The sequence below is a fragment of the Sorex araneus genome, chromosome 4 (genome assembly GCF_027595985.1).
Source record: "Sorex araneus isolate mSorAra2 chromosome 4, mSorAra2.pri, whole genome shotgun sequence".
NCBI classification, from domain to species: Eukaryota; Metazoa; Chordata; class Mammalia; order Eulipotyphla; family Soricidae; genus Sorex; species Sorex araneus.
The window spans coordinates 47,988,854-48,119,416 of NC_073305.1; the positions used below are offsets into that span (position 1 = coordinate 47,988,854).

At 56.1% G+C, this 130,563-nt stretch overlaps 3 protein-coding genes across 8 annotated transcripts; 1 reads left to right on the top strand and 2 right to left on the bottom strand.

Annotated features, from left to right (window-relative positions):
* Positions 1-581: 581 nt before the first annotated feature.
* DUSP7 (dual specificity phosphatase 7) lies at positions 582-7,374 on the bottom strand. The gene is made up of 3 exons (XM_004615107.3): positions 6,730-7,374; positions 4,798-5,232; positions 582-2,371 (listed from the first exon to the last, which is right to left on the bottom strand). Exons 1-3 carry the CDS (start codon positions 7,235-7,237, stop codon positions 2,064-2,066), a joined length of 1,251 nt encoding a protein of 416 aa, XP_004615164.2. The 5' UTR covers positions 7,238-7,374; the 3' UTR covers positions 582-2,063.
* Positions 7,375-21,832: 14,458 nt separating this feature from the next.
* On the bottom strand, positions 21,833-85,657 carry POC1A (POC1 centriolar protein A). Of its 6 annotated transcripts, none has more exons than XM_055135608.1 (11): positions 85,370-85,657; positions 83,318-83,398; positions 82,010-82,181; positions 81,409-81,588; positions 79,905-80,012; positions 78,270-78,385; positions 73,274-73,407; positions 65,664-65,732; positions 64,319-64,414; positions 39,368-39,511; positions 21,833-23,747 (listed from the first exon to the last, which is right to left on the bottom strand). In XM_055135608.1, the coding sequence occupies exons 3-11, from the start codon at positions 82,168-82,170 to the stop codon at positions 23,649-23,651; spliced, it is 1,107 nt and encodes a 368-aa protein (XP_054991583.1). In that variant the 5' UTR covers positions 82,171-82,181; positions 83,318-83,398; positions 85,370-85,657; the 3' UTR covers positions 21,833-23,648. The 6 variants fall into 6 exon arrangements, with proteins under 6 accessions (XP_054991583.1, XP_054991585.1, XP_004615250.3 ...); XM_055135610.1 differs by having other exon boundaries at positions 82,010-82,177; positions 83,318-83,402; XM_004615193.3 differs by having other exon boundaries at positions 83,318-83,402.
* A 23,900-nt stretch (positions 85,658-109,557) lies between these two features.
* On the top strand, positions 109,558-125,125 carry ALAS1 (5'-aminolevulinate synthase 1). Its single transcript, XM_055135280.1, has 11 exons — positions 109,558-109,712; positions 110,517-110,735; positions 113,857-114,087; positions 115,844-115,993; positions 116,897-117,119; positions 117,949-118,133; positions 119,052-119,231; positions 119,959-120,123; positions 122,470-122,738; positions 123,031-123,193; positions 124,832-125,125. Exons 2-11 carry the CDS (start codon positions 110,537-110,539, stop codon positions 124,990-124,992), a joined length of 1,926 nt encoding a protein of 641 aa, XP_054991255.1. The 5' UTR covers positions 109,558-109,712; positions 110,517-110,536; the 3' UTR covers positions 124,993-125,125.
* The last annotated feature ends 5,438 nt before the right edge of the window (positions 125,126-130,563 follow it).

A 130,563-nucleotide genomic window follows, 5' to 3' on the forward strand; every position in this document is an offset into this window, starting at 1 on the left:
AGGCGCTGAGTCTCGGGGCCGCTGAGTGCCGCAGCGCAAAGCAGTGCTCGTGCCACCTGAGCTCGAGGGGGCGAGGGAACACCACTCCCTCCGCCCGTGGGCTCCAGTTTCCAGCAGACAGCCTGGCTGGTTCTGGGGTGCAGGGGCTCCTCGGTGTGTCCCTGGCCGAGAAACTTCAAGCCTCCATCTCCCGTCCATGGGTCTCACAGGCCTACAGGGAAAACTCGGGCCCCTGCCTGGCAGTGCCCAAAGCACTGTGGAGAAGCTGCACCCCATGGTATCTCTGACCTGCCAGGGTCAGTGACTGGCAAGCCCCTGACAGAGGCCCCCCCTCCCAAGGATCTTAGTCAGCACCACTCATTTTAAAGAAAAAATAATATTTATTTGCAATATAAACAAAGTCCCGTCGCTGTTCGGGATATATATATATATGTATACATATATGTATGTGTGTATATATATATATGTAGGGTCACAAATTTTCCTTCATAAGATCATAAAGCAAAACTGGCCACCCTCTTGGCATACCCTTATTTATACAAATCTGAATCTTTCTGGATTTTTCTTGTTAAAAGTAAAAAAAAAAAAAAAAAAAAAAAAAGAGAAGGAAAAAAAGGAAAGAGAACCATGTACAGCATGGAAGCTTTTTGTCAATTTCTCGACTGTGGCAAGATTTTAATCCAACGCCTTAGAGAATCCCTGAAAGCCACCCCCGTGAGGTAAGATGCAGGTGGGGGCAGAGTTTCCGTGGCCTTGCTCGTATGGCGAGTGCTGCACCCCTGGGGACCCGACTGCTCGCCCCTCCCGGGCCCCCCTGACGTCCTGGCACCTGGGAGAACCAAGGTGGGAGGAGGAACGGAAGTGGAGGGGAGTAACGGATCCGTGGCTTGGTTCTGGGGCTCCCAGGGGCGAGGCGTGGCAGGGGCCTCACGCTCCTCTACTTGGCACCCCGCGCACCCTGGCCCTGGGGTTGAAAATGGGGGCGAGCTTCCTGGGAGCAGAAGGCCTGGGCCAACGAGAGCAGGGCCGGCGTCCACAGATGGGGGAGACGGGAGCCACAGCCAGAGGGACAGAGGGACTCGCGGGAGACAGGGCCAGGACCCCCGCCCCCGCCCCTCCAGCGTTCCCCCCACGATCTGTGACAGACAAAGAGCAAACAGGACAGAAGTAGTGGATAGTACTAAAAAGGGCCCAGGGCCCAACCTCCGAGCCGCTGATCCCGAAGGGCTAATGCTACTGCTTGGCAGTGTCCTGGGGCTCCGCCGCCACCAGCCCGGACCGTGGCAGGGCCAACCTGCTCCTGCCCCAGCAAGACTGCAGACCTGCCAGTCACAACACGCAGCAGCCACGGCAGTGCCAGGCAGGGCGCGGCGGGCGCCAGGGGGGTCCGAAGCCTACAGAGCAGCAGGCCACCCCGTCCGGGGCCCACTGCAGAAACGGAGGCTCCACACATGTGCAAAATGCATTTGGTCAAGATCAACATGGGGTTTGTCTTTTCCATTAAAAAAAAAAAAATCAACAACAACAATAATTGCTTTTTGAAATAGAAAAAAACTGAGAACACTTCTTTCTCGCACACGCTCTCTCTCGCTTTCTCGCAGGATCAAAAAAGGGATGAAATACTGGTTTTTGTACAATCTGCTGTTGCATGTTGCCTAAAAATAACACTTTTTGTTAAAAAAGAAAATCAAGAAGAGTTTGGACACTGTCTGTGCTCCAGGGAGCATGGGTTTACCTGCCAACAGTAAAAAGTAAACTCAGGTCTGTGGGTGTGTCTTTAGAAAGAGCCAAACTGGTTGGGTCGACAGCAGAAAGGAGTGTTCTGAGACGAGGACCCCCCACACCACATGTCCGAGAGCTAGGGGCTCCCCGGGAAGTCCTGCCGATGGAGGCTTTGCCGCAGGCCGGCCTCCCAGATGGCGGAGGAAGCCCTGTCACCGTGGACTGCACCCCTGGGCCCAGGCAGCATCCACGAGCCCCTGAGACTGGATGCAGCGGGTGTGGACCTGTCCCCCCGAGAAGGCTGGGGAGGGGCTGGCACCCAGTGCCTTGGGTCCCGGGCCTCACGTGGACTCAAGCGTGTTGAGGGGATACAGGTTGTGGTTGGTGGGCGTGGAGAAGTAGAGCTGCTCGCTGGGTGTGTGGTTATCACACGGGCTGCTCAGCCCCAGCGTCCGCTCGAAGTCCAGCAGCTGCCCCATGAAGTTGAAGTTGGGTGAGATGTTGGACTTTTTCCTCTTGACAAAGTCATAGGCGTCATTGAGTGACAGGTTCATCTTCTGCATCAGGTAGGCCACGGTGACGGTCACCGAGCGGCTGATGCCGGCCAGGCAGTGCACCAGCACGCCGCACTTCTTGGAGCGGGCCTCGTCTGAAACACATGGGACTGGGTCAGGGAGGCACCCCAGGGGCCGGGGAAGCCCCGCACAGCATGCACGATTGTGAGAGGGCTCTGCCACACACTCCCTGAAACAGGCGCCCGTATCCCTGCTCTGAGGACCTGACTGACGACCACGGCAAGTCCTCCGGCTGCTGCAACGGGGGCTGGGACACCCGGCACCAGACCTAGGAGCTGACCTAATAGTGGCAAGACAAATATGGTGACAAAGTGACAATGCCAAGGCCACAGGAGGGTCCTCCCATCACAGGACCCACCACTGCCAACCCAGGCGTGGGGGCAGGACTGAGCTGGTTCTCCTGTTACAGCTCCCGCAGACCCCCCCAGAGAGCTGCATGGCAAAAGGCCCTGGAGAGGCCCTTCTGCAAGCGACTGGGTGGTTAGTCCTGCCCTTGGCACTGTCCTATGCCCACGCCCCCTAGGCTGCCTTGGGCCTAGGAGGGCGAGGACTGAGACTCCACAAACAAGCTGGTTTTTGTGGCCCTACCCAGCCCACTAACAGACCTTCCCCAGCCAGGCCAACCCTGTCCCCCACTGCTGCCTCTCTCAGCTGCCCCCACAGCCTCTCTTAGGCCTCTGCCTGAGGCACAGCGCAGGACACACCACTCAGTCCGACCATCTCCCCTCCCGGGGCCCAGGGCAGCTGCCACTCCTTGTGCCAAAGCTAAAGAGGTCAGCAAAGGGCAGCCTGGGGCCAGCCCCTCTGGCCTTCCTGGGAGCTGCCCTTGGCACACAGTGCTCCCACCATAGACCCCCAGGGTCAACTGTTCCTCCTGGGGACTTGCAGTCACCTGGCAGACACGTGTGGGCACCCAGGGCTGACACCTTGGGGACTGACCCGGGCCAGGCCAGTGGCAGGGAAGGGCTGCCACTTCCTGTTCCTGTAGCCCTTCCGGGCAGCGTGATCTGACCTTGAGATGGGGCGGGAGAGAGGGGCAGTGGGGACAAGTCCACAGCAGCGACACACCATCATCTGGAAAGCCCGGTCCCCAGACCCACTCCTGACAGAGCCAAAGGAAAACCACGGGGACTAGTTTTATTTTTAGCCTCTTCAGGATGTGGCTGGGGGGTGGGGGTGGGGGTGGTGCTGGCGCTTGATCCGGGAACACCGGGTCCTGTGAGGAAGCTCGGGCGGCAGCTCCTCCACTTGTCAAATGGGGGAAAGGTTCTTCCCCATCCCTCTGCCCCGCCCTGCCCCTCTCCCCAGAGACAGGGGCAGCCTTCCAGGAGAAGGGCCCCGACAAGCACGGCTTGCCTATGGGGCCTCCCCCCGCCCCCCCGCACCCCCCGCTTCGGCACATGCTGAGGCAGCACCCAGACCTCCAGGCTGTGTCCCCGTGCTGAGCTGGAAAGCTCTGGAGCCTCAGCCTGGCCCTCCCCCGGCCTCCGCTTCCTTCCTTCCTCCCAGCCAGGCACCTAGTTTTGGTTCCCAGTAAGCGGATGAGGCGTGAACCTCCCACTTCCTGTTATTAAAGCTGGCCAGGCCCAGCTGAGACTGAAACGCCCCCCCCGCCCCCACCCCTACCCGCTGGACATGGCCGCCTGTGGGAGAAGGCTGCCCAGGCCACCGTGACGGTCACCGGAGGCCGGCCCAGAAACCCGGGGTCACCAGGGGTTACATTCGTCCTGATCTTGTGTTCTGTACCCTGGACGGCTGTGACCTGCAGCCCCACAGCCTCCCATGGTGACCGGGGAGGAAGCAGGCTGGGGCGGTCAGAGATAAGGCCGCGGGGGAGTGGGGGGAGCCCAGAGGGCTCTACACCAGACAGACTCTGGGGGAGGCCCTCTCCAGCACCCCCTCACATTCCCTGTCTACTCGGAGACCTCAGGCAAGCCAGGAGCATCTGCGGCCACAGCGGGGCACTCTGGGCTGCCCCATTCTCGCAGCTGCCGCGGAGGGGAAAGTAGGCTTTGTGCCAGGGCAACCCTCCCGCACTCCCCTGGGACACGGCACAACCCAAAGCGGTACCATGACAGCCCACCCTGGACACACATGTGCGGAGGCATGAAGCAGCATGTGGGAGGTCCCAGGGATGTGTCTGTGTGTTAAGCCCCAAACACCAGCCCTGAGAAGACAAGAGCTGGATAGCAGAGCAGAGTCCTTGCAGTGCTGCTGGCCGGTGGGGGTGTGGGGGGCAGCTCGGGCCCTCAGGGCTACGATGACTCACCCATGGGGTACACCCACGGCACACGCTGGGACAGGAGGGGAGACACACACACACACACACACACACACACACACACACACACACACACACACACACACACACACACACACACACACACGCACATGCCTCAACAGGCCCAGCAGTGCCTGGCTGGGCCCGGGTGGCACCCAGAGTCCCATACACACCTCGATGCCTGCCCACCCGGCCTGCCCAGGGCTGGGCAACACCTACCGATGAAGCTGATGGCCTCGGGGAAGAACTGGGAGAGGTTCTGGCTCCAGTGGTCGGAGATGGGGATCTGCTTGTAGGTGAACTCGCCACCATGCTCGAAGGCGTTGGGCAGGTTGGGCGTGACGTTGAGGATGTACTTGATGCCGTACTTGCCGAGCACGTCCAGGTTGGTAGAGTCCTTGGCACAGCCGAGGTAGAGGTAGGGCAGGATCTGGACGGGAAACGCCGGCTGGCTGGAGGGCACAGGGCTGCCGTCGGACTCAGTGGCGCTGCTGGGCAGCTCGCGATCTGACTCCCCGTCCGAGCAGTCGGAGCTGATTCGGAGGCCCCCCAGGCCCAGCACAGAGGTGGGTGGTGAGCCACTCGGCGAGGACGAGCTGTCCACGTTGGTCTCGCAGTGCTCCGAGTACTCAGTCTGGAACTTGTTAAAACCACCTGCAGCCGGAATTGGGTGAGAGATTGTGGGTGCCCCTGGCCACTTCCCTAGTCCAAAGGGGCCGCAGGTAAACCAGCCACGGCCAGGGCTCCCCGTCAAGCACAACACCAGCAACAGCCCAGCTGGACCGTGCCTGACATCTTCGGGAGCTATTCGTCCCAAAGAGCCTGTGGCCCACTTCACAGATGAGGAAACTGAGGCCCCAAGAAGTAAAGAACCCGGCCTGAGCTCCAAAAGCCCATCTGGAATTCTTCAGAGCTTCAGACACACCACCCGCCTCGGGGCCCTAGAGGATGGGCACCCCCCCTCTGACACACGCCTCTTCTGCAGCACCCACAAGCACCTGGCACCCGAGGGTGCTCTGTAACTACTAAGTGGTATAGGAGAGCAGACAGCCGCATTTCAGAAGGGTTCTGCAAACTCTTCCTACAGTCGAGGCTGCAGGGGCCAGAGCTGCCGAGACTCCCTGACTGCGCATTCTGGAGGTTTTTTTTGGTGGTGCCGAAAATCACACATACAACTGCTCCAGCGCTGAGCACCATCTCCAACCCGTGGGTGCCTACCCCCAACCCAACCACAGTCAGGGAGTGGCATGCAGGTACCACCCTGTCTGTCCTCCAGTGGAAGAGGGTAAAGAAATGGGGTCCTAAAGCCACCTCTGTGGAACCCCCACATAGAACACAAGACCATTCCCAACTCAGACCCACACAGGGGAAGGGCCACCAGGGGTTTCACAGGGACCAGGCGTGGGGAGCACCTTGCAGCTGAACCTGGGTCTGCGCCCGAGGGTGCCGCAGCCCTCTCTCTGCTCCCCTCCCGCCCGCCACTGCCAGGGAGAGGGAGACGGAGAGGGAGAGGGAGAAGGAGAGGGAGAGGCCATTTTGGAATGTTAATTGGAAACACCGGCTGGGCTGCAGACACTCGCCCCCCAGCGCTGGCTTCTCCCTTCTGCAGGCTCTGGGGCTGCGGGGTGGGTACTTGGGGTGCCCAGAACGAGGACCGGGGCAGAGATACTGCTTACCACCAAGTCCCAAGCGCCTCCCAAAGCCTGTGATTCCCAAGTGGTGAGACCCAAGCCAGAAATCGAGCCTTCTCCAACCCCAGCGCTCTCTGCCCTGGGAGGAAGCTGGGAAGAGCGCGCCTGGCCTGTCTCGGCCTTTCTGGATGGAAAAGCTGGAGCAGGGTACCCTGAAATCCTTCGGGGTACACTCCCTCTTCTGCGTTGGGGGAGGTGGTCCGCTGAAATCGGGGCGCTGCCATGGCCCCAACAACGGGGGAGAAAATAGGAAAGCCCAGTCGGGGAAAAGTTTCTGTGCCCACTGGAACGTGTGGCGAAGAGAGTCCCGAGGGCACCCGGGGATGGATGCGGCCCCCGTGCGACGTGGCGCCCGGAGCGCGCGGCTGGGTGCAGGGGCTGAGCGCGGCGGCCTCTGGAGGGGGCGCCGGGGCCGGCGGGAGAGTTCCAGCCCGGACGGGGGTCTCGGGGCGAGCCTCACCTTGGAGGTAGTAGGCCTGGCAGCCGTCGTCGCGGAGCTTCTGCAGGAGCAGGCCGAGCACCGAGGCGGGCGCGCCGGGCTCCGGCTGCCACTCGGCGGTGGCCTCGTCGTAGAGCAGCACGGTGGCCGCCTTGCAGCGCGTGGCGAAGCGCTCCTTGTCGGCGTGGTTGGGGATGATGGAGCGGATGGGCAGGTTGCCCTTGCGCAGGCGGCGCAACATGAGGCCCGGGATGGCCAGGTTGATGGCCGTCTCGATGTGCGACGACTCGAAGAGCTCGTGCGGCCGGCAGTCGAGCAGCAGCAGGGACGCGCCGCCGCGCGCCTCCAGCTCCTCCTGCAGCCACTCGGCACTCTTGCAGGGCATGGCCCCCGCCGCCGTCGCCGCACCCGCCCCGGGGCCCGCGCCGCCCCCGGGCCCCGCACCGGGCTCCGACCCCGCCGCCGCCGCCGCCGCCCCCGAGGCCGACATGTGCGCCCGCACTGGGGGGCCGCGGAGCTGGTTTTTCATGGGGAGCGCGGGCGGCCCGGGGCCGGGGCCGGGCAGCCCTGTCCTGGGACGGCGCCCCCGGCCGCGACTCCGGGCGCCCGCCTCCCGCCGAGCTGCGCGCCCGCCGCGCCCGCCGCCCCGGCCTCCCCGCCTCCCGGCCTCCCGGCCTCCGTCCCCGCCCGGCCCTCCGCGCGCGCCGCGGCCTGACAGCCCCAATTAAACCGCGGCTCGGGCGGCCGCGCGCCCAGGCAGCCTCCGAGGGGCGGGGCCGCGGGCCGGCGCCCGGGCTTAAAGGCGCCGCGCCGCCGCCGCTCCTCCCCACGGGGGACGCTCGCGCGCTCGCCGCTCGGGGGGCCCGCGGACCCGAGCCCGGCTCCCGGCCGGCCCCAGCGCGGCTGCCGGCCTGCCTTGACCGGATCTGGCTCTGCCCTGCCTAGAGGACCAGGCAGAAACGCGCCCACGCTTCCAGCTTTTCTCTGCTCTACCTGGCGGGGCTGCCCTGGGAGCTGCTTCTACTGCCCCCCTCCCCATATTCCCCCAAAGCAAGAGTCCCCCGGGGGATGGAGTGGAAAGAGGGCTGATCACGCTGAGCCCACCTCCTTCTCTCCTGGTTGTCGACCCATTCATTCATTTCCCCAGCGAGTTCATTCACCAAATGCAAACTGGACGCCTACTACGTGCCAGGATTGTGCTTAGGCAGGACACTGTTTCCGGCGAAGGCAAGAGTCCCTGTGAGGGCCATCGGCTCGGGGACCTGCGGCAGAAGGGCACTCAAACCTAAGCGACTGGTGGAGCAAGATGGCCTAGCCCCGCGGCACGCTCCAGGCCAGGCGTGGAGCAACCCTGGAAAGGACCAGCCCTGGGAAGAAAGCGCGAGCCCTTTAAGAAAGCTACATAAGCAGGGTGGTGACAGGCGCCGAATGAAGCGCCACGTGACTTTCCCACTGGGGGCGGGTGGGACGCGAGCGCTCCCTTGTAATCCGCAGACCGTCTCCCCCAACCCACCAATCAGCTTTCGCGGTAGGTGGGAGTGTGCCGTGCTGGCGGGCCAATCGCAATAAAAGGCAACAGTGGGGGGCGGGGGAGGAGTCGCCTCCGGCCCCGCCCCGCGCGGGAAGTGGGCGGGGCCCGGAAGCGCGGTGTGTCGGCTCGCGGGCGGCGGCAGGGCGGGGCGGAGGAGGTGAATGGATCCGCAGGTAGCCCGGGAACAAAGCGGCTCAGCGGGAGCGGCGCGCGTGCGCAGCTCCGACTGCCCTTTCCCTCCCCCGCCAGGCTCGTCGGGCCGGCGGAGGGTGCTCGCGACCGGGCCCCGCCTGGCTGAGTGTCCCCACCTCTTCGAGGCGTACCCTTCCCATCCGGCCAGAGGCTGGTAGGCTCTGAGCCACCTGCCCTCCACCTCTAGCTTGGAGGAAGCCAGAGGTCAAGTGGGACCTCTGGAACCCAGAGGATTAAGCATCTCGCTGAGCTGACGCTTCCCGTGTCCTGGAACAGCCCCCCCCCCCCCCCCCCCCGCTTTGCCTCACTGTACCATATGAGGGGTAGTTAGTGGAAGGGTTTGGTCATCCTGGGATGCATGGAAATAGGGCCACACCCCCAGAACGGATCTCTTGGATGGAAGCCCGCAGAGGTGAAAGGAGAAGCACATCTCTGGGCTCTACACAGGGCTGGGCAGAACCTCTTCTTCCCTGGTCCTAGGCCTGTGAGTCCCAGAGCCAGATTCTGCCCTGCCACCTGCAGAGATGTCACTGTGACCCAGCCTCCAATCCTCCCCCAGGGAAAGTGCTAGTCTGGATGGAGCCCAGCCAGGCCTTAGTTCTCCAGCTGTCCTGTTAGGAGGGCACCTCTCTGAGACCAGGCCAGGTGCTGATGGTGAGGGTCCTCAGGGGCCGTCAGGAAAGGACCTGAGCAGACCCAGTGGGGAGGGGACCTGAGGTGTTGTTGAGGCTCATGGGTCCACCAGACCCTGCCTGGGGGGAGCTGTGACAACTGAATTTCCCCATGAGGAACTGGCCCATGTCCACTAGTGGAAACACATCTGAAGAGGGGGCTAGGGACTTCCACTGTTCCCCCACCTGCATGAAATAGAACTTTCCAGACCCATGGGGAGGAGGCCCGGAAATCCCTCCCCTTAACTAGTGAGAGCTTATCTCTTTCTGCCTTATATCTCTCCTCCTTATCTCTCTCCTCCTCTGGACTCCAGAGGGGTGGGGGTGGGGGAGGTAAACCTCTGGAGAGGGACCTATGAGGATGTGAAATGGGAAAAATTCCCCTGCAGGTGTAGGGGAATTGGGGAGGGGGCTGGGGGGGGGAAATCCTTCAACAGGAATGTGAGGCCAGTTTGGGTGAGTGTGAGCACTGGGGAGGGGAGGTGGAGGCGGAGGGAGGAGAGTTAGCCTGGCCCTAGTGGCCCATCACCCAGATTGGAGGAGAGGCCAGAATCTGTGGTGTCTGTGGGAGGTATCTCTGGAGCAGTGACACAGTCCTTGCAGTGGATCCCAGCAGGGCTGCCCTGAGATGGGCACAGAACCCTCAGACTTCAAGGTCCAGAGCAGAGCTGCAACTTTCCCGTGGTCGCACAGCAAGAGGCCAGCGTGCCATCCAGCAACTGCAAACCTCCCTGTGGCAGCACAGAGGCAGGGAGGGGATGTCTGGGGCCCGGGCTAGGCCTTGGGATCCAATACATTCCTTCTCTTCAGGAATGTCACCTTTCCAGCCCTTCAGGGTCTAGGCGCCCCCCTGCTCAGATGCGTGAGGTGAGGCCCCCCAAACAGGTCTGGGGATGAGCTAGTCTCAGGAAGGGCTCTCTGAGGCCTCTGCCTCTCCCAAACATGATGTGCCCTCAGCCTGGGGCTTGTCTGCCCTTTCCTGCTGGCTGCCTCTGAGAAGATCCCAGCACAAGTGATTCTGTACAGAACTGATGTACACACTCATGTGTGAGCACAGACATACATCCCTCATGTAGGAGACATACAACATGGACACAAACACACAAAGCCCTTCCTCTCTCCTTGTGTGCTCATGGGCATGTGTGTGTGCAGAGGTATACAGGTACATACCTGTACACAAGTGCAGAACTAAACAATCTATGTGTGCATACACTTTCACAGACACACCCACCACCCTGTATGCTGCACATTTGCCGCTATTATTGAAGTGCCCACAGACAGGTGGCCCAGAGGGGTTGTTCCACTGGTGGTGGTGGTGGTAGTGGGGAGTCTACACTTGGTCCTCCCAGTCCTCCAGTCTCTCTGGGCTCATCCTGCCCTGTTGGTGTTGCTGGAACCACAGTGGGGTCAAGCCTGGGTGGAATGGGAGTGTACCCCTCCTGCCCCCCTCCCTGCAGCGTGGTGGGGAGGAGAGCAGGGGACAGGGGTGCCGGACCCTGGGTGATGGCAGTACTGAATGGGAATAGACCTGACCCTAGGGAGCCACATGCCTGTTCACCTGCCCCTTCCCCTGCCCAGGTGGGTGGGGCAGAGAGAGTGGAAGGACAAGGAACCGGTGGGCAGGCTAGAGAGAGGGTCACGGTAGAAGCCAGGGCTGGGAGGTCTGGGAGACTGTCCGAGGCTGCTTAGGAAAGGCAAAGGGAGAGCCAGGCCCATCCTCCAATCCCTGCACAAACATTTCTGAGCACTGTCCCAGGCAGGAGTGCACCGAGCAGTGAAGTAGGACTTGAGAGGGAAACTGAATCCCTCCTGCTCCTAGCTCCCCACCCCCCGGCAGTGACCAGTCTCCCCACATGGACCCCCGTGTGCCCACTCGATGGAGACTTCGCCTCGCTCAGCCACGTCTTCAGCCCGCTGGGGTCAGCCTGGAGGATGGAAACCAGAGGAGAGGGTCCACTACACTGCCAGCCACTGCCCCTGGCGGACGTCACTAGCCAATCCGCCCTCTACTTGCTGAGCCCTTCACTGGCATCAAGCCTTTCCTAGCGGGCATGATCAGTTGATTGATTATGGGGGCCAGGTGGGGGGGAAATCCTATTTGCTGATGCTCTAATTTATAGCCAGGTCACCACTGATCGCTCTGCTCCCACCCCAGTTTCCTTCGCCCCAATCTCCTTCTGCTCCCTCTATGATCAGACGCAGCACCCCTGCCCTCCCACTTGCTCATCCTGTGCCCCCACCTCTGAAATCCTCTCCAGGCCTCGAAAGCGTGCCGCCTGCCCCCAACCGTGCACTCCTCCTCCGGCTCCCCCCACGACAGGAGTTTGGCCCACAGGGGCTGGGCTGGGCTGGGCTGGGATTGGGATGGCTCACCCAGCATATCACTGGGTAAACTTATGACCCCCATAAGTTTACCAAGGACCCCGGCCCCGCCAGGCCTTCTTCACGGTCCCATCTTCCCGCCATTCCAAGCTCTCCCAGGCACAGGCTCCTCTTAAAAGGATGTGCTGGTCAGCCTGGGCAAATGAGCATATCAAGTTCTGCTGGGGGTTGACTGGAGAGCGATATCAAGTCTGGTTTCTGGCCCCACCTCATGGCCACACCCCGGGCTGTTCTCACCCTGTCGCAGCCTTCACCTCCTCAGACCTGCATTCGCCCCAGATTCCCCAGCGGGGTGAGCAGAGCAGGACTTGTCTGCCCATTCTACAGATGGGAAAGCTGAGGCCCAGGTAGGGAAATGTCTTGCCCAAGGGCCTGGCTCCAGCCCCAGCCTGTTACTCACTCGCCCACCGAGCCCTGGGTGAGTCATGGTAGCTGGGTGATGGGAAGGAAACACATAAACCTGGGAGGTGGGAAGGGCGGCCTGGCAGGAGGCGGAGGTGCTGGCCCGGGGCTCCCCACTTGAGCTCGCTCCCAGAGGCCCCAGGTGCTTATGGGCAGCCACACACCGACAGGCTCCCATCAGGCTCCCTCCAGGTGTCCAGACTTTACATCAGCCCTGGCAGGACTGTCAACTTATTAGCAGCTGGGGAAACTGAGGCCCATGGTGGTAAGTCAAGATGAAGTCAGAGGCTGGGCCTCGGTCCTAGCGCCTTTCCCCTGCCCAGGCTCCCAGCTGCCCCCAACGGCTCCGGGCTTGCTGTGCCCGCTCTTCCTGCCTGTCTGCGGGGCACGGAGACAAAGGCAGGCAGGGGCAGCTTCTCACCCGCTCTAAGGCAGGACCTGGTTTCGGGTCTCTCCCCTGGACCACCTGATGGTGCAGTCCTCACACAGGCTTCACGGGGCCCGAGGGACCATGGGACGGGGCTGGAACAAGAGTACAGCGGCTAAGGCACTTGTCCTGCACGCAGCCCACCTGGGTTTGATCCCTGGCAACCCAGATGGTCCTCGACCTTGCCGGGAGTGATCCCTGAGTGCGGAGCCAGGAGTTAGGCACGAGTACTTCCAGGTGTGGCTAAAAAAGTAAAAATAAAAACGAGCCCAAAAGAAGAACAAAAAAAGAGATACCAGAAGGGCGGTGAGGGAGCCTGTGTCAGCCCTGGCCCTCCCCTACTCTGCCGCTGATCACGGCCCCTGCATGAAGGCACAGAATCGCTCTGCTCTGTGGCCCGCTTGGTCCTGGTGATGGGGCCCTGGTGCCCCAACTCAGGGTGGATTCTCGGGGTGCCCTCTGCTCTCTTCTAGTCCCCCGCCTGGTCCCCTCCATTTCCTGCACCCCCCTCGGGGTCTCCTCCATCCTCCAGGTGGACCCCCCCCTCCCAGCTCTTCCCTCCAGCCCCCCGGTGGCCTGGCAGTGGGCGTGACCTGGAAGCAGAAGCCCGGTCTTCTAGACTGTGTGGTCAGCCACAAGCACAAAGTCCTGTGACTTAAAATGCCTTTGGCTCTCCCCTGACAAAACAGATGATGCCGGAAACGTCCCCCTGCTGTTCCCCATGTACGCCATAGCCTGTTCGGCGTGACCTACCCAGAGTCACTTGGCGAGAGCCCTGGGGTGAGAAGGCTTCTTGACGTGGAGGCTGAATCCCTCTTCTACCACGAGGCTCGTGCCTCTCCCTGCCCGGGCAGGGGGCCTGACTCAACTGGGAGTCCCACCTGCTGACACTGAGGTCATCTCCAGAGGACCCGGCGCTGCGCACTGGCTGGCCCTGGGAAAGCAGGCAGCCAGACCTGGCTTCAGGGGCCCGGGGGCAGCAGCGGAGGAGGGACAGGACTCTGCAAGCCCAGGTGGGCCGGTTTCCTGCCACCATCCTGGGTGAAGTCTGGATTCCTTTCTTCCAGATCCTCCCCAACAACTGTTGCTCTGAGCAGATTCCCTCCCTTTACAGACGCTCCAGTTCTGATGGGCAGTGAGCAGTGAGTGACTCAGAAGCCCCCCCAGGGGGCTGCAGCGAGGGCACAGTGGGTGGGGGTTCTCATCTTCCTGGGTTTGATTCCTGGCACTGCAAAGAGTCCCCTTAGCCTTGCTGGGACTGATACCTGAGTGCAAAGCCGGGAGAAAGCCCTGAGCGCCACCAGGCATAGTCCCCAAACCAAAAACCAAAGGAAGACAAAACAAAACAACACCCCCTAAATATATATATATATATATATATATGTGTGTGTGTGTGTGTGTGTGTATATAAAGTGTATGTGTGTATATATATATACATATATATATACACACACACACACATATATATATATGTATATATATATATATATACACACATACATACACAGAGAAAAGAAGCCTCAGAATACCCCCACCCCACTCCCCGCCTCTGGCTTTGAGAGCAGGAGTCCTTAGCTGCCCACGCACCACATACATAGCCACCAAGATCCTGCAGAAACCCCCTGTGAGGAAGGCCCCGGGGCCAGGAGGGGCCTCACTGCAAAGGCAGAGCAGTGAGAGGTGGGGGGAGAGGGGGAGGCGCAGGGTGGGTGCCCTGGCCCTTCTTTGCCAGACCAGCCTCTGGGCTGTGGTCAGGAGAGCTAGCAGGGGCAGGCCTGGACAGTAAAGCCAGCAGGAGCTTTGAGGCTGGGAATTCCCAGGGCACCGGGCTGGCGGATGTGCTGTGGGGCCGGGCTGGGTCGGCTTGGGGTGGGCCGGGGTGGGGCGGCGGGTCTCTCGAGGCTGCCAGGCCTAATTGCTTCATTAGCACCTGCCTGCTGCTGGGCCGGCCAGCCCCTCCCCACCCGCACACAGCCCTGTTTTTCAGGAATCCCTCCTAGAGGCACTGTGACAACCATGACGGTCATGGGGGTGACCATGACCAGGCTGGGAAAATGACCGTGAGCCGGCCGGCCTGCTCTGGCCATGCTGGGGGGAGGCCTCAGCACCCAGCGCCACCTCAGTCTCGTGCCCAGTGCCAACCCCTACGTGCTCATCTGTGTGACCCGCTGGAGCCGGCCCCCTAGTGTGCCCGGGTCGGCGGGCACTGGTAGCGCGACGAGGAAACAGTGTGGGTGCCCCTTCCTGCCAACTCTTGCCACGGGAGCCCCAAGACAGGAGCATGGGGGCCAGTGCACTGACTCTCAGACTCTCCCCGGCCCCTCTCCAGCCTGGCTCTGCCACAGGCCCCGCCCATTCCCCTGCCCTGGCTGTGGCTCCGCCCCCACTGGCCCGATCCCTCAGGGCAGAGTGCCCCAGAGCCATCAGGTCAGTCAGGAGAGCTCAGCGGCTGGATTCCCCAGTCCCAGAGCCTCCCAGACATTCCCCCGGGAGCTGGCACTCACGGAGTAAGGGAACACTGAAGCCTGCTGCCAGACTTGGGGTGGTGGCAAGAGATACCCCAGTCACTCCTCACCTTCACCCACCCTGACTCCAAAGGCAGCCGGAGGGGCAAATGGCAGTGCACCCCCAGAGGCACAGGTGTGGGGGTGCCGGGACAGGGCTTCATGAGGTGGGGTGAGGCCAGGGGACCTGTTTCTCACCCTGGCCCCATCACCGCCCCAACTCCAGGCTTCTTTCCTCCTCTACAAAACTGGGGTGCAGTAGCCATGTTAGACCGCTGTGAGGCCCCTCTAGTCCCTGGCAGTGGGGGCCAGACCCTGGGGGGGGGGTCACCAGAGCCCGGGGGAAGGGCAGCAAGGCCTTGGAAGTGAGGGATGGGAAGGACCAGAGGCAGCTGTGCTGGGGATGGGGTGCAGGCAGGAAGGGCTCTGTCCTACCAGGGAGGGAAACGGAGGCAGGGGAGATGGAGCCGCACCTGCCCCATCCTGAGGCTGATGTCGTGGTGGGAGCGGCGGGGACACTCCCCACACCGGGGCCTGCCCATGCAGGTCCCATCCCGCCCGCCCGTCAGCCTCCCGCTCTGTGCCCGTGCCTGCCCCTGAGGGTGGGGCGGAGGGAGGGGGGTGTCGGGCACCAGGGCCCAGGCAGGGCTCGTGCCATAGCCACATCCGCCCTGCTGCCCACTGCCCAGCCTTCCTTACCCCCATTCAAGTGTCCATCACCAGTTACGATGGGCCCGACGCCCGCTCGGGGGAACTTTCCCTTGGGCTCTGAACCTGTGCCACTGCCCTCTCAGGCCCTTCCTTGGGTGCTCCCGTAGCAGGATCCTGAGAACCCAGGACCTGCCAGGTACAGCGGATCCGAACGTCACGGCTTCTGTCTCTGAACTCTTGTGTCCACAGCTGTGAAGCTGAGGCGCGTGCGAGGGCATCCAGCCACAAGTGCTGCAGGGATGTAGCTCCCGTTTGTTTGGTGCTTCCCAAACTGGGCTCACCTCAGCACTGCTGTTGTTGTTTTTGTTTTAAGTGTGTGTGTGTGTGTGTGTGTGTGTGTGTTTTAGTTTTTATTTTGGGCAATTCTGGGGGTAACTCAGTGACTCCTGACTCTACTTAGGAGTACTCCTGGCAGTACTCAGGGGACCATGAGGTGCCAAGGATCAAACCCAGACCCACTGCATGCGTCCAGTGATCTCTCTGGCCCTAGCACCCACTTCTTGCATAACCTTTATTACTAGCCCCTGGGACTGCATGTCCTCAGCATGTCCTTCAAGGGACCCAGTGTTTAAAAAATGGCCCGTGTCAGGGCCAGAGCAATGGTCTAGCAGGTCGGGTATTCACCTTGCACTCAGCTAGTCTGGGGATTCATCCCTGGCATCCCATACGGTCCCCTGAGCACTGCCAGAAGTAATTGCTGAGCACAGAGCCAGGACTAAGCCTGAGCACTGCTGGATGTGGCCTCAAAACAAACAAACAGAAACAGCCTTGCCCAGGGGAATAGTTCAGTGCTCATGCGGCCTGCCTGGTGAGTGTGAGGTGTGAGCCCGATCCCTGGTGCCCCCAGGCGCCTGCAGCTCCCCTGTCTGTGCCACGAGTGACTCCTCAACCCTGCTCCGCAGCAGGGACTGGTGACTCTTGGTCACACCACAGCGAACCTGGCAGGTGTCACGACTGTGTGAAGACCCTGTGGGCTGGGGACAAGCTCCACTGATGGGTGCCAGGGGTCAGACTAAAGGCCCTGAGCACTCCTGCAGGGAGTGAGCCTGAGCAGGGAGCCGGGAGTAAGCGCTTTAGTCTCCCCACCCTGGGTGTGGCCCCAAACAAAAATAATCGTGGAACCTCCTGGGAGCAGGTGCATGAGCCCCACCCCACAAGCCCCCTGGTGGAGTGTGGGAGACCCAGCGAGAGCCAGAGCGGGGCACGTGTGTTGGCCATGGCAGCAGTGAGAATGAAGCGGGGAGAAGCAGGGACGGATGTTGAGAAAAGCAGCGTAAGGCCTTATGGGCCAGGACCGCCCCCACCTCCTCCCGAGTTCCACTTTCAGACGGGAGGCTGCAGCTCCGAGACCCACCCTCTCTGTCTGCCGCACTCCAGGGACCCCGGGGGGCTTCTCACCCGGGTGCCTGGCCCGGAGGCTGGAGTGGTGAGCGGGCACCCTCCGTGCCTGGCCCCTGCCTCGTGTGTGCGCACTCTGGCCAGATGTGGCTTCTGGGCCTGGGGGCAGGGACAGGGCCCCCACCTCAGCCCAAGCCAGAGCTGGGTTACGAGCCCCCAGGGTCTCCTAATGTGTTCCACATGCTGGCGGCTGCCTCTGAGAGGAAATGGGAAGGGGCTGCGGAGGGGAGAGGGGCCTGAGCCGGGATTGGAAACATGTGTTTGGAGGAGGAAGATGGGGGAGGGGGAGGAGGCACCAGAAGGGAGATTTTGTCCCTAGAAGTCACAGTCCTACTCTCCTGGGTGGGCCCCAGGCCAGCCAGCAGCGGAGACATCCCTGGCGTTGCTCCTCGTCTCGGCACAAAACTCCAACCGCGGGCAGGAGCGAGCTCAGCAGGCCGAGCATCCCCAGCACGCTGCACGATCCCTTGAGCACGCCCTGGTGTACCCCCGACCCGACCCCCCAACTCCTGGCTCCACATGGCCGGGGGTCTGAGCCAGTACGCACAGGAGGCCATCAGCACCATCCGACCCCAGCTGAGAGCCAGGGACAGCCAGGACCCTCCCCTGCCACCCGAGCCCCCACTGCTCCTCTTGGCTAGCAGGGGGCATGGCATGTGGGCTGGGCAGTGGGGGCTGAGCATGGGCACCCATCACCTGATGGCTGGAGCAGGCTGTGCAGGAGCCATGGTGGTATGTGGGGGTGTCCAGAGACACTCAACAGTGGGGCGCAGAGTGCAACACCCTCCTAGGAGCACTGGCTGAGCCCCAGGCTTCCAGCCTGCAGGAGTCTGCTCTGGGGTTCCAGGTCCTTAGCCACCTCCCTAGGGCCTGATTCGGAGCTCCTGGCACTGGCCTGTCTCAGGCCTGGTGGGAGCCGTCAGCAGCCCGCAGGCCACTCTGCGCTACCCACCAAGAGGAGCCCTGGTGATGAAAACAGCAGGTGCCAAAGCCCCAGGCCAGAAGGTGCCCCCTGAGCCCCGGAGCAGCCAGGAGGCCAGTGTGGTGGGGGAGGAGGGGCAGAAGGGGACTCGGGGGGAGCAAGATCCAGTTTTTTTGGGTGCAAGTTGCCTGCACCTGGGGGAATGCACAGGGACAGCACTAGACATCTTTTTGTTTCTGCTTTTGCGGGGGGGGGGGGTACTTCTGGTAGTACGCAGGGCTAACTCCTGGTCTGTGCTCAGCGGTCACTTCTGGTAGTGCCTGGGGGACCATATGCGATGCTGGGGATCGAACCCATGTAGGCTGCATGCAAAGAAAGCACCTTCGGGGCTGGGGTGATAGCACAGTGGGTAGGGCGTTTGCCTTGCACGCAGCCAACCCGGATTCGATTTAATTCCCAGCATCCCATATGGTCCCCCGAACACCGCCAGGAGTAATTTCTGAGTGCATAAGCCAGGAATAACCCCTGTGTGCACCGCTCAGTGTGACCCCAAAAAAGGGAAAAAAAAAAAGCACCTACATCTCTGTACTATCTCTCTGGCTCTGATACATAAGTTTTCTGTTTGCTATTATTTGGGGGAGGGCCACACCCGTGGTGGTTCTTAGGGGCTGCTCCTGGCAGTGTTTGGGGGATTGAACCAGCCTCCCACCCTGTCCCACCCCATCCCCCTGCCTTGTGCGCTGTTTTTAACTCTTTCCTCTTAGGGGAGTTTGGCTGCTCTCCTGAGAATACAGGGGTTGGGCCGGGCAGAAGCAGGAGAGCTGAGACCGGGTGGAGGGCTGACTCTGCAGGGTTGTGGGGTGAGGGGGAGGTTGGGAAGGCCCTTGCCTGACTGACACCAGCCTCAGCAGGTCCCCACCCGTCCAGCAGACTCCAGGACACCTCTCACAGGGCACGGGCAGCCTTATTCCCAAGCACTGTCCAGCTCTGAGTCGGGCCAGGACCAGGGCAGCAGAAGTCACTTCACAGACCCAGCTGAGATGCCCCGTGGCAGCAGCCCACTCGGCCCCTGGGACAGACATGCCTGATCTCCCGAGAGTTTGGGGGAACCAAGAATGCGGCTTCTCCAGCTCTGAATTTCAGAGGCTTCTTTGGAGCCAGACCAGGGCCAGCTGTCATGCAAGGAAGTTCTGGGTGCTGAACTGATGGGGCGGTGGGGGGGTGGGGTCCTGGCACCCTGGGGAGCATGACCCACAGGCACATCCCAACCTTGGGCGTGAGGCCCCGTCTTTGGTGTGACTCTGGCTGGAGTCAGTGTTGGAGGGGCCCAGTGCAGGGGTGGGGCAGGGCGGAGCGGGCTCTAGGAACTTGTGGACAGTTGCAGGCAAGGATGTGAGTTGAGCCACCTGGGGAGGGTAGGCGTAGAGGTCAGCTGGGCCCATGCCCAGGCCTGGCTGGGAAGCCTGTCACCACCACTAAACTGAATCCAAGTGCTGAGCACTGGGGGGAGGATGAGGTCCTGGAGGCTGCTGTCGGCGTGGGGAGCTGGGGAATGGCACCAACTGGAGTTCCAGAGGCTGCGGGCCAGGCCTCTGCCCACCAGGTGCCCACTAAGGGACCAAAGCCCCACTTTCAGAAACACAAACTCATGGGCCGGAGCCATAGCACAGCGGGTATGGCGTTTGCCTTGCACACGGCTGACCCGGGTTCGATCCCTGGCATCCCATATGGTCCCCCGAGCACCGCCAGGAGTAATTCCTGCGTGAAAAGCCAGGAGTTACTTCTCAGCATTGCTGGGTGTGACTCCCCCCCAAAAAAAAAAATTAAAAAAAAAAGAAACATGAACTCTAACCGGAAAGAGGAGAGGGAAGTTTAGGGCAGAACTTCCTCTCCTGCAGTTTCCCCATCCTGGCTCAGCTTTCCCATGGGGGGAGGGGAGCAGGGGTGGGACTGGGGGCTCCTGCAACAAGGAGGTCACCAGGCGGGGGTTGGGAGGGCTGCTGTCAGTGGGGGCTCCTGGGAATCTGCACGGACGGACACCGGAGGCAGGCTGGGCTGGTGGCGGCCCCCTGCTTCTCTGGCCTGGCTCCAGGCTGACTAGAAGGGCCCCAGGTCCCAGTTTGGGGCTCACAGGGGGCAGGGGGCAGGCAAGCAGCCCTCAGAGACCCTTCCCCGGAGTGGCTGACCTGGAGACCTGTGTTCTGAGCTGTGAGGGCGGCTGGAGCCCACTGGGCAGCAGGCTGAGGCTTGTGCCAGGGGGAGGCATGAAGCCGGGGCACAGGTGGCAGCTGGGGGTGCCAGGTGAGGCGTGGGCCCTCCCCGCTTGGTCTCCCTTAGCTGGTCACACAGCCACGGGGGCTCAGCCTAAGTGGACGGTGGAGGAAGGGGAGGTTAATGAGCGGCAGCGGGGCAGCCAGCTGAGTCACTGCCCTAGCTGGCTCAGCGGGCGGGGTTTCCGGGATTCCGGGTAATCACCCCCCCACCCCGCACCCCCTTTTGGTGCCGCGTCAGTTGTGGCCTAGGAGGGCTGCTTTCAGGTGGGTAGGGCTGCCTGGGCTCCTTCCTCCCCTCTGAGGGTGCCTGTGGCAGGGCCACCAGGGGCTGTAATCCCCCATCTCTATTACATGCGGGTCAAGTCCCAGGGGAGGAGCCTGGTCTGCCAGAAGGCCCCCCCCAACCCCGGAGCTGGCCGCAGGGGCTGAGTGGGAAACAGTCCCACTAATGGCCACCCTTGCCGGGCCCACTGCTGCCCTGAGCGCCCCAGGTGCCGACACAGGACCCAGCTCCGTCTCCAGCGGCTGGGGCGCTGCTCAAGGGCACGAAGCTGCTAGAGGGACAGCAGCGACTTGGACTGAGGCAGTGGGGTAGGGAGAACCCCATCACCCGGCAGCAAGTGGGCGGGGGCGGGGAGGCAGCTGGGAGGGCAGCCGGCTCATGCTGCTGGTCTCGGAGGGGACAGACCTGCAAGGACACATACTATAGCATGTCAGGTGCTCCTGAGGACCAGGGGGTCGTGGCAGAAGGGCGGGCGGGGGGCGGGGTGTTGCATTGGAGCGAACTATTCAGCTATCCAGGCATCCCTGCAGGAAAGGCGGGGTCGTCCCCTGCCTTCTAAGAACCAGGCATGGACTCCAAGAGAGGCTGTCACTTAAACCAGACACCTGTTGTCCCCGCTGGTCCACGCTCTGAGCAGCTCTGAACAGCGGTCCATGTAAGGCACAATCTTACACTCACAGTTGTTTTTTTTTTTTTTCTGTTTTGGTTTTGGGCCACACCCAGTGGTGCTCAGGGCTTACTCCTGGCTCTTGAGCTCAGGGATCACTCCTGGTGATGCTCAGGGGACCATATGGGATAATGGGGCTTGAAGCCGCAAGCACCCTCCCTGCTGTGCTATATTGTTCTGGCCCTATACTCAAGCTTTAAACCCCACTGTTGAGGTTCAGCAGAGACCCTGGGACCATGTTCAGCGGATGGGGACGGCATCCAGGGATCAAACTCAAGCGCTCATATTTGCATGAATGTGTAAGGGCGGGAAAGGCAGTTACAGGGTGGAGGTGCCTGCTTTGATGCAGCTGACCTGGGTCAGTCCCCAGGACACCCTTCCCCAGATGGGTAGGGATTGGAGAGGGGCTTGCGGAGGGCGAGGCCCAATGAGAGCCAGAAACATATCACCCAACTGAGCTGCACTCTGGTTTCCTGAGAGCTGTTACCCACATCTGAGATCAGGAGGGCTGACGGCAGAGCCAGAGTTCCTGCACACTGAAGCCTGCTCTCAAGACTGAGGCAGGAGTGGGCCACGGCAACAGGGTGCCACTGGGGATGACTGGCAGTGCCATCTGGGGACACAGCACAAGACCAGGACACCCCCACCTCACTCGTCCCGTGTGTGGCCCCGATGCCCAATCCGACCTGCCCAGCCCAGAGTGACCAGGTCGGGCCCCATTTCAGGCTTAGGGAACACCCAAAGTATTTGCGTTTGTTTTATTAAGGACAAGCAAAGCGCTTGGGAACCCTCCAGACCTCCAATTCCAGGCTGCTGTCCAGGGAGAGGGGCGTCAGGCTAGAAAGTGCCTGGGGTGGGGTGACGCCCCCCAGAGGGTCAACGCCTACTCACCAGTAATAGGAAACCCAGGAAAACACCTCCCAGGACCCCCAACCTCCCACACCTCTTCGAGTCCTCAGACCTGCAGGGAAAGGTGGGTTTCAGAGAAAGCGGAAATGTGATCCTGGAACGGGAAGTCAGAGCCTGGGAACAGGACCAGGAGACGCTCCGTGTCCCAGTGCCCCGGGACCTGTGTTTGAGGAAGTGTTATCCCAGGGCCCCTGGCTCGTGTCAGCACAGCCTCAGCCCCCATCCAGATGCCCTGTTAGGCCAACAACACAGGTGCTGAGGGTAAGGCTGGCCTCCCTGCAGCCTGCCCACATCCTCCCACAAAGCATTCCGGGGCTGGCATGGGGGGAAATCCTGTGCTGGGGTCCCGGAACCCAGAAAGCAGGCCAGGGCCTGGGGTGGGCTATGACGGCCTGCAGCCCAAGTTAGAGTGGGGTGACAGGTGGATGGTGGGGAGGAGGGACAGCCAGGTGGCCACTGGAGGGGAGGTTCTCACCATCAGTGACAGGTGAGCCAAAGGACCAGAGGGACTCAGGGCCGAAGACTGCCCGAGGCCTGACCCTGCACACCCCCCACCCCCTACTGTCAGTGGGAAGCAGGGAGAAGCTGACACCAGGTGCCCCCCTCTGAGCCCAAGGCTCCCAACCCAGCCCCACAGCTGTACGGTCACCCCGACTCTGAGAACTAGCAGACTCCAGCCCCATCCCCTCGGGACAGGGCAGGTGTGCTGGAGGATCAGTACCTTCCTGGCATGCTGTATGCCCTCCGAAGTCAGATGCTGAGGCAGGAGCGACACCCACACAGCCGGTGGACGCTCACCTGGCCTTCCCACATGCACGCAGAGGTGGGGCTACAGGAGACTCAGGACCCAAGAGCCCGTGGGCGAGGACATGGACCAGCCTTGCTCCCCAAACACTCCGAGCAGCTGTGGTTATGGGCATCCACACTTCAGTGATGGTTCTGGCCGGGGTGTCCCAAGCTGCCCTGTCCTCTGGCCTTTAAGGACCCCTTGAGATGGCTGGGTCTAACTCAGACCCTGTCGCTTCTCTGACAAGCTGGATAAAGACTGTTCTCTGATCACCCGGGTTCAATCCCTCCCACCCCATATGATCCCCAGGTGCTGCCAGAAGCCCTGAGCACCACGAGATATGGCCCCAAAATAAACAAAAGTCTGTTCTAGTCTTCAGATGCTCTTGAGGAGCTGCCACCAGCCCTCCTGCCACCCAACAGGGAGCATGTTGGGTGGACACTTGGCCACTGCAAGGTCCCTGTTGCTCAGAGGCTCGGTCCCAGCCCCCTGGGCCCAGCCGCACCCACATGGGCTTCTGTTGGTGCAAGGCAACACCAGGCTCACCGCCCATCCCAGGCAGCTTTCTTAACAGTGCAGTGGGGAAAGGGGCTTTCAGCGTGTGGCGTCAGCTAAACAAGCCCCCGCTCGGTGAGTGAAACTGGGGCTGCCTCCGGGGCTGGGGCTGGCCGCTTCTCCCCAGACTAGATGCGGTCCGTCGTGCAAGTGCGGGCCTCGCCGACCGGGGACCTCCCATTCTGACGGCTGGTGGAGCCCCTGGGCTCAGGATGGAGAGGGCCCACCCAGCTGAATCCCTGTCATTTATTTACCCAAGGCCCATGGTACAAACCCCCCCGCCTGCCACCCCAAATCGAGTGAGCTCTTGATTGCTGTCCCCTTGATCACGGTGTCGTTCTCTGCATGATTAGCTGCTGGTTCTCCAGGCACTGCTTCAGCTTGTCTTCCGTCAGCGTCAGCCGCTGCTCCAGGATGGACACTGTCTGTAGGGGGACAGCGTGGTCAGGCTGACCGGGGGCTCCCCGACTCTGGAGCCCAGCTTCTGGGAGGATGCAGCGGTGAGGGGAAGGAAGGTGCACCCTCCCCGCCCTCGCCTTGGGCTTCCCCCAGGACACCCAAAGGATCAGACACCCCACCCCTGAGGTTCGCATTCAGGCCCTAAGTGGGGACCAGCAGTCACCTCTACTACACAGAGGAGAAAGTGCTCTCCGCCCGCGCATGGTGACAACCCCAGGCCCTTGTCCTCTCCACCTTTCCAAGTGCAGGTGACATTACTGGGGTGGAGGGGAAGTGACATGCCCCCTTTCTGTCCGGAAGAGAGCCAGGAGCCACTGATGCGGTGCTTACTGGGAGGGGGTGCTTGGCACACACACGGCCCCCCCATAGGCTGCAAGCCCTTTCCTACCTCTTCCTGCCTCAGGTGAGACACGGCACAGGGCCAAAGGTCTTGGGGCGCCTGTGTGCTCCTGAGAGAGGGGCTGCCCACTTTCTTCCTTTTTTTTTTTGGCCTTTAGGTCACACCTGATGATGCTCAGGGATTATTCCTGGCTCTGCACTCAGAAATGAGTCCTGGTGGTATTTGGGGGACCATATGAGATGCGGGGATGGAACCCAGGTCAGCCATGTGCAAGGCAAACCTGCTGTGCTATTCCTCCAGCCCCGGCACTAGGAATCTTTGTTCCTAGGCCATGCGCCAACATGCCCAGGAAGGGCAGGCTCAGAGGCCACTTTCTACCACTCTCACCATCTCTCTGCAGTCCTTCCCTGAGAGGTGTTGCCACCTTACCCGCGGCTCCCAGCCGGCTCCGGGCCTTGGTCCAGTGGAAAGGAGACTTTCCTTTCAGACATCTAATAAAACACCGAATCTCATGGGGAGGGAGTTTCCTCTCTGAGGCTGCCATAAATTCCTGCTGCCTCCTGCTTGGTGTCACTGGCTCCTGGCAGCCCCTCCCGGCAGGGGGCCCCTTCGAAACAAGCCAGGCAGAGCTGTGAGGGTGCACAGTCCCAGGACACAATGCCCCCCCTCCAAGTCACTGGCCTGGAGTGGGAGCTGCACCCCAAGAGTAAGGGTTGGGTTGAGCGAGAGCCGGGGAGGGGGTCTGCAACTCATAAAAGCCGGAGCGGAAACAGCCCCCGGCTGGCTAGGAGCAGCATTCCTGGAAGTTTCCACTGGCGGCTGCAAAGCTCGCACCGAGCCAAGCTCCAAACCATTCTTCATCCAGACCTTTCCCGACGGCCCCAGACTCGGGCTGAGACGGGGGCAGGGGCCGAGCTGCCGCCTTCCGCCCCTGCCTGGCTGGCTTTCTAACGTTTCAAAGGGGATGGATCTCCAAATGCACAAGCTGTGGGTGCGGGGGCCAGGGTCAACACTGGGTGCCAGGGTCAACACCTCTCACGGGGCAGCCTGGCAGGAACCTGGCCAACACGGGCGAGAAAGAGAGTGCAGCGGGGAGGGTGCTGGCCGTGCACGCAGCAGGCCCAGGTTTGATCCTGGCAGCCCATGACCCCCTCACGAAACAGGAAAGAAAGCCCACAAGAGTGTCGCTGCTCCACTCCCTCTGGTCGCAAGGGAAACCCGCTTCACCTCCAGCACCCTCCATGGTGGCCAGCAGCCCAGGGCAGGGCCGTGGGCCCCTCCTCTCCCCACTGCTCTCCGCTCCTCCCCTTCCAAGCTGCTTCTGAAAGACTCATGTCATCTCCAAGCCCGGCCTCAAGCCCACTGCTGAGATGCCGGGTGGCAGCCACGGGCAGGGCATGTGGGGAGGGGCCCAGAAATGGGGCGGTGCTGGGACTCCCACACAGAGTGGTCCAGCCCCACGGCCCCTCTCCGGGAAGGGCGGCACCTGCCTGGCAGGGGAGAGGCGCTCGCACCCAGGGCCCAGACAGCAGGTGGGCAACCACTCTGGCGTCACCAGCTTCCCAGCTGCTGGGGCCCAAGGAGAGGACAGGGATGGTGGGTGGGTACATCCTCTGGCCATTTTGTGTGGCTCTGTCTCCTGTGCGACCGCCACCTGCCAGTTCAGTGCCCTCAACCCTGTCCTGCTTCTCACCTCTCCTCAGTGTCCAGCCATGGAAATCCCGCCGTCTCCTGGCCAGGCGATGAGGCAACACCCAGCCTGGAAGGCGAGGAGTCCTTGCCAGGTGTGCCCCGCAGCCAGGCCAAGTCCATCCGCCTCCTTTTATTCAAGGGCACACAGAGGGGGCCTTCCAAGTAGCCCCCACGCTCTCACGGACTCCAAAAGTCCCCAGGGAGGACTGGCCCTGATGGGAGGGGCCTGCCTGGCTGGGGGTTCTGTGAGCCCCTGATGCCAAGGGTGGGGTCGCCTAGGCCTCTGGCCACGGGGCAGGGCAGCCCTGCCTGGGCAAGGTGGGCAGGAAATGCAGCCCCCACTCTGGGGCCCAGACTCCTCTCGTGTTCACTCCTCTCCCGGCCTCCCTCCTAAGTCCTTGCTGTGTGAGGTGGTGGAGCCCGGCCCAGCTCCACGGGCCACTGTCCTCGGCGGCCCATGTCCATGGAACGCCCCCATGTGCTCTGCACTCGAAGCGTGCGTTGCGGGAGGGCCTTCCCACATCCACTTTTCAGATGAGAACACCCAGACACGGACACAGAGCCACGCGCCCTCCGTCACACAGCTTTAACACGGCGCTGGGGTGGCGTGCCACCCGCACCCCATCACACCCCTGTGCACCCACAAGAGGCCTGATCCTCCCCGCCACGTGGAGAAACTGGGGCTCTTGGCTCTCACATAGTGACCTGGTCACGGAGGGTTAAACGAGTGGAGGCAACAAGAGGGACAGTGGGAGGTACAGTGGGAAGGATGGCAGGAGGGACGGCCCCTGGGCCCCAGCAGTCCCCTTGCCCTGAAGAGGACAGTCCTCAGCTCAGACATGATCACAGAGTCACCATTCTGAGCGTTACAAAGGCTAAAAATGTCCCTGCCCAGAGGGGCAGACCAGACTAGACCCTTTTGTTTGAGGGGGTAGGTTATGACCACACCTGGCAGTACTCAAGGCTACTTTCCGGCTGTGCTCGGGGGCCTGTCCCTGAGTTGAGGGACCCTGTGCGGTGCCAGGGATTGAACCAGAGTTGACTGTGTGCAAGGAGTGCCCACCCGACCCACTATACCATCTCTCTGGCCCATGAGGGCCTTTCAGTGGCTGATGCAACAAGACCTACCCCGACTTGGGGCTCACAGCATGTGGTGGGGGGGTTCCTGGCTCATGCCTCCCGGCTGCTTCTTAAGGAAGCCCCCTCTCGGAACTGGAGTGGCAGGAAACAATTCAGACAACCCCACTCAGGGAACCGTGAGCCCTCACCCCATAGTCCGAGACCCCACTGCTACCCGCACTCCCTGCTGGTGGAGGTCAGAGGGTACGGGGCTGGTTTCTGACCACCTTTCCCACTCCCCAGGGAGGCACCTGCTGCACGGCCGGGAGTCTCAGTGGGCTCCATGGTTTCCTGGGACTCGGGCGGCTGCTCGGCCCAGGCACAGCCGTGACGCCTCCTGCCATGGCCGCGGACTTGCCTATCTCTGGCTGCCTCCTGCCTCTGAGGGCAGACGTGGAAGAGACTCTTCTGTGTTTTCTTTTTGGCTTTTGGCCCCCACCCAGCAGTGCCAGGAAGCCACCGTCTTCCTCTCTTCCTCTCTGTTCCTGGCTCTGTGCTGGGGGACAAGTCGGGCCTCCTGCAGGCGCAGCCTGCTGGGCTCGCTCCCGGGCCGGAGAGCATCCTATAGCCTGGAATACCGACAGAAACTGCCCGTGTCCCTCCCGCTACTCCCAGACCTTTCTCATCTCGGCCTGGCTGGTCCGTGCCAGGCTGCAGATACTCGGCTGGCCCCACAGGAGGGTGCCAGCTTGAGCACGGATATGTGGGTGTGAGGGAGAAGGGGACCCCAGGAAGCGAGGGGTGAGACAAAGCATGGAGACGTGCTCAGGGACAGAGTGCAGGAGGCCCCGGGGAGGTGGGAAGGGAGAGGACAAGGGAGACGCTCGGGTCCTGGGCCCCTTGGATGGGCACCTGGAGATGGTGTTGTGTGTGCGTGTGTGTGTGCGCGCGCAGTGGATAGGCACCAAAGAATGAGAGGAAGATGGTGGTTTCCTCCAGCAAGGGAGGCGGGGGGTGGGGGGGGGCAAAGCGGGCGAAACCAGAGACGCTGCGGCAGGGGTGGGGGGGTGAGGGTTGGTATCACCCCTGGAGGAGCCATTTGTGAGGGGAGGCCCAGACTGTGAGGCCCCTTTGTAGGGGTCAGGGAAGAGGCCTGGGCCAGCAGCAGGGTGAGGGCAGGAGGGTGTATTCCACTGACCCCTCAGAGATTGGGGACGAGACTCCGGGCAGGAGGCAGAGGCCCCGCTAGAGCTCAAGACGAGCCAATGAAGCCACGGAGCCCGTTGGATGCAGCCTGGTGCTGCAGTAGGTCTGGGGGTGGTGGGGTGGGGAGGTGCTTCCCACAGGGTTCCACGGGGCTCAGGGCCTGTGTTCTGGCCCAGGGAGCCAGCCACCAGGCTGATGTGGCCCACCCCAGACCAGCCCAGCATGTTCAAATCCTGGGGGGCCCACCAGGGGAGCAGCAGAGGGCGATGGAGCCCCCAGGGCCACAGGAATGGGGAGCAGCTTCTCCCCTTCACAGTTCAAGATGTGAAAGACGCTTTATGTAACACCCAAGGGCTTCTGCGTGAGCTACAAAAATAACGGATGTTAAAGCGATAGGCTTTTATTTTTAGTGCCCGAGAACTGTACCGAGGCCCAAAGAAGTGGCACCAAAATGCCAGTCCCCCATGGCACATCTGGAAGCAGGGCCCACGGCTCGTAGTGGGAGAACATGGCTCAGAGACACCTGGACAGAAGCCGACGCTGTGTCCGTCTCTGCTCTTGCGGGTTTGCAGGGTGGGTCTGCCCAAGGCTGCCATGGGCCAGGAGGGACGCGGCTTTCTCTATGAAATGGGGACACGGGACCCTCCCTGGGCTGTGCAGGGCTTCTGGAAGTGGGGGACAGAACAGGTGCAAGGCAGATGTTGCAGCTGACCGCCCCAGCAGCAGCGCCCAGCCCCTGCCCTGGCCCCCACCCCGTCTCTTCCAATGACTGGGCCTCTCCCTGTTCTTTCTAGGGGGGCCTTCAGTCACTTCCTTCCCGGGACCTCTTCCCTCTCTCCCCCATTCTTTCCTTCCCGTCAACGTCAACCTCCTTTTCTTCCAGCCTGGGGAACCTTGAGGCGGGATTGTCCTGTGCTTCCTCTTAGCAACTCTCTAAGGGCTCACTTGTGTCCCCTTTTCACTCAGGCAAGAGAGAAAGGGTGCGAGTGTCGCTCTCTCAAAGGGACTGTGCACCAGGTGGAGTCTGGGCCCCCTCACAACTCCCCTGCATGGTGGCCAGACCGGGGAAGGAGACTCCGGCTGGGGAAAAGACAAAAACACGTGGAAGGAAGTGCGTTCTGAGCACAGAGGTCACGGGGAGCGCTCCTGGAGCTGGCAGAGGTCAGAAGGTTTGAGGCTGAGCAGGAGATTGTGGGGGATGGCCGCAGGAGGTGAAGGACAGGCACAGGGGACGCTCTGGGTCTGGAGCAGGCCCGGGGGGAAGAGGCACGTTGGGGACCAAGCACGGGAGGGCAGGCACTTCAGGACACAGACTGCGGGTGTGTCCTGCAAGCACGGGCCTCTGGGCCGCTGACCTCCTTCGCGGAGGCCTCTGTCCCACACCTCGTGCCAGCGCAGCAGCAGCAGAACTGCAGCCGTCACTCCTCATGGGCCACCCGGGGACGCTGGTTCCCCAGAGCATGGCACAGCGGCCATGTCACACGTCTGTCACGTGCCTGCCACATGTAGCACGCCAGAGACTGCTCAGAGGGCACGGGCCCACCGGGGCTGGCTGGGGATGAGGCTGCCGCTCTGCGGCACAGTGAAGCGTGTCCCGGAGGGAGGGAGTGTAGCCGAGGTGACCAGCCCTTCACTTGGGCCGCGCAGCCAGGACTTTTCCACGCGTGCCGGCCTGACTCTGGGACTCCCACCAAGCCCCCTAACCCCCCCGGTCAGCGGGCTGCCCCTGCTCACCAGGCTGGGGGCCCCTCAGGCGAGTCTCTGACGGTGGACATGGAAGACAGGAGGAAAGGAGTGGGGCAGGTCGGCGGGGCCAGATGGACAAGACAGAATGCTGACATCAGCGTGGGGGAAGGGAACTAGAACCAGCCCGGGAAGGTGGCCAGCAGCAAAGGTGGGGGGAGTCAGAGGAAAGGCGGGGAAGGCCAAGCTGGGGGTCTCTCTTGCCTCTCAGGGAGGAGCGGCACAGGCCTTGTCTTCCTCCCCAGACTCCCCCCACTGCTCCTCGGTGAGTCCCCGTCCCGGCTAATCATTTGTGGGGAACAAGGGCAGCCCTGGGCAGCCCCGCTGGTGTGGCCCTCACTGCCCATCACTGCCACATTCCCGCCCAGCCCTGCCCGCCTCTCCTGCCTGTCACAGTAGCTCAGGTGCCATGGGAGGCCAGCGGCACACGCGTTCCCCATGACGGCCTCTGCCCCGGGACCCCAGCTGAACCTGACCACAAGCTGGCAGAGTAGCTGTGGGCACGTCACCTGCCACCGGGGCTCCCGAGCCACTGCCTGAACGGAGGACCCCTGGGGAGGCTCTATCAGTACAGCCACCGCTGGTGCTGAAGTGGCACCTCCGCTGCCCGGGGCCAGGCACAGAGGGGGCGCGATGAGGCCCCAAAGAGGGTGGCCTGTGGTGAGCCCGTGACGGCAAGTCAGTTCCTTCTAATCAGTTCCAGGCTTAGGGTTGATGTGGGCTCCCCCGGGCAGCCTCGGCAGGCCTGGGGTGGCCGAGCCCCTCCCCTGCCCCAGGAAGCAGGTAAGCAGAGGGGAGGGAATAGGGCTCCCACCTCCCCTGCCAGCCACACCCTCAGGCACTCGTGCCAGGCAGCAGACACGGCTCCCGGTTCTGACTCTGCCACACGTAATGTCTCGCTCTCCTTGCACCTCATTGAAACGACGGAGAAATGTGGAATCAATCTTGCCTGCAGCACGGGTCCCCGAGATCTAAACCAGATGCAGCAGAAGGGGAATCTCTTTGCTGTGGGGTCTTGTGAGCCATCAAAACAAAGCAGGCTCTGGGCCCAGTGCCTGCCAGCTCGGCCTGGTCTCCTGCCAACTCCTGCACAGACTCGGCGTGTGTCTGTGTGCATGTGTCTGTGTATGCCCGTGTGTGCAGGTGCGTGCACATGTGTCCATGCGTGTGCGTGCACGTCCGTCTGTGCATGTGTGTGCAGAGGAACATGCAGAGCTCTATCTTCCAGGGGTGCCCCAGCCCAAGGGACTCTGGGAACAGGAGGCCCGGCCCGCCCCACCACTCCAGCCTCTGCCAGGTCTCTAGTGGACTGCACGCGGGGCCTCTGAATGAGAGGCGCCGACACCGGCCCCCCAGGGACGGGGCTTCACGCTCACTCCTCTCACCCACTCCTGTCTTCCCACCCAGGGACCATGGGGGTGCAGAATCTGCATATGCCCACCCCCTTACCCCATCCAAGCCCGGGGCCTTGCCATCAGGGCAGACCTACTCTTGGGGATGTGCCACCCCCTGGCAAGTACACCTCACCCCTGCCCCAGCTTGGGCCTGGGACCTGGAAGGTTTGCAGGGACAGTGGGAGAGGGAGAAGAGGGTGAGCAGGCAGAAGGAGCCAGGCCAGCTGCCTCGGAAGAGCAGCAGCCTCTGGGGCCTGGCAGGGAGCACCCAGCTCCTCCCCTTCCCACCTCAGGCCTGGACTTCAGAGATCCCCTCCCAGGCTGCTCTTTAACCAGCTCCCGTGCCCAGGATCACCCGCAGCCAATGCACAGACACATTCGTCTCTTAAAGAAACTCTCCTCTGGCCCCAGCCCCGGCCGGCGACTGTCTGCAGAGCCCCCACCCCCACCCCACAGTCTGCTGCTAACAGCATGAAATGAGCTTTTGTCCCTGGAGCCCACAGGCCTGCGTTTCTGTTTCACATTATCTCAGGGATATAGGATTTCTCTGACGTGCCCGCCTGACTGAGGATTAGCACTCTTTGGGAAGTAAGGAAACACTATTTTCTATTGGTGGATTAGCCACGGGATTAAGGAGTCTTGGCTAATTCACCTTCCCAGTGGCTTTACAGCAGCTCCTAGACACACAGCCTTGCCCCTCTGCTGCCGACCCCCAAGGGAGAGGCAGTGCAGAGGGATCTGCACAGGGGGACCCACCAGGCCCGCTCCTGGGACTGTGGGCAGGGCCCCTAAGGCGGGACGCCCCAAGCAGCGCGTCCCTGCTGTGCTGGCAGGCTCCGAGACCCCAGTGTGTGGCAGGGAGGGACGAGTCCCTGCTTGGCCACAGGCTCTCCTGGACTGGACTCCAGGGAGGTCTGAGCAGGGCTGAGGTGTGCGTGGACCTTGGCCTGGACGCCAGCTGCATTGCAGCCTCTCGCTGGCCTTTTCCAAGTATCCATCCTGTCCATGTTGTTCATTTACCGGGGCCGGGTGAAGGGTGACTGACCCACGTCAGAGGCGGGCTTGGGAGCCAGTGAGAGGCCTAGAAACGCTTAGTTCAGCCGGGCAAGTCAGGCGGTGCCCTGGCCAGCAGGACCCCCTGGAGGCTCACAGCCCCTGCCTCCTGGGTTGTGGTTGAAAATTCTGGCCTCTCATGTCTGGCCATCAGCTGGGCCCAGACCGGAAACAGGGGTCAGAGAGCGGCACCCCCACATGAGCTTCCCTGCGCAGTCCCACGCCCCTGCTTGTGTGCTTCCCCAGGCTGTGGTTGCTGTGGCACAGCACCCTCCAGGCCTGAGCTGGCCTCCCTGCAGCTGGCCGGCCGCCATCAGCACGTCTCTGGGGAGTGTGCCAGGGGGTCCTGGCACCCGAGGCTGCTCAGCACAGCCTGAAGAGCCAGACTGTCCTGTAACCTCTGCTGTGCCATCCTTGGAGGGCCTTGGGGTCCCCAGTGGGGCAGAAGCAAAGCACCTAGAATTCCTGGGATGAGCCCAGAATCAGTCTCACAAGATCTCTCCACACGGGCCTCTGCTGCCCAGCCCTGCCCGCCCGCCTGGGCCTCATGAGAGAAATCTTATCTAACCATGAGCATTCCCGAGCCCCAGCGGTAACCACAGCCATGCGGGCCCATCTGGTGAGCGGGGGCCTCCAATCTGCAGCTTCTTTGGGGAGAGGCAGCTTTGGGCCACAGCTACAGATGGGACAGAAGATGGAGGCTGCCATCCGCCCTGCCCCCTTCTCTGAGCTCTGCCAGCAGACACAGTGCCAAAAAGAGCAACGGGGCTGGAGAAGGGCCAGGGCCCGCCCCTTTGCAGTCGGCTTCAGTCAGACCCCAAGTGCGTCTGGCACAGACCGGAGAGCGTTCCGAGCCCCTGGTCCCCAGGAAGCAGCCTCTTAACCGAGGAAAAACAAGGCTCTGGTCTCTAAACCCAAGGGGCGCAGACTCAGGATGTTCTGAACTTGACTGTGACCAAAGGGCAGTCCTTAGACGTCCACAAAGAGGTGGACAGCTTGGGCCAGAGAGATAGTACAGCAGGGAAGGTGCTTGCCTTGCACATGGCCAGCCTGGGTTCAACTCCTGGCATCCCATAAGTCCCCCGTGTACAGTCAGGAGTAACCCTGAGCACTGCCAGGTGTGGCCCCAAAAACAAAAACGTAAATAAAAAGAGGTGGCAGCTGCATGGACTCCAGGGACAAGCAGACCCCTATGGACACGCAGCTAGACCCCGGTGGCACGGCCTCTGTGAGAGACGTCAGGGGGCCATACGCACCCGAGAAAGAGGCTGCAGCAGCCAGAGGGGACCCCTTGCACCCCACACCTTCCCAGTAAGTTCAGTCTGAGAGTCCATGGTAGGCTGGTTGCCAGGGAGAGGGGTAAGTCCTTTAAGATCTGGAGTCTGTCCATAAACACCAGCTGGTCGTCCAGGAGAAAGGGATGCTGAGGGTCCCAGAGTGTACTCGGGCACCCCAGCCCCTCAGGGCCACTGGCACTGCCCCCTCCCCGACAGCCTGGGTCCAGATACAGGGTCCTCCCTCAGCGCCCTGGAGGCCTGAAGCAGACCTCCAGGGCGCTGAGGGAGGCCAGCAACAGGCCATTTTCTCTAGCTGTCCATGTCAAATGGACCCAAAGCCTCCAGCTCGCCAAGTTGGGTCAGCAGCACCCCAACAACCTGGATTCTCAATTAACTCCGAATGCCAGAGACCTGAGCCAGCAGGGCCTGCTCCCCAAAAGTGGGTTCCAGTCCTGGGGCCCGAAGCCGCAGTGAGCCCTGGTGACCTAGGTGTGACAGCAGCATTGCTGTGGTCAGTCTCAAACATGGGTGCCAGGGGCTACTGGGGGCAGGGTGTGTGTGTGGGGGTGTGAAGCACAGGGCAAGAATTTCAGGACTTGGTTATTTTAAAAAGCAGTAAAAAGAGAAACTGAAATTAAAAAACAAAACAAAATAACAACAAAAAACCCCTCTGCTGTGGGTTTCCGAGGGAAACCACCAAGCCACTTACTGGACCTGGGCCCCTCCCAGCAGCCTCCCGGCCCCAGGATCGCTGTCCCAGACCCACCCACACCTCCCTCACTCGGGACTCCATGTGAGCAGGTGATCTGGGTGGGACCCGAGCTGAGAATAGCGTCCTGCTCACTGGCCAGTCCCCGCACCTGCCAAAAGAAACTGCGGGGCGACACCCACAGAACATGCTAGGGCACAGTGCCCAGGCCCGGACTCTGCACGAACCCCCGTGAGAACCTGACCCGAGGCAGGCAGCAGAGGAGTGAGGGCCCGACCGGAAGTCCTGACCCTTCCACACTGCTGGCCTCTGTGGCCTCTGCTGTCCCCCCACAGGACAGACAGTCGGGCAGGGATAGGGGCCCCTTCCAGAGAAGAGGAAGCCGCGCCCGCCCACTTTGCACGAAAGGAAAGAGGCGAAGTCAGGCTAAGAACAGTGTCCTGGGTCTTCCTCCCAATCCCACAAGCCTCTGTGGCTAGGACCAGGTGTTTGGGAAAGGACTGGGGTAGGTCCTGCAGGGGAGTGACCAGGTCAGCCACAGGACTGTGAGTGTCCATGCTCAGCATCTCAGCTCGAGCAGCTTCTGGAAGTTCCCACGAGGGTTCTGAGAAACAAAAAAGCCTCCTAAAGAGAAACCTAAAGTCCAGTATTAGGAAATAGAACACACACACACACACACACACACACACACACACACACACACACACCCAACAACCCAACTCTCTCTCACTCACACACACACACCCAACAACCCAACTCTCTTTCTCTCTCTCTCACACACACACACACACAGACCCAACAACCCAACTCTCTCTCTCTCTCACACACACACACACACACACACACACACACACACTCAACAATCCAACTCCAAGAGCAGCTGCTGCAGAAAGTGCTCGTCTCTGAAGGCTCCAATCCTGGCCCCGATGTCCACCTAGCAGCCCAAGGCCTCCACCTCCCTGACTCCACCAGCCTGCAGGGCACTGCACCCCTACCCCCGCCCTCCCATGGAACCCAAGAAAAAAGATGTCTTCTCTCCCTCTCACTCCCACTCAAGACAGACCATTAGAGTCCCTGGCAGCCGGAAGCATTCCTGACACCCAAGTCTGGAGTCAGAGAGGCCACGAAATGTCCACGTCTGCCCCAGAGTGTCCCCTGCTGCTCCCTGGAGAGCCGGCTGCAGCGTGGCGCTTTCCCAAACAGGGGTCCCAGCCCAGCCCAGCCACTTAACCAACAGCTTCCCAACAGCCCTCGGCACATGAGCAGGTTTGACTGGCCCCCTCTAAAAATAGGACGGGGTGCAACAGTGCCTGCCAAGGCCATGCAGGTGCTGAATAGGGGTGCTGACTCTCAACACCAGAAGTGGGGTACGCCAGGCTGAGCAGAACAGCTGTAGGCCTGTGAGGGAGGACTCTGTTCCCCAGAGCTGCTCAGAATATGAAGTCCAAGTGGGAGAACCAGTGAAGCCCCTGCACCGCCTGGACCACGCAAAGGCTGCGGCCAGAGGGCATGTCCACTGCTGGTGACCTCACAGGCCCTGCTGCTGGGCTCGTGGACACACAGCCCTGACAAGGCCTTATGGCCTTCCTGTTCAGGAAAGTCCAGCTCAGCCTGTAGATGAATTCTTGATACAGTCATCCCCAAGTACCCCTGAAACTTGGCAGGCAAGAAAACCGTGGCATTTCTGACCTACAGCGGATGGGGCTCGGGATGCTGCCTGGCATCCTGAAGAGACTCCAGCTGCATGGACCAGGCTCCACAAGAGCTCTGCTGCCATCCCAGAGCCTGCCTGCAGCTGGCATGACCTAGCTCCTGTGCGTCAACAGGGAGAAGCATGTGAGAGGTGGGAAGGAAGTTCCTAGAGAGCACAGGCCAGCCAGCCCCCAGCAGAAGGAGGGGCACAGGCCCCCCAATCTGAAGACTTTCTAAAACCCTGCACACGATGTGCCCAGGAGCCAGCCCTGGCCAGGTTCTTCCAAAGTCTATTTCCCCATCCAACTGCACATGTCAAAAACAAAAACAAAAAAAGCACAACTTGATGAGAAGGGCAATTCTGAAAGACTCAGAACAGGAAATCAGGTGGGTGGGCGGGCAGGCGGGGGGGAGAGAGAGACAGACAGACGGACAGAGAGACAGAGAATGCACGGGGAGAAGGTGCTAGCTTTAACTGAGCTGGACCCAGTTCCATCCCCAGCACCACATACGATCTCCCAAGCATCACCAACAGTGATCCACAAGTACCCTGAGTGTAAACTGAGTGAGCCTGCCGCCCCCTCTCTGCCCACCCCGCCCCCATCACTCAGAAAAACCCACAAGCAGATTCTTAAAAAGCCCAGAACAGTAAAAACTCAACTCTGGTAGTAAAGGCCTGGGTTTGTCAGCCCTGCCACCACCCCGCTAAAGACACTTGGTTTCCAGGGTCTCTGAGCACCCCAGCCCTCTCTTACCCCCATGTGGCTGAACATGCCTGAGCGGTCGGGCCTGGGAACCTTGTTGCTGGGTCCCCGTCCACACACCTCTCAGACCCTTACATGGGTGGGACCTGCAGGACCCTTCAGGGTCTGCACTCGAGGGTTCCGGAGCTTTCCCACCTGGGAGCCCCCGACCCAGCCTGCGCCCCTCAGCCTCCTGCTCCTCCTTGGACATGTGGTTCTGGTCGATTCAGCCGTGGGGCTCCTCACGGGGGCACAATTCACCCCCCAAATGTGTGTGCACGGAGGGACGCCTCTGCCCCGGAGAGGCGGCTGAGTATGGTCTTCCTGGCAGGCAAGAGTCCAGCGCTGGGTATGGTGGGGAGCCAGGGGTGCCCAGCCGGACCGTCCCTGAGCCATGAGGGGGAACAGCAAGAGCGGCACCTGGCAGAGCCTGGCAAGGGGGCACACAGAGGCCTGAGGCTGGGGGCTGTTCTCAGCTCCGGTTCCACATTCGAAACCCAACTGGCCAAGAGGTGGAGTGACTTGCCCAGGGTCACTGAGCTGTGGAAAGGGGAGCTGGGATTTGGGTTCACCTCATGTCCAGGCCTGTCTTTGGCAGATGGTCCCTGGCCAACAGGCCCTGGATGGGGGCATCTGCTCCTGTCACCAGGGGCTCTGTGCATCCCCCAGCCAGCATATCTGGCCTGCCCAGGTGGCCCCCCGGAAGGGCTCTGTAGGCCGGAAGGCAGTTCCCCTTGAGTGCGACATCCCTGTGGGGAAGGAAGGGTGTATATGGTGGGTGCAGGAGAGCAGGGCACGTGCCCAGCGGACAGCACGGGGGCACATGGGGATGGTGGGGAGCCATAGTGGGGGGTGGCATCAATAGACAATGTAGGCTCAGAGCCACTGAGCACCTACTGGGGAGAAGGCTGGGGGAGGGGGCAGGAGTGCCTGGTCCCAGGCCCCCAAGGAAGGGGTGCTCCCAGAAAAGGGAGCAACAGCCCTCCAGTCCCTGGCCAGCACTCCAAACCCTGGAGAGGAGGGGGGCAGGCCTGAGGGTGCACAGGTGCTTCCGACAGCCCAAACTGGAGGCAGCCACGGCGCCCACATTTCCTCGGATAGGCAAGTCTCAGATGGTGACCCGTGCTCTGAGGGATGGGGACTGGGGTGAGGTGTGGGGGTGTCACTTGGCGTTGCCTGGCGGCTGATAAGGACACCCCAGAAAGCCAGCCCCGCCCCCCACCGTCCCAGGCGCAAGCCTTCTCCCTTGAGCTGTGACATGGGTTTCACACGGAGTTACTATCACGCTCCTCCCTGCGAACACAGAACAAAACCTTCCCCGTGCCCCTGGAAACACAGTGCCGGGAAATGTTTTCAGTATTATACTCCTCTGGATCCAGTGCAGCTATTTTTAACCATCCTCTCAGACTCAATTTCCAATTTTATCCCATAAAGTTCTAATTGATTCCACCTCCCTGTGCTCTCACTTGCCGGGCTGTGAAGCGCATGCGGCGGGCTCGGCAGTTCCTGCCAGGCTGGAGGTGGGGGACTGCTTTTGGGTCTTTGCTCGTTGCCTGTCGCTCACTCAGCACATGCCTTCTGGGGGTCTAGAGGCTGGCAGAGATGCCCACCCACTGTGCCAGTGTGTCCCCTCCCGACACCTGACCTTCCCCTCGGGGCTTCCTCTGGGGGCTGGAGGTGCCCAGGTCCAGCCGAGAGCTTGTGGAGCGGAGATTCCCAGGTGAAGAGGCAGGAGCGGGGACCTCCCCTGCAGCTCCATCCCCATCACACTCCTCGCTGCCGGGCACCCCTCCCGCCACTCCCCTCTGCCCAGCAGCTGGCTCAGAGAGGGAGTTGGCGCCCAGCACCCTGGAGAGGACCCTGAGGCCAATTAAAGCTTGGGTCAGCCCTGCCCCCCACCTCGCCTCCAGACTGGGCTCCGCTCATTGCCTTGGTGTGCTCTGGGCCCTTCTGCCTGAACTGCTCCCCCCGCCAGGTGAGACACCCCTGGGCACGCCTCCATGCCAGCTGCCACCTCACTGGGCACTTCTGCTTTTTACTCAAGCTGCTGCCTTGCCAGGATGTCCGGGTGGCCTGAGGGCCCGCTCCTGCCTCCAACAGCTGTTCACTGAGCAGCCACCCGGACGGGGCAGAGCCTGGCACAGACTCTCCTGTAATCCTCACCAGCCCGTGTCCTGGCCCTTCACTGAACACAGCAGGGCGTGGTGGGCCCAGGGACTGCTCCACGGCCACTCGGAGGCTAAGGAGCGGGGCCAGCTCAAACCCAAAGCCGAGTTCTCCAACAGCCCCTGCAGCCAAGGGTGCGCCGAGCACACGGTGTTTCTCTCCAAGTTCTGCTGCAACTCGGCCCAGTCTGGGGGCAGAGGGGCACGTACCCAGGGGGCATCCAGTGTCTGGCTTGTGTAGCTCTGACAGACAGGATCCAGGACGGGCACTGCAATTTTACTGATTTGGGCTAGAAAACAGGTCTGTTATAGTTATGTTCTTGTTTGTTTGTTTTTTGGGTTACACCAGTGGTGGTCAGGGGACTTATGGGGTGCTGGGGTTGAGCCTGGGTGGCCAAATGCAAAGCACATGCCCTCCCCACCAAATTATCTCTCCGGCCCCTATAATTATGTTCTTCGACGACCCGGCACACGCTGGTCACTTCCAGTGGGCAAGCACCAGGCCCCGCCTACCTGGGTGAGGACGTCCAGCTGGCCCACGATGTGCTCCAGTGTGCTGGTCAGCGTCTGCGGCACACTCACGGGCTCCTGGGGCTGGCTCCGCACCGATTCCCGACACGCGCTGCCGCCGGCGGTCACAGGGAGATCCACTTCTGGCTAGAGACAATGGAAGGCAGCCCCTCAGTCTCGAGGCCGTGCCTGGAGAGATGGTGGAGGAGGAAGGTCCGCAGGATTGAAGGGAAACCACAACGAACAAACTTGGGTAAAATGAGTCCCAAATGTGGGCGAGAAACGGGTTGTGGTGTTGCTCTCCACACATGCACACCCTCCCCAGCCCCTCCTTCCCGAGCAGTCACAGTGGCTGGTCATGTGTGTGTGTGGGGGGGGGGTGGGGGAGCCCAGTGAGTGTCCTTGGTGGGCTGGCACAGACCCTTGTGGAGGTGGGGCCGGCTGCCAGTTCCGTGTGGCCTGAACCCTCCAGTGGTGTTTGGGGGGCGTTCAGAGACCTGAACCCAGCCAAGGTGTGAGGTGACTCTCCTCCACCTGAGCTCGGTGTCCGTCCCCAGGGCACACGCTGGCAGGCCCAGACCCAAGGGCTGTTCAGAGCTGCCCTGGAGCAGAGTTCTGGGCCTGGCCTGGCCAGTGGGCTGCTGGGAGTCAGGACCCCCCTGAGACCACCGAGCTGCTTCAGACAGGGGTGCCTGGGGTCTCTGCCTGAGACCCACTGATGCCCGGGAGCAGAACAATCCCTATCCCCGCTGCAGGAAAGGTATTTCCTGAGGGGGCTCATTCTAGCACAGCGAGTCCCCCTCAAAGTCAGCTGCTGCTCTCCACACAGATGAAGGCTCTGGGCGTGTGTCACAGAGTGGGATGCTTAGAGCATCCAGGGCCACGGCAGCAGATGCCCAGTGTTGGTCCGGGAATGTCTTTCTTTCCGCCAGACCTGGTGGTGCTCCGGGGTTGCTCCTGGTGGTTCTGCAGGGACCAGGCAATTCCTGAGAGGCCCCAGCAACTGAACCTGGGTGGCCAAATGCAAAGCAAATGCCCTCCCCACTGTATTGTCTCTCCGGCCCTCTCACATGCAGAGCGTGGGCTCTGGCCCTTTGAGCCATTTCTTTGGCCCTGGGGTTCTTGGGGCTCCTCCTACCATCAGCCAGCGGGGGACCAACAGGGCCACACCCACGGTGGACAGGGCCATGACCATGGCTGTACCCAGGCAAGCTCAGAGCCAGGAACGCAAGGTATGCTCCTTAAGCCTGGGGCTGTCCGTCTCTGGCCGGCACTTCTTTCCTTGGGCATGCTGTGTCTGATGAGGTATCCAGGTATATGTAATAGTCACACCCGAGGCCCAGGTTTTTTCTCCTCCCTTCTCTCCCAATTTTGGGACCACACACCCAGCAGTGGGGAGCTACTCCTGGCTCTGTGCTTCAGGAGTCATGAGGATCCAAGCCCCCTGCATACGTCCTCTTCCCTGCAGAGCCCCCGATCAAACCTACATGACATCACTCCCCTCCCTGCCCGCTCTGGCATGCGGCGTGCACAGAGCTGGGTGTAGCACAGAACCTCCACCAACACACACCACCTACCAGCGCCATGCCCACCATGGGGCTATTCCTGTGGGACCAAACCCTGCCCAGGCCAAGTGTCCTCCAAGGAATGCATGCAGACATGCAGGCACACACAGAGGCATGTACATATGCAGACATGCACGCACACACATGCACATACGCAGACATGCATGCACACACACAGGCCAAAACGGCGGCATTTCCTGAAGTGATGCAGTCAAGATGATGAGGAGGACTCAGGATGAGAAGGAGGGCAGGAGTGGGAACAGACAGGCAGTGAGGACCGACAGCGGCAGAGAGGAGAGTCCGACCAGCATCAAACGGGGCAAAGGACTTGCCTGGGGGCTCTCAGGTGGGCATCTCCTAAGTAAAATCCCAGAGTCGCCCATGAGGTTCACCGTACCCGGAGCCTCACCACATCAGCTGTCACTTGCACAGCCACCAGCCCTCTCAACATCAAATGGGGAGAGAAAGCCGAAGCTCAGAGCAGGGAAATCGACTGAACTCTGGGAAGCTCTCACTCGGGGTCTGTCCATGTCCCCTGGCACCCCACTGCTGTGTGGGATCCTGGGCTCACAACTGGTTAATCCACCTGCCCTGCTTCTCTGTCTACCAGTTTGTCACTGCCACTCAGCACATCATACACAGTAGGGTAAGGTTTGTATAAACTTTGGTGGCCAATGCTCAGTCACTTAAGCACTTGTGCCAACCCCAGGCCATTTCATTTTATATATACATAAACAAAAATATATATACATAAATAAATTTTCCCCATTTTCCAGTAGCTAGGCAGTCACACAGAGACTCTCTGTGACTGCCCTGGTGCTGTGTAATCCCATCAACGGCCAACATCCAGAGACTATAAAACCAAGCTCCCGGAAGCCTAGTTCTAATAGCCTAGTTTTCCCTCTTGGAGAACCTGACAAGCTACCGAGAGTCTATTGCCCACTCAGGAGAGCCTGACAAGCTCCCCGTGGAGTATTCATACCCCAGATACAGTAACAGATATACACATACCTCTTGGAGAGTTCGGCAAGCTACCGAGAGTATCCTGCCTGCACGGCAGAGGCTGGCAAGCTACCCGTGGCGTATTCGATGTGCCAAAAACAATAACAATAGGTCTCATTCCCCTGACCCTGAAAGAGCCTCCATCATTGGGAAAGACGAGTAAGGAGAGGCTGCTAAAATCTCAGGGCTGAGTGTAATAGAGACATTACTGGTGCCCGCTTGAGGAAATTGATGAATTGACAAATAACAGGGTGACAGTGATACATTATATATATATATATGTATATATATATATGTATATATATATATATATATATATATATATATATATATATAACCCAACAAGACTGGAGAATCGTACAGGGAGTTACAGCACTTATCTTGCATGCAGAGACCTGGGTTTGACCCCTGGCACTGTATGCGCTTGCCCAAGACCTGCTAAGAGTGATCCCTGAGCAGAGCCAGGGAAAGCCCAGGAGTAATGCTGGACGTGGCCCAATCCTTAAATATTCATTCCCCCTTAAATATTCTTTTTTTAAAGGGGCAGGGGGGGTAGCTTAAAGTGGCAACCGCATGCCCAGCATGTGCCCTGAGTCTGATTCCTAGTACTGCGTGGCCCCCTGAATACCTCCGGGTGTAGTCTTGGCCCCCAAGAATCTGAGCACACCAGCACTGCCGGGGCTGGCCCCTATGAAACCAGACTGACAAGAGCCAACCACCTAGAAGTGGCTTCCCACCTGACTGACCCTGGCCTCACATTCTCATCAAACCTAGGTTACAACAATCTACAGCAAACGAATGAACCTCACTTTAACAGGAAGGAGGCTTACAATCTAAGAGTGCTCTAACCTCCCGGGCTGAGGAGGCAGTTGCACTGCCGCAGACCCTCCAATCCCTACTAGCTCTACACACACGGACCCCGGTGCGCTGTCAGGAGTGACCTCCAAGCACCCAGCCAGGAGGAGCTCTCAAACCAAATAAACACAGGGCTGACGAGAGAGCACAGCAGGTAGGGAGCCTGCTTTGCACAGTCGACCCAGGTTTGATCCCCAGCATCCCAGTGGTCCAGAGCACCACTAGGAATGATGCCCAAGGCAGAGCCAGGAGTAACCCTTGAGCACTGTCAGAAGTGGCCCCAAACAAAAACAAACAAAACGATAGTATTATACATCAGAGAATCCCAATTAAAAACAAAAAAAAGAAAAATTTTTCTGCACAGAAATAGTTGATAGGTTGATAAGTTTCAGAGAAGAAATTACAAGAGTCAATGGAAATGCTTGCTAGAAATTAAAACTATTAAGAGATAGTATAGTGAGCAAAGCACTGACCTTGCATGTAGCCAACCTGGGTTCAATCCCTGGCACCTCACATGGTTCCCTGAGCACCACTAGGAATATTATCTGAGTGGAAAACCCAGACTTGGACCTGAACTCTGCCAGTGGTGTACCAAAAACAAACAAACAAACAAAAAAGACAAATAAATTCCTCAAAATGAATATAACTGGAGTGAACAGAAGAGAGTATCCATAAACTGTAAGACAATATCAAACTAATCTTACACATTGGACTGAAATCTCAAGAGAAGAGCTTTCTGTTGCTTGGTTTTTGGGTCATACCCGGAAGTACTCAGGACTCTCTCCTGCCATGGTTTCAGGGAATATGGGGCGCTGGGATCAAACTCGGGTCAGGGTTTGCAAGACAAATGCCCTACCCACTGTTACTATTGCTCTAGCCCAAGAATTGACATTCTTACAGTGCAGAAGTGCGAGTAGTGAATTCTCTCAGCTTCTCTGTGGAAAGGGGAGAAAAAAAAAGTATTCTTTCATTTCTTAAAGCGCTTACTTTTTTTTCTTAGGGGAAAGGGATGGGCCACACCCAGCGATGCTTGGGGCTTATTCCTGGCTCTGCACTCAGGAATTTCTCTCTCTCTTTTTTGCTTTTTGGGTCACATTCAGAGATGCACAGGGGTTACTCCTGGCGGTGCTCGGGGGACCTTATGGGATGCTGGGAATCGAGCCCCGGTTGGCTGCGTGCAAGGCAAACACCCTACCTGCTGTGCTATATCGCTCCAGCCCCAGGAATTACTCTTGACAGTGATCAAAGGACCATATGCAAGGCAAGGGCCCTAACCTCCTTACTATAGCTCCAGCTCCAGGCTGGCTTGCCGACCCTCCGTCCCTCCATCCCTCTCTCCCTCCCTCTTTGTCTTTCTTTTCTTTCTCTCTTTCCTAAAATAGTCTTATTTAGAGAAATTTACGTAGAGAAATGAGGCATGGGGAGTGAGAGAGAGACAGAGATTGAAGTGTTCAAGAACTGTGCTATTGCTCCAGTGGGTAGGACATTTGCCTTGCACGTGGCTGACCTGAGTTTGATCCCCAGCTTCCTATATGGTCCCCCCAGCACCGCCAGGAGTAATTCCTGAGTGCAGAGCCAGGAGTAACCCTTGTGCATCGCTGGGTGTGACCCAAAAATCGGAAAAAAAAAAAAGAACTGGGGCTTCTCCAACAGGAGAGCTGGAGGTACATCCTCAGTCAAGATGAGTGCCAGGCTCTAGGATGGAGATACACTGTAAAAAGTGCACCCACAGGATTCCTGAGCCCAGAGCCAGGAGAAAATCCTAAGTACCACTGGGTATGACCCAAAAACAAACAAACAAACAAACAAAAAAAACAAAAAAAGAAAAGGAAAGGGAAAAAAAAGAGTTCACCCTCATTATTGCCGATTACAGAATTCTGAGTGAACACGTATGTTTCTTTCAGGACTTTAAAGATATGATTCCACTATCGTTTGTGTAACTTCCTACAACAATCCTGTCAATCTTATCTTCATTCCATTGTATGCAACGTGTCTCTCTACCTTCAAATTTTTCTCTTGGTGTTTAGCTCTCAGAAGGCTGAATATAATTTGTGTAGGGTTTTGTTTTTCCTTCAGTCGGCTTTCCTTTTTTTCAGCGCTTCTTGGATCTGTGACACGATGCCTTTCATTGTTTTTCAAATATTCATGGCTATTATTTTTAATTGCATCAAAAATCATGACAAAGGGCTGGAGCGATGGTACAGTTGGTAATGTGTTTGCCTTCATGCAGCTGGCCCTGGGTCAATCCCTGGCACCCATTATGGCCCTGAGCATTGCTAGAAGTGATTCCTGAGTATAGCGCCAAGAGTAACCCCGAAGTACAGCCAGGTATGATCAAACCAACAACAGCAAAAGTGAACCATGTGACCAGCTTCTTAGGGTGGCTGGAACAGATGATCACACTTAGTTTTATTTATTTATTTATTTATTTATTTATTTGCTTTTTGGGTCACACCCAGCAATGCACAGGGGGTACTCCTGGCTCTGCACTCAGGAATTACTCCTAGAGGTGCTCAGGGAACCATATGGGATGCTGGGAATCGAACCCAGGTTGGCCGCGTGCAAGGCAAATGCCCTACCCACTGTGCTATCGATCCAGCCCCACACTTAGTTTTAAACAGCAAAAATTTATTCTAGGTATTCTGGAGGTCAGAAAGCAACATTAAAGTGTCATTAGAGCCACATTCCCTCTGTTTGCTTTGCTTTGGATTTGGAGCCTACCCGGTGATGCTCAGGGCTTATTCCTGGCTCTGTGCTCAGGGATCACTCCCCGACAGGGCTTCGGGAACCAGATACAGTACTAAGGGTTGGACAAGGTCAGCCACATTCAAGGCAACTGTCTAAAGCCCTGCACTGTCTCTTGACCCCCCATGCTCCTTAGCGAGCATGAGAGAACCCCTCCCTGCCTCTTCCGGCCTCCGGGATTCCTGGCTCTGGGCTGTGTAACTCCAGACTCGTGCTCCATCTTCACAGGGTTTCTCCTCTTCCTGTGTATCGCCCTCTGTCTCTTGTAAAGACACCTGTCACTGGATTGAGAATCAACCCAACTCAACATGATTAATTACAGCGACAAAGACCCTTATCCCAAGCGAAGTCAGTCACAGGTTCTGGAGGTAGAATATGTACATACCTTTGGGGGTGGGGGTTATCTGTTACTCTCTGCTATAAAATACTTAGATATAAATAACAATATGTGTAAAATCTGCCTGCTGAAAACGGTACATGACTAAGAAACACAGAAGACCAGGGACAGAGAGGTAGTGAGGGCGTTGGGCATAGGCCTTGCATCTTGCCTCTCCCGTTTGAATTCCTGGCGCCACATAATGCTCCTCCAACACCAGCAGGGGCCACTCCGGAACATAGAGCTGGAAATGGCCCTGAGCACTGCTGGGTGTGGCCCAAAAATGAAACAAAGAAGGAAGAGAGGAGGGGAGAGAAGAATGAAGGGGGGAGAGGGGAAAGAAAACACGAAGACCAGCCTCCATGATGAAATACACTGTGTGCAGACTGAAAGCTTACCGTTCGTATTTCAGTTCTACCTGAAATTATCTGTAGGAACAGAGAATCTGGCTGGAAAACTTATTCTTTGGGGCTGGGGGTGGGAGGATGGCTTTTCACCCAATGGTGCTCCACATGCCTCTATTCTCAGGGGTCACTCCTGGCATGATTAGGGGCCTATGCTTAGAAATCAAACCAGAGTCAGTTTCAGGCAAGGCAAGTGCCTTAACCCCTGTACTATCTCTCAAACCCATGATTGTAAAATTTAGGTGGAAAAACAGAGGAACTAGGGAGGAAAGAAAAAGATAAAGGAACTAGAAAAGTGAAAAAAATTTTGAACAAAATTAGTGAATCAAAATGAGTGGATCACAGAATGTGGCACAGAATGCGGGGGTCTGCCTGCAGATACAAGGCTGCAAATCTTCTCCCGCTACCCAATTGCTGCTGAGCAGGACCCCTGAACACTGTGACCCAGCATGCCACAACAAGGTGTGTGACCACTGCACCTCGAAGCCACAGCAAAAACACAGAGAAGTTAGGATGGGGCTGTTACAAAATCAGAGGATTCACATTCCCCAACTGAAGACTTGATTTGAAGCTAGAGCAAAAGAGACAGTCCAGAAACAGACCCACAGATTTCTGGTCAATTAATTTTATTTATTTATTTTGCTTTTTGGGTTACACCCAGCTATGCTCAGGGGTTACTCCTGGCTCTGCACTCAGGAGTTACTCCTGGTGGTGCTCAGGAGACCATATAGGATGCTGGGATCAAACCTGGGTCAATCAATTTTAAACAAAGGTACATAAACAAGTCAGTACAGAAAATAAATACAGTATTTTCAACAATTGCTGGAATGAGTGTACATTAATTTGCAAATGAATGAGCTGTAGTACATACTTCTGACATCATTTTCAAAAAGTAGCTCAAACTGGATCATAAACCCAAACACAAAACCTGAAACTATAACATGGGTATAATTTTCCTTCTAAATTATAGAAACACCTCAACCAGGCTGTGCGCATGCTTTGTTTGCAGGGGGTCCAGGTTCTTCCATCTAAATTTACAACCAAGGGTTAGAGAGACAGGGCTAAGGCACTTGCCTTGCACTGCACGGCTCCCCCGCAAGCACAGACCTGCAGCAGTCCCCAGACAATGCCAGGCATAAGATTTTAAAGGACACTTCACCAGAGAACATATGAAGATGGCAAGCAAACATAAAATGATGCTCCATAAATGGCAAAACTTTTTCACAAACCAAGAGGAAATCTCTGCGGAATGGGCACTGGTCCTCAAACCTGCAGCTGAAAACCTGTGCGTTAAACACTGATCCTGGGCTGGCAAGATGACACAACGGAGGGAGCACCTGCACTGCAGGGCAAATCCCGGCACTGCACGGTCCCCCGGGCACTGCTAGACACAAGCTCAAGCACAGAGCCGGGATTAGCCCCCAACCTCCAGCACTGCTGGATGCGGCTCCCAACAAAACACAGAACATCACGACATACTGCCCACCACAGGACACTGCTTGGCAGTGCCGCCACTGTCATCTGCCCCAATGATGAAAACCACCTCACCTGGGGACATTGTCAGTGGGCAAAACCCAAGGCTAATGGCCCCAGGTGCAACTCGAGACGTTGCTCACTGGTCTGTGGACTAGTTTCCAGGTGCAAAAGGTTTGAGTCATCATCAAAAAGATCACAGACCATGACCAAGTTGGGTTCATCCCGAGGATGCAAAGATGGTCCAACATACACAAGTCAATGAACATATTTACATCATATCACTGTCACTGTCTGTTGCTGTCATCCCGTTGCTCATCGATTTGCCCGAGCGGGCACCAGTAACGTCTCCATTGTGAGACTTGTTGTTACTGTTTTTTGGCATATGCCACGGGTAGCTTGCCAGGCTCTGCCGTGTGGGTGGGATACTCTTGGTAGCTTGCTGGGCTCTCTGAGAGAGGCGGAGGAATCAAACCCGGGTCGACCACATGCAAGGCAAACACCCTACCCGCTGTGCTATTGCTCCAGCCCCATCATATCAATGAAATAAAAAAAAGACATTCTATCAACAGATGCAGAAAAAGCATTTGACAAGATCCATCACCCATTTATGATAAAAAAAAAAAACTCAACAAAATGGGAATTGAAGGAACATTCCTCAGTATAGTCAAAGCCATCTACCATAAGCCCACAGCAAGCATTATTCTCAATGGAGAAAATTAAAAGCCTTCCCTCTAAGATCAGGCACAAAACAAGGATGACCACTCTCAACACTTCTATTCAAGAAGTACCTGCTATAGCAGTTAGTCAAGAAAAAGATATCAAGGGCATTCAGAGAGGAAAGGAAGAAGTCAAGTTATTACTATTTGCAGATGACATGATACTATACTTAGAAAACCCTAAAGATTCTACAAAAAAGTTCCTAGAAACAATAATTTGTATAGTAAAAGGCAGGTTACAATACCCAGAAGCCCATGGCTTTCCTATATACAAATGAAAGAGAAAAAAGAGACACTTAAAAAACAATCCTGTTCACGATTGTGCCTCAGAATATCAAGAACCTTGGAATCAGCTTAACTAAAGAGGTCAAGGACCTATACAAAGAAAATTACAAAACACTACTTCAAGAAATAAAAAGAGGGCTGGAGCGATATAGCACAGCGGGTAGGGTGTTTGCCTTACACGCAGTCGACCCGTGTTCGATTCCCAGCATCCCATATGATCCCCTAAGCACCTCCAGGAATAATTCCTGAGGGCATGAGCAAGGAGTAACCCCTGTGCATTGCCAGGTGTGACCAAAAAAGGAAAAAATTAATAAATAAATAAATAAAAGGACACCGGGAAATGGAGACAGATTCCCCTGCTCATGGAGTGGGAGAATTAACATTGTCAAAATGGTAATACTCCCTAAGGCACTATACAGATTCAGTGCAGTTCCTGTAAGGATACAGATGACATTTTCAAAGAAATAGACCAAACACTCCTGATAGTCAAATGGAACTCTAAACCCCCACAAATAGATAAAGTAATCCTTGGGAAAGAGAAGATGGACAGTATCACCTTTCCCAACTTCACACTGTCCTACAAAGCCGTAGTATTAAAATAACATGGTATTGGAATAAAGACGGACACACAGATCAATAGAATAGAGTTGAATATCTTGAGACAGGCCCTCAAATATATGATCATTTAATCTTTGATAAAGGAGCAAGAGATATGAAGTGGAGCAAGCAAAGTCTCTTCAACAAGTGGTGCCTGGAAAACTGGGCAGCGACGTGTGAAAAATGAACTCAGATCTCTGTCTAACGCCATTCACAAAAGTCAGATCAAAATGGATCAAAGACCTCAATGTCAGACCTGAATCCATAAGGTACATGGAGGACAAAATAGGCAAAATCCTCTGTAACACTGAAGCTTAAAGGCATCTTCAAAATGAAACAGCACTGACCAAGAAAATGGAAGCAAAGATAAACAAATGGGAGTGCATTAAAGAAACTTCTGCACCTCAAAAGAAATGGTATCCAAGATACAAAGACAGCCTCTGGATTGGGATAAACTATTTACTTAATACCCATCTGATAAGGGGCTAATATCAAATATACATTAGGCACTGGTAGAACTTTACAAGAAAAAAAATTCAGCACCATCAAAAAATTGGGAGAGGAAATAAACAGAAACTTCCTTAAGAAATTCAAATGATGAAAAGGCTCATGAAAAAATGCTCTATATCACTAATCATCAAGGAGATGCAAATCAAATAATGAAATACTATTTCACACCACAGAAACTGGCACACATCCAAAAAAATAACCAGTGCTGGCATGGATGTGAGGAGAAAGGGACTCTCATTCACTGTTGGTAGGAATGCCGACTGGTCCAGTCTTTTTTTGGAAAACAATATGGGTATTCCTAAAAAAACTAGAAATTTAGCTCCCATTTGACCCAGCAATATCACTTCTGGGAATATACCCCGGACCCCCCAAAATGCACAGCAGAAACCATCTACACTCCTAGTTTGTTACAGTACTACTCATAACAGTCACAATCTGGAAATAACCTGAGTGCCCAAGAAGATGCCCACATAAACAGTCTATGGGACAGTGGAATAACACAATGGAATACTATGCAGCTGCTAGAAAAAATATGAAATCATAAAATCTACTTATAAATGGATAGACATGGAGAGTATCATGAGGAGTGAAATGAGTCAGAAGGAGAGGAACAGATATAGAATGACTGCACTCATTTGTGGGATATTAAAAAAAGAACATAGTATAAGACTAATATCCAAGACCAGGAAAAACAGGGGCCAGGAGGACTGATCAATGGTTGGAAGCTTGCCACGTGTATGTGAGGGGCAAGAGAAGTTAGGACAGAAAGGACCTGTATGACAGTGATAGTTAGAAAGGATCTCTCTGGACAAGAACTGAGTGTTGAAAGTAGATAAAGGGATATATAAATGATAAACTTTCGGTATCTGTATTGCAAACCATAATGCCCAAAAAGAGGGGAGGGGAGAGAGAGAGAGGGAGGGAAAGAGAGAGAGAGAGTGAGTGAGAGAGAGAGAGGGAGGGAGGGAGGGAGGGAGGGAGGGAGGGAGAGAGAGAGAGGGAGAGAGAGAGGTGAGAGGTGCCTACCACAGAGGCAGGCAGGAGGTGGGCCGGCGGGAGGGAGGGAAACTGGGGACACTCGTGGTGGGAAATGTGCACTGGTGAAGGGACAGGTGCTGGAACATTACACAACAGAAACCCAACCATGAACAACCTTGTAACTGTGTATCTCACTGCAATTCAACGATAATAATAATAATAAAAACTTTTTCAAAAGAGGTTTGAGTTGAGTCGTGTTCTAACGCAGTTCAAGTCCCAAGGCCTCCCTCTCCCAGGCCGGGGCTCCGGGCAGCGGCTGCCCAGCAGGGTTGCCCGGGCTGTGGCGACCAGCCTAGGGACTGTCAGGCCTTAGCCACTTGGGTTCCCTCCAAGGTGGATGGTCTCAGGCGAGCAAACCTGCGCACGCCTGGCCAACAGCCAGTAGTGTCTGGAATGTTCCTCAGAGATGGCATTAGCCTCCCGAACAGATGCCACCCTCTTGGGGAGGGGCGAGGCGGGGTGAGGTGGTGGCGGTCAATCATTAGCACCTGCTCGTGGTGGAATTTTCTTCTTTTCTTTTAATTTCTAACAAGGAACCTTGCCCCTGCCTGGCCTGCTCTGGAAACAGACTCTGTCACAGATAAAGTATCCGGGAACCAGCTCATGGTGTGAGTCTGGGCCAGAGAGCGGGAGAGGACCAAGAGGGGGACATCCCAGGTGGTCACTGGAAACATCAAAGCAGGTCCCTGGTTCAAAGTAGGGCCTAATGCAGAGCTGTAAGGGACAATGAAGCAGCCCACAGCATCGTCCGCTCGGTGAGGACGCTGAGCCGTGGACACGGATGGGCTCGTCTTTACCTTGGGGCCCGTGGCTTTGGCAATCTGCCCGTAGGGAGCTGACAGGTGCCATGCCTGCCCAGGTCCCTGTTTGCCAAGCATGGGGCAAGGCAGAGTTGATGGGGTTGGCCAGTGGGAAAAGGACCGGCTGTTCTCTCTGAGGGAGGCTCGGAAAGGAACTTGGTCCTGTCTTCCCCACACGTATTCTCAGAGCAGCGACACTACAGCCTTCCCTGCCCTGTGATTTAGGGTTCCGGCCTGGAGTCTAACCAGAGGAAGCTTCTGGTTCTAAACTTAGCCCCTGAACCCGAGGGGAATTCGGCTTTCTGAAAAATCACCTAATTGTTCGACAATCTTGCCAAGGTTTTTCTGAGCCAGTCTGAAGATGAAGATGGGGTTTGGCGACCGCTGTGGGGCAGGCGGGGACCTTTCCTGCATCCCCCACGCTGGGCTCAGTTAGGGAGCAGGGCGCTGGGTCACCCAGGAGCACAGAGGGAACCAAGGGGCTGAGGGATGTGGGGCCTGGGGCCAGCACAGCAGCCTCTGAGCTCCGCTGCTCCTCGACCAAGCGCCACCACCTAAGTGCAGGCCCACTTGCTTACCTCACCCTCTCCTCAGAAAAGTCCCTTTCAGGCAGGGCCCTGGGGCCTCTCGGTCTCGTCAATCACAGGCTCCCCAGTGTGTGGGAGAGGCTAAACGCACAAGCCTAGGAGCCCCTCTCCTCCCCCGGGACCAAGGCCAGCCCAGACCCGCCCACCCCCGCCCGCCTGCCAGGCCATGGCACTGCCTGACCCGGGCAGTCTCCTAAGCCCCGCCAGGCCCGCTCCCCAGCCTTCTCGCAGAGCCCCGCGCACAAGAGGGCTGATTCATAAAGACCCATTCTTCAAAGGAGTGAGAGAAAGGATCGCCCTGGCATGCAGGAAACAGAAAGGCCTCCCAGTGTCCAAACATGGAGGGCGGGAAGGTCCGCAAGGGAATGACTTGTACCCGAGGGGCGCTGCGGGGAGGAGACAGCACGAGACCAGTGAGGGGAAGGCTACGGGCGGCACTCTGCCGGGGTGCCAGGAAGCAAGCACACTGCATGGCCAGCCACGCAGCCACACCACTCCCCGGCAGAGGAGCGTCCTGGCCTCTCTGCCAGGATGGTTCTGAGACCAGGAACCCTCAGGGCCTTCTGGCGCTGAAGCCCTCCAAGTCACCAACCCTGGGACTGAGACCTGGAGGAGGGCAAGACAGAGACGTGGTGGCAAAGAAGGGGAGAAGGGGCAGGGACAGGGCAGGGGGTCTCTCTACCCAGCCCACAGTCGCTGGACAAGGACACGGGCACAGCCTTAAGGCTCTGCTGACCTCTGCCCTCGGCGGAGAACAACGTGTCTCTGGGCAGCTGCAGAGACCACAGGACCACCAGCGAATGAAGCCGGCCGAGGCCCCCACTCGGGAGAGCCCTGGCTTGGAAGTGCTTCCCGAGAGCTGGCCCTTGCTCAGTTCAGCTCCACAGCCCTCTCAAGGCCCATAATTGGGCACTGAGTACTCAAGGGTCACTCACCCAACAGATTCCCACTCGAAAGGCACCCAGGCACCCTGGGAGCAAGTCAGAACCTCTGGTAAGTGTTGTCTGTACAGCTGTTTCTCTTTTTTCAAAAATTATTAAAATGCTTTGAACTAATTTCAGACTTAAAGAAAAAATGAAACATAGTACAATTTCCACATAATCCCTCTTCCCCCACTTTCCCATCCAGTGTTAACATCTTACATAACCACTAGCTCCACGATCAGGAAATTCATGTTGGGACAATTCCGTTTTAGGGTTTTGGTGTTTTTTGGGTGTTTTTTTTTTTGGAGGGGGGCCCACACCCAGCCTTGCTCAGTGCTTATTCCTGGCTCTGTGCTCAAGGATCACTCCTGGTGGGCTTGGGGAACCATATGAGGTACTGGGGTTGAACCCAGACCCTGTGCAACACAAGTGCCCAGAGTGTGCTATCACTCTGGGCACCCTGTTGGCATTGCATCTGTCTTTCTGTTTTGTTTTTGCTTGGAGATCATACTCGACGGTGCGCAGAGGTTACTCCTGGCCGTGCACTCAGGAATCACTCCTGGTGGGCTCAGGGGACCATATGAGGTGTCAGGGATCAAACCTGGGTCGGCTGTGTGCAAGGCAAATACTCTATCCACTATACTATCACTCTAGCCCCTCATCTGTTTTACTATGATGGCCTTGGCTCCTGATAGGCCTGAATCCTGCCTGGAATCTCATGCTACATTTACTTTCTTCTCCTTCACCTCCTATAATCTCTGTCAGTTCTTTAGACTCCTGGTCTTTTTCTTTTTTTCTTTTTGGGTCACACCTGGCGATGCGCAGGGGTTACTCCTGGCTCTGCACTTAGGAATTACTCCTGGCGGTGCTCGGGGGACCGTATGGGATGCTGGGAATTGAACCTGGGTTGGCTGCGTGCAAAGCAAACGCCCTACCCGCTATGCTGTCGCTCCAGCCCTACTCCCCTGGTCTTTAGCAAACTCAACGACAGCGGAGAGCGCCCGTCAGCTCTGCTGTGAGAGGACCTCGTGTTTTCTCATGACTGAACCAATGTGATGCATTTTTGACAAGGACACCACAAAAACCAATATCTGACATCACAGGGCTCCTCCGGAAAGGGCTGGCTCGTGGTGCCAACCTTGATCTAGGTACCAGTCTGTTAGGCTTCTCTGGCGCACATTTCTTTGCCCCACTGTGGTTTGTCTTGGGGGCCCATGGTTTGCTTTGTAGAAAGGAGCGCACTGCTGCCGTTACAAACTCTGTGTCAGCCCGGCTTGCTGGCTGCAGCTGCCCCGCAGATAAGAGGCCGCAAATGAAGAGGAGTGGCAGAGCCAATGTCTCTGGAAGATGCAGAAGCTCTCGGTGACAAAGAAGCACAGTAGCGGTTTATTTATAGATCCACTTGAAGACAGCTCATTGTAACTACTGGAGTTGAATTTTTAAAACCCCGGGAACAAAGGCCGGCTATTTTAAACGCTCCTTGCACTCAGTTCAATGGAGAGAGTTAGAGGCACCGACCACACCCGGGCGTCACTCCCAGGCTTGGTGATTCATATTTTGTGCAGCATCACAGGCCATGAGCCAAGACGGCCAGGTCCGGCTCTGTTCAACCACAGATGCCTCGGGGAAGCTAGAGCCCTCAGTGCACGTTGCCCAGGAAGGGGTGAGGGAGGCTGTGAGACCCTGTGGTCATGGCCTCCCTTTCCTGGAAAATGAAGCTGTGCACAGCTGGTGTGAGCTGAGGCTGCATCAGCCCTCTGCCCCCTTTCCCCATCATGCTGCATGAGCAGGACAGCGCCCCCCAGTGGATGCCTGCCCACAACAGCCGCAGTAGCTGGCTCACCTGTGCCTGACACTTCCCCAAGTTGGAACCCCAGTGTCCTCAAGTGCACAGAACAAAAGCAGCCCTGAGGTAAGGGATGGGGGTGGGGGAGGGTTCCTCCTGTCCAGGGCCCCACCTCAGTCAAGACAGCTTAAATCTGGGCATGCACTGGAATCATGGTGGGGAGCAGAGACCTGGGGGTTCTCAAAGCCTCCCACACCCTTACTTGAACAAAGAGCACAAAACAACATTCTTGACATAATGCAAAAAACCAAAAAAAACCACGAGTGTGCAGGTGGCATTTGCTATTAAGGAGTTATTCACTTTTGCTTTGTTGGGTGCAGTAAGATGACTGCAGGGTCAGGTCTGTGGGATAAAATAACACCTCAGCTCTATTAAAAACGGGGTGGGGGAAAGATGAACAAAGAAGATAGGCAATGGGCAAGGCGCTGAAGCCCAGGAAGGCTATGGAGGGAGGGCTGTCATCTCAACTTTCTGTTCCAGCTAGAAATTTTCCACAACACAAAGGTTTTTCTGTTTTGTTTTGTTTAATTAAAAAAAACAGAGAGAGAGATTTTAAAAAAAGCTCCCAGATGACTGGAATGAGCTGTAACTGCAGCGCTGAGGCGAGGGGATGGGACCCAGGGAGAGGCTGAGGCAGGCCCTTCCCACTCCAGGGTCCGAGGCATCTTCACGCGCCTCTACCGGGACCCAGGAGTGCGTGGTCCCGGCTGGCGTCGTAAGAGAGCCCTGATGGCACCCCGAGCATGCAGTGAACCCTGCAGCAATGTCCGGACTGGCAGAGAAACTAATTTTAAGATAATCTCCATGGAAACCATCTATTCTGATTCTCTCCATGGAAACAGCGAGAGAACATACACACAAGCATTATCCAACACCCTTACACCACATGGGCAATGCTGCCACCCAGTCTGGAAAGCGTAAGCTGCAAAGGGCTTGTTTTCCATTGAAAAGAAAACGAACTTCTGAAACTTCGAGTCCAGACGTGTAGCTTCTGCCACCCGCTGCTGCCAATCCCCACCCATCCCACCCTATGCCACCTGCCCCCAAACCCAGAAAACAGGCCACGGAGTAGTTCATGTCGCCCAGAGCCATGAAGGCGGCCAGGAAACCTCCTGAGCTGGCCAAGTCCAGACTCGCACACAGGCCATGCTGCCCGGCTGGCAGGGCTGTGCCCACTGACTCCGGCCCCAGACGCCCGATGACCAGACACGTGCTGCCCGGAGACAAGCCACGCCTGAGAGGCGCTGCTCCAGCAGGGCAGCGGGTGGGGCGAGCTCAGTCCCCCTGGGGAGAGAGGCCACCCTGCTGGGATGTGGCCCCAAGCACCACGGCCTGACACAACCAGGAGGGGTTCCACTTCCGCCTTGCTGCTTCCTTTTTCCGGGGCTCTCGCTGGAAACGCTGCCAGGAAACCAAAGAAAACAGGACATTCCCATGGCTCCGCTCTTGCCACTCACGCTGCTCTGCACCACCCACCACGTGACAGGTGCGAAAGGGACGAGGTCAACAGGGCCACACAACCTGGTCATCACCATCGGCAAAGCAGCCCACAGCAGAAGTGCCAGGGTGGAAACAGAAGAACCAGTGGCCGAAGTCCACTGGGCCCAGCCCTAGGGTGCCTTATTTTGTTTCGTTGGGTTTTGTTGTTGTTTTGTAGCTATACCTGACAATGCTCAGCTGTTATTCCTGGCTCTGCACTCAGGAATCACTTCTGGCAGTGCTCAGGGGACCGTACAGGATGCTGAGGATCAAACTAGTGGGTTGTGTGCAAGGCAAGCCCCTTACTCACCTTGCTATCTCTCTGGCTCCACCCTAAGGTGCCTTGGAGGACACCCCTTGTCCTCAGTCCTGAGTCTGGGGCCCCACTGCACAACTATGGAATCGCCACTAATATTTTTGTTTTTTGTTCTGAGGCCAAACCTGGTGGTACTCAAGGTTTACTCCTGGCTCTGCATTCAGGGAGGCTCAGGGGACCAGATGGGGTGCTGGGATCAAACCCAGGTGAGCTATATACAAGACAAGTGCCCAACCCACTGTACTATCCTCTCCACTTAACTCCAGCTCTGACTGCACTAAGCAAAGGAAACCCAGTATAGTTCCAAGACGCTGGAACCCGGCATCACAGAGCGATGGGCAGCAGCCCGCACCAGTGCCCCAAGGCGTGCAGGGCAGCACCCCAAGGCTTCCTCTGGATTCGGGTCCCGCCCTCCAGCCTGGCTGTCCTCACAGGCCCTCCTGGGTCCCTGTGAGCTCCTCCAGCGGTGTGAGTCACTGGACAGCCTGTCAGCGGAGACCAACCTGCTGTGGAATAAAGGGAACTTTCCAGGGCAGGAAACTGCCACTGGCCCTGCAAAGGGCAGCTTAGAGAACATTCAGCTTCCACCACACGTCCCTGCCTCAACACTTACTTGCTTTGTCCTAGCTGGGGGACAATGACCCTAGGAGCTCTGCCAAGACCTTCGTCACCTGGAGGGCGGGAGGGGTGACACCAGCAGGCCGCCCTCTACCTCGGGAATCTCATCTGCCAGCTTCCCTGAAGGCCCAGCAGGAGGGCACGGAGGCAGGTGGCAGCCTGAGCTGGCGATCAGACTGGCACGTCAGCGTGTGTGAGACAGGACAACTGGACATAGCTCCCCAGAGGCTGCAGAAGTCTGTTGGGATCCAAACCTCCCCCTCACAGGACATCCTTGGCTGAAGACTGAACCACAGCCTGGATGGTAAAGCGAGCCCAGTGAGATCCTGTGGCTTTAAAAGCCTCCACCCCACCCCCGCAGGTAGCACCATCAGTTCTTCTAGCTCCACTCTGAGCTGAGGCTCAGGGGCAGGTCCCCTTTCCCCTCCTGGGCAGAGGTGGCTACAGCGAGCAGGAGACACGGGTGCCCCGAGTGCTTCTTCCAGCAACGCCCCCATGAGCCTAAACTCCCAAGCTGGACAGAGGGGCTGAGGAGACAGCTCAGAAGGTCACACATACAAGGGCCAAAGAAGCCCCCAAGAGGCCCCCAGCATCATATGGTCAGGTCCAAGCACTGAACCATCAGACTATCAGAGCAGCAGATAGGATTGCTGAGAGTGTCCCCCAGGTCCCCTTGATACTGCTGGGGAGCCACCCTCTGCAAAAAAAAAAAAAAAGAACAAGGATAGTTTTTAAGTAAATAGACAGAAAGACAGTGCCTCTCCCTCTCACCAGCCTGCCCACAGGCTAGACATGATTGGCCAGACAGCTGTCCAGCGGACAGACTCTCAAAGCAGGTCCCTGGGCCAGCAGCAAGGCAGTACCTAGACTGCTGTGGGAAGGAGCTGGAGTAGTGCAGCGAGTGGAGTGTTTGCCCCGCATGGGCCCCACCCAGATCCAATCCTGGGGCTATATGGTTCCTGAGCACTGCCAGGAGTGATCACCCAGCACAGAAGCAGGAGGAAGCCCTGAGCACCACCAGGTGTGGCCTTGCCGCAAAAATAAAAAATTGCGAGAGAGACTGGAGAGATAGTACAGTGGGTAGGGCACTTGCCTTGCTCACAGCCAACCTGGGTTCGATCCCCAGTGCCCCAAATCCCACCAGGAATGATCCCTGAGTGCAAAGCCAGGAGTAAGCCCTGAGCACCACGAGGTGTGGCACAGGAACAAACAAACAAACAAAATCCAACTTAAGTAATAAAATAAAATAAAAATTTGTGAGGAAGGCAAATCCCCCGGGAGAGAGCTTGTCAACAGGCTGAGTGCATGCTTTGGTGGCAAGCGAAGTACATGGTCCCCTGCACTGCTGGGAGCAAGCCCTGAAGCCCTGAAAGTGCCCTTGAACCCACTGGGTGTGGCCAAAAAGAAAACACTGCAGTTGGGGAACAAATGCTAAGGCTTGTATCTCTCCCTTCTACCCTCCATCAGAACTGAGGACCCCCCACCCCAGCACTTTCTAGGGGACAGTGCCCCTACACACTCTCGGAGGAGGAGCCCCCAAAATAGAAACACTGACAGCAGGTCATGCAGGCTGGTGGGAGAACAGAGCTGCAGAGATGCGGGACGCAGTCTCCAGGGACAGGAGGGACGTGTCATGCCGGGCCTGGCCCAGCCTTGGCGCGATCGGCATACGGAAACTGTACAGCTCTTACTGCCAACCGAGTTCTTAAAGCGGCTCCAGTGCCGGAACTTTCTAGCATCATCCTCCTTCCTGGCGGGGCTCCCTGAGATCCCTGCCAAGACTGTCATTCTGGTAAGATCACTGTCCCCACCTCAGGAAGCTGCCTGGCCACGAGGGCTCCTCACGTTCTGCTGTCCTGGGCCCAGCCCCAGGTCAGTCCTACTCATCCGGAGACTGCCCCAAAACAGGAAGCTCGGGGTCTTGGAGGGGGGGTACTGGGAATGGATTTATGGGAGTTAGGAAATGCAGACACCGGGGGCCTCAAGGTGGCTCCTCGAGCGGGATACACACGTGCACACGAGGTGATACCAGCCTGCCTCCGCGCTGGCCGCAGAGACCCTCCCAGGGCAGGGATGCCGGGGTCCTTTCTCCCACGGGAAAGTGGGGTACACCCTCATTCTCTTTGTGTCACGGCACTCCTACTTGTGTTAACAAAAGCCCGAGGCTTCTGCTCCACTGCGGGACCTGGACACTCGGCACAGGACCTCCGGGCTAGGGGTGCTGTTCTATGTGGCCATGGCTTCCTGGACCCCCGCTCCCATGTCCACACAACAGCAGAAGCAGCAGGGAGGGGCCCAGGGAGGGTCGTCTGGCGCCCCTCCGAGTGCGCAGAGGCACAGGTGAACTCCCAGAGGCCAAGCCCAGAGAATGTGCTGGAGTCTGAATCCCATAAGCCATCCCTTCTCCGGGATGTGCTGGTGCCCAGGGTGTCTTCTGACTCGTCCCCTCACAGCCTGGGAGACTGTGGAACCAGAACTGACGTCAGGTAGTGGCAGGAGAGGCTCTGCGCTGAGGCCCATGAACGTGGGCACTCGGCACCCACACGCTGCCCCTCAGTTACTGAAAGCAAAATAAGCCAGCCGGGAACGTGCATCTCGGGGAGCGAGTGGAAGTCCCCCTCCCCCGCCCCTGGGGGGCCTCAGACCCTCTGCACAGGGCTAGTGCTGGAAGGGCTCGGATGTCTGCTCCAGGACTGGGCCCAGGAACCCTAATGCAAGCCCAGCCGTGGGCAACATCCACAGTGGACTCGTGGGGGCTGACATGGGAAGGCAGGGGGTGGTGGAGCCTCACCAACCGGCCCACAGGGAGCAGAGAGAGGAAACAGCCCTTTCGCCATGAAGGCCATGGACCCTCAGTCCCAGCTCCTCTTACTGGGGCCAGTTCTGGTTCCGAGTTGTCCTAGGAGACAAGCCAGCGTCACTCCTTCCCAGGGCTGCTTTCTGTGGGGGAGCAGGGGCACGGGTCTCTGGACCCGCAATGGGTGATGCTGGTGGTGGTGGGGTGGCAGCCTTGCGGGCTCTGGGGAAACACTTCCTGCTTGTTTGCTTCCAGGGGTGGGGGTGAGGTGCTGGGTAAGTGCCCTCCCCCCCAGAAGGGGACTGCAGGCTGTCTGGGAGCCTCTGGTCTGTGCCCTCACTGCTCCCCGAGGAGGCTGCAAACAGCGGTCAGTACGGGAAAGGGCCCAGGAAGCAGCCGCCCCACAGTCACCACGACTGGGCAGAGGCCCCGGCAGCTCACAGGAGGACAGAGGAAGGAAGAGGAACGTTTTAAAAATAGCTACAGCTGGGTGAGCACTTGCCATGAGCCAGGCGCAGGGCCAAGCTCCAGCCGGCAGAGTCCACCCCGAGGCCGCCGCCCCCAGGGCCGAGCTTGCTGGTTGGGGCTGAGGAGAAAAGCCCTCTGCCCGGACTTCAGTCTTACCAGGTTCCCCGGAGTGCTTCCTCTCGACCCCCACCCCCGCCCCGCCCCCAGGCGCACGCTGGTCTCGGTTGGAGGCAGGGCAAGGTAGAGTCAGTACCAGCAAATGCACCTGTGCTATTTAAAGCGGTTTAAAATGCTTCTCGGGCTGAGGCAGACGTCTGTCCTGGGGGAGCGTGGACGTAGGGGGGCAGGTGCCAAACCCAAGGTCAGCCAAGACACAAAGGTCCCTGTGCCCTGGGACAGGCCCCGATGCACAGAGCACAGGAGGGAGATGGTGGGGGGAAGTAGTAGGGGACGGAGCTAGGCACACGCACCCCTGCAGAGAGCCCCTCAACACCAAGGCGCTCAGCAGCCCGCATGCAGGCAACCCTCCTCCAGCCTGGAAGCTTCCTCAGCCAGGCAGGGCTGAGCCCCTTCCCCTGCGGCCTCCCGACTCCAGCCCTGCCACCCCGGCGCTCACCACCACCCGCCCTCCAACACGCACAGGGAAGAGGGAAAATGGAGCTTATTCTTCTCACTCTGAAGGGCTGGGAAATGGCTTATGCTTTTCAACATGAAATGTGCCTAAAAATAAGCTGTGAATTTCAACCAGAGGTTGAAAATAGCTCTCGCGGTGAACAGAGCTCTGTTCAGAGTGGCTCAAAGATGCCCTTCACTCCAGAGCCAGGGCCGAAGGCCACGGCAAGGGGCAGATCCTGGCAGGGCTTTCCCAGGCCCGGGGCCGGGCTCGCAGCCTCTCTCCCAAACACCTCAGTCAAACAGGCACATGCTCCGAAACCCAAGACCAGTCTGGGGCCCAGTATTTGTGCAGAAATTCCCAACCACAGGGGCCAGAACAATAGTACAGCAGGGAGGGTGCTGCCTTACACACGCCCAACCCGGGCTTGACCCCCAGCACCCCACTGGCCCCAGAGCCTCACCAGGAGCGATTCCCTGAGCACTGCCGGGTGTGGCCTACAAGGAAAAAAAAAAAAAAAGGAAAAATCCTCCCCAAATGCCCAGGTACATCTAAAGCGGCTAGAGGGGACGCAAGCGGAGTGAAGGGGCTGGGGCCTGACAGGGATGCTTCTGGGAGTGTGAGGTGCCAAGTCCCTGGCCAGTCATCACCCCGCTCGCTCACCAGCTGCCCCCTGAGAGCCAGGGAGCCCCGGGCAGGGCAAACACACTCCCTGGTTGTAAGCGAGGAAAGCCAAGTAGCTAAGGGTCTTTATTTGCTGTTCACCATCCCCTCCAGAAGACTCCAAAGTTGGATGGGCCGGACCACACGGGGGCTTCTGTTAGCATCCCAGGCCCCAGCCCCACGCCGCAGGCTCCCTCGGCACTCACGGGGCGCGTGGAAGAGCCGTCCTGCACTCCTCCCACCTCGGGGGCGGCCGGCACTCTGGGTTCATCCCAGCAGCACATGCAGTCTCTCAACTGGAGGCGGGGGCACCTCTGCCCACACCCCCCCACACCTGGCAGTGCCTGGAGACATCTTCTATTTGGCACAGCTAGGAATAGGCCACGCTGCTGGCTCTGCTGAGTCCAGGCCAGAGATGCTGCTCAACCCTAAACACAGAACGGCCCACGGAGGGCGAAGGGTGTGAGGAGGGAGCCCAGACATTCCTGGGGGGCAGTGTGTGGGCAGGGTGAGCCCAAGGCTCGCTGCACCTGCTGCCACCTGGCTGCTGAGCTCCTGGCCCCCTGAGAGCCCTCGAGACCATTCTGGGGGCTATTCCAGCACCGGGGAGGACTCGGGAGGGGAAGAGCACCTTGCGGTTGCAGGTTCAACCCCCAGAGCCCCCGGCCTTCCCATGGGGCCCCTGTGGTGAGGCTGTGGAGCCAGACACACCTCCACAGGCCTGAAGGGAGCTCGCCCGCCGGCCCCAACTTCCTGAAGCCTCCACCTTCCGCTCAGCCCTTGCCCTGTCTCGGAGAGGGGCTGGGAGAGCAGAAGAGACAGGGAGTCCACGTGGACTTCCTGGTGACTGTGCAGGGCTCTCCCCGCTGTGGCCTTCCCGGAACCCTCAGCCACCTGCTCTTTCTAGGACAATCTGCAATGCTCAGAGGGCCCGTGACATGGGCCCCCAGGGCCACACACCTGGGCGGGGTCTAAGCCCCGGGCATCTTACCAGTGAGGGACAGCAGCACCTCCAGCCAAGCATCCCGACAGGGTCAGAACGCACAGAGGCCCGGGCCGGGCTCCCCACTGTGATGGCGGGGGGAGGGCGGAGGGACAAGGATTTTCCAGGTGACAACACTGGCGCAGAGAGGCCGCCAGACAGCCCACCATCACTCCCACAAAGCTGAGGCTGAGAACCGGCCTCTTCTTCGCAAATGCAGAGGCAGAACAAACCCCTCTGGCCAGGGCCAATTCTTGGAAGCAAAGACTCAAATCCCAACCTGGCCTGTTCCTAGAGGTCACCTCAGCGCAGGAGGTGGGAGGCAGGGGGAGGGGGCCCCACACCCTGGAGCCAGGGAGAGCCAAGGATGGACTCTGCCGTTTCCTGCTTCTATTCTGGGTCCAGCCTTAACTTGGCCAGCCAGGGCAAGTCACTTCCTGTTGTTGGAGCCAGTTTCCAGCTGGGGAGAGGCCATGCTGGCTCTGTCCAGGAAGAAGAGATCTAAACAGCCAGTGGCCACCAGGATATAAAACCCTTGGGCCCCATACCCTTGGCTTTAAGTTTTACTTCAGGACTTTATTCAGTAAGAATCTATCAGTTATTAATTTTCAACTCTCCCCTAAACATTCATCCAGGGCCGGAAAGAGCACGTCGCCGATCCAGGTTCGATCCCTGGCTCACCACACGGTCCCCCGAGCCCTGCCAGCAGTGACCCCTGAACACAGTGCCAGGATGAAGCCCGAAGCACAGCTAGGTGTGCCCTCAAAACCAAAACAATAAAAAAATAAAAACAATAAAAATGCAATTAAAAAAAATACTGTTAGCACCGAATGCCCTTTAACCAACAAAGGTACTAAAAATGGCTTGTGGCCTGTGGCCGAGAAACTTCCTCCGCATGGTAAAGAGAAGCAGAAGTGAGAGCAGCTGGGCCAGCACCCTCCTGACTCGCGGGGCTGTGGGCCCCGCACCTCTAGGAATCCGAACGTGACGGTTCTGGGGTTCAAGGCACAGCACAGTCCAGCTGGCCCTCTCCTCGGCCAGCAGCAGGTTCGGGGGGACGCCCAGTCCAGGCAGTATGGCCAGACCGCCTTGCAGCGTGCTCGTCTCCCCACATGGCTCGTTCCCTCCAGGCTGGACACGCCGCACCCGAGTGTCCAGGCATTCTGTGAGGTCTCCCCACGCGCGCTTCCCTGTGCCGGGGTGAGCTGCAGACCCCCGGCCTCCTGAGCATACCGCGGTTCGCGGGGACCTGGCCACAGGCCACAGGCCCTGCCAGGCCCGACAAGCACTCACCAGGTTCCTGGAGGAGCCGCTGAGCATGGCCGGGGGCTTCTGCCCTCTCACGACTTCTCCATAGTCGACGTCAAAGTTGCTCTTCCACACCATCACCTGTGGAGACACGGGCATGGACCTCACTCCCGAAGTTCTGGGTGCGCAGGAGGTGCTGGGCCGCCTGCCCCCTCCGCCGCCTCCTCAGAGCGCCTCCTGCTCATTTTCATCTCGGGCCACTCTTCATCTCGCTCGCAGCTACTGGATCCATTTGTCCCTTTCTTTATTTTCATTCTTCGTTTGCCTTCCATGCCGAGAGCAGGGTGTGGGGAACAGACTGCAGGGGCCGAGGAGCAGCACGAAGAGCCCCGGCGTCCATGCCCTGCACTGCACGTCCCCCAAGCACCAGCAGGAGCAACGCCCCCACCACAAAGATACCGACTCCACTCCCTGCTGTGTGACTCGAGGCAAGTCACCTCTCTGTGCTTCAGCTTCCTCTTCTGTTCCCTCCTCACAATGCTGGTACTGGGGAGCACTGATGACATTCCCGCATCCCCTCACACCATCTTCAGGTCCTGAGGCTCCCCCTACCCACAGCTGAGCAAACAGCCCTGCGGGCCCCAGTTCCCAGCCCTGCTTCTCTGGGGCCACCTCAGGCTGACAGAAAACATGGAGCATGGCCTGTGGCCTGTGGCCCACACAGAACCACATCTGTGCGCAAGTCAGGTAACTCAGCCCGCCCTGGACACCTCCCCCGTCGGAGTCTTTAGATGGGCTGTGCTGCTCTGGGCAGCCGCTCTGGGCAGTGCCACTGTTTGGTGCCCCTGCCTGGGGCTCCCCCCTTCCCTATGCCCTGGCCTTGTTTCTCCGCCATCCCGTGCAAACACTCCCATTGCTAGCGGGTCCTGTGGGACTGCACAGGCCTAAGTGCTGAATACACCCCCCGGACTAGGGAGGCTCTCTTGAACGTGAAGACAAAAGGTCTGATGTCACTCCAAGGCGACTCACTGGGTTGATGGCCCTGAATAGCCACAGGTCCCCTACCTCAGCAGTCAGCCCCTGAACAATCCATCTCACAGGGGGCCCTCAGCGCAAGTGACAAAGGGGACAGGACACATCCTCTCGGGCAGCAATGGACCAGCAGCACCCAGCAGGCCAGGGCCCCGGGGCAGCCCCACTGGCCAGCTGCAGACACGCGGCGCCCATCTCTACAGAATGCGGGGGCAGCAGCCAAAGCTCAGGTCTCCAGGCCCACAGTACAGGCCTGGGCAGAGCTGTCGCTGCCTAAGCACCCTGAGCACTGGCCTTTGCAGATGCCCTGACCACCCCCACCCCGTGCCACCTCTGCCCCTCTCCCCTTGTCACTTACTTGTTCATCAGAACCTCCAGAAGCAAAATATTCCCCTGTTCTTGAGAAGGCGACACAGGTGGCTGGGCCCTGGCAACACAAATGAAAAGGGGTAAACACAAAAGCCCTCTACGTGCAATGTCCAGAGGAACCAGACAGCAGCACCTGGGCTGAGGAACTGCTCATCTTTCACTCACTGTTCATTCATTCATTCAAAGGTCTGCCCAGTTTTGTTTTTTTTTTCTTTTTGGTCACACCTGGCGATGCTCAGGAGTTACTCCTGGTTTTGCACTCAGGAATTACCCCTGGAGGTGCTCAGGGGAGCGTATGGGATGCTGGGAATTGAACCCGGGCTGGCCATGTGCAAGTTAAACGCCCTACCCGCTGTGCTACTGCTCCGGCCCCCATTATATATATAAAAAAAGGAATCAGGATTGAGGGGCGAAGAGACAGTCCAGTGAGTAGGGTGCCTGCCACCTGCTGGCACCCACTATGCATCCCGCAGCACAGCCTGAGCGCAGAACCAGGAGTGGCCCCTGGGCACCACCAGATGTGGCCCAAAAACAAACAAAAAGAAGCAGGATTCATTGTGGTGGAGTGGGAGGGGGTGATGAGGGCTAGGTGGAGAGCAAGGTCTGTGGGGTGGGGGCGGCTCAGACTCTCAGGAGTGCAGTGTCCGCCACTCTTCCAGAGGCCCGTGATCCTGGTGGCCCCACAGCCATCGCATCTGCCAACGCCTCTCTCTGCATTACACTTGGCCAATCTCCGCTTCCTGGGGATGTGGGTCTCCTGCAGGCCCAGGAGCCTGGACCTGGCCCACTCAGTCACATAACCCCTGTTCTGCGGCTCGGTGCAGATGGACATGGGGACTTGGGCAGTGTGGGGCACCGTGCCCTGGGGCTTCCCAAAGGCTCCCACATACCTGTTTGGAACCTGGGATTGCCACCCAGTCTTTTTATTTTTCCATCTTTTTTAAAGGGGGTTTGGGTCACACCAGCAATGCTCAGGGTTTGCCCCTGGCAGGACTTGAGGCCCATATGTGGTACAGGAGACTGATCTGACAAGTGGCCTACTCACTGTGCCATAACTCCGGCCTGCACCTGTTTGTCTGGGGTCGGGGACCGGGCCACAGTAGCCCTGCCTGTGCTCAGGGGCGACTCCTGGCTCTGTGTAGAGGAAACCAGGTGAAAACACAGATGGTAGTGGGGGTAGCAGCACACAAGGCAAGTGCTTCCTCGCTTTCCCTCCTGTCTCTTTCTTCTCCTCTCTCCTCTCCCCTCCCCCCTCCCCCCTCCTCTCCTTCTCTCTCTCTCTCACATCCCCACCCAGTCTTCCCTCAAAGGACCCCAGGCATGAAATCCATTCCTGACCCCAGACCCGGGAGTCACAGGGGCAGAGAGGACGGAGAAGCATCCTGCCCAGCTGGCCTCACCCCCTTCCCAAAGAGAGGCTAAGGAGAGGTACCCTCAACCCAGGTTCTGTGTCAGAACGCAGTCCCCCCATCTCGGGCCGTGCTGCTCCCGTGTCAACCAGAGCCCCACAGAAGAGTCCACGGCAGGAGCAGGGGGCAGCTGGGGGTCCAAGACAAAGGCAGCCAGAACCAGGGGACGAAAAGGCTGGGAAGGAGGTCACTGTGTAGCGAGATGCCTCTTCCCTCTGACATGCATGCCACTGTCCGCAGGAGGAGAGGCGCCCATCCTGGCTTCCTAGGCACTGACGGAAGGGCAATGCTGGTGTGCGCCAGGGAGCTAAGGGCCAGGGAGCACGTCCAGGTTCAGGCCAAGGGAGCATGATCTCCCAGGAAGCTGGGAGGTTCTTCCCCACATGCCTGAAACCTACTGCAAAAAGCCAGTTATTCTTTGGTTTTGTTTTGTTTTGATGTTTGCAGAGGGCTGGCATGAGCTTCAAGTGACAGAGCACTTGCCTTGCATGTGTGAGGCCCCTGATCCAATCCTCAAAGCTATGTGGCCTGAGCATCACAGGGTGTGGCCAAAAAAAACAAAGCAAGAGGAAACCAGAAAGCACCTTCTGCTCAGCGCCTGGCAAGAACAGACGAGTCATGAACTGGATGAGGGGCTGGGGAGAGGCTGTTTCCACCGGAAGACAGACACAGGCACGTGGCAAGTGCCCTGGGGTCTGGTGCAGGGGCGGCAGGAAATGTACCCACACCTGAGGCTTCCAGGGACTGGAATGGGGCTGATGAAGGGCAGTCCCAGGACAGTCGACCTAGAGCACAAAACCTACTGGTCCTTAGAAAACACTTTGCAGGCTGGGTTCAGATACCCTTCCAAGTGAGCAGTCACCAAGGAATAAAGAGTTAATGAGATTTGGGGCTGGAGCAACAGCATAGCTGGTAGGGCATTTGCCTTGCACATGACTATACCTGGTTTTGTCCCTGGCATCCTGTAAGGACCCCGAGCACTGCCAGGAGTGATTCCTAAATACAAAGCCAGGAGTACCCCTGAGCATCGCTGGGTGCAGCCCCAAAACAAAAAACTAAAATAGAAGTTACCAGGACCAGAGGGGACGGGGGCAGCATTTCAGATTTGGAATTTGGGGAAATCTTTATTATGTTCCATACTGTTAAGCCTGTAATGAGGAGGTAGAAGTGCTATGTCACTTACGGAGTCAAAGCAACAGGGCAAGATAGATAGAACAGGGGCTGAAGGGCTAAGGCAGCCAACCTGGCTTGACAGCCAACCCCACAACCACCTGGTCCCCCAGTCCAAAGGATGGACTGGCAAGGGGTGCATCCTTGCCAGGTGCACCCCTGGAGGTCCATCATCACTGCTGGGCCTGAGCACTGAACTCCTGGTCTGGTTGGCCAAAACTCCCAGGAGGGGCCCCCAAGCATCCTGAACACACTTGAGGACCCCCTCCCATTATAATTTTTAAAAAATAACAGGACTATTTTCATTTTGAGGAAAAACAAAGAGGAAACAGAGAAAGGGGAAGGAAGCCGGGCGATGGAGCGCAGGAGACAGGCGGGACTCTGGCCCAGGCTCGCTGAAGAATGGCTGGTGGCCAGAAGCCCGATCATCATTCCTGGTCTTCCTTTCCCAAGCAGCGGGCATCACCTGGCTGGGCAGTGAGGAGGCCTGGACAGGTGCCAGGACCACTCCTGACATGAAGAGCAAGATGCTTCCCTAGAAAATGAGTCCCAACGAGTGCTCAAGAACAGACGACTGGTTAAAGAAACTATGGTACATCTACACAATGAAATACAATTCAGCTGTTAGGAAAGATGAAGTCATAGTGAAATGAGTCAGAGAGGGACAGACATAGAATCACTGCACTCACTTGTGGAATATAAGATAACGTAATATGAGACTAACACCCAGGAACAGTAGAGACAAGGGCCAGGAAGATTGCTCCATGGTTGGGAGCCTGCCTTATGAGCTGGGGGAGAAGGCAGCTGGGATAGAGAAGGGACCACCAAGGTAATGATGGTTGGAGGAATCGCTCGGGATGGGAGATGTGTGCTGAAATTAGATAAAGGACCAAACATGACAGCCTCTCAGTATCTGTATTGCAAACCATAATGCCCAAAAGTAGAGAGAAGGAGGGAAATTGTCTGCCATAGAGGCAGGGGGTGGGGTGGGGTGGGGTGGGGTGAGGGTGGCGGGAGGGATACTGGGGACATTGATGATGGAAAATACACACTGATGGAGGGAGGGGTGTTCAATCATTGTATGACTGAAACTCAAACATGAAAGCTTTGTAACTGTATCTCATGGTGATTCATACACACACACACACACACACACACACACATACACACACACACACACAAAAGGGTCCCAAGAGACTAGAGAAGGCAAGCAACAAGTGCTCAGAGAGCACCCAGATGGGATGAGAGGTCTGCAGGCCTCTCCGGGATGACTCTCGGCTCCTCCTTCAACAACCTGGTGCTCCTAAGATGCTGCTGTTGTCATCCAGGAGCCTGGGGGCAGTGAGGAGCCTGGCTGGCTGTGCCGTCAAGGGCTCCCCGCCAGTGCTCCATCCTTTGGACTGCTCCCTGCTCCTCACACACACCTTCTCTTCGTCCATGTCCTTCGTGTGGCCTTCTGCAGTGAGCTTCTAGTGCTAGTCAGCTGAGCCCTGCGATGCAATGCTGCTCCCAGAGTGCTTGGCGGCCACGGGGACTGCATCCAGGAATACCTGGGGCCGTCAGGGCTCCCCTCGGCAGCGCTGGGGATCACATGGTGCCAAGGATTGAACTCAGGGTCTCACAAATGCGAGGCCTGAACTCCAGCCACTAAGATACTTCCCTGACCCTTAACCCTGCAATGAGTTGGCTTTGCTTTTTTTTTTTGCTTTTACCTTTTTTATTCCACAGTACTGGGCTCAAACCTAGAGTCACACACATGCAAAGCAAGTGCCCTCCCACTGACCCACATACCCAGCTCTTAATTTAGTTATTTGTCATCTTTCTTGACTGTAATATATTCACTTAAGGCTATAAATTTGCCTCTGATTACTGCCATAGACAGACCCCCAAGTCTCCGATTCACACTCCACCTTCACTGTCTTCCGCTTTCAGACGCTAAGTTCCTCAGTTCCTTTTCTGCAGCTGGTTATTTAGGGATACACTCACGTTTCAAACCTTAGGGTATCTCCTTTGATACCGACAGTGACTGGCTAGATACATTACCTGCCCCTGTTCCACTTCCTGGTGGCCTGCTCCTGGCCTGTGGGCTGGGCCCAGTTCAGCCAGGCCATCCCAGCCACCCCCACCTGCCTCCTAACCCACCGGCCCACATTCTCTGCCTGCTTTCTTCACTCTCAAAATAGCCAAGTGTCCATCTGTGGGGAAAGGGAATTCAAAACCTAAAAAGGCAAAAACACGGAGACGCCACAGCCCTGATGGTTCACATCCTTTGTCCTGGCTGCTCTGCTCTCCTCACACCTCCCGCCAGATTCGCTGAGGTCTGACAACCACTGTCCACTACAGCTGGGACCACTGTCCACCACAGCGGAGATAACATCAACAAGGGCACAGCAGTCTCTCCCGGCCACCTGCAAACAGGACAACGACAGCGTGGCACGTCAAGCCAAACAGCCTCAGTCAGGGCTGACAAAGTGGCTGTCAGATAGAGCTCACAGAGGAGGCACAATCCAGCCCACCCGACTCTTGGTCCCCAACCCCTGCCAGGCAGGCTCCCATCACGACAGAGTGGGGCGATTCCTCATGGGCTGTGAACAAGGAGCAGACCCAGCCCAAGCTGAGCCTCTCCCTGACCTTGGCCAAGGACAGCTACGCCCAGTCTTCAGCCCTGGCTGCTGTCAGCAACAGGGGAGCATGATGCGTCGGTGAGTAAGGTGGAGGAAATGAGCAACGGGCCCGCCTCACCACCCCCGGGAGGTACCAGCTAGTGGCCCCCTGAGGCTCCAGGTTATTCTCCACCACGAAGGGCCCCCACAAGGAAACCACCGCCCTGATCATAGCTACTCTGACACGGGGGACCCTGTACACTGCCCCGCTGCTGGCACAGAGAGCAGCGCTGGCAGGGCACGGGCCCCCGGAACAGCTGCTCCCCCCGCACCTCGGGACCATCCATCCCTGCCCGTCAGTCACTGCACAGCAGCACGATCCCCAACTGCACCGCCACAAACAGCAGATTTAACTCCCCGCCCACGGCCCACCCACTGTCCTCTCCCAAATAGCTCTGGGGACTGAAACCCCATGAGCTGGGCCTGAGGTGATGCTTCAGGAAACACAGAAAGATGCATCTGCATCTCGACCGTATTGCCCCCACACTGTGACGCGGAGTTCCGGGCTATCACAGGGCGCTCCGTGGGTCATGGCTTGGGTCAGGCGGTGCCACACTGCTCAGGCCAACGGCAGATGCTTCAGGTGCATCACGGGCTTTTCCTGACAACTCGAGGGGAAAGAGACAAACCTGCACCTCCCAGCCCCGAGCCCCGTGCTCAGCAGGACGGACGCGGCGCCGGGCAGTGGGAGATGGCCGTCTTCTCTGTTGCTGTTGTGTCAGGGCCATACCTTACTCCTGGCTCTGTGCTCAGAGGACCACACAGGGTGCCGGGGATCAAACCTGGGTCAGCTGCATGCGAGGCAAATGCCAGGAAAACCCAGGGCCCTGCCTCCTGCCTCCTCTTGTCCAACCCCAGGCCTGAGGCCTTCCCTCCGAGTCCTGACGCGAAGGATGTTCCCACCAGTGTCGGGAGAGACGGGGCTTTTCCACACCACACTCGGCTCCTGGAAATCCCGGGAGTTTCCTGAGAAACACGGGGTGTGAAGCCTCCTCAAACACGGGTGCAGGGACTCCAGCAGCCGTCACTGAGAGGCATGCCCAGGGGTGAAGGCCGGGGCCGAGGCACTGGCCTCGCTCCCCTCTGCCCACTCCCGCCCGGCCTGGACTCCTGTCCTGGACTCTTTATCTGATGAGGGCTGGGGGGGGGAGATGAGAAACAAGCTGAGACCCACACCCCTACTTCTGCGCTGGACAAAGGCCGGGCTGAGCCACCTTCGCCCGGGCCTCTAGGCCCCACCAGAGACTCCCGTCAGCCCAGAGAGGCCCCTCAAGGCCAGGCAGAGAACCCCAGGGACTGGGACTCCGGTCCCCACACCCCAGTGCTCGGCCGGCCCTGATGCAGCAGCACACGGATGGGCAGGGGTGGGCTCGTCCTGGCCTCCCTCCTGCCCCTGGGCACAGTGGGGCTGGTGCCTGGTTCTAAGGAGCCATTTCCTGTTCTCCACACCCCCAAACCACCCGTCAGCCCTTAGCCCACTTCCCACCGCAGACGACCAAGGACTGCTTCACTCAGGCCGTTTCACTTCTCAGAACAATGTGGCCAGTTCCCCTGTGCGCCCCGGTGAGCCAAACAGAGAGGGAGCCAGTGATTTAAAGACACCCCCACCACACACACACACACACACTCTGGCATGCAGCTACCCTCTCCTCTCAGGGGAGCTGGACAAGCAGCAGCATTCACGTGACTCTCAGTGCCTACCTAGCTACAGGATCCAAACACTGTGAGATGTGACTCCAAACAGCCCTCTTGCCGAGAGCTGACAAGGCGGGCACAAGCGCTGTGCTGTGCCAGCACTGGGGAACAGCCTGCTGTCTGCACACCTGCACCTCAGATGTGACAACCAGAGGAGCAGCCTCCGGGCCCTAGGGAGGCGGGAGAGACCAGAGCTGCTTCCGGTGCCCGCGTACCCGACTCCCCACCTGCCCCCTGCTCACAGGTGTTAAGGAGGGGCACAATGAGGAGTTCCGGAGTCTGCGCCCCTGACTCCGCATCCCCACGAGACAGGCCCCAGACCGCTGGTGGCAGGTGACATCGGGGCCAGGGCAGCCACTGGGAGGGAAACCAGGACACCGAGGCGTTGGTGGCAACTGCTCGGTGAGAAGGCCCGGGACCCGAATCAGTTCCGGGAACAGTCACAGGCAGGTCTCCTTGGAACCACCCCGGGAGATGCTGCGGCAGTGCAGACGCCCCCAGGGCAGGAGCTCCCGCTGGACGCAGCTGCTGGCCAGGACACGCGCCCCCGCTGACCCCACAACTCCTGCAGCAGTGACAGCAGCTACGCTGAGAAAGCAGCCGTGGGCCCCAAGGGTCAGCGCCACATCAGGGACAGCCTGGCCCAGCAGGCAGCGCCTCACCTGGTGCCCGTGGAGCGTGTAGAGCAGCCGGCCCTCCATGAGGTCCAGGATCTTCAGCGTGGAGTCGCTCGAGGCCGTGACCAGGTAGTTTCCCGACGGGTGGAAGGAGAGGGCATTCACCGCGGCGTTGTGCACTGGGGGGAGGGCAGTGGAGGGGGACACATGGGGCGGGGCTCAGGCGTGGCAAGGCCAAAGATGGAGCCACCCCATACCCTCACACTGGGGAGCCCAACAGGAAGGAACCCCTCAGATACCAACCCGGGCTGGGTGGGGTAGGCAGGTGGATGGGTGCACATACCGAGTGACCTTGAACGAGCACAGGGCCCAGCACTTTACCCACCAACCTTGGGTAAAGTCCGAGAGGCCTTTATACACTGTGACCCGGGGTGGGGACAGGGGGACCACACCAGCCCCAGGTCCCAGGTCCTGTCACTACTCTGGCCAGGACTCTCCCCCCACCCACCCTAGAGTCTCTTGTCCCTGGCGGTTTCCCGGGTGCAAAACCTCCCACCTCTGTCCCAGGAGACTCTTGTCCTCCTCTCCCAGCCTGCACGTCTCGGAAGCCCCCCGATACTCCCTTCCAAGCCAGCCCCTCCCTTCCCAGATACAGCAAATGGCGGCCTCCCAGCGCGTGACACCCGGTGCAGCCTGACTCCTGGCGGGGCCCCAGCTTCATGTCAGATGCTAAGAGGACGCAGAAAGCGGCTGAGAGGGGGCGGCTAGACCCCAGCTGGCCCCTGTAGGCCCCGTGCTGCTCAGTGATCACGCAGGCCTGGCGAGGGGACCAGAGGGGCAGACGGCCGAGACCTCGCCCAGTCGGAATTTCCCAGCAGGGGCCGGAGAGATGGCTGAGGGGTGCTGGCAGGCTGCACGCACAAGCCCCGGCTGCACACTGGCTCGTCACAGCTTCCCGAGCACCACCAGGCGCTACCCTGGTTTAGGAGCCCCCGACCAAAAGAACAGACCATGCCACAGAGGTCAAAGCAAACCCTAAAGTCGAGCCCTCACACGGGTCCCGAGGCTGCAGGCCCCTCTGCTGGAACTGGAACACGCCAGCCCCGTCGGCCCGGCCAGTCTCGGGGCATACGGAGCCCTGGCACTAGACAGCTGACAATGCGCCCCCGTGTGCCAGGAGTGTGGGTCCAAGTGCCCAAGCACGTGGAGGGAAGGCCCGGGGCGCCGGGACACAGCCTTCCCAGAGAACTCGAGTCTTTCCTCGGGCTCCAGGAAGGCCACACACACAAGCCAGCTTGAGAGCAGCCCAGCACAGAGACCCCCAGACGCGGGGCCACAGTGGGGGGGGGGGACCAGCACACTCCACATGTGCCATAACGAAGGCTCTGGGGAGCAGACACAGAGTGACCGTGTCGTCCACGTGTGCAGGCGCAGAGAAGGGCTGGGGAGGGAGGGGCACGCGGGGAGCAGCTGTCCCTGGGGGCGGAGGAAGACAGGGCCTTGCTCCTCAGCACACCTCCACCCAGCCCCGGCTCAGTGCCCCGAATCCTGCCGCAGAGGGCCGACGACAGCGCGTCCCCCCAGCTCCGTCCTGCAGGTGAGTCACTGGCACTGAGGGGCCGCTGGCAGTGAAGTGGGTGGGGGGTGAGCAGGAAGCCCTAGACAGTCCTGTCCAGCCTGGCCCTCAGCAAACAGCAGGCCAGCCTCAGGGACAGTCACGTGTGCCCACTGCCTGTGCCCTGTCACCCCGGCCCCCCAGTGTGGGCCAGGATGCCAGCACCCGTGCTGTCCTGAGCCTGGAACAGGGCTCACTCTCCTGTTCCACCACCCCTGGCCGCGGGCACCTGTGAGGGAAGGCAGGGCTGGCCTGGCACACACACACCCGCCCCCCGCAAGGGCCCTAAGGAGGGACTGTGCCCCACAGGGAGGCCCTGAGCCCCACTTCACACCATGGTGGGCATGTTGCCGGCCTCCAGACTGAGGCGGAAGCATCCAGAACTGGTGAGGAGGCCCCAGCCCCCAGGCCCAGCCCCCATTCCAGGCTGTCTGCATCACCCATGGGCCCCGCCAACTCAGCAGGCACACCCCCCCAGCACCCCCAGGGCTCAGCTGCCCTGTGACGGCCAGCTTCCGGTCAGAGTCCTGGGCAACGGTGCCATGGATGACCCAGAGTGGGGACGGGAGGGCAGGTTGCTGTGGGCACAGCTGTGGGGCCTGGCTGCTGACCCCACCCCCAATTTCTGCCCAACTTAGGTCAGGCCTCCAACGTCAAGTTTCTGCTGGGGACACAGGCCCAAGGCTGCCCAGCCCCTGCCTCAGGGGGTGCACAGTGATGCATGCAGGAGCCCACAGGCGGGTGCCCTCTGGGCCTGCTGTGCCTCGCCAAGCCCAGACATAAGGGCTTCATGACGCACACCTGGCACCCAGCGACCTGCTGGCTTTGATGCTGCTGCCAGAAGCAAAAGGCACCCTGAACCGCTCCCATGAGGGGTGGGGGAGAGGCCGGCTCACAGGCGCACCGGTGGGCAGCAGCCCTGCCTGCCGCCTCTGGGCCAGGACCCCCGCCCAGCAGGTGTTAGGCTCTGCGCCCCTGTGCTGCACTCCCCGGAGCATCGCCATGTACTGCCCTGGTGACCTCCAGAGACTTCCCAGGGGGTCCTGGTGGCCCCCAACATGGTGGGCCTGAGCAGTGTGGTGGGGCCGGACCCGTTCCCTGAACCACTGAACCATCAGGCAGCACTGGTGGAAGGGCCCCAGCCTGGGACTGAGGGGACGCTGGCAGTGAGGTGGGTGGGAGTGTCCCGCTGGGCTCTGCACCAACCCCCAGACAGCCCCGTTCCACAGCACACAGCTGGACTCCTACCCACACCCCTGCCCTCTCCCACAGCTCCCTGTCCTGGTCCTTCCCTCACATGCCTCCCTTCCCTCCAAGTACCCCTCTGCACTGCCCACCTGCCCACCTCCAGGCCAGGCCCAGAGCAGGAGAAAGTCCTCTAAGCCTAAAGAGGAACAAAGGGTAGGGCCTCCGCGCACGCAGACTGTGCAGGTCTGGTCTCAAACAGCCCCTGGGATAAACCAGGGCGCTCTCCCGCCTCCCAACTGCACACACCAAGTTCCTGTGGCTGGCCCATGCCACCTAGTGGTGGTCTCGGGTACTGCGGGCTTTGACTTTTGACTCCAGCAGGCAGTTAACAAGTCACTTGGGGGGCCTGGGTCCACCGCAGATCCCGCCCTTCACGCTCCCAACACCACCGGAGGCAGTGCTAAGGTCCAGGGCTCGGTGACCAGCCTAAAGTCACAGCTGGCGTAAGTGCACACGCCCAACTCTCCCCAAGCACCCCAACCGAGCAGTATCCTCAAAAGCAGGAAAGTCATTTGGGGGGCATCCAGGGAGACCTCGGACCCGGCCCACCTCATTCTCCACACCTCTCTCCCATTTGCAGGACTGACCTTCGGGAATGACAGCGGGGGGGGGGGGGGGGAGAGGGGGTTTCGGGGAACTTCAACCAAGTGCTGTGGCAGCAACACGCCTGGCTCTGCCCACTCTGGTCTCAGCCCTGAGGACCCCTCGTTGGCCTCCTACTACGAACCCTGGCGCTTCTGTGGCCCCATGCCCACACCCTGGGTGAGAGCGACTCAGACCAGTCACACTTGCTCTCAGGCAGGTTCGGCACACCGATACTTGATATCACATCCTGGTCGCACCCACATGGGCGCCCACCCCACCTCCCATCCAAAGCTTTCCCCCGCCCATGTGACCACCTGCCACCTGCCTCCCCGGGCTACAAGCAGATACAAAGAGCTGCTGCTTCTTAGAAAAAAGGAGGTCAAGAATTTTGTAGTCAAGTGGATGGGCATGAAAAGTTTCATGCTGAGTGAAATGAGTCAGAAAGAGAGAGCAGACATAGAAAGATTGCACTCATCTATGGTATATAGAATAACAGAGTGGGAGACTAACACCCAAGAACTGTAGAAATAAGTACCAGGAGGTTGACTCCATGGCTTCGAGGCTGGCCTCACGTTCCGGGGAAAGGTCAACTCAGAGAAGCGATCACCAACTACATTGCAGTCGAAGGCCATGTGGGGGAAGGGAGTTGCGGGCTGAATGAGGGCTAGAGACTGAGCACAGCGGCCACTCAACACCTTTGTTGCAAACCACAACAGCTAATTAGAGAGAGAAAGCAGAAGGGAATGCCTTGCCACAGTGGCAGGGTGGGGTGGGGGGGAGATGGGATTGGGGAGGGTGGGAGGGACACTGGGTTTGCGGGTGGTGGAGAATGGGCACTGGTGAAGGGATGGGTTCCCAAACTTTGTATGAGGGAAGTGTGAGCACAGAAGTGTATAAATCTGTAACTGTACCCTCACGGTGATTCTCTAATTAAAAATAAATAAATTATAAAAAAAAAAAAAAAAAAAAAAAAAAAAAAAAAACAAAGAGCTGCTGCTTACGGCCGGCCCGGAGCCACGCCCAGCCCAGAGAGCCACATCTGTAGAAGACAGGGCGGGGACATGCAGTGGCCAGCACTGACCTCTCTTTCTGCTTATTTTGGGTCACACCCAGACATGCTCAGGGATCACTTGGGGGACCAACGTGGTGCTGAGGACGGAGACGGGGGTCAGCTGTGTGCAATGCGAGCACGTACCCCCGTGATGACCTCTTCTGACAGGCCTGTGTGCTTCACCACAGGCCAAGGGCAGCCAGTTGGCCCGGCGGGCAGAGCCTCCTTCCCAGGGGGAGGCCGGCGGCATCAGTCCCTGAGCTGTAGCCCTCACACGGAGCCATGGCCAGAGACACAGGGAGGGGCCCCTGGGGTCCTGCAGCAGGAGTGACGTGTCCCTCTCCAGAGTGGACACCCAATGACTGGGGGATGCCTGGCTCCATCTCTCAGGCCGAGGTCTCAAGCCAATCCAGCCCTAGAGACCCCAACAGATCAGGACGGCTCCCTCTGACCAGGACTGACCACAGGCCCACTTAGGCGCCACAGCCGTGACGGATGCCTGGCTGCCCCCCTGCCTCTCAGGGCTGCCCACGGGCACTCACGCTGGTAATGCTGCAGGAGCCGGTGAGTCCGCACGTCCCACACCTTCACCGTGTTGTCCATGCCGGCAGCAGCAATGCAAGAGCCAGTCGGGTGGAAGTCCACGTAGGTGACAAACCTGGAATAGAGATGCCACTTGCTACATGGGGGCTGCAGCGACAGCACCGTCGGCAGGGCACCTGCCTTGCACGTGGCTGACCTGAGCTCAGTCTCCGGCACCCCTATGGTCCCTTGAGCCCCCCCAGGTGTGGTCACTGAGCGCAGAGCCTAGAGTAATCCCTGAGCACTGTCAGGGGTGGCTCCAAAACACAAACAAAACAAAATGAACAAACCTGGGAGCCTTCAGCACTTTCCCATTTCCGAGTACCTGCTGACCCTCTCCTCAGCCCAGGACACTGGCCACTTTGTCAGAAGCCGAAGCGAGGCAGCGAGGAAAGGGTGAGACAGAGCCCACAGGGACAGAGACGGGCTGGCCAGAGAACAGGGCCCGACACCCAGCCCGCCAGAGACCACAGAAAGTGTCTTCACACTGAAGGTGATCGTCTGTTCGCGGTGTGGGAACTGCTACCCACCCCAATGCTGGGGGCAGGAGCCCAGACACCAAGGGCAGCAGGGCCCAGAGTGGCCTCTCCCCAGGAGACAGGCCAAGGCTCGGGAGTATCCCTGTCCGTGATGCCTGGGCTGGGGCCTCGCAGGAGCCCGTTCAGAACTAAGTGAGACCGAGAGCACAGTTCCCTTGGGAGCCCAGGAGACGGGAAGCCCCAGCTCAAACACAGGCCCCTCTCTGTCCCGCTGTGATCAGTGTGCACAAAGCCACCACAGGAGCCACACAGGGCCTTGGCCCTCAGTTACAGCCCAGTACACCGTGCACTGCTGTTGAGGGCTTTTGGTTTGCGGTTGATCCTAGGGCCACACCTGGCAATGCCCAGGGCTTGCTCCTGGCTCTGTGCTCACTCCTGGGGAGGCTGGGGGACCATATGTGGTACTGAGGGTTAGCTGCACCCAAGGCAAGCACCTTAACCCCTGTACAATCTCTCCAGGCCCTAAGATGCTTTTCACAACTCTGGGCCAACTGCTTTCACACAGACATGTCAGAATGAGAACGAGAAAATAGAAAAGTTTCCCAAATTGCATGCCTTGGGACCAGAGAGACAGCTCAATGGTCACACTTCGAAGGACACTCAGAGGATTCCAAGCATGCCACGGTCCCCTGAGCACTATCAGGATGACCCAAAGACAGAGCCAGGAGTAGCACAGCATCGCCAGTATGACCCCAAAACCTGAAGAATTATATGCCTTGAGGCCAGAGCGAGAGTACTGCGGGGAGGCATTTGCTTTGCATGCAGCTGACCTGGATTCAATCCTTGGCATCCCATACAGTCCTCCAAGCACTGCCAGGAGTAATTCCTGAGCACCGCCAGATGTGCCCTCCATCCTACCCCCTGCCCCCAAAATAGAAAAATATATGCCTTGAAGCTAAGTGTCCTGTTTCCTGGGGGAGAGAGAGGAGGCAGAGCTCTTTCCAGAGGGAATGATGTGGTCACGGGGAGCAGGTGAGCGGGCTGCCGGCTCCCACCACTGCCCCCCATGCCCTCCTCCCTGCATCGTTCGCCGGCAGGGATGGGGCCTGCACTCACCCGCCGTGCTCACAGTACGAGTAGATGCATTCATGGCTTGTCTTGTCCCACAGCTTGACGGTCTTGTCATCGCTGGCGGACACAATGAGGCGCCCATCGGGGGAGAACCTGAACCAGGGGGACAGGAGTCAGTCACACCACACCTCACAGCACCACCATCTTCGCCAGCCACCCAGCCTGCACTGCCCGCTGGATGACCCTGGAGTCCCTGGGAGCTATGCACCCTGCTTTGTGGAGTGACACTGCATGGGAGTGGCCCCCGCCCCGGGGGTAAGCAGGGAGCAGTGTCATGCCCGAGGCCCGAGCGTGGCACACAGCATGTGGCCATCGACAGGCTAACTGCGCGAGCTACTACGACTCCTGAGTCCACAACTGACTCTGAGAATCGGGCGGCAAGACACCACCTGACAACGAGAGGCCAGGAGGCCCAGAGCCTGGAGAACCAAAGGCCCAGTGTGGCCTCCACACCCCGCCTGCTGTCCTTGAACCCTCCCATTCTCAGGAGTCTGGTGACAAGGCCTCTCAGTGTGTTCAGGACTCCCAAAAAAAAACAGTTTTGGTGCAGTGGGGAGTAAGTAACTTGCAAGGGGTCCCTGGACTTCCTCGGGTTCCAAGTATCCCCAGACCCCTGGCCTCACTCCATCAGAGATCTGACACGCCAGTCACCGTAAAGGAACACAGAATGCTGGAGGTGTGTGTCTGAGTCTAGGGCACTGCAAGGCCTCATCCCCGTGCCCACAGCGATGACCCCACCCCCAAAGGGAGAGCCAGCCTTCAGATCAGCCCCACAGAAGCCTGGGTTCCACCCCTCAGGAAAGGAGAAAGCCTCTGGGTCAGAGACCCAGCCTGGTCAAACCCTGCATGTGTCCTGAGCAAGCTAGGGCACTGCCAGGCCTCAGTGTCCAAATCTGCAAAGTGTGGGTGACGCCACCAAGCTCTGCAGGGTTCAGGGAAAAGGAGGCCTAAGGCGCGGTGGCCCCGACACTCTTCCTATCGCTACCCTGAGCAGGGCCCAAGATAACCTGGGCCTGGCCAGGAAACAAACTTCCCTGTCACACATGAGTTCAAGTGAAGCTTTTCAACAACTCAGAAGGTCTGAGCCATCCTTGTTCCCATTTCAGAGTGAAAGAGGTGGAGGCTCGGGAGGACTTTTAGTAGGGATTTGAGGGGTTACCCAAGCAGCAGGCAGGGGACCAGGGAACCATGTCCAGCAATACCCGGACCCAGCTGTGCAGGCCCAAGGTCCAGTGCACGGGCCAGCAGTGCCGTGCTGCTCAAGTCAGGCAATGCTGGGGCCACCAGAGTCACCACTGCAGTTCCCGGGGACCACCAGGGCCATATCCAGTTCTCAGGAAAGTAGGCGCCAGGGATTGAACTCAGGACCTCCCCAGACAGGGCCTGCACTCTAGCCCTCAGGGAGATTCTAGAGTGCTAAGGCCCCTGCCCAAGGTTACAATGCTGGCGCCCGCTGCCCCCTGTGCCCTGCTCTGCGGCGGCTACTCACCGGGCACAGCGCACCCAGTTAATATGCTGACTCAGGGAGAACAGGAACTTCTGGCGATGCGTTGACCACACTTTGATGGTCTTGTCATCGGAGGCGGTCACCAGGGATTGGCCATCACTGCAGAAGTGGACGCTCCTCACAGTGGCAGTGTGGGCACGGAACACGGTCGACTCGCCTTTGCTGCGGGGACCCACATCCAGTCAGAAAAGCCGAAAGAATGAGGCAGGGTCCTCCTGGCACCGCCCACAATGCCCGCTCCCCTCCCAGAGCCAGTCCAGGTCTGAGCACCCCATCTGAGGGAAGCCAGACACCGCGCAGGTACAGCACAGCCCACCCCGAGCTGTGACAGCATCCGAGGGAATCCCCTGCAGGATGTCTGGGTCCAAAACCCCACTCCTGGCCCACAGAGGAGGGCCCCAGCTGAAGCACCTCCCAGGAAATGCGATCAATCCAGAGCCAGAAGCAGGACCTGGGGCCACAGCGCCGGTCCTAAGGGCCCCCCAAAATTCTAACTCAGGGGCCAGGTATGTGGTCCTCGCCTTGTACACGAGGCCCTGGAAACATACACATCCCCTAATCACCCACAATGCCTATGACTCACACGTTGGGTACCCAGATGCGGACGGTCTTGTCGCGGGAGCTGGAGGCAAGCAGGTGTCCCGAGGGGGAGAAGTTGACACAGGTGATGGCGTCCTTGTGGCCCGTGTAGCGGTAGGCACGTGTCTGGGGCTTCATGTGCCAGACCATGAGGCAAGAGTCCATGGAGCCACTGGCTGGGAGGAGTTGGGAAGCCATGACCCGGAGCCCTCACAGGACAGTGTGGGGACAGGGACGGGGCGGAGGAGCAACCAGGAGGCACCCTGCCAGCCCCACTCTGCCTTCTCCTGGGACAGACTCCCAGGGCCTGGAAGCCTGTCAGCTGCGTGTGCTGTGGGACACGGGGAGCCGGCCCTGGGCTGCATTTAAGGGGGTCTCCAGGAAAGCTCCCCTGCCTGGGGTCCAGGTCTCCCCACAGACCCACCGTGTCCTCCCAACACTCAGGAGCCACCCCAACACTGAGCACCAACTGGAAACCTAGGGGTCCCCGAGCTGCCTGCAGTGTCCTCTCAGTCTGCAGCCACTACAGGACGGGGAGGGAGGTGTCTCGTTCACAGGATGAGGAAGTGACGGATGAAGCCCTGAGGGAGCAGCGTGAGGGCAGAGAAGGAGGGAGCCCCGCTCTCTTCCACTCAGGCTCCCGGACACGCAGGAGCCTCCACTGTGGCGACAGGAATAAGCCGTGAGGCAGAAGAGCCCCTGGGTAGGGCCCACTCCTCAGCCAGACCCAAAGGGCAGGGAAAAGCCCTGCACAGTGACCTCCCACAGAGGCCGCAGGTCTGGGCTTCTTAACTTGGCCACTCGAGACCCCATTTCATGAGGAATGTTCCTGTGGCCCCAGGAATAGAGGTGTACAAAACTGGTACACAAATCAAACACTATTTATTGTAAATCATCCAGAAATTTATTTTTCACGACTCCCCCAGTCTTGGAAATGGCCTGAGAGGGATTACAAGCCAGTTTAAGAAGTTTGGCTCCAAAAAAAAAAAAAGAAGTTTGGCTCTAGACAGAGCCCTCCCCACTTCCCTGCCATACTGCACCCCACACACACACCAATTCAGAGCCGCCCCCCACTTCCCTGCCATACTGTACACACACACACACAGCCTCTCCTTGTTTGTTTGTTTGTTTGCTTTTTGGGTCACACCTGGTGATGCTCAGGGTTTACTCCTGGCTCTGCACTCAGGAATTACCCCTGGTGGTGCTCAGGGGACCATATGGGATGCTGGGAATCAAGCCCAGGTTGGCCTCGTGCCAGGCAAACGCCCTACCCGCTGTGCTATCACTCCAGCCCCAAGATGCCTCTCCTTACCCAGTTGCTTTGTGCTGAGGTTGAAGTCCACGCAGGTGACTGCATCCCGATGGCCCTTAAAATGCCTCTCCAGCGAGGGGTCTTCCTGGGGGAGAGCCAGGGTCAGAGGTGGGGAGCCTGGAGGAGGAAGGGGGTTCCCTAGGAGCAAGACACTTCCTCTCCCATCCAGGAGAGTTTCAAAGGCTCAGAAAATCCTACAGAATCCACCAAAAAGACATTACTAGAGCTAATACACAGGTTTAGCATGGTGAAAGATATGAGATCAACTTACAAAACATAATTATAGTTCGATTCATCAGTAACAAATGATCTGAAAAAAGTAAGATGATTCCACATATACTACAGGACAAAGAATACTTGGGGAACAATTTAACAAGAGAATTACAAGGTCTACAGTGAAAAGTACAAAATACTTTAAAAGGGGCCAGAGAGATAGTACAATGGGGAGGGCGCTTGCCTTGCATGTGGCCAACCCGTTTCTGTGCCTAACACCTGACTTGGTCCCCCAAGCACTGCCAGGAGTGATCCCTGAGCACAGAACCAGGAGTAAGCCCTGAACACTGACCCAAAACACCCCCTCCACCCATACACACACACACATTTTAAAAGAAATTTAGAAAGATCTAGATAAACGGAGAAGCCAGAGACACAGCACAGCAGGTAAGGCACTTCCTTGCACACAGCCAAACCAGGTTTGGTCCCTGGAAACCCATATGGCTTCCCAAGAGCCACAAGGAGTAATCAGAGTGTAGATCCGGGGTATCAAGCATAGCCGGGTGAGGCCCCCAAACAAAAGACAACAAAAAGGGCAACTTGCCATGCCCAGAGTCTGGAAAACCTGATATTATGATGCAGTCACTGGGGCTGGAGAGTCAGTACGATTTTTAGGGCACTTGCTTTGCACGCAGCCAATCCAAGAGTTATCCCTGGCACCCATTATGTTCCCCCGAGCCCTAGAAGGAGTGATCCCTGAACACAGAGCCAGGGGTTAAGCCCTGAGTACAGCAGAGTGCGGCCTAAAACACAAACAAGAAGCAGTAACTTCCCAAACGGACTAACAGATTCCACACAACCCCAAGATGATCAATCCAAGGCCCTTCCCCCACCCCATCCCTGAAAATGGCAAGATGATTCTAAAATTCATATAAAAATGTGATAGCCAGAATAGACAAAAACCTTTTTTCAATCTTAAAAACAGATAAAGGGTTGGGGGGGGGGGGAATCCACTTCATAAAAGTTTGTCAGTTCCCTAAAAGAAAACTGACCAGCAATTCATGGTATACACCAGTAAGGATTGAAAGCACTCAACATCACAGAGTATAACTCATAACAGCCGAGGGAAAAAAAAAAAGAGTGGACAACCCTAAATACTCACCAACAAATGGAGAAACACAATATGGTCTATCCATACAACAGAGTAGTATTCAGACAAAAAGGAGTAAAGTACTGGCGGGGGACCAGAATTCCCAAGCACAGAGCCAGGAATAAGCCCTGTGCAACGCAGGCGTGGCCCCAAACCCCAATCATTCAAAAACAAATAAATAAATAACATTGAAAGGCCTGAATCTCAGTCTGGGATCTCAGCTCAGGCCGCCAGGCCCCTGGTGGGATGCAAGTGGTCACCTCCTGGAAGCCGCCGGGCAAGGCCAGGCCGGTTCCGAACGACCCCTCCCAAAGCAGAGGGGCTTTAGAACGCTCGGTCCCGTCGTCTGTAAGGACCTGGAACTCAAGGAGGCGACGCCTGATCCAGGTGAGACCCTGCAGACCAGCGTCAGCCAGAGACGGGCCCCAGTGCCACCTCCAGGCGGAGGGTACCAGTGTGGCCCCGCTAAGATGCGAATGCCGAGCTCGGGCAGGGGCAGAGGCAGCCCGCATAGGGCTAGGGGGTGCAGGGGGTCCCCGCGCAGCCTCCCGCACGCACCGTAGGCAGGGGCCGCCCAGGGCCGTTTTGGATCGCCCGCGTCCCCGCCACACCCGCCCCCCACTCCAGGCCTGTGCGGACGGCCCCGCGGAGAGACGAGGGCTCGGCGGGCCGCTGCCCGCAGGACTCACCGGGCACGGACCGGCCATAGCGGGCCTGCGGGCGAGCGCCACCGTTGCCGGCCGTTCAGTTTCCGCGCCCCCAACCGCCGCCAATAGCAACGCGGGTCGCGGCGCCGCGCCCCGCCCACCGCGGCGCCCGCGCTGCCTAACCCCCGGCCGGAAGCAGAGCTGGGCGGCGGCTCCACGCTCTCTGCGCGCCGGTCCGCAGGGCCGGGCAGCCTACGGGTGGCGCTGCCCAGGGCCTCTGCCCACCGTCTGTCATCCCCTCTGAAAAGTCCAAACGTCCGGAATGAGAGGTTCGCCCCCACCAGCCCGTTGCCCGGGCGAGCCCAGCGAGCGCAGCTTTCTGGGAAATGAAGTTCCAAGGAGCCCGCATTCTTATGGCTCCCTGCGGGGAGTAGGACTACATTTCCCAAGATGCTCTGGGAGGGGCGGGGTTGACCCGAGCGAATGCGGTTAGGGTTCCGGAAGTGGAAGGCACGTGGGTCGTGTGTTCGTGTCCTCTTAAAGCGCCCGCGAGATTCGTTGTCTTGTTTTGGTTTGGTTTTGCTCCGCACGCTACTTGTTCTTCATCTTCTGGGAATTCCTTAAACGGTTCGCTCCTCCGAACGCGCTTAGAGCATGCGTCAGTTTAGAATTTCGGAATTATGTTCACGGAGTAGCATAATCTAGTTATTCCCCTTAATTAGTTGTGTGATCTCCGGGAAATTCCCGCATTCTGTGGGCTTCGGTTTTCCCGTTTTTAATTTAAAGGAATGAGTGATACAGCCTGGCCACCTGACCCGTAGAAAGCGTTTTAAAACGTTTATGTGTTTATTTTTGGTTTTGTTTATGGGCCCTGCCCAGAGGTGCCCAGGGCTTACTCTTGGTGCTCTGATCAGGGATCGCTCCTGGAGGGGCTCAGGAGACCGTATGTGGTCCCCCTGGCAGATCTCTCCTATCCCTAAAACGTTTATGTGTTTAGAAGGGGAGACAGTACAGGGATCAAGCCACCAGAGGCCCTCTCTGCTCACTTTGTGCTCCTGAGAGCTAATGCTGTCACTAGACCTTTGCTCCACTCTGGGCATCTTCCCAACTTGGAACTGGCCTGGACCAGATGTTTTTCCAGGTTCAGGAACCTTCCATCACCTCCTGTGGAGAGCCTGACGTGGCTAGACTCCAACACTGATAAGGATCCGGCCAGGCCCTGTAATTTCTCACCGCATCCTGAAACTAGGCAGTGTGTCCCTGGACTGGCAAGCCAGCGTCTGAATCAACCCGGAAAAGCTGCCCTAAGCTGGTGGAGGAGCAGGACTTCCTGGACCTGGAAGGACCAAAGCCAAATATAGAAACAGATGAGGGCCAGTACAGGATTAAGGCACTGGCCTTCTTCCCTGATGACCCCGGTTTGATCCTGAGCATGACTGAGAGCTAGCCAAGCACAGAGCCCAGAATTTCCACTGAACACTGTAGGGTGTTGCCTCAAAAAACAAAAAAAGTGGGGCTGAAGAGATAGTACAGCAGGTAAGGAGTTTGCTTGCCTTGCACGCAGCCGACCCAGGTTTGATCCCCAGAACCCCATATGATCCTCTGAGCACTGCCAGAAGTGATCCTTGAGCACAGAGCTGGGAGTAAGCACTGGACACAGCTGGATGTGGCCCCCCAAAACAAAGCACTTGCCTTGTATGCTGCTAATACCAAATACAATCCCCAGCACCACATATAGTTCACTAAGCACCACCAGCCGACACATCTGAGCTCAGGCTATGAGTAGCGACTTCCGTGTGTGGTCCAACCCCACATATATAGATATGTATAGATATATAAATATATCTATATATATAGATAGATAGATATACACACCACTGTCATCCATTGTCATCGATTTACTCAAGCAGGCGCCAGTAATGTCTCCATTCATCCCAGCCCTGAGATTTTAGCAGCCTCTCCTTACTCATCTTTCCCAATGATTAGAGGCTTTTTCAGGGTCCGGGGAATGAGACCTGTTATTGTTACTGTTTTTGGCTTATTGAATATTCCCTGGGGAGCTTGCCCGGCTCTGCCATGCAGGCGGGATACTCTCAGTAGCTTGCCGGGCTCTCCGAAAGGTATATATATACACATATATATATACATATATATATGTATTCCCTCTCTGATTTTATGAAAAATGGGTAATGAGTGTCTTATGATGTGTGTGGTGTGTGTGTGTTCTTACTATGACCTTTGGCCTCTTGACTCTGGCCATATGGACCTTCTCTCTGTTGACTGAGCAGGAGCATGCTGGTCACAGTCCAGTCTTGGATCTCTTGCACTGACTACTGTTTGGTGCAAACTGTCACCTCTGTGAGGACTTTGTTCAAGAGTCACCTTTTCAGGGCAGTCTTCCCTGAAGGGAAGAGAGTTTCCGTGCACCTTCCTCATAGGCCACCCTCCCTCCTCTTTCCGGCTTTGCTTTCAGGCCTGCTGTGTCTTGTGGCCTGGAAATGCAGTGCTCATTGGGCCTGAGAATGTCATTCCAGGGAACCGTGGTATACTCTTTTACCCAGCACAGGGCGTGCACAGAGTGGGGCATAATGAAATATTTGTTGAATAAATAGAGCACAACGAACTTGCTCACAAATGGCAATAGTGTCTGTGAGCCGCAGGGCTTGTTCTCAGTTGGCTAGAAGGCGGTAGGGGCAAGGCAAACAGCTTCCCTACAAAGGCAGGAGATCTAAGTTTTATAGCACCTGTAGAGGGTGTAGGGGGAAAGGGGAGAAGAGGAAGGATGTTTCCAGGGCACAGGACAGACTATGAAAAGATCTGATTGGTGGGAATGAATTTGGAGTGTCTGGGGAGCAATTAAAGAGGTTGACAATGAACCAAGGCCCAATTTCTAGCTTTTTGAGGAATTCCCATATTGTTTTCCCAAAAAGTTGGGCCAGTTGGCAGCATTCCCACCATCAATGAATGAGAGTCCCTTTATCCCCACATCCATGCCAGCACTGGTACATCTACACAATGGAATTCTACATAGCCACTGGGAAAAATTAAGTCATGAAATTTGCTTATAAATGGATGGACTCAGAGAGTATCATATGTGAGTTAAATGAGTCAGAAGGAGAGTGATAGACATAGGATGATTGTACTTGTTTGTGAGATGTTAAAAAAACAGTGTGGGGCTGGAGCGATAGGACAGCAGTTAGGATGTATGCCTTGCACATGGCTGACCTGGGTTCAATCCCCAACATCCCATATGGTCCTCCAAGCACCGCCAGAAGTAACCACTGAGCATCACTGGGTGTGACCCAAAAAAGGAAAAAAAAAAAACAGTTGGGACTAATACCCAAGGACAATAGAAACAAGGGCCAGGAGAATTGCTCCACGGAGGTTGGAAGCCTGCCTCAAGTGCTAGGAGAGAAGGCAGCTGAAATAGAGAAGGGATCACTACGCCAATGATAATTGGAAATGATCACTCTGGATAAGAACTATGTGCTAAAAGTAGGTAAAGGAACAAACATGATAACATCTGTGTTGCAAATCTGTACTGAGTTGCAAATCATAATGCCCAAAAGGAGAGAGAAAGAGAAAGACAAGTGTTTCATAAATACAGGCTGGGGTGGATGGGGTGAAGTGGCAAAAGGAAAATGTACACTGGTGGAAGGATGGGTGTTGGAACATTGTATGACTTGTGCTGGTTCGAGCCATGAATGAACAGAGAGAGAAACAGCTCAGGATAGGATAGTGAGTTTATTAGTGGCTCAGCGCCCCCAAGTCAGGAGAGAAAGAGACATGGAGCCCTGTTGGCTGAGAGTGTTTCTCTTTTATCTTCTAAAGGTGGGCTACAATCCACGTACATTCTTTTTTTTTTTTTCTCTTTGGGTCACACCCAGTGATGCTTAGGGGTTACTCCTGGCTCTGCACTCAGGAATCACTCCTGGCAGTGCTCGGGAGACCATATGGGATGCTGGGAATCGAACCCGGGTTGGCTGCGTGCAAGGCAAATGCCTTACCCGCTGTGCTATCATTCCAGCCCCAATCCACGTACATTCTTATCAGTGAAACGGAAGATACAGAGGTAACTGGCAAAAGAAAAAACAATCATAGCATCTTTCCCACATGGTACGGCCTTCAGGTGCTCAGAAGGAAACAGTGTCGGTATATCTTGCCCATTTGGTGTGGCCTTCAGGTACTATCTCCTGTGCACACCCATAAATCTGTCAGGCACAGTACACTCCCATAAATCCCGTGGGCCCTTAACTCCATTAATTGGGGTCATAAAAGGAATGCTTCTCCCTCCCTTCTCTTGTTTTATTTAGGAGGTCCGTTTCAGTTTCTCAATTCCCAACACATTTTCTTAGTTTTCGTTACAATTTCGTAATTTTCATTACCTACAGCTTCTTGTTTGTCATTACAGACCGAAGCCCAACCTTGAAGAGCTTTGTATCTGACGGTGATTTGATTAAAAAACAAAAAAACTAAACAAACAAAAAAATACTGTAAAACAAGGCCCAAATCAGGGCCACAAGTGCAGATTTGACTATTGGGGGCTGGTCTCAAAGGGCTGGGGGCCACGCTTTCCCCTCTGAGGGATGAGATGAGCAAAGGCGACCTCAGGATGGGGCTGTGCTTCCAGGCCTGCCTGTTTGGGGACTCACCCCTGCAGGCCAGACCTCTCCAAGAAGCACAGTGCGATTCTGGGTCTCAGGGCTCCCCACTGTGAGATTGCCGCAGTGCTCCTGCAGATCGGTCTTCCCAAAAGGCAGCTCACCTCAAAGCAGGGGGAGAGGTTTGAAGGGTCACAGCCGCCAGCCTGGCTCAGCCCTGCTCTCCCATTCAGCTGCAGTCACCATTTCCAGCAGGAGCCTGGGGGAGCCCCTCGGGTAGGCATCCTGCTCTGCCTGTCTGTCCTCTCTGCAAACAGTGTAGGGTGGCATGAACAGCGCTTCTGGGGGAATCCCTGGGGACAGGCATACCAGTGAACTCCAGAGGTCTCTGGGACTGTTACCCGGAGGGGTTGCCACGCCTTAGTTCACCATAACTCAGTGAGAAAGCGGGGGACACAGAAGGGGAGTAGGACATAGACTTAGTTCATTGCAGTGGGCCCAAGGATTGTGACAGGTCATGGGACTCTAACCCATTCGACAAATGATTCAAAAACGGAGGTTGCTAAAACTGCATCCCAGAGTGGCAATTAAAATCTTGCAAGATTTGGGGCTGGAGTGATAGCACAGCGGGTAGGGCGTTTGCCTTGCACGCGGCCGACCCGGGTTCAAATCCCAGCATCCCATATGGTCCCCTGAGCACTGCCAGGGGTGATTCCTGAGTGCATGAGCCAGGAGTGACCCCTGAGCATCGCCGGGTGTGACCCAAAAAGCAAAAAAAAAAAAAAAAAAAAAAAATCTTGCAAGATTAGCTACAATTTTAATCATGTTTAAAACATGATATGTTTTGCGGTCATACATCAAAAATGGAGACAAGATACAGATACAGCCACACATCACATGGGAGCAAAATGTTTCTGTCCATAGCTCAGGGTCAAGGCACAACCTTAGCAGCGCAGAAGGTTGCTGTCAGATCAGGGTCTGTTAGGGAGCTACACAGTCAGTACAAATGGTTGCACTTAAATTTCAGGGTCTGACACTTGCAAACTTTTAACCCTTACTTGGTCCAACAGTGTATGGATGATGTTTTCTTAAACTATATACTATTATAGCCAGTTACAACAACTTGAATTGGTACGTAGCAGTGAAGGCGCAAGCATTCAGGTCATGGGATAGGGGATTGCCCCCATGTGCTGAGTCCCTGTCTCCCTATCTCTGAACATACCCCCGCCCTGCCTCCCACAAACTCTAGCAAGAGAGATTCTAGGCCTTTGCTTCATATGGTCTAAGGAGGGAGAGGGGGGCCAGAGTGGCCCAGCTGTTATCAAAAAAGGAAGTCCCAGGGCCAAAGAGGTGGTTCAAAGGGGGCTGGAGCGATAGCACAGCGGGTAGGGCGTTTGCCTTGCACGCGGCCGACCCGGGTTCAAATCCCAGCATCCCATATGGTCCCCTGACACTGCCAGGAGTAATTCCTGAGTGCAGAGCCAGGAGTAACCCCTGAGCATCGCTGGGTGTGACCCAAAAACAAAAAAACAAAAACAAAAACAAACAAACAAAAAAAAAAGAGGTGGCTCAAAGACCAGAGTTGGGGTCAGAGCCATAGTATAGTGGTTAGGATATTTTCCTTGCATGCAGCTGACTGACCCTGGCGTCCCATATAGTCCCCCTATCTTCACCAGGAGTCCTTGAGTACTGATTGGTTTGGCAATAAATAAATAAATAGAAACCTCCACACGGGAGAGCCTGGCAAGCTCCCCATGGCGTATGCATATGCCAAATACAGTAATAATGGTGGGTCTCATTCTCCTGACCCTGAAATAGCCTCTAATGCGGCACCATGGGGAAGGACGAGTAAAGAGAGGCTGCTAAAATCTCAGGGCTAGGACGAATGGAGACATTTCTGGGCCTGCTCGAGCAAATCGACGATCAACAGGATGATAGTGATAGTGATAGAAATAGAAACCTCAAAAGGGAAAAAAGAAGGGGGCAAAGTAGATGATTTGCATTTAGGAGACCCACCCTCCCACCTGGGCACTGCCAGAGTAACACCAGAGCACAGAGTTGGGAATAACTCCTGACCACAGATGCATGTGGTTCCCCCAAGAAAGTAACAAGTTCCTTTAAAAGATTAAGTTCTGGGGATGTGGTTCAGCAGTGAAGCACGTAAGCATGCTCATTGTTTGCACTTCTGAGACTTGGGTTTGTGCCCCCCCCCAGCCCCCAGCACAGAAGAAAAAGAACAGAGCTACTTTTAAGCTTTATTTAATTAATAATTAAATTAGTTCATAAGGTTTATTAGATGAAATCTGTAGCACTGTCCTCCCGTTGTTCATTGATTTGCTCGAGCGGGCACCAGTAATGTCTCCAGTATGAGACTTGGCATATTGAATATGCCAGCTTCTGCGGTGCGGGCGGGATACTCTCAGTAGCTTGCGGGCTCTCCGAGAGGGACAGAGGAAATCGAACCCAGGTCGGCCACATGCAAGGCAAACGCCCTACCCGCTGTGCTATCACTCCAGCCCATGACAGCTTTGTCACCCCAAAGAGAAGGAAACTAAAAACAGAACTCAGAATAGTGAAAGAACTACATCACAAATCCAGTGGATTTCAGCAACTGTTCAAATATGGAGAACAGAGCAAGGAGTAAAAGTTGATAACATTATTATTTTTTTTTTTTTTTTGCTTTTTGGGTCACACCAGCGATGCTCAGGGGTCACTCCTGGCTCCGCACTCAGGAATCACCCCTGGCGGTGCTCAGGGGACTATATGGGATGCTGGGAATCGAACCCGGGTCGGCCGAGTGCAAGGCAAACGCCCTACCCGCTGTGCTATCACTCCAGCCCCATAACATTAAAAATTTTTTTAAAAAGAATTTTAATGCAGTGGTCTTCAAAACCAACAAAAGCTCTTCTAGGTCCTTTAACTTACTAGCTCTGAGGTGGTTTCCCCTTTCCCTTCACAGTTAAACTTCCTGTAAACTTTTCTTCATTCAGTGAATGTTTACTCTCCTGTTTATTTTGGAGAATGCTGTGTACCCACACACAACACTGATACCACTATATAAAAATCACCAAAAATTCTGAGGCCAGGGAGCCAGCTCGAGAATAAAGAGCATGGCTAGCACTTCAGGACCTAAGTCTGATCTTAAGCACAGCACAGCACCTCACGGTGTGGCCCTGGTGACCGCCAAGCACTTCAGGTTCCAAGCAGCTCAAAACAGCATCTCCAGGAGTACCCCTGTCCAGTTCTGCTGGGTGTGGAGAAAATAAAGTCACTTCAAAAATTTTAAAAAAGAAAAGAAAATCGGGGCTGGAGTAGGCACAGTGGGTAGGGTGTTTGCCTTGCACACGGCCGACCCGGGTTCGATTCCCAGCATCCCATATGGTCCCCTGAGCGCCGCCAGGAGTAATTCCTGAGTGCAGAGCCAGGAGTAACCCCTGTGTATCGTCAAGTGTGACCAAAAAAAAAGAAAAGAAAATCACTGATAATAACCTCTAGATTGCCAAGCCCTCTGGAAATCTCCGTCTTCTTTATTATGTGAGACCTTGGCTTTAATACCTGACTCTATTGGGGGGGGGGAGGCGGGGGAGTGGGACGGTATAAAAAAAAGAGAAAAAAGTTTTATTGTACTCCATCTGTACTCTCTCCGAAGCAGGTACCAGAGAGCTATTGAGAAATGTGGTGTGACTTGGAAGCAAAGAGATTGTTGCTGCACTTGTTTATTCGGCACTGTTCTAAAGTTCTGGTGTGTGTCTTTTTGCTCATTTAATGCTCTTTATTCTATGAAATAAGCATATTTACTTTTTCTAGTGTATAGATCCGGAAAACAACACAGGAAGAGCCTGTAATTTGATATTGCTCACAGATATTATCCAGATCACTGGATAATAACTGGATAAATTTATTTTTGAATGCAGGTTTGTCTGGTTCCAGTTTGTATTCTATATTACTTTATAGTTGCAATATTTCAAAGAGGAGGGAGTGGCTGACCCATCTGGTCAGACTATAAAGAAGATGGAGTTTTCCAGAGGGCTTGACAAGTAGATGAAATCATAAAATTCAATTAATAAATAATTAGGTTGAATGTTAAGCTTTATTTAATCAATTTGATTGAGAAATGTCATCTGTGCCTAGGAAATTGGACATCCATGTGACTGGGCCTATTTTGGACATTGCTGACCTAGCCTGTGACTGACCCTGTGGTCTTGGGCAAGTCTCTGAGCCTCTAGGACTTGAGTCTGGTGGTGAGGCTGTGGGAGAATAACGTCCTGTGGACAGGCTTGCCTTGTACCTGCATCCACTGCCCTGTTGAGGGCGCTATAGAGACACCAGCCCTGCCCAGCGCTGAACAGGCTGGCTGCTCCCAAAGCACTAAGGGTGACTGGGGCCAGGTGGGGGCAGCGCAGGGCCTTTGGGTACAGAGGATGACTAGATTTCCCTTTTCTTGAGAGCCATGGGGTGGTGGCCGTGGGGTGTTGGACGAGCTAGAATAGTGCCAGCAACAAAAAGCTGATGATTTTTTTTTCCCCAGTGGGAGGTATTTGGGCCTCACCTAGGTGTGTTCAGGCCTTACTCCTGGCTGTGTACAGGGATCACTCCTGACAGTGCTTGGGGACCATAGTGGTGTTATCTGTGCTGTCTCTCCAGTGGGTAACTGACAACTTGCTTTTGCCGTACCCTATTTACTATAGGCCAGGAGGAGTAGCCCGACATTGGTGAACTAAGGGAAAGGACAGCTTAGGGCGAACCATAGGAGACATGCTGAACTCAGGCCAGGCACTGTTCAGACCTGGGGTCCTATCCCTCCTGTAGCACTGAGTTGTACAGAAAAAGCCTCTGCACTTCTTCCTGTGCAATGGACAGGTCACAGAAGCTTTGTTATGGCTCAGGACTGCTGTAACAAATGCTCACTAAGCGCCGAGCTTGAAATAACAGAAAGGTGCCAGAGCAATAGTATAGCAGATAGGGCACGTGCCCTTGCATGCAGCCAACCATCCCCAGCACACCATATGGTCCCCTAAGCCCTGGCAGGAGTGACCCCTGAGCACAGAGACAGGAGTAGGTCCCAAGCACCACTGAGCATGTGGCCCCCAGCCAAATTAAAACAAAATAACAGGGGGTTAGAGAGATAGCATATAGGGGTGAAGGAAGACCCCACCCTCACTCAAAGCCTGCTTAGCAGAAAATTCCTTGAAGATCCCAACATCGTGAGCAAATTTACAGATAGCTCCCACAGCCAAGGTTGCAAACCCACAGCCTTGACGTGAAGGCGGAGGAGGCAGTGCAGAGTGCAGGCAGCACAGCCAACTGATGAGAGGCAGAGCCCAGAACCATGGCCCCAGGGCCCCTGCCGAAAGAGCTTCTCGGAGGAGGGGCTCAGTGGGCGCCTGTGCTGCCCCTCCCTCCCCAAACACCTGTGCACACAAGCCAGTGCTCACCCTTCCTACCAGCCAGACCAGAGCCGCAGGAGCCGCGGGAAAGGTCAGCCTGGTTCTTCAGAGCTCCGGCTGCTGCCCCAGGACACCCTTTGAGCTCATCAGGTCACCATGAACATTGAGGTGAACTAAGTTTGTCTGCACTGCTGTGACCCCAGGAGCTGCGTCAGGAACACAGAGTGCCCCAAGGAGAGGACGAAGTCTGACTCCGATAATGGTCATCACAGAGCTGGTGTCAGACTCTGGCAGCCTACAGAACCATTTCAGCACCCTCCAGCCTTCTGCCCAGAGCTCCCCAGAAGTAGTCTGGCATCATACATGAGCCCCACTGCAAGCCCCCCAGAAACTCGGCTCCCTGGCTGACCTGGGAGGACCAAACTTCAACTCCCCTGGAACCATTGGGCTGCTCAGGGCTTGGTGGCTTATACACACACACACACACACACACACACACACACACACACACAGGCACAGGCACACATGCACACACATTCATTCACACACATGTCACACACACAGACTCTGCTACTCCCACTCATACACATTCACACATGTACACTTGTGTGCATGCACACTCACATACTCCTGCCCCCCACTGTACACTCCTCTGCCCCTGAACTGCGCTAGCCCTGTGCACTGGCCGCCTGGGACAGACTGGGAATGAGGTGGCCTGGCTGACCTTCAGGTCGCTGTGCAGAGCAACTGGGAAGAGCAGGAGCACAAAGATGGATCAGGATAAAATCAAGAGAAGGAAGGAGGAGAACCCCCAGGCCTAGGGCAAGAGTCTCCAGGGAGAACAGCAGGGTCATGGTGGGGGCCAGAGAGAGAGTGCACAGGGCTTAAGGCACATGCTTTGCATGCATCCACCCTGGTTGGGTTTCCATCCCCAGTGCCACATGGTCCCCTGAGCACCATCAGATTTGGCCCTGGAGGCCCCCAGCACTGCGGGGTGGCTCAGCAACCCCTGAGGTCCAAGCAGCACGGTGAACTCGGGTCTTCACCTTACACCTTACACCTCCACCCCAGTGGGACAAGGACCAGCAGAAGGCCCCCCCCCACTGGAAGAACTTCCGACCCTGAAAGAAGATCTACAGCTGGGTGAAAGGACAGAAAATGAATGTGTGTTGGAAGCGGGTGTCACCGAGATGGGGGGCCCTTGAGCAGTTGGGCTTCTACCGAGTGGGGAAGCCCTGAAAGCTCTGAGGAGAAGGGTACCTCCCACTGTCCGCCCAGTTATAGCTGCCTTTTTTCAGATAGTGGTCGCTTGAAGTAATTTTTTGTTTGTTTCCTTGGGGGGGTTGTTTTTGTTTTGACTTAACCTGGCGACACTCAGGGGTTACTCCTGGGTCTGCACTCAGGAATTACTCCTGGCATTGCTTGAAGGACCATATAGGATGCCAGGAATTGAACCCAGGTTTGCTGCGTGCAAGGCAAACGCCCCACCTGCTGTACCATCACTGTAGCCCCATCACTTGAATTTGTAGAAAGGCAGATTCTCCGGGGTACCGGCTGGAATCCTGGGCCACCAGTGGGGATCAGAGCCCCATGCGGTGGCAGATGCCCCTCTAGTAGCGGCTTGCGGGCCCTGAGTTAGCCAAGGCTCTGAGACAATGCTGAAGCTGGGAAATGGGGAGCATGCCACGTGCCCCCACTCTCCCAAAGTCTCTTGCAGGTCACAGCCGGATAAAGGCTGTCAAAGCCACAAGCAGGAACCAGACCAGACATTGTGCCCAGCTGAATTGTATTGTCCACCCGCAGTATTCTGGCCACGTCCTCAGAGAATACCTGTTTGCTGGTGGACAGGCTATGTAGCTGGCAGTGCCCTGAGCCCCACCCACGCCAGGCAGCTAGGGAATGCTTGTGAAGGACCCGAGTCTCCTTGGGGACTCTGCCAGAATTCGAGTGACCAGCAAACCAACCCACTGATCTTCCCTGAGTCACTCCATACTAATCCCAGCTGTCCTGGGACCTAAACTGTGAAGCAGATAAGGACCGAGATTGTCCCTGAAACGTGGACCTTAGCCCCTGAGCCCGCCTTCCTGAACTGAACTGGGGCAGAGTTCCCAGAACTTCTGAAGGTTCCTCGCATTCTTAGGCTGCTTGTGCCCAGGTATTAGTCCTTCCAGCCCCTGTCTCCAAGCTGGCCATCTCTCCAAGGTGGCAGCTTTGTCTGCAGCTGGGCAGCAGGACTGTGGCACCCGGCTAGGCTCAGTACCAGAGAGAGATCTCAGGCCATGGCATTTGGATAGACCCCTGCTCCTGGGCTCACAGGTCAGGAAACACCACAAGGCCACAGGTCACAGCTGTCCTCACCCTGATGTCAGAAGACCCTTGCCATCCCCAGAGCATGTCCCTTTAACCAGGTGGAGAAACTGGGGCCCTTCTAGAAGGGTGTGTCATGGTCACCTGCAGACTGTCATGCCCCAGGGACCTTGCTGGGGTCCATCTGGGTCAGCTTTCAGATATGACAGGGTCAAGGGTCAACAGGACATTCCCCCAACAGGTGCCACCAAGGAGACTGGCAGGGGGAGGATCGGCCAGGGCTCATGGGAGCCCCAGCAGCACAGGGATGTTTGTGGGGGTGGGGACCAAATGCCACACCCAGGGACTGGCTAGAGATAGGGGTGCAGGGAGCAGCACATACCCCCATGACCCTGCCCTGCTCCCAACAGTGTGTGACCTCATGTCTGGGGATGTGCTGGTGTCTCTGCCTGTAACCTTGAAGCATCAGGGAGGGGCCGCTGTCCCCGTGATGAGCATGATTGGACATGCAATCACACGCAGGGGGTTTTTGTGACTCAGTGGCAGCACCGGGGCCACATGTGGATTAGAGCAAGGGTCTATGCTATGTGTGCGCCTGTGACTGGACTGACAGAGCACCTGGCTGTCCCAGCCCCGGCAGAAACATGACCCAAGCACTCCCAGACCTGAACTGTCACCCCAGAGCAGAGCAGCTGGTAGCTATCTGGCTGCTATAGGAAAAACTCTTCACAAATGGAACTAGCTCTAGACCAAGTGAGTGCCAGTGTGTGGCAGAGCCCAGGTCAGTTTCTGATGTAGTGGCCACAGAAGGGACGCAGAGGAGAGGGGCAAAGGAGGAAGGTCTGGGATGGGCAAGGTTGCCACTTTTCCTGTGACCGGGCCTCCTCCCCTACCCCGGCTCACTCCATGGCTCAGTGGGGCCTGGACACACAACGCTGCCCGCAGACCCCAGGGCAAGGTCAGGGGCTGCCATAAATGAGGGTCACACGTGAGCTTATATGGAGACTGAGGAAGGCAGGTGGTGTGGTGGGGGATGGGAGCCATAAATGGGCTCCCACAAATGCCCAGGCTGGTGGGGGCCCCGGTCAGTACCACACTCAGCTTCCCCTGCCCAGCTCTGGCCACTTGCTGACTCCCACTTGCATGCAGCTTCACACACTCTCCTCGTGGCTGTCATGACCTGCCCCGCCAAGGGACAAGTGTGATCCCCTGCACACGGCCCAGCCCTGCTACGTCCATTCCTCCCCCTTACTTCCCCTCCCATTCAGGCAGGCAGCAAATAATCCTCCAGTCACCCCCCCCCCCACACACACACACACACACACACGTGTCCCCGAGCACCTCCTGGGCACTAGGGCCGACCCTCAGCACCCACTGGGTCAGAGCAAGAATGGGGAAATCCTAACTGGCCCTAGTGTGGGTGGCTCAGGAAAGAGGAACAGGGTTTGGGGGGCTGGCGGCCGTTGGCGGGCGGGAAGCCCTGAGCCCGTGTCATAATCAGGTGGTGGTATGGCACCAGATGGCTCCCGAGGTTGGGCAATGCCACAGTGAGACTGCCCTGCTGGCTGGCTCTGCACAGTCACCTGGCCTGGAGCTCAGGGTCAACCTCACCTGGGTGAAGCCTGCTCATCAAAGTTGCCCTCTAAGCTCACAGTTCTGGGGCCGTCTCTCGGCACCACTTGGCCTCCTTTGCACTAGTCCCCTGGCTCAGGAAGCCAAAATCAGAGTCTTACTTCCAATGTCCCACAGGAAGCCCCACAGAGAAATGTCCCACAGAGACCCAGAAGAGGAGGCACGTTCAAGACTGGCCACGGACTCCAGCACAGCAGCAAATGAGAGGAAGGGGTTAATAAACAGTGAGTACTGGTGCAGGGGAGTCCAAGGGAGCAGATTAAAAGGACAGACACTTGCTGTCTGCTTGTGGGGGCCCAGCCAAGCTATAGCGTTAAGTCCAAAAAGCTAGGAACCAACGAAGAGGAGTAGATTTTCTTTCACAAGTGCAGAGCTGGACATGCTGTGGACATGAACTGGTGAATGTTGAGAAACAGGAAACGAGCTCCTCAGAGGAAGCCGTGAGGACAGCAGCGCTTATCTCAAGAAAGAGGTTGGCATGAAGAAACATCTTTTCTGACCACTCATAAATGCCCGGGTTCAATCCCCGCCACCCCATGTGGTCTCCCGGGCCTTCCAAGAGTGATCCCTGAGCACAGAGCCAGGAGTAAGTCCTGAGCACCACCGTAGTGGCACCAAAACAAAACTAAACAAAAAAGTGGGGGACTGGGGTGCAGGGAAAGGAAAACCCTGTGAACCTGTCGAGGCTCCTGGGGAAAATATTGATGAGTGTTGAGATGTGATGGCCCCTGATTCACTGCACTCCCTTCTAGATCCTTCAAGTCTCTGTGCTGCGGGTCCCAGGTCTGTGCTACACAAGGATTAGCTCTCTAGGACTGCAGGCTGGAACGTGGGGCTGAGGAAGGCTCCGGGGCAAAGGGGTCATTAAGGAGCCAGCTCTGCTGCTCTGTGATTTCCTTTGCTCTGCTTGCCCGTGCCTGACAGTTGAAGGGCTGGTGAGCGTTGGCATGTCACAAACCTGTGGGTCTTGCTCAAGGCACCAACTGTGCTCTGCACTCACCTCCCCCACTGGGGGTGAGGGCTTAGACAGACACTCCTTGGCTCCTTGGGTACTTAAGCCACAAGGGTCCCAGCAAGGAGGGGTGGGTGACAAGGTGGGGTCACCTGGAGGGAGGTGGCAAGGGCGGGGGGCTGGCTGAAACCCTGACTCCAGCTCTGAAACTTACGCCCAAACCTTCAGTTCCTTTAGGTTTTTTTGGTTTTTTTTTTTTTTTTTTTGCTTTTTGGGTCACACCCAGCAATGCACAGGAGTCACTCCTGGCTCTGCACTCAGGAATTACTCCTGGCGGTGCTCAGGGGACCATATGGGATGCTGGGAATTGAACCCGGGTTGGCCGAGTGCAAGACAAATGCCCTACCCGCTGCTATTGCTCCAGCCCCTTCAGTTCCTTTAGGGGGCCCAGCAGCCCCCTGAAGTACAGGCTGTACTTGGGTAATGTACAGCACTGCACTTGGGTAATGTACAGCACTGCGGGAGCTGCTCACTTTCCAGACAGGAGGCCATCCCTCCCCAAGACCCCAGAGTCCCCATGAGTACAGTGTCCCCATCAGGGCTCTCCAGAGAAAGGGAATCATGCACCTATAGGTATGGAGAGAGGAACTGAGCAAGCAAACGCAGAGGAGGCTGGCTGCCTCTCCTCTGAAGGGGTCAACTTCCAGGTCAGTGGAAATGACAGTGGCACAGCCTGAAATGTGGGGGCAGATCGAAGGCCCCAACTCAGGCAGATCTAAGGCCCCAAACTGGAGGTTGCCGCGTGTTATCTCTGCGTCTCCTCGCGACGGGGCCTTGGCTGAAGGTCTGCAGTCCGTGCAGGGGATCAAGGATACTCTCTGTCCCTGAAGCTCGGTCATTTGGTTGTGGCTGTTCGTCACAGCTCCAGGTCCTGAACCAAAGCCTGGGTACCAGCCATGTGGGCACATTAACCTCTGCCCACCACAGAGCCATCCTTCTGTCAAGTGGGGGTGGAGCGGAAGCTCCTGTGCCAGCTGCTTCTCGCCCAGGAGCCCCCAGAGGATGACGCAGGGAACTGAACTCCAGCAAGTGGCCACCCGCACTTGCAGGGCTTGGACCTCAGGAGAGATGCAGGACACACAGCCAGCCGCGCTTCCAAGGAGACACAGTCCCACAGGACAACGGCTGCAGGTCTGCCAAGCCGGTTCACACTGAAAGACAGGGTGGGAACGAGAAGGGCCATGGGCTGCTGCTCGCCACCACGAGCCTGAGTTCTGGGGTGTAGGGTAGGAAACCCACAGAGCCCAGAGTCCCTGTGGCTCCTCCTAAGGGTGCCTAAGGAGAGAAGAGGTGGGGAGAAGGCCTCTGCCACGCTTCAGCCAGGCCCTCAGCTGCTGAGGCAGTGAGCAGAGGCTCAGTCCTCCCAGAGTGCAAGGGGCCGGAAGGAATTCTGCTTCCCCCCCTGCCCAAGACCACGGCCAGCCACCTGGAGGCTCCAGAAGTGGGTAAGCACCCTTGGAGCTGGGCTGCCTGGCTGGACACTCCAGGCTGTGGGCCCAGACATTACCCAGAAATAGAAAAATGTGGGAACAGAGTGATAGTACATCAGGAAGGGCGTTTGCCTTGCATGCGACCGACTGGGCTCAATCCCTGACACCCAAAATCGTCCTGCCAATAGTGATCCCTGAGTGTAGAGCCAGGAGTAAACCCTGAGCATCACCAGATGTAGCCCAAAAAAGAAAAGAAAAGAAGAAAGAAAGAAAGAAAGAAAGAAAGAAAGAAAGAAAGAAAGAAAGAAAGAAAGAAAGAAAGAAAGAAAGAAAGAAAGAAAGAAAGAGAAAGAGAGAAAGAAAGAAAGAAAGAAAGAAAGAAAGAAAGAAAGAAAGAAAGAAAGAAAGAAAGAAAGAAAGAAAGAGAGAGAGAGAAAGAGAGAAAAAAGGAAGAAAGAAAGAAAGAAAGAAAGAAAGAAAGAAAGAAAGAAAGAAAGAAAGAAAGAAAGAAAGAAAGAAAGAAAGAAAGGAAGAAAGAAAGGAAGGAAGGAAGAAAGAAAGGAAGGAAGGAATAGAAGAGATAGGAATGCTTCCACTGGAGACATGAAACCGTTGCAGGCTCCCCTTAACCCTTAACCCTGGACCCAGCATGAACCCCTGTGCCCCCAGGCAGAAAGCCAGCTGGTCAGCCCTGATCCCCACCAGCTGACTGGGTGACCTTGGGTAACTTACTTAACCAGTTTGAGCTTTTGTCCCTATTTGTATGAGGCAAATCATTGCCCTGTAGAGTCACTTCAAAGGGACTTCAGTGACTGCAGTGCCAGGGCTAATATTGGAATGGACTTGGCATTGCTGCCATACTCACTCACTATATTGTTTACTACTTTCCTCCCACCCCACCCCTGCCCTCACTGCCCTGTCCATCCAGCGCCTCTCAGAGTCTTGCTCACTTTCCTTTGTTTCAAACCCTATATCTGGGTAGAAGTGCTGGATAGGGCTTTAAATTCATACAAGGAGGAACTGAGAGATGGTACAGAGGTTTAGGCACTTGGCTGGTATGTAGCCAGTCCTAGTTCAATCCCAGCACTACCCATGGTCCCCTGAGTCCAGTCATAGAGCCACTGATCCAGAGCATAGAGCCAGGAGTAATCCCTGAGCACTGCCAGATGTGACACAGAAACAAGGGACCCAAGTGATAGTGCAGTGGGTAAAATGCTTGCCTTGCACAGGCCAACTTGGGTTTGAGCCCTTGTCTCTCATATGGTCCCCTGAGCACACCAGAAATAGTTCCTGAGTGCAGAGCCAGCAGTGACCCCTGAGTATCACTAGATTTGACTCCAAAACAAAATATTTCTATAGGAGTCAGAGAGGTAATTCAATGAGCTGAATGCAGGGTTTGCCTGCTGAAGGTCCAGATCTGATCCCCATTACTGCATGGGCCCTGAGTACCACAGGTAACAACACGAAGCACTGTGCCAAGAGTAGCCCCTGAATCTTACACCAGCAATACTGGCACACACACAAAGAACAAAAGCAACAGGTGTTGGCAGGGGTGTGTTTGGAAGTAAACCCTCTGCGACTGTTGGTGGGAATGTACTGGTCCAGTATTTATTTTGTAAAACAATATGGACATTTCTCAGAAAGTTGATCTCCCATCTGAACAATTCCACTTCTTGGCATTTACCCAAGGACCCAAAAACTCTATTTGAAAAAGACATCTGCCAGGAGTAATTCCTGAGTGCAGAGCCAAGAGTAACCCCTAAGCATCACCAGGTGTGATATGCCCCCCTACCCCAAAAGAAAAGAAAAAATCATGCAACTTGCTACCATGTGGATAGATCTGGAGAGCATCATGCTGAAAAGTAAAGTCAGTCAGAAGGAGAGGGACACACAGAATGATCTGCCTCGTGTATGAGACATTAAGAAACTGTCACTGTCATCCTGTTGCTCATTGATTTGCTTGAGCAGACACCAGTAATGTCTCCATTGTGAGACTTGTTACTATTTTTGGCATATCAAATACACCACTGGTAGCTTGCAGGCTTCTGCCGTGCGGGCGAGAGACTCTCCAAGAGGGGTGGAGGAGTCGAACCCAGGTCAGCCACATGCAAGGCAAATGCCCTAAACCACTGTGCTAGGAAAACAACAAATACTCAAAGGCAGCAGAAGCTGAGAACTGGTCATTAGCTGGAAGCATATCACTGTAGAGGCAAATAGGATGAAGGGGCACACTAAGACAATGGTGGGGTAAACTGGCATCCTATGGAGTGTGTGGTGTTAGAACGTCTGATGTTGAGTGAAACCCTGCCACTATCAATATTGTAAATCACAGTGCCTAAAAAAGAAAACAAAAAGTAGGGGCTGGAGCAATAGAACAGAGGGTAGGGCATTTGCCTTGCACGTGGCCAACCCAGGTTCGATTCCCAGCATTCCATATGGTCCCCTGAGCACCGCCAGGAGTAATTGCTGAGTGCAGAGCCAGGAGTAACCCCTGTGCATTGCCAGGTGTGACCCAAAAAGAAAAAAAAAAGAGTAACCTCTGAGCACTGCTGGGTGTGACCCACAAACCAAATAAATGTCTATAGAGCCAGAAGAAACAAAGGTCCTATGATGGATGCCAATCACATGATAAAGATTGGTTGGAACCGGGGTCCCGGTTTCTGCGCACACCTCTTCCAGGAGAGCAGTTCCAGCCTCCCTGTCTCCACTGGGGATGCCAGCCTGGCTGTGCTCACTCAGTCCCAGCTCCAATTCTGGTGTGGGGGAGAGGCCCAACCCCACCCTCTGACCTAGCACCCTTGCTCACACCCATCACTGTTGTCCGGATCACTCCTGATGTCGGGTCCAGGGCGTGGGCTCAGCTCTCCCTCTTACCTAGAGTCACTCCCCGGGGCTTACTCTGGCCTTACCCATGGGCAGGAGAGGAGCACAGCATGTGAACGAGAAGGCAGGCCCCCTGGACCCCCCCTGAACCCCAGGTCTCCCTTGCTACATGGCCTTGAGCAAACCTGCTCCTCTCTGGGCCTCAGACATCCTGGTTCTGAAAGGGGTTAGGCTCGCAGACACATGATCAGAGGCCTCCTGGGTCAGGGAGGTGTCATGATTCAGACACCATGTGTCCTCGGGGCAGCCCACCAGAGGAAGGGCAGCTGAGAAGTCTAACAGGACATCCAGCCTCTGCCAGCCCCAGGGTGCCAGGCCTGCAGAGTCTAGAAGGGACTGAGGGTGTCTGAGTTTGGGTTTAATCATCACCCGATTGTTCAATGTTGATAACTCATTCACACTTCTTCCTTTTGGTTTCTGAGCCACACCCAGCTGTGTGCAGCTGTGCCCTCAGGGATTGCACCTAGTGATGCTCAGGGGATCATATGCAGTGCCAGGGATTGAATCCAGGTCGGCTGTGTGTAAGGCAAGTGCCCTGCCCTCTCTATACTATCTCTTTAGTCCCTTATTGACACTTTGTTCAGGTTTTGTTCATTTGTCCCAGCAGTGTTCATTTCTTTTTTTTTTTTTTAATTGAATCACCGTGACAAAAGTTACAAAGCTTTCAGGTTTAAGTCTCAGTCATATAATGATTAAACCCCCATGCTTTCACCAATGCTCATGTTCCACCACCAAGAACCCCAATATACCCCCCTCCCACCCCTACCCTCCCACCTGAGTGGCTGATGATCTTCACTTTATTCTCTCTATACTTTGAATACATTCAATATTTCAACAGAGAAATCACTATTATTATTTGGAATTTTTCCCCAACAATCAAACCTGCTGAAAAGGCATCATTGGATAATTTGTTTTCCATTGCGCACGGTTTTGGATTTCTGTTATTTTAGCTCAGTTCACAGTCTAGATGCATTTTGGTCAGAAGCCTCAGGGTACCAAAACGGGTTAGTAGACCTCCCGGATCATAGTCTTTAAGGAGCAGAGGGGCCGTGCCATTCTCGGCTGCCCCGGATCTCATCTGGGTGGAGAGCATGCCGGTAACACCCCCATCCCATGATTTATTGCGCGCCACGTCAAGCAGTGTTCATTTCTTACTCTTGGCTCCATGGTTAAGGATCACTTCTGGTGGTGCTCGGGGGACCACATATAGTGCTAGGGACCAAAACTTAGGCCAGCAGTATTCAAGGCAAGGCAGGTCCTTACCCCTGTACTATCTCTACGTACTCCTACTCCTGTACTATCTTTCTTTTTTTGCAGGGAGGGGGTGTGCAGGCTTCTCAAGAGGTGCTCAGGGGCCCAGAGGCCACTCCCAGTGACACTCAGCCAACTGAGTCAGACAGCTGCACACTGGAACCTGAGAATGCAGTGCTGCTCAGGCCTACAGTGCCCTGGACCAGGAGGAGCACTCCCACAGTGCTCAGGCCCTCCAGGACTTCACCCAGAGCTGCTGGGTGGGGAGCATGTGGTGCTGTGGGTCAAATCAGGGTGAGATGCATGCAAGGCATCATCCGAACACACTTGTACGACCTCCCCTTTTCTAGAGCTCACATTTCCTGCCTCCCAGGCTAGAGCTGAGCTCCTCCAGAAACTTCTGTCTCAACAAACTTTGGCCACTCTGCAAGTTTCCCTGCCCCCACTCCCATCCCACCCCTGACTCCCCACTCCACAAATAGGCCCTAACTCCCCAAGGAGCACCGCTGGCCAGAGGCCAGGACCAGAGCGAGGGTTAGCAACATGGGCGGGAGGTTTGGTCTATATTTGAGGCTGTCCCATAGCCAAGTGACCTCCTCAAGTGGAAGGATTCTGCGCAAGACTAAAGAGCATGGAAACTGAGACCCACAGGAAACCCACTTACTGCCCTTTGTTCTCTGTTTGACCGTCATAGCAGCCCCCCTGCTGGTATGAGCTTGGGGTGCCCTGAGTGGAAAGAATAAACTCCTGCTCTGGGACTGGCATTTTCCTTCTGTCTGGAGCTCTGGGAGGGAGCTGAGTGCAGCAGCCCCTGACGGTGTTGATGACGCAGACTGGGGGGAGGGCGGAAGTGGGGGAGGCCAGGTCCCAGCGTCATCCCCAGAGTGGGGCCTGACCTTGCCTGAACCCTAGCTGCTTGAGCTCCCCTGCCCAGGGCCACGCTGATAAGGAGAGTCTGTGCTGCATTCCAGGGGGTAAAGGGAAGAGGAAAGTCAGGGAGAAGACAGAGAAAGGATAGAGGGGAAAAAAGGAAAAGGAAGGGAGGAGGGACCGGATGTCCCAGGGAACAGATCCTGGATCTGCCAGAATAAGTCCCCCAGACTCATCGCAGAGGCAGGAGGGCTGCTCCCACCTCCAGAGGCAGGAGTAACGTGGTCAGAGACAGGGCAGAGCCAGGGTTAGACTCCCGCCTTAGGCCAGTGTGACCAGCCCTTAGGCCAGTGCGGTCAGCACCCCATATGGTCCCCTGAGCCTGCCAGGAATGATCCCTGAGAGCAGAGCCAGTAGTAACCCCTGAGCATCGCCGGGTATGGCCCCCAAACAACTACACAACAACAAAAGAAGTCAGGCCCCTAGTCCGTATCTTCCAAGGTCCTACACCGGAAACCACTCAAGAAGCATTTGGCTGCACTTGACCCCAAGATACCCTGCCCGATTTCCTGAATGGTCAGTGTGGGGATGGTGGTTCCCGCACAAAACACAGATTCTTGCCAGGATTAGAGGGGTCTGGAGCAGGAAGGGGCTGGGGGAGCCTGAGGGCTTGGGGCCTCCAATGGCCGTGCAGTCTGACCGCCTTGCCGCCCTGCTTTCTGCTTACTCACCGTCTCCCCACCCCACTGCCAGGCCAGGCCGGGGCCGTTCCCAGCCCTGTGGAACACCCCTTGCACACGGCCCTTCTTCCCTGGAAGACTTTCTGGCTGTGTTGAGCGCCGGCTGGAGCAATTGCCTCTTCCATCTGGAATTGTTTACAACATCCTATTTCACTTTCTGTATGAGTCTGCTTTGTTTCCCAACCTTTCTCTCCATTAAACAGGAAAGTCCCAGAGGACCTGTGACTTCTTGGGTAAACAATAAGCCTCTGAAACTCCTAACTTCCCCTGACCCTCCTGCCTGTCGCCCAAGAATCGGGCGCGTGTTATAACCAGGAAACTGAGCCCAGGTCCAAGACTCAGAGCTGCACCTCAAAGTGACCAGTTCTTTCTGCTTCTGCTTTACCTCTGGCCAAACAGCCTGCGAGGTCAACAGAATAGAGATGAGAATTCTGCTCGTCCAGAGAGGAAACCTGTGGATGGGCCGTTCACTCAGGGCAGTCTTGACCATGCACACTCCAGCCATGCTCAGTCGGAGTCCAGCCTGACCTTTATTGTGACTTTCTGGTTTGTTTATGGGCATGTGAACAGGAAGAGAGAAGATCCTAGCTGGGGATTCCCAGGACCCAGCCCTTGTGCTGGGTTCTTAGAATGATTCCAGGCACCAGTGATGCAGTTGCTTCCTCCACAGCGGAGATGCCCCTCGGCCTGCCTCAGAGCTGGTTGGATTTGGGCAGTACCCGGGCCCGCCTTGCTCACATCACACTGGACTTTGTGCCTCTTATTCTTCTCAGTGGAGGCGGGAAGGAGTGATCTGGACATGCCCTTCCTCAAGAGTGGCGTAGGAAGAGGAAAAGTGAAATGCATGAAATGAAGGGGTTCAGTAACAGTACTGCCAACCACTGTGCCTAAAGTGGAGAAAGGGGGAGGAAAAAAAAAAAGAGAAGAAAAGTGTCTGCCATAGAGGCAGGCTGGGGGATGTGGGGAGGGACACGGGAACAGAAGTGGCGGGAAATGTACACTGATGAAGGGATGTGTGTTGGAATACTGTATGACTGAAACTTAATCATGAACAACTTTGTAACTGCATCTCACGGGTGATTAAATTAAAAAAGAGAGAGAGAGAGTGTGTGTGTGTGTGGGGGGGGGTGTAGGGCTGTTCCAAACTGGAACAGGCCAGCCAACTTAACCCATATTTAAGCTGGGAGGGAGCAAGAGATGGACTGACACACCGAAAGGGGTTTTCCAAACCTGACTTTGTGGTGTGGTATGGGGAAGACTCAGAAGAGGCACAACCCACTTCTCCTTGGTTCCCGAGGCCCAGTGTAGCCAGCAAGGAGTGTTGCAAAGTTGACAAGGGAAAGCACAAATCTTAACTAGCACGTGTCCGGTGGGAATCTCATGCTGGCCCTGTTAAGTTTTGCCCTCCACCACCTCCCGGTCCTCCCACCCGGGAGCCCTGGTCAGCCGTGTTCCTTCCTCGCCTGGATCAGATTAAGTACCTTCAACTCAAAGGAGAAAGTGACACAAGTTTCCCCTTCTGCTCCTTCACTCTCAAGCCCCTTTTCCATCATCCTCACTAACTCCATCTTTTTTCAATTTTGGGGGGTTTATTCTCGCTCTGAGCTCAGGCATCGAAGGAGTCCTTTAGCTCTGTCCTTGCGCAATCCTGCCGCACCTTCCTCAGAAAGCCCTCAAGTCGGTGGAGGGTGGGGTGGCAATCCGCTTAAGACCTAGTCCAGAATGCTTAGTTTTCCATTTGTGCAAGGAAACTTCCCCCTCTCCACCCCCCTCCCACCCCCACAATTCCCGCCTGGGGCTTGAACCCAGGGCCTCAGACTTGCGAGGCTGCTGATGCTCTAGTCCGGAACCACAGCCCCGGCCCGAGAAACCTGTTCTGAAAGCCCTAGTGGCATTCCCCCGGCCTCCTCCCGCCCCGCAGCCCCACCAAGGGCCGGCGCTGCTCTGAAACCCTGGGCAGTCCGCAGGGAGTGGGGGGCGCGGCTGAAGTCGCCGGCGCACGGCCCTGCCCCGGAGGAAAGCGACGCGGGGAAGCGGTGACGTCACCGGCGCCCCGCCCCACCCCGCCCCGCCCGCCGCGCACGCGCAAGCCCGCCCGCCCCGCCCCGCGCGCACGCGCCCTGCGCGCTCCCGCCCTATATTAGGGCCGCGCCGCTCGCGCCCCGAGGCTCGTCGCCGACAAGGGCAACGGTCAGTTCTTTCCTCTCGGCCCGGCTTCCCCGCCGCCGCCGCCGCCGCCGCCGCCGCTTCCTCCACAGCGTTGCCCGCGCAGGTGAGGGCCCGCGCTCTGGCTGCGGCGCGGGCCGAGGGTGGGGGGCGCCCCGGGAGCCCGGCCTGCCAGCCCCCATCCCCCACCGCCGTGGGGCAAGGTTCTTCTCGCAACCTTTAACCTGGCGGGCCGCTCTGCGCCCTCCGGGCCGTCCCCAGCTACCTGGCGGCGGCCTGAGAGCCCCTTCTTGCTCCCCTCTCCCCAAACCCGCGATCCCCCAGGCCGCGACCACCCCCTTCCGCTCGACAGCCCCCCTCCCCCGGTTCCTACCCCTTGCTAGCCCTCCTCCCCCCGCGAGCCTGTTCCCTTGCCCAGCTGACCGAGAAGTAGGGGCACGACCTGGGGGAAATCCTGCATCAGGGACCTGGGGGCCCCCTCTGGGACCCTGCCTCTAGCTTGGGGTGGGGGCTGCCTGGATGGGTGACAGCAACTTCTTCCCTGGCCTGGCTTCCCCATCCGGGTGTGTGCCAGGGTGTCTTATCTGCCTGCGGATTGCCCCGGTGGAGGGAGCAATCGTACCTCCCGAACCTGTTCCCGACTTGTCCCTTGACTATTCATAGTCCTGTCCGTGTCCCAGCCTCCCAGGTAAAGTGACTTCGCAGGTGCATTTGAATAGAGCTGGGGGTGACCTGGTGGCCAAGCCTCTCTCCCCTCCCTTCCTGCCCTCCGTGGCACTGTCCTCAGAAATTCTGCCTGGACCTTGTTGGTAGTCCAGGGGGCCCGGCTGGTGACACTGGAGCACAATGACCTTTTAGTGGTATTTCGCCTGATTATTATCAAGTGTTGATGTCACTCATCTTTCTACAGGATCAGTGTACCTCCGGGATATGGAGACCGTCGTCCGCCGCTGCCCGTTCTTATCCCGGGTACCCCAGGCCTTTCTGCAGAAGGCGGGCAAATCTCTCTTGTTCTATGCCCAAAACTGCCCCAAAATGATGGAGGTTGGGGCCAAGCCAGCCCCTCGGGCTCTGACCACTTCAGCTGTTCACTGCCAACAGGTCAAAGAAACCCCACCGGCCAACGAGAGTAAGTGTCACTGGCCATTGCCACAGGCCTTCCAGCCCACAGTGGGGCATGAGCCTCTTCAGATGCATTTTCTCAAGTAAATCTGTGATTGTCCTAACCCCACTAACCCAAATTAGGCATTTTAGTTTTACGCTCCTAAAGTGCGGACAGGGGCTGGAGCCATAGTACAGCAGTAGGACGCCTGCTTTTGCACACAGCTAACCCAGGTTCTATCCCTGGCAGCCCGTATGGTCCCCTGGGCCTGTCAGGAGTGATCCCTGAGCACAGAGCCAGGAGTCCTGAGCATCCAGATAGGACTCAAAAACAAAACACCAAAAGTGTGGACAGTGTTCCACGTGATGTGTTTTTTTACACTCCATTGTGCCTCATTCATGTAAGCATAAAGCTGGAGTGTTCTATTCCTGTCTATCTTTCAGTAAGTAGTTAGCCCTTTTAAAATTATTAATCATCTATTTTTAGAGCAGTTTTGTATTCACAGCAAAATTGAGTGGAAGATTTTAGCCTTGAAAGTTGTGAATTTTTTTTTCATTGCGGTAAAATGCACATTACACAAAACTTAACATCTCAGCCATCTGTGCAGTTCAGTGGTGTTAAGTACATTCATATTGTTTCTGTCTCACCGTGCAGTTTCTGGAACTCTCCTCATCCCAAGCTGAAACTCTGCCCATTAAACTCTTCCCCCTTCCTCCCCACCCATGCATTCTTCTTTCTGTCTTTGTGACTTGAATACTCCAGAAATCTAACATAAATGGATTCATCTGATATTTGTTAAAGGAGTACTTTCTCTCAACACATATATCTTTATTTTATATATGAATTCCTATTTTGTTTTTAGTGAAGAGATCAAAGTTGGGCCAGAGAGAATGCTAAGGGACTGGAACCCAGTACAGGCTTGGTGTACAGGAGCCCAGGTTTGATTCCCAGCGCCCCACCGTCCCCGGAGCAGTCAGGAATGACCTGAGAGCACTGCACTGGGAGTTGCCCCTGAGCACCCCTGGGTGTGTTACAGAAACAGGAACAAAAGGTTAGAATTAAGTTTTGCTCTGGCTGTGCCAGGAGAGGATGAGGCTTTTCATATTTCACTTAATCCAAAAGAGTATCTGGCCTTCTAGGGCTGTTCAGGTGTGTCCTCTGGAAGTGGATTTGCAAGGACGGAATGTTTCACTCTCTAAGAAGGAAGGATTTAATCTTCATAGGATTTTTCTCTTTGCCATTGTTCAGGAGCAAGTCAGGTTTTTTTGTTTGTTTGCTTTAACTGAGCAATTCTTTGTCTTTCACAATTCTACCACTTAGCATTGCAGGAATAGATGGGTGGAATGTGGTTCTTTTGACAGACTAGCATGCAACCATTACAAATATCAATAACAAGGCTGGAGTGATAGCACAGCGGTAGAGTATTCGCCTTTCACTCAGCCAACCCGTGTTCATTCCTCTGCCCCTCTCGGAAAGCCCGGCAAGCTACCGAGAGTATGGAGCCTGAACAGCAGAGCCTGGCAAGCTACCCGTGGCATATTGGATATGCCAAAAACAGTAACAAATAAATCTCACAATGAGAGACGTTACTGGTGCCCGCTCGAACAAATCGATGAGCAACGGGATAGTGATAGTGATAGTGATAGTGATGATAGTTTAAACGGATCTGCATAATGAAAAGGACAGAATAAGTGAAACTTAAAAAAAATAAATAATCCGGGACTGGAGTGATAACACAGCAGGTAGGGCATTTGCCTTGCATGCAGCTGACCCGGGTTCGATTCCCAGCATCCCACATGGTCCCCTGAGCACCGCCAGAGATAATTCCTGAGTGCAGAGCCAGGAGTGACCCCTGTGCATTGCCAGGTGTGACCTAAAACAAACAAAAATCTGTATGGGGGTACCAGATTTGACTCGGTAAAGCTCCTGCCTTCCAGACACAGGGACTTCAGACACAGATGCAGCCCCGCACCACCCCCACCTGCTCCCTTGCCCAGTGTGACCCTGGCAGCCCTGCTGCTGGGGTCGCCCTGCACTGAGCCTACCCGGTGCTCTCCAGCACAGCTAAGGGGAGGAGAAAGGAGCCTGTACACGGGGTGAAGTGTAGTGGATGCCGCAGCGGTTACGTTTTTGAGTAATAGCACTGTTTCTGTTCCTCCAGACTTCTACAACGAATTTGTGTTTTATAATGAATGAAATGAGCTTCAGATTATTTCTGGCTTTCCTTTATAGAAGATTTTGATGAAACATCTTACCCAGGTTGTGGGAAAGGCTAGCCTATGACTCACAGGAATATTCCAGAATGATGAAGAAAGACTTTCCTAGAAGGAAGGTGAATGGATTTGCTCAAGGGGCGAGGGGAGTCATTATAGCTAGAGCATTATGAACTGGTACCAGTTCATAATTAAGCTTGCGAACCTCTGGTGCGTTTAGATGAGAAAAATGAGACAAGTGATTGTAATATTCTTAGATCTTTTTTCTTCGAATACTAATAATTCTAACTCTCTTAGACAACAGGTTTTTTTTTGGGGGGGGGCATGATGAGGATCTTGGGGGCTACTTATGGTGACTCCTGGCCAGCTGGGCTGGTGGGCCAGAGTCAGGGTCAGGGTGCGGTGCTGCTCATGCCCTGTGGTGCCAGGGGTTCCTCAGTCCCCTGCAGGTGCTCAGGGGCTGTGTGGTGCCAGGTCTAACAGTTGGCCACAAGAAGGGGACGCACTTTGGCCTCTGTACTTCTCAGGCCCCCACTGTTTGTGTTTGTTGTATCTGGGGGCTACACCTAGCAGTGCTCTGTGTTTAGGATTCGTCCTGGCAGAATTGGGAGAATCTTACATAGCCCCGGTGATCTAACCCGGTCTGTCACACGCAGGGCAACTACTGCCTTCCCATAGGACTCTTTCCAGCCCCTCGGAGAAGGCCAATGACTTTGAGGGGTTGCTCAACTTTGCCATTTAACTCTTAGCCTAAAGGTAACTCTTTCAGTGAGACAGATGGGAAAATGGTTACATTAACAAAAGAAAAATTAAGTGTGGACGGTGGGAGAGTTAAGTATAAAGTGTGTTTCCAAGACAATTAGAGAAGGAACAAAGTGGGTTTTTGGTGTGCTTGGAAACCAGAGCTGATGTGTGTCTTTTCATCTCTCCCTTAGAAGACAAAACTGCCAAACCCGAGGTGGCTCAGAAGGCCCCTGAAGGATCCCCGCTGACTTCAGAGGGCTCTGAGCTTCCATCTGGACACCCACCTCTTGCTACGAGCCAGGGCACTGCGAGCAAATGTCCTTTCCTGGCCGCCCAGATGAACCAGAAGGGCAGCAGCGTCTTCCGCAAAGCCAGTCTCGAGCTTCAAGAGGACGTGCAGGAGATGCACACTGTGAGGAAAGGTAAATGCCGGAGACGTGAACTGTTAGGAAGAGTGAAGTGTGCTTTGGATCCCCAGGTTTGTGTATGTGGTAATGTTAGGGTGCAATTTGGTACCTTCCTCTTTTAGGGCCAAGGAGGAGGGTCGTGAATATAAAGGACTGTAGTGCAAAGTGTGGTACCTTGTGTGTGTTCAGGACATGAACAGTTTTTATAGTAATTGCTGCTTCATTTCTTTTTGTTTATTTATTGTTGTTTTGTTTCTGAGCCACACCCAGCGGTACTCAGGTCTTACTCCTGGCTCTGAGCTCAGGGATCACCCCTGGTGGGGCTCGAGAGAGACCATATGGGATATTGGGTTTTGAACCCAGGTCAGCTGCATGCAAAGCTAGCTCTTTACCTGTTGTTCTCTCTCTGGACCCTGTAATTGCTTAATTTTTTATTGTATCCTGCAGTCATAAGCTGTTGTCTACTGCCCTTTGTTTCAGACCAACCACTGTCACTGTCACTATCATCCGTCGCTCATCGATTTGTTTGAGTGGGCACCAGTAACGTCTCTCATTGAGAGACTTATTGTTACTGTTTTTGGCATATCCAGTACGCACGGGTAGCTTGCCAGGCTCTGGCGTGCAGGCTCCATACTCTCGGTATCTTGCTGGGCTCCCCGAGAGGGGCAGAGGAATCGAACTCGGGTCGGCCGTGTGAAAGGCAAACGCCCAACTGCTGTGCTATCTCTCCAGCCCTCAGACCAACCACAGGTGGAATAAAGGATAAAAGGGATGATACTGTGATAAGTGATGGTGTTGGGCCTCCCAGGCTGTGTGTCTCACTGATGGTCATTAAGTGGCAACAAGAGATTTCATTTGTGGCTATTATCCTTGGAGTATTTGCAAGATCCTATTAGCAAAGAGGGACAGAAAAACCCACTCTCAAGAGTGGCTTGTGTGGCTTATATGGCTATAATTGTTGTTCTGTGAAGAGAATTGAGATGAGGGGGGCCGGAGCGATAGCATGGCAGGTAGGGCATTTGCCTTGCACGTGGTTGACCTGGGTTCGATCCCCAGCATTGCATATGGTCCACTGAGTACCGCCAGGAGTAATCCCTGTGCATCGACAGCTGTGACCCAAAAAGAAAAAAAAAATTTTTGAGATGAGGGAGAGAGTTGGACCAGGAGGGCATACGTGTGGTTGGTGCAGGGATCAGACGGGTTTTACCCACTGTACTCTCTCCCACCCTTTAACTAGAGAACTTTGGACTGTAATGTTCTTTAAAACTGACTAATAACTGATATTAAAACAGCAGTAGGTGATGGCTGTTACAGTTACTAAAATGAGACCAGAAGGGCCAAAGCAATATTATAGCCGGCAGGGCACTTTCCTTGTATGCAGCCAACCAGGTGTGATCCCCGTCATCCCATACAGTCCCCTGAGCACCGAGCCAGGAGTAAGCCCTGAGCACTGCCTGGCATGGCCCCAAAACCAAAATAAAATTAAAACGGGGGCCAGAAAGATGGCTTAACTCATGCTTCACATGCAGGAGGGCCTGGATTCCATTCCCAGCGCTGCATGACACAGAACCTAGAGTAGCCCCTGAATCTGACTGGGTGTGGCACCAGAATCAAAATAACTGCCATAACTGAAAGGGAAGAAGAAAAGCTTTATGCACTTATAAATAACAGGTTATAGTCAGTCTTCTCAGGTGAATTTCTACAACATTCCAGGAAGGTGTGGTGAACTCAGTCAGGGTTTTTCACTGTTCTTGTGTTGCTTTTGTTGCAGAGGTTGCTCAGACCTCAGAGAATCCCGGTGCAGTTAGTGTGAAGGCCGATGGTGGGGAGCAGAGCGGGTTGCTGAAGAACTTTCAGGATATCATGCGGAAACAAAAGCCAGAAAGAGTGTCCCATCTTCTTCAGGATAACTTGCCAAAATGTAAGTTTCATTATTCTTGTGTGAGGTAAGAGGGGGTTTTTGGTCTGTTTTATTTGGCTGTGAGGGCAGGAGGGTTGGGGCCACTCTCCATGGTGCTTAGGGACTACTCCCAGGTCTGTGCTCAAAGGTTGCTCCTTGTATTGCTTGGATAAGACCAGGATTTTATCCTGTGCTGTGCTTGGGATAAGACCAGGATCAGCTTCATGCAAGGCAAATACCTTAACCCCTGTGCTCTCTTCTGGCCCCAGGAGGGCGTTTCTAACCTAAATATATAGCAGATTAAGCATAAAATTGAAGCCTGGGGTCATAGCTCAAAGGGCAGGAGTTCATGGTCCCGCAGATATGGCTCAGAAACAAACCCCAAAACAACTCAAAAAATTGAGTTAAAAGCCAGATCTGTTGCTCTAGCTGTAGTGATGACAAACCCTGTGGTGACCTACCTGCTCTTCCTTACCCTGTCACCAGGAGTCTCATTGTCTCTTGCATGAGACAGCCCCTGGGGAGCTGTCACCGTTGGACAACTCTTGGCCCTGAGCCAGCCAGGGAAGCACTTGAAGCCACTTGAGCCTTCTTGTGGGCCTTTGCTTTCTGCCTGTTTGAGGCAGACACAATGTGGGTCTGGGACCGAAGAGAGAGTTCAGAGTGTAGGGCACTTGCCTTGCACACAGTTGACTTGGGTTCGATCCCCAGCTGCGTATATGGTCCCTGAGCCCTGTCAGGAGTGGTCTCCGAGAGCAGAACTGGATGTGACCCCAAAACTAAATGAATAAATAACGCCCAGGCGAGTGTTTCATTTGCCCAGACTCTTCCCTGCTAGCCCTAAGTGGATTGGAACCCAGATTTTCCCCAAGTCCAGGGGTGCTTCTTAACCACCAGGTTCTACTGTCTTGGTTTGGTTTCTAGCTGTTTCTACTTTTCAATATGATCGTTTCTTCGAGAAGAAAATTGATGAGAAAAAAACCGACCATACCTATCGAGTTTTTAAAACTGTGAACCGGAGGGCGCACATCTTCCCCATGGCAGATGACTACTCTGACTCGCTCATTACCAAAAAGCAGGTGTCTGTTTGGTGCAGCAACGACTACCTGGGAATGAGTCGCCACCCGCGGGTGTGTGGGGCAGTCATGTAAGTAGCCCCCAGCCAGCACTAGCCACCGACATTACTTGGAAAGACACTGACGATTCACATGGTTTAGATCTCTCGGGGAGGGAATATTCAGCAGCTGAAAGTATACCAGAGCCAAATGTTAGCCTTTAAGCATATCTTCAGAGGCACTGGAAAGAATATGTGCTTCCCTTGCGTGCAGCCAATCCCAGTCTGTCCTCAGCACCACATTTGATCCCCCAGGAGTAGCCTCTGAGCACCAGCAGTGTGACCCCCAAACCGTGAAAAGGTTTAGCAGATCCCATGTCCATCAGGAGGCTTGCCTTGGCCAGGGAGGATTGAGATTGTTGCTGCTAAACTCAGCGACGTCCAAGGATTAGTAACAGATACTGCCTGACACCATGTGACTGGTCTCGGAGGGCTTAGGTAACCACCGTCCGGGGTATCCTCTAGAGACAGTTGTCAGTTCATTGGAGAGAGATGTTCATCCCAGAAGAAACACCCTAGCAGACTGACAGCTTACTCCCAACACTCAGACTGCGAAAGGAGCTCTTGCTCCCGATGCACCCTAGTGGCAGTGGTACCCAGTGTGGACACTGTCTCCCTCCCAGTCCAAAAGCGGTCTGAGCCCATGTTTCACGTGGAAGAATCACTCAGGTGGTTTTGACGGCTGGCACGCACGATTTGCCGAAGAAGTTCTGGGTTCAGTCCTTGCACTATATGTATACCTCCAGCATTCTGGGAGTGACCCCCACCCCCAAAATAACATCTTACAGCCTCTTAGATCCTGGAAACAATTTTCATAGTGTTCAAAACTAAAAAATCAGTTTTCTGCCTGCCTTTTCTCTAGGGAGACTCTGAAGCAACATGGTGCTGGAGCGGGTGGTACCAGAAACATTTCTGGAACTAGCAAATTTCATGTGGACTTGGAACAGGAGTTGGCTGACCTCCATGGGAAGGACGCGGCACTCTTGTTTTCCTCCTGCTTTGTGGCCAATGACTCCACCCTCTACACTCTGGCTAAAATGATGCCAAGTAAGGAAACCTGTTACAGGAATCTTTATTTTTTCAGCATCTGAGCAACATCAAAATACTGGCTTACTTCAAGGATATAGCGCAGATGGTAGAGGATAGACATGGAATGTGCATGCCCTGAGTTAGATCCCCAGTGCTGCCAGGAATGACCTGTTAAAAAGAAGTTTAGGGGGCCAGAGTGATAGTACAGCGGCGTTTGCTGGTTTCTCCAACCCGTGCTCAGAGCTCTACAGCAATTCAGAGCTTCTGTCTTTCTAACAGCTGGTTATTTCATGTTTTTGATTACACATCTTGCATAAACCCAGACAAAGGCCTTTCCTCTCTGCAATAGGGTCTACCCCTGGTGCAGACAGGAAAACCAGCTATGGGAGGATTGGTCTAAATGACAGGAGCGGGTATTTATGGTCAGTGCTTACATCTGATGATGTGTAATCAGACTGGTATTTGAATAAAATAATATGCAAAAAAAGTCATTAGGAACTCTAGCACTAGGAGCATTTGTTCTTGAATTGAGCACTAAGCATTAATTGCACATTATAAGTTCTAGTAGAACATGATACCAACGAAGAACCAGATTCAAAGGACTGTCCTTCAGTTAATTGCTGCAGTTGTGCTTTGCGTTTTAGGTCTTTTCCATCATTTGTAGTTATCTTTTGATTGCTTTTGGAGTAAAACTTGTTAGTATTGGAATGAGGCAGCCAGATTTGACAGCAGATGAATTGCCTGTATCTGGGTTATTCTACACCTGTGGGCCTTCTCAGAAAATCTTGTCATTTTCTGTGGCAGGAAGGAACTGGCACACTGTCTTTTCTCAGCTGGGTACGAGTGATGCTTTCAGGGAAAAACCCTGAAAGTCTGACTCTAGGAAATGGTTTGTCTTTAGTAGAGCTTGGAATAAACAGTGTTTTTATCCACTAGGCTGTGAGATATACTCTGATTCTGGAAACCACGCCTCCATGATCCAAGGGATTCGGAATAGCGGAGTGCCCAAGTACATCTTCCGCCACAATGACGTCAGCCACCTCCGAGAGCTGCTGCAACGATCTGACCCCTCGGTCCCCAAGATCGTTGCATTCGAGACTGTCCACTCCATGGATGGTAAGTCTGAGTAGGGCCAAGCTGTTTCTGTGTGGTTTGGGGGCCCCTCCCAGTGGTGCTGAGGGGCTGCTCCCAGCTTAATACTCTAGGTTGCTCCTGGTGGTGATCAGGGGACATTGGGGTGCCAGGGCTCAAACCCAGGTGTCCTATAGGCAAAGCACAGCACAACCTATGGAGCTCTCTCTGGCCCCAAGCTAGAACCTGAAATGAAAAGTAGGTTTCATTTGAGAGTGCTGTTTAGAGGCGGGAGAGATAGAACAGTGGGTAAGGCACTTGACTTGCATATGGCCAGTCCGTGTTTAATTACTAGCACCCAGTATGTTCTCCTGAGCCCTCCAGGAAGGATTCCTGGATGCAGAGCGAGGAGTAAAGCCTGAACAAAACCCAAAACAAAACAAAAACAATATTGTAAACCACAGTGCCTAAGATTAAGAAGAAAAATAAAAATGAGGCCTTAGAAGACCAGAGAGAGAGTACAGGGTAAGGCCTTTGCCTTGCATACGGCCGACCTGGGTTCCATTCTTGCCTCCCTGTATGTTCCCCCAAGCACCTCCAAGAGTGATTCCTGAGTGCCAAGCCAGGAGTAAGCTCTCAGTATTGCCAGGTGGGGCCTCCAAACAGAAACAAACAGAAACAGACCTTTGAATGTAAATGACATTGCTCTGACTGACACTTAAAACAGCAGTCTCTGGGAGTGGCCTCTCACTCATCTGTGTTCTCTCCTCAGGGGCGGTGTGCCCGCTGGAAGAGCTGTGTGATGTAGCGCATGAGTTTGGAGCCATCACCTTTGTGGATGAGGTCCATGCAGTGGGGCTGTACGGAGCCCGAGGTGGAGGGATTGGTGACCGGGATGGAATCATGCCCAAAATGGACATCATTTCAGGGACACTTGGTGTGTATGCGCTCCGTCTGTCGTCTATCCGGGTTAATTATCCTTGCAAGGCCAGGGTCTAACTGGTCTAACTGGAGCCAGTGAGAACAGCATAGAAATCCTGAGCCTTTTTTCATCCGAATTTAATTTTCCCAAGTGATGAGAGCGTGATAGCAACGCTCGTGGAGGCATGCTTCTCAGAATCAAGTGTGTTTCAGAGCTGAAGACAGCAAAAATGCCATTTGTGGGGTTAGAGCAGTAGTACAGTGGGGAGGGTGTTGGCTTTGCGCACAGCTGACCCACATTCGATCTTCCTGGGATACTGTGTGCATCCCATTGGTTCCTGAACAGCGCCAGGAGTAATTCCCCAGTGCAAAGTTGAGAGTAAGTCCTGAGCATCATCAGGTATGAGGTGTGCCCCAAAAAAAGCATTGTCATGTGAGTGTTTTTTGTTTGCTTTGACTTTTTAAAAACTTTTTAAAAAACTTTTTCTTAGGGGTCCATACCTGGCAGTACTCAGGGATTACTTCTGGCTCTGCACTCAGGGATGAGTCCTGGCGGTGCCAAGAGGGGTGGTGGGGCCAGGCTCATATGTGATGCTGGGGATCAAATCCGGGTCAGAGGGGCTGGAGCGATAGCACAGCGGATAGGGTGTTTGCCTTGATGTGACTGACCTGGGTTTGATTCCCAGTATCCTAATGGTCCCCTGAGCACCGCCAGGAGTAATTCCTGAGTGCAGAACCAGGAGTAACCCCTGTACATCGCCGGGTGTGACCCAAAAAGCAAAAATAAATAAATAAACAAATCCAGGTCAGCTTTCAAAGCCGGCGTCCTCCTCACTATACTATGGATCTGGCCCTAACTTTTGGTCTTTAGCTTTTTGTGGTGTCAGGAATCGAACCCAGGACTTCACACATGTGAAGCATCTACCACTGAGCTACATCTTTAGCATATAACTTTGATTATATGCCATAACAACAGCCTTTTGTCTCTGTGACTTGGTGGATCCCTTGTGTTGATGGTGAGAATTGTTCTCTTCGTCTTTCCCTAGAACGGCCATTAGGCCTGAGGGTTTGGACGTCAGGGAGCACCAGGCTCTGAAGCTAACTTCAAGGGGCCCTCCCAGGCCACCCTTGCTCCTTGGTGGCGCCCTGTGTCCCTTGCTGAGAGGCAGCATTTCTTGGGCCCCCTTTTCAGAGCTCTGTCACCCACTGGATTCAGTGAGACTCACCAGCTCTGTGACCTTGGGCTGGTTGTGAACCTGTTCGGGCCGGCCTGCCTGCCTGCCTGCCTGCCTTCCTGCCTCCCTCCCTCTCTCCCTCCCTCCCCCCCCCCCCCCCACGTGCAAGGCAAGTGTCTTAGCGGGTGTGCCAGCTCTCTCGCCCCTGGTCATGAATCGATGTCATGGAGATAGTAGGACCCAGCTCAGTTTTGGGTGGCACACAGATGGGGTTGGGATGCAAATAATTAGACCCCTTCTTTGCCTATGAAGATTCTAAAGGCTGAAAATTATGTAAACTGTACAAAATTGAGGATTTCCAAACGAAGATCGTAATGAGCTGCATGGAGCAGTAATTCTAAGATGCCAGCAGCATAGATGCTGCGCTTGACTAGGCTGGGCAGGCTGAAAAGAAAGAAGTGAGCCTGCGAGGGCTGGTGTGAGAACACAGACGGCAGCTCCTTTGCCGGGGAGAAGCACTTGGCCTCCCGTCTCCAAACCCCAGCGGTTCTTTTCGTTAAAGGGCTCTCAGTGGGCTCTGAAGGCCTGGGTGTTGTGAGATGGGAGGGACGAGGAGGAACTTTCCCACTGCCGGGGCCTCTCCCCACCCAGCCCTCCTGGGCTTCCACAGGAATGTTACCTGGAGAACAGAATGTTAAGATCCGTGAGGACTCTTGGGGAGCCCTTAATCCTGAAACTCGAGAGAGCGATTATCTAAAGGGACTTAGGACTGAAATTTGAATCGCACCCTAAACCCACCCCAGTGGTTCTGCATGTTCATATTTACCTAGAAAATATGAATTGTCTCTGAGTATAGTGTTTATTTACATAGGAAATAATACTAGTCCCGCCCAAACGACTTATGTCACAGTGGGGTCACGGTCCGGCCTTGGGGGTAGAGCTCGCAGTGAGAGGAGGGTTCAAGCCCCTGGTTGGGTCCCTGCCCCCAGGAGCATGGCCGGTATGGACCACAGGGGCACCTTGCTTGGGCAAGACTTCTGGACGACTGTGTCCCCTGCAGAAACGTGTGGCCGTCCCTCGACTGCAGAGTCCCGGGAACCTTCAGAGCACGGCTGTGCCGAGAGGCCCCAGCGCCCCGCTGTGTGCAGAGGGTCGGGGCTGTGATGAATGAGGTGCTCTTCCCCCAGGCAAGGCCTTTGGATGTGTCGGAGGGTACATCGCCAGCACTAGTGCCCTGGTGGACACCGTCCGGTCCTACGCAGCGGGCTTCATCTTCACCACGTCCCTGCCGCCCATGCTGCTGGCCGGAGCCCTGGAGTCCGTGCGCATCCTGAAGAGCGCCGAGGGCCAGGCCCTTCGCCGCCAGCATCAGCGCAACGTCAAGCTCCTGAGGCAGATGCTGATGGACGCTGGCCTCCCGGTCATCCACTGCCCCAGCCACATCATCCCTGTGCGGGTAATGGCCTCTGGCTGCAGCCGCTGACCCTCCCTCCTGCTTGCTGCCCCCGCACCCCCAGACTGAAGCCTCTGAACCAGCAGGGGCCCTGGAATAGTCTCCTCCAGGGCACTGCCCCTCACGGGGTGAGGCAGAGCTCGCTGGGGAACACTCGCGGAGCCTAAACTTGGCTTTCAGCTCAGTCAGCTCTGAAACAGACTCTGCTCTTCCCGCCGCAAGCGCTAGGCCTGTTTGTGTCCCATTCGAGTGCATAGGGGCCCCGTGCTGACCTTCCTGTTTGTCACCAACTTAGGTTGCAGATGCTGCTAAGAACACAGAAGTCTGTGACGAGCTGATGAGCAAGCATAACATCTACGTGCAGGCTATCAACTACCCCACGGTGCCCCGGGGGGAGGAGCTCCTTCGGATCGCTCCCACCCCTCACCACACTCCACAGATGATGAACTACTTCCTGGGTGAGTATGGGGTGCTCTGGTGCCTTACCAGAGAGTTGCACAAAGCAGTGTCTTTCCTTGCAGCACTTGTAAAGCATTCAGATTTGATCCCCACAGCCTCATCCCCCCCCCCCCCGCCAAGAAATTAGGCGTACCCTCAGATGTTATGGAACTCTAAAAGTCTGTTTGGTTCACTTCAGGAGGGTATGGGATCATGACCTGCTAAGCCCCCTCTACCCCCATCATAGTGACAAGGCCACACAGAGAGATGGGGGTTCGAGGCTCCTGGCACTCTGAGCGGGGCTTTGTGTTTCTCTCTGTTCCTGGAGCCAAGCGCGAGACGAATCCCTGCTGATAAGAGCATTACTCAGCACTTTATACCATTTACATCTACAGTCCAGTCCACCACCTCTGCCCCGTGTCCCTCCTCAAGGCAGACACCGAGGGATGTTGGCTCCAGCCCCTCTGTTCAAAGGTCCAGTGCCTACCTGGGCACCCCTTCCCCACCTGGACGTGGGTCTGCTTCCAGGGAGGCTCGGTTTCAAGAGTGCAGCAACTTTGGAACAGCGTCTTCCTTGTAGGCTTGTAAAGTAAAACCAGAGTCGGGTTTTGTTTCTGCATTTCATAACAAGCTATTGAGACACCATTTACATAGGATAACTTTTACCCTTTAGAAGTATGCAGTGGTTTTTAGGTACATTATAATGTTGGCTCACTCCTCTCTGATTCCATCCAGAGCAGCTTCGTCACCCCAGAGAGAACCCCATGTCTGGTAGCAGTCCTCAGCCTTCTCTTGTCACCAGCTTCTGTCAAAAGCGTTCACTTTCAGGGCCTGGACTTGTGTGAACTTTACATTTCATATAAATGGGCCCGTGCAACAATCAGTGCCCCTCAAACCTGGCTGCTTTTTGAGCTTTTTTTTTTTTTTTTCTTGTTGGGTCGCACCCAGCGATGTTCAGGGATTGCTCCTGGCTCTGCACTCAGGAATCACTCCTGGTGGTGCTTGGGAGACCATCTGGGATGCCAGTGCGGGGTAGGGGGTCTGGGGTGGGAGTGGGAGGTGGGTTTCAAACCCAGGGTCAGCCACTTGCAAGGCAGATGCCTTCCCTGCTGTGCTTTCGCTCTGGCCCTTGTGCATGTCTTTAAGGCTCACCATGGTGAAGCAGGTCCCAGCATTTGTTTCCTGTGGGATTTCGGGTTTGGGGTATGCTATTTTTTGTATTTACTTGGGTTTGGGTTTTTTTATTGTTTTGTTTTCGGGTTTTTTTGTTGTTTTTGCTTTTGTTTGTGGCTCTTTTTGTTTTGTTTTGGGGCACTCTTCAGTTTATTTCTTGCTTTGGGCTCAGGGATCACTCCTGCTGGTGCTGAGGTACCATATTCAGTTCTCAGAATTGAACTGTGTGCAAGGCAGGCACCTTCCCCCCTGTGCTGCGTTCTCTCTCGCCCTTTATTGTCACTTCCAGATAATTTTCTCATGTCAGATATACCACATATTTGTTTATTCATCGGTCGGTGAACACTTAGGTTTCCACGTTTTTGCTGTTACGAAAATACATTGCTATAAGTGTTTGTGTTTGGGATATTCTTGCGGATGTGGTTTTTCATTTCTCTTTGGTATATTACCCCCGCCCCGCTAAGTCAAACACTTTCTCCTCACAGACAATCTCCTGGCCACCTGGCAGCGAGTGGGGCTGGAGCTCAAGCCGCATTCCTCCGCCGAGTGCAACTTCTGCCGGAGACCCCTGCATTTCGAGGTGATGAGCGAGAGAGAGAAGTCCTTCTTCTCGGGCATGAGCAAGCTGGTGTCTGCCCAGGCCTGAGCGTGCCGAGACATTCCAGCGGCCCCGCCACAGCCACAGAGTCTCCAGATTGTCTTTATATGTGAATTAAATTATATTAAATTTAGTCTATAAGTAAAAATATAATCCTGAAAATAAATTCTTGTTTACGTGACGGGTCCTCCTGTTATTCACCGCTGGGTGGGAAAAATAAATCATTTCCTTGGGTCCAGTGAGATGGTACAAGGTTAAGGCACTTGCCTAGTTTGATCCCTGGTACCATACATGGTACCCTGAGCACTGCCAGGAGTGATCCCAGAGCACGGGAAAGGAGTAAGTCCTGAGCACTGCCAAGTGTAGCGAAAAAACAAAAATTACTTTATATTTAGACTATAGGGACTGGAGTGATACAGTGCGTTGTGTGCTGGCCTTGCATCCTGGTACCCCATATGGTTCCCCCGAGCACCATGAGGAGTAATTCTTGAGTGCAGAACCTGAGCATCGTGGGGTGTGGCCCCAAATCCAAAATGTTCAAAGGAAAGTAAAATGTGTCCAAAATCAAAAAGGTATCAACATATAGGATACCCCCCTCTGCCCCTAGTTACTGAGGGGGCCACACTGAGCTGACCCCAGTGTGCCCCAGCAATGGGACTCTGAAAGAAGGTGGGCCAGTACGCAGCTGGGTTCTCGTGGTGTGTCTGACCTCCCCTTGAGTGGACAGGCAGCCCCACCCAGCGGTGTCCCCTTCTTCCCCGCCAGGCGCTGCCTTGGCTGCCTATGCAGGCCACACAGGAAGGGACCACTTGTCTGTCACTGCCGCATCCTCTAGCCCAGACTCTCAACTGGAGCCACGGGTGAACATCATGGGAATGGGGGTCAAGGATAAGGATAAGCCGTGGGGTGGGGTGGCGTGGGGGGGAGCAGAGGCCAGAAGGCAGCCGAGGGCCGGGAAAGGTCAAGCATCACGGATCTAGCCCATCTGCAGCCGAGCTTGTGCCCCAGCCAGGCACCCTGGAGGCCACCAGCAGGGCTTCCCGCCGGGACTCCTCCCACTTGGCGTGTCTTCTGGACCCGGTCCCGTGTGAGGGACTGAGCCCACACCTTTCACGATGTGAGGTGTGTGCTCCACTGCGGAGTCATGTCCCGGCCCTCTGCCTCTGCCTGGCCCCACACCCGGCTCCCTGCTCTCGCTGGGATGCTCCCGCCAGTCTGGCCCCTGCTCTTGGCTGCCGCCCGCCCACTGTGTTTTCACTCCCGTGGCCGGTGGCGGCCACTCTCCGTGCCTCTCTCAGATCCAGTGGCTGGCTCAGGTTTCCTGGCGCTGTTTCCCAGTGGCTGGCCTTGCCCTTTTGCAGCTTTCTAAGCCCTCATACCCCTGACCTATAGTTTTCTCCCTTTTTACGAACTGGGTCCTTTGGACAGTGACCACTCTGGCTTCGTCCACTGAGCCCTATCCCCCACCTAAGTCTCCTACTTTCGGTTCCACTGCTGGCCACCCTCAAACTCCGAGAGCGTGCTGTTCCAGAGGGCACCTGTGTGCCCACTCCCCTCCTTACTCTGACCTTGTCTCCCCAGTTCCTCTGCCCCTCAGAGTCAGCTGGCATCCCTCAGGAGACTTAGCAAGCTCTGTAAGTTCTACCTCAAACACATCTCAGGTCAGGCCACTAATATCTGCCCCATCCTCATCCTACGACCGTCACCTGTGACCTCTGCTTCCCCTGCCACCCTCCAACCCAAGAAGCCATCAGCTTTCAGTGGGCTGAAATAAATCATCATTACTTTTCAGTCTTTGCTAAGACCCAAACATAGTATCTGTTCTTAAGAATTTAATAGGGGCCAGAGGGATAGGACAGGGGGTAGGGCATTTGCCTTGCACACAGCCAGCCTGGGTTTGATCCCGGCATCCCAAACGGTCCCCTAAGCAACACCAGGAGTAATTCCTGAGTGCAGAGCCAAGAGTAAGCCCTGAGCATCTCTGAGTGTGAACCAAAAGAAAAAAAAATTAGTATCTGAGTACAACAGGTTGTTTCCCTTGCACATGACCAACCTGGGTTCAATCCCTACACCCCATATGGTCCCCAGAGTCCTGTCAGGACGAGGTCCTGAGCCCCACCGAGTGTGGCCCAAAGCCAAAAAGAGCACACACTCAGATATTAAACATTTTTTTTTAATTTGGTCCTCACCTTGTTGTGCTCAGGACTTAAATCCTGGCTCCGTGCCAGGGATGACTCTTCGCAAACTCTGAGACTAGATGGGATCTAGGGGGATTAAACCTGCATGCAAACCCCACTGTACCATCTTTCCGGTCCCATCTGAGTGTAGAGGACAAGATACTAAATGGGTTTTGGGAACTAGAAAATGGGATTGGAGCTTCCTCTCCGGCCCCGCATCCACCTGCCGTTGTAAACTCTGGCGATGGTGTGTACATGTGCCCAGAAATCAAATCACAGCCCTCGTCTGAGAGCCACCCAAGTCTCCCACTGGACCCAGTCGGGCTAAGGGGGACTAATTCTAGAGCTCAGAAAGGCAGGTGGCACTGGGGACAGGCTCTGGGACCACGAAGCCATGCAGCTTTCCATTCTCAAGTCCCACTCACCCCGATGGGTCACGCTGGTCATGTGTTGGCATTTCTGGGTCTCAGGTACCCCATGTTCTCTCCGTTTTCCAGGCTTTGATGCTTGCCATGGCTTTTGCCTGGCTCTTCTGACCCTGGATGTAGGTGAGGCTGCCTCTCCTGCAGGACAGGCCCTCAGGAGGCCCCTGTGCCCTGCGCTCCCATGACCTCCTGTGCTGCCCTTCAGAGCACTCACCGCTGGCCCCAGTGATGGTCTAAACAGCTGATGGTCTTCCCAGCCTCCTCGCCCCTGTATAGCCTCATCACCCAGCATAGCACCCAAGACACGGCAGGCACTGAAGAAATGTGCCCTGAGGGAGGTGCTGTCTGTATGTGGGCAGCTGTCATGAAACAGTGCAGATGGGGCTAAAAACGCACACGTGCTTCTCACAGAAGCCCACCAGGAAGCCCAAACTTTCGGGCCAGGAGCCAGAGCAGTTCTGCCTCCTGCACATTCAACATGTGCAGACAGAGCTCTCTGTCTGTCTCCCTAAGGCCATGGGCCATAATTACCTATATCACAGCCTGATATAGGTAATTATAGGCACGCCTCAGAGAGAGAGAGAGAGCCCATCTAGAGATAGGCTGCAATAAAGTCAACACTGCGATAAAGTGAGTCATGTCAGTGTTTGGGTTCCCCAGTGCACTTAAAGGTTACGTTTATGATTGATCTCACTCGTGTGGAGTATAAAGCAGCACAGTAGGGGGCCCAGAGGGATAGTACAGCAGGTAGGATGCTTACCTTGCATGCAGCCAACCCAGATTTGACCCCCAGCATCCACATGGCCACTCTAGCACTAGTGAGGGCCAGGACTGAGCATCCCCAGGTATGGCGCAAAAACAGCAAACAGACAAGAAGCACAGTAGGGACCAGAGCTATAGCACAGCAGGGAAAGCACTTGCCTCGCACTCGCATGCAGCTGATCCAAGTTCGATCCCCAACACCCCTTGTGATTCCTCTAGCACTGCCAGGAGTGATTCCTGAGTGCAGAACCAGGAAGAAGTAGTCCTGAACACTGCTGGTTTTCTTTTTCTTCTTCTTCTTCTTCTTTTTTTTTTTTTTGGTCACAACTGGCGATGCACAGGGGTTACTCCTGGCTCATACACTCAGGAATTACCCCTGGCAGTGCTCAGAGGACCATATGGGATGCTGGGAATCGAACTCGGCAAATGTCCTACCCACTGTGCTATTGCTCCAGCCCCCACACTGCTGGTTTTAGCCCCCAAATAAAACTAAACAACAACAACAAAAGAAACACAGTAAGGGTGTTTTACTTAAAACCAAACACCAAACACCAACACACCAAAACACCAAATGGTGGCCCTGATAACAGACTCAGTCTACTCAGGTGAGCGGGGAACAAGAAAGGACTTAATGGGGATGGGGGCAGTGGCTAGTGGCAGAAGTATTGCATGTGTGAGACCCTAGGTTCCATCCCCAGCATTGCATGGTCCCCTCAGCATTGCTGGAAGCCCCCAAGGTCTAAACAGGGAGTTGCCTGCAGCACTTCTGTGTGTGGCCAAAAAAAAGTTAAGAATTAAAGAGGTAGCTAGACTCCCTGATGGGAGCCTGTTGGCACATTGGTGAGTGTGTGACAATGACATTGTCAGCCTAAAACATTAACACTATTGTAAATCAGGTGGCCTAAATAAACGATAATAATACAGGGCTGGGAAGATGGCCATGTGGGACCCCCAGGTTCAATCCCCTATGTCTTATAGTCCCCGAGTGACCCCAAATAATACTCCAGTAGACCCCGGGTGCCACTAAGTATGGCCCCCGAACAAAAGTGGTACATCCAGAAAAAATGATGCTTTATTGCTCTGAAACACTGGCCATCTCTGAGCCTCGAGTCCTAAGCCTATGGCTGCACCTTCGGTTCGTGAAGGCAAAGTCTGGAAATGAAGCGAAGAGGCGGGGTGAGGCGAGCAGGGCCTGTCCTCTCCAGGGCCCACCTCCAGCACTGTCGGCACCACCTTAGGGTTCCGACTCCTGCCTTTGGGGGACACCCAGCCCCCCAGGGACCAAAGGTAACACGCCAGTCAGCTTGATTAGAAAGAATATGTGAGCTGAGGGGAAGAGCCAGTGGCCAAGGCCTCACTCCCCTCCTTGGAGAGAAAGAGAGAGAGAGACAGAGAGAGAGAGAGGGAGCCCTCACGTAACCCAGCAGCGGCCACATGCCTGAGGACTCCCGTCCCGGGCACCATCTGAGCTGCAGGCGCAGGACCCGGGCTCCACCACCACGCTCTGCTCCCCATGCTCCCACAGGCCTGTTCCTCTCTCGGCTCAGGACCAGTCGCCCGGTGGGGCTGTTCACTACATTTTCCTCCCCAAGGCCACAGAGGGTGTCAGAAGCCAGGGGACAGAGTGAAGTGCAGGAAGGTGAGGATTGATGAACAGCTTTCAAACAAATTGTTAAAAAAAAATTTGCGTAAGAGTTTGTAAATGTTTAGGCCCCTAAACATTGAATTGAACAGTGAATTGCCCCTTTTCCTCTCCCCAGAGAAGATTACAGTGCTCTTGCAAGCCCCCCTGATCTCCTGGGTTTATCTTTAACGCTTCCTTCGTGCTTTACTTCTCATTGTCACAATTCCTCAAGTCAGTCTTGGTTACTTAGAAGCCAAAATTTCTGGTGGTTCTGGATTTTCTTTTTCTTTTTGGGTCACACTCGGCGATGCACAGGGGTTACTCCAGGCTCTTCACTCAGGAATTACTATTGGCGGTGCTCAGGGGACCATATGGGATGCTGGGATTCGAACCCGGGTTGGCCGCGTGCAAGGCAAACGCCCTACCCGCTGTGCTATCGCTCTAGCCCCTGGTTCTGGATTTTGTATTTGAAGCGAATTACTTGCTTTTCTATTTCCCCTATAGCCTTTTCATATTTTACTATAGAGCAATGTTGTTTAAACACAGAAAGGTCGTTAATGCTGTGCTCCTAATATTTGGGAGTTGATTGACTCTGAAATATATCTACTCCTAGGCATATAGTTACTTGACT

Bases quoted from the DNA above. Each gene is read 5' to 3' on its own strand.
- DUSP7 (XM_004615107.3), bottom strand. From the start codon at position 7,237: ATGAAAAACCAGCTCCGCGGCCCCCCAGTGCGGGCGCACATGTCGGCC. The intron at 5,233-6,729 runs GTGAGGCTCGCC...TTCCGGCTGCAG, and splicing joins CCAGGCCTACTACCTCCAAG to GTGGTTTTAACAAGTTCCAG. The intron at 2,372-4,797 runs GTAGGTGTTGCC...CATGTGTTTCAG, and splicing joins CGAGGCCATCAGCTTCATCG to ACGAGGCCCGCTCCAAGAAG.
- POC1A (XM_004615193.3), bottom strand. The intron at 82,182-83,317 runs GTAAGGAGAGGC...AACTCCTCCCAG, and splicing joins CCTCAGCACAAAGCAACTGG to CCAGTGGCTCCATGGACTCT. The intron at 80,013-81,408 runs GTGAGTAGCCGC...CCCCTGGTTCAG, and splicing joins AACTGGGTGCGCTGTGCCCG to GTTCTCCCCCGATGGGCGCC.
- ALAS1 (XM_055135280.1), top strand. From the start codon at position 110,537: ATGGAGACCGTCGTCCGCCGCTGCCCGTTCTTATCCCGGGTACCCCAG. The intron at 110,736-113,856 runs GTAAGTGTCACT...TCTCTCCCTTAG, and splicing joins AACCCCACCGGCCAACGAGA to AAGACAAAACTGCCAAACCC. The intron at 122,739-123,030 runs GTAATGGCCTCT...TCACCAACTTAG, and splicing joins GCCACATCATCCCTGTGCGG to GTTGCAGATGCTGCTAAGAA.